Genomic DNA, 144179 nt, shown 5'->3' with positions numbered 1-144179 from the left:
TTATTGCACACATGCCAAAAGAATTGGGGAATAAAATAGAATGAGTACTTATCAAATCATACCCACATTTTTCAATTTTAGAAAAAAATCTCAATTTTAACAACTTCCGCCTCAATATTCGTCAAACACACCTTGATCTAATCAAACAAAAACAAGAACAGATCTGAAAACACACACACACACACACACACACACACACACACACACACTACAGAACAAAGAAACACATCATAACATAGTCACACTATCAAACGCAACCAAAAAATATAACTAGGAAATGAGAAAAACTGAAAGTCAACAAATTTCTGCATCACAATTTTATCATTAGACTTTCAGTCTTAAAAACACCTTAAAAAATAGCATTTTTTCTTATAAATATCATCCCCTATTCTCACCACTACAGATGATAGCCGTGTGCATAAATGCATATAATTTGCATGCAAACACACACACATATGCACACACACTCTGAGGGTAAGGCAGTGGAGTGGCTCCCATTTACACACGACTGTAAATTACCCAACACTTCTCAATCAATTATTCATAATCCGTAATTAATTATGAAACGATCAGTAATCCAACACCAGTCCACTCGGCTTGTGGTTGCCTAGTAACCATGACCCATATTAAATGCCACCATTGTTGCCCGTAACCAGAGCGCCAATTTTTTTTCCCACAGGGCTTCGGGCCTGGGGGTATAATAGTGGAGAGTAAATAAGTGTGTGTGTACACGCAGAATGGACGCCCGGGTGTACGCGTGCGGCCATATCATACTGGTTTGCTTTGAAGGTTGATCACACGGGGTAAACAAGCAAGGCTGATTAATAATGCAGTATTTTGGCTCGTGCCGGGAATGAGTTGTGGCCTGCGAGAGCCCACTAATGGGACACGCCACGGGGAGCATGAGCAAAGAGCACGGCGCTCACAGCCAGACAATGATGCTATAACACGTCTATGGGGACACATAACCGCGTAGTGCACTACTTTGTCGGCACTTGTTCTGGAACTGCATCAGCAAGTTCCCGTATGGTGCTCTGGAGGCCCGAATGAATGATTTATAGCAGAGTTTTGGGGCGTTGAGTGGCCATTTTTTGGAGGAGGGTGTACAGTAGATCACTTTCTCTGCACTTTACCGCAACAGCACATTGAAAATTGACTGCGTGTGTCCTTTTCTTCCTCTCTGTTCCCTCTCATTATCTCTCTCTCCACTGATGACTCTCTCCTATTTCCAAATTCTACACCGCTGTCTTTTTAAGTACAACTTCCACATCCTTTTTCCACACCAGGAGATAAACACAGCCTGTAAATATAGAAGCTGTGTTTTTTACTGTCAAACCATGTCAGTGACATGTAAAAATATCCGCTGTCGATCTGGGGAACATCCTGCCTCCAGTGAGAAAATGTAGTTTGTTTGTGTGTGCGCCTTCTCCTGCAAGAAGTAGTTTTTATTTCCACAGTTTGAATCTGTGTGGGCCTGTGTGGGAGGTGAAGGGAGACAAAGGTGAGAGAAGCAAGGAAAAAGTCAATGACATAAGAGAGAAGTATGAGAGAGAACAGACTGCAAGAGAGAGGTAGAGAAGTGTAAGAATGGAGAGAGAGAGGGTGGGTGGGGTGGAGGTAAGGGGGAAGCGGTGAGCACCGTGTGACCAGACTGCGGTTCCTTCCTCGCCAGCCTGAGAACCAGGAAGTAGAGCTGCTTGTTCTTGCATTATTGGGACGAACAGGAAATGCAAAGGCCTTCAGGAGGGGTAGAGTGTGTGTGAGTGTGTGTGTGTGTGTGTGTGTGTGTGTGTGTGTGTGTGTGTGTGTGTGTGTGTGTGTGTGTGTAGATGGCAGCTTGTTGTTGTTTCAGCTAATAATCATTGTTACTTTGTTACTTTGAAGAGGCCATTGCAGCTTATTTTAAAAGTGAATTAACCCTTTGAAACCTGAGCAAATTGGCTTTTTTACAAATAATTATCCAAATCGTCTTTGTGGAACAGATCTTGCCAAGTTGCTTTATTCCTTATTTCCCATGTTTTCAAAAGAAAGCAAACCAATTTGCTCAGATTTCAAGGCTTTAAATGCTTGTAAAGGCATCTGAACTCAGCACAAGAAAAGTGATGTTGACCTGAGTTTCAAGGGGTTAAAGGTGTTATGATTTTACTTTGTTAAAAGTGGTCTTTTGTAGTGACTAATTCTGTGATTCCTCTCAGCTCTATGGGGTGTTTTTAACAGCAACTTTACTGTTCTGATCCCTCTCATCTGCGTTGTTTCCGGCACCAGACAGCTGTTACTAGCAAGAAAACCTCAGATATAAACACTGTACAGTTTCAGTGCTGCATTTGACACAGTTGACCACAACCTATTAGTAGACTAACTTGAAACCTGGGTGGGACTTTACTTAAAGGACAGGTGGTACTTTGTGCTTGCAGGTAATGATACATTAGAGCAAACAAATATAGCATGCAGAGTTCCCCAGGGCTCCATGCTGGGGCCTCTTCCGTTTAACATCTACATGCTTCCACTAGCTCAGATTATGGAAAACAACAGAACATGTTAACCTAATTATGCAGACAGCACACAAATTTGCATAACCAAATCACCAGGGGGACTGTGGTCCAATACAAGGACTGAGGAAATGCATGTCATCAATTAAACAAAGACGAGATTGCGATTGTTTTTGGAGGCATCCTTTGGGCTGATGATGATCTGGTTTGGTCGTGGAAATAAACCACAAAAAAATCATCATTTTTTAATTTAATTTTTTGAGCTTATTTTCAGGTAAATTTCCAAAAACTTAGGTAAAAGCTGCAGCCTGTTGATGCACCTCTGTGACCTAAAGTCTTGGATGACAACATACATAAACACTGAGTGTTTTTGCCCCGTGTCAAAAGGCTGCAGGACATTTAATGAAACAACATGACATAAAACAATACAGCAAATTTGAACATCCCTTCCAGCCCTCAGTGACAAAGTCAGCTCATATAATACATCAATTTAGAAATGTTGATATGATTAAATGCTCAGTTTTGAAGAATCTGTGGTTTGCAGAAAAGTAAAATGCCAATATTTTTTCTTGGATCTTGGCTGCGTGTTTTGATTTGTTTCTACTGCCACCAAGTTGCTAAAAATCAGCTAATGCAAGAAGATCAAATGAAGCCCTGTGATTTCATCAAAATGGCTCATGGCGCTTTAGTAGTTAAGAAAGTACATAACTTCTTTTTTTTTTTCAGACTGACTCAGCTGTAACCTACTAACCATTCAAAAAGCCTGTCTGTACTCTGTGCAGCCATCTTTCCCTGCAGTTTCGCAGTTTAATAATATTTATTGGCTTCAAATGATTTTTAAAAAGTTTGATATGATACACCAGGGGCGCTTGTGCTGTTTTCGCCCTTTCACACTAACACAGAAAAGCAAAGCCAGTGATTCAGTCATGTTTAAGGGTTTGATTTTTGTCTCACTTTCATACTGTGACCCACCAAATGCTGTCAATGCTTTCATTTCCTTCAACATGTCACCGACTCAAATCCATCCAGCAGAGCTCCCACTGAGATCCCCCACTTTGATTGAGGGTGCAGAAATTAGGCTGCAACACATCACCAGGGATCCATCGCTTAAGGCTACGCCAAGCATGTCGCAACCGCCAGGCTCTGTGTGGATTCAGCTCTGATTGTTTCTCTACTCCTGGGCTGGGTCTTTTTTGTTTTTTGTTACTGCATATATGGCATTTCCTCAACATATTTCCAGCTGAATAAATGAATGACATCTAGAGGGAGATGTTAGATCAGTGGATATGGCTCGTGATGTGGGCTTCTAGCAAGCCAAGAGATCATCAAAATAATCACTGTTGCCTGTGCAAACAGTGTGCAGGTGCTCAGGCACAACACAAGATGAGACAGGGCCCCCCACGCCAGCTCGCAAGGGCCAGGGAGCAGCAGGTTGCCTTGGGAACCCTCGGCTCCCTCTTTCTTGTCATTACTCCTTTCGCACACTCCCCCTTTTTAATCTGCACCATGCTTTCAGTGACAACCCCCATCCCCCTTGATATATACACACAATACATGCACACTCACATAGAGAAACGCTCTGGCACACAGGCAGAAATACGGGCACACATACACACACATACACATACACACACACACACACACACACGCATGAACATCAGGCCTATAAAGATAAACATGCTATTATATCCATCACTGAGCCTGTAAACTCTGTATCAATCTGTCTGTGCCTACGCTGTATTTGGATTTCTGGCAGGAATTAAATAAAGCCATTGTAGAAGAGTATTCCTCTTCCGTGCTTTATTAACCCTTTGAAACTTGGATCGACATCAGGGTTTTTTTGTGTTGCATTCAGATGCCTTTCACAAGCATTCAAACATGTGAAACATGAGCAAATTGGTTTGATTTCTCAAAAAATAAAAAATAAAAACCTGGGGGAAAAGGCAATCAGCAGCTTGGCATGAAATATAAAATATCCCGTAAACTGAAAAAAAAAAAAATCAGTAAAAGCTGACAAAAAAGGTCTAAAATGAGCTTTAAAAAGGGATAGAGGATAATTTGAAAATTATTGTATAATTGCAATATTTAAACATAGACTATTTGTTTATTTATGTAAGAACTTTTTTCAGGTCATTTCCTTTTTTGTTATTTTGCTTTTCTTTTCCTTTTTTTCCAAAAATCAGGTAATTTCCTTGTAACTTTTTAGTAATCTCTTTCTCTTTTTGGGGGGTCTTTTTTTCTTAAATTGCTCATTGCTTTCTTTCCATGTTTTTGAAAGACATCAAGTTTATTTGCTCAGGCTTTAAAGGGTTGACTAAACAATACAGAATCCAGCTTTGGATCAGGCTTAGAACAAAAAATTCTTAATCTTAAGACAACATTTTTAATGATTGTATCCTTATTTGTCTTTATTTAGTTGTATTTATTTTCTATTTTGTATCCCAACCTTGTCTCTCTTGCCCTCAACCTTCATCGTGGCATAATCAAGGCCTCCTTGAACAACCCCCAACCCCTCAGGTCGCAGTAAAACCCCCCTCTCTTTTGTCAAGCCACACATTTACTTATATATACATAATATATACAACTCTGAGGTCGCCCGGCTGAGGATGTGACCTGTGCTCACTGCAGAGCTCACTCTGATTGCCCATTCAAGAGTAGAGGGAGCGGGGTGACATGATGTTGGCAACCTCCCGGCTCAGCGCCCTGGCTCATCACCAAATGAAATGACGCCACTCGAGCTCCTCCAGCTGAAATCGTTCACATAGTAAATCTTGATGAAATAATGAACCCGTTATTGTTCCAAGGCGTGGCCATAAATCAAACCCACAAGTGTTAAGATTTGGACAAAGTGAGTGTTTTTATTTTGATAGAAATGTTCCTTTTTGATGTAGAGTTGGAATATCGTGGCGGTATATCGGCGCTGCTCTGCAGCATTTGGTATGATGTGTTTTATTAAGGTGAATTTGGGGGGCTTGATTAAATGTGGTTTTGCCTGCAGTATATCAAGAAATATTGAAAGTGTTTAAGATATGCTTGGCTCCAGGCGTAGACAGCACTTGGGAGTGCATGGGCGGTGGGCTGAACACTGGAACTCTACTGCCTCTCAGTGGGCAGTGGCCGACTCAGAGGGAGACGACTTTGATCTCACATCTGGAGCTGAGAACAGATTTAACAAAAATACACACCTTTCTAAAAATGAGATAAAGAAGAGAAAGGCAAAATGCTTAAATGTTGACCTGTAAAAGCTTATTTAGAATACACACAGTTGTTGGATTATTGCATTAATCAATTAGACAACTGACAAATAAATAAATAAATATAATAAAAATTATAGCCTGGAGTTACAATTTAAGTACATTTTACATTTTAATAATAGTAATGATAATAATAATAATAATAAAAATGCCTCACAATTTCCTAAAAACATGCCTTTCATTGTATGGATTCTAAAATTTCTCTATGTGCCAGCAAAGCTAATCTATTTGTCAGTATGCTTTGAAGATTAATTCCCCAAAACTGGTAACATTTCATTGTGGCCCTGCTGTTGTGGAGATGTTATTACCTTCATTTAGTATCTCAAGGTCCAAATCTCCTGCATGTTTTTGTCTATGGGACGTGCCGGCTGTAGTCTAAACTCATGCAGGGAGTTGTCTGGGTCAACACACGACACTCCTGGTTATCTGGCTGACACTGAACACACACACACACACACCCACTCACATACACACTCATACACATGCAGTCGTTTTGGGTCATGGGAACGCGACGGTGAGCTCACACTGTGTTTATTCTGTATGGTTTCCTATTTGAATGCGTCCTTCTCACGGGACTGTTAATGGCTTCCCCTTTCCCAGGGCAGGGCAGTGCGATCAGACCTTATCCAGGTTGTGCCAGGGGGGCAGGAGGTACCAGGAAGAATGAAGTAAGTCCTGAAACCCTCCGTCTTCCTCAAGGACTCCTTCTTTCAAGGTTTATCCAGGAATTGAAGGAGCAGTCTTTCCATGAGAAATATGAACTGTGATTCCTGAGAGCCAGAGCACTTGCTGGAAAGTGTTTTAGTAGCTTGTTGTTGGCATTGCACTCTTAGATTATGTCTGTGTTGTTCCTGAGACGGTTTACATACCACTGAAAGTGAAATATCTCATGGAATGCCAACACAGTCTCACTCCCAATGCTTGGTCAAAGGCCCTCGGTGTCAGGCTGTGCAACTCTGGTTGGCCTCCAGCAGCAGTTTTGAATGCTCAGGGACGACACGTCAACTCATGCTTGCTAAATGCATTGTCTCTTTTCAAAATAACCTTCCGTTTTCACAGGAAAAGTATAGTTTTCAGTAGTTAAATGCACACAGTCTCTTAAAAAAACATCAAACTAGAATGTAGGTAAAAACTTTTAGGGTTTACCTCCTTAGGGTTAGATGAAGATATGTGTTTAGGTTTAGAGAAAAACATCATGGTTTTGCTTAAAATAAGTTTGATAATGTAATGTAAAGTCGTGCAACTTATGTCATAAACATCAGAAACACAGCATGCTATTGAGATTAGCACACTATGTTGTTTTTAAAATAACTGGTCTGACCGATTGTTGGAAACCAACTGCGGTGTCCTGGCTGAAAAATTAGGCATTGCTGTGGACCTTCTCACTCTTTATCAGTTGCCGGGAGCGTCAAATTGTCACCACCTGGTGCACTTCATCAGCTTGTTCTCATTTAGAGGTCATCAAATGGTGCCACTTTTGCAGAGATTTTGGCGTAACATCCTGACACCAAAAGGCGCCTTTCACAGCTGTATGATATGCTGCCTGGCGATGTAAATGAGAACATGGCTGGACATAACTGTTCGCTCTGTTATTATACATGACCAGATGGCATGATGGCAAAGGCCGCGGCAGCATGATACGGCTCTAAACGGCGTCAGGTTGAGATGCTGCCAGTAACAACGTAATAAAAGCACCAAGGTCCCTATAGGGATGGCGGATAGGTCCGACAAACCCTGGACTTTTTTGCTGAAGTCCGATGTCTGCTTTCCTTAAGTGTAAGTGTAATATTTTTTTTTCTACAACTACAGATGTGCCCTTTTTGCCTAAACCTAAGCAGGTGCTTTTGTTGACGTCCCAGTGTTGGTTGCCATGTACTTTTGTTGCCTAAACATAACCATGTGCTTTTGTTGACATCCTAGCATCAGTAGCAGCATCCCAGAACAACAACAGCAGACGCAGAAGGATATCTAGAGTGTGATATGTAGACAAAGCGGCAATATGTGATAACTTGAGATGAGAACGTGTTGAAATCATACTGCCACTAAAGAGGCCGTACACATGCCGCGTATTTTGAGTGCTTTATTTTATTGTTTTCATTGGAGATTGTTCCAATTCATTTTTCATAAGCCGTGCCAACGCCATCCCAATGCAGACACGTTCCCTGAACGCCTTTCTTTCAGAGCACAGCGGCTGCACCCTGAGATGACCAAAGTTTAACTTCTTGAACACAGCAGCGTGGCCAGCATGACATGTGATGATGAACAACCAATCAAAGATATCTTTTGTTTCTTCTGTAAATATCAGGGAAAGAAGTTGATCATTTTAATGAAGGGACTACCTGAGCTTTACATCTCTCCCATGAACTATATTTTAGGTCCAATACACACATAAGAAACACCTGGAGGCCTATCAGCTCTGCAATCAGGATTTCTGGTAAGAGGGCTATGATACAGCGCTGGTTATGGTCGCTTAGCAACCTTAGACGAAACCTGCCTCCACACTCATGAAAGTTGGCACAGGGTGGACGCAAGAGGCGTACCCAACGCCCGACCTTGCGTTTTCCAGGCCGTTGAAAATGCGGCCCCAAAGGGTGTTTCGGTGCATCTGTGACTGACACCGAAGACCAGTGACCAAGCGTTGGTATTTGATGAGTTTGGAGTGAGACTGGGAATGCATGGATTCAGTGAATCTAACGACAAGCTACCCTAATTTGAAATCATATCAGGTTTGGTTCACTTTTGATGCAGATAAACGCTCAATGATTTAAGTGTAGGATTCATTTCATAGCCTACTGACTACTTCATAGACCTTATCCGTTCAAAAGTCTAGCCTGAAGGTAAAAGGATGTATCTTAGCAGAAAGCTGCAGGGGAATTGGCCCTCCAAAAGAATGCAAATGTGACATTTTGGGGTTGAATAATCTTCAGTGGTCTGGACAAATGTTGACATTTTGTGGAAGTGATCCAACTTCAGAGACCAACATTAGTCTGTGCTCGTATCCTGCTTTAGTTTCAGCTGGAAACTTTCAACACAAACGTAAAAGGTAGAACTCCAGCATGTGGAATACAAATCAGGAGACATGGAGGGCGTTGTAGGGGAGCTCTTCCCCACATGAGGGAGCTATTGTTAGATGATTGCCACTTTGTCAAACAGTGGACGCTGAACAGCCTCCAGAGCAGCAGATGTCACAGAACTTTAAAACATGTTTATGTAACCAACTGCAGTACTCATTACTTTATGATTTATGGATAATAGTCTTGGAGGCAGGAAATACGAATAGTCCAACTTTCAGAGGAGGTCACTGGATTTATCTTGAATGTATCCATCCTGTATAAACTCTCATATCTGCTCACATAGCTCACAGCACAGGATTACTTACACACATTCACTTAGTCCCTTGAGGAAGTCTGGGATTCAGCATTGCTGCGTAAAGGAATGATAAAGGCCTTAGACACCATAAATTAGAATAGCTCACACCCTCAACTTGCCAGCAAATACACTGAAATGTTAACTTCAATATTTGCAGTGGCCCCTGGGGTTCAGAGGTGCCTGAGGTTGAAATGAGAGTGAAATGAAACATGATGGGCACTTTAACTGGAGAAGTGAGGTGAAAAACTGCCACTGGTATCTCATTAAAAAGCCAATGTTTAGTATGGACTACATTAAGGCTGGGTATCGATCTGACTGAGGCGTGCACCTGGATCGATCCGCTCAGTGAGGGGTCTGCTGGGTAATATCCCTGCCCCACAGGTGCTGGGAGTAAAGGTCATATCCCCTCCTGCCATCCATCTATGTTTTCAGCTTTACTGGTCTAAAACTAGATGTCTTCATAAAAAGATGATTGCATCTTATTATTCACAGCTCTCCGCAGACATCCTTCTGAATGTTATCACTCCAATAAAAAGTCCTTATCAAACCTTATTAAACCTCATTGGCAAACATTTTTTAGGTTTGTAGTTATGTGTGATTAGGTTTTGGCACAAAAAACAAAGATCAAGTTTTGGCTTAAAACATCCATGTTTGGTCAAACAAACATAGCTGGGAATGCAGTTTTGGGTCACTTTAAAACACCCACATTTTAGGGTTCGAATGTCGCTGGAAATCCAATGATGGCTTACTAAAAAAACCCGCATTTAGCAGCACAAACTCCGCTGTAAATCACCCAGTGATACGCTGTGATGTGTCACTAAAAAGCGCCCATGTTTTGGGGCACAAATGGTGCTAAAAATGCAGTGTCAGGTCACATTAAAACACCCTAATTTGGGGGCTTGAATGCCGCTGGAAATCCGGTGATGACTTACTGAAAAACATCAACATTTTAGGCAAATGGTGCTGGAAATGCTTTGATGTGCAAACAGTGTTATTGTTTCTTGGTCTTCAACAGTGGTCTGCAGCTTGGTCGCTTTCTCGCCTAGATGTCATGCAATCCACCATACCCTTGATCTCCTGCTGACAAAGTCAGCTCATATATATGTCATGGCATAAGAAGTAACAGTACAACAGCATTTAAAACAAGGCCAAGACTTGTCATGGGTGCACGCTTGTACTTACAGTGCCACAGCCCTGCCCCTCAGTAGTAAATGAGTGAATGAGGTGGTGAATTTGGACAGAGCCAACATTCAGAAAGCTAACTGTTAAAGAAAGTGGAGCATTTAGCAGCTAAAGAGTCAGGTATATTTCTCGGGAGTTGATGGAGACAAAAAACAGAGCTAAAAGGAATTTAAATATTGGACTTTTGCCAGGTGGCTAGATTCCAAATTATTGCCAATGTAACTGCTTAATGAGCAAATAGGCAACTGTTTGTTTCCAAGTTTGTCATATCAATTTGAAAGGTTATGGATAAGATATATCAGTTGTGTTTATAGCTCGTTTTTGCTGCTGGTTTAAACAATAAATTCAGATCTTGATTTTCCTTCTGGTTCGAGCATCTCCCAGGAGAAATACAAGCTGCAAGGCAGGAATGTAGGCTGATAGCTTTAGTCAGCTAGAAGGCAAAATAAATTAAAATAAGAGGGGGAAGACATCTTCATTATTTCACTAGCTCCTAGCTCTGATTTCTAGTTCGAGATGTGTGTGACTGGAAGGACCTGTCCAAGACATTAACATAACTGACATGGCACTATACTGACTCTGCTACAAATGAAATGTCGATACAGACCACCATCTACCCTAATCAAATGTTAATTGAGAAAGTGATGGATTGTGTCTGCGAGGTTGGGTCCCTCCATGTCTACTCCTGCCCTTCTCTGAGTTGGTGCGTGAGAATGAAAAAAAAAAATAAGTCAATGCATGTAACAGATACTCAGCTTGCTTTGCTTGGGTACCATATTTGCAAAATGACAGAAGGACAGAGGCCAGTCACAACAACCCCATACTTGTTTCTAGGATTTTAGGACATTAGTAGGATTTTCGGACATTTCTGAGATTTTGATACATTTCTAGTATTTTAGGACATTTCCAGGATTTCAGAATGTTTCTAGGATTTTAGGACATTTCTAAGATTTAAGACATTTCTCTGATTTAAGACATTTCTCTGATTTTAAGACATTTCTCAGATTATTTCGCATATTAAGACACTGCTGGGACTCTAGGATGTTTTGGGGATTTTAGGACAATAGGGGCTTGGGCAGAGCCTATGTTGGGGGTTTTGGGGCATCCTTCACTGCCACTTTTTTCAATAGAAAACCTTAGTGTTATGCACTTTGGCATCTTCTACATTCTCAAGGTGCAAAAACAATAACCAGTGTGGATCAGTTTATTTTTCATTGTGAATTACATAATGGTTGTGGGGCTACCTGGCACCCTATTGGGGGCCAGATTTGTCCTGCAGGCTGTAGAATATCACTGATGTAGACTGTGTTAAGCTTTTAACACTTCCTTAAATGCTCCCATGTTTCCCACAAGCTACGTCAAAGCTAGAGTGTTAAATATTGATGTCAGTCCTTGAAAACTTGCTTCTCAACAGGCCTGTTTCCGAGCCTCTGTAAAGACATCATACAAGCACTGAAAACAGACACAGTTCTCATGGTTGTGTTTTAAAGCTTTCCTCTGATTTGCACCACACTGCAGAGCGCGGCCGACTGTGCTGAACCTATTGTGAGACACTGTTGAGACATAAGATGCAGGGACAAGCGCATAAAGGTTGACACAATCTATGTAAAAAATGGGAGGCATAAAAAAATGATCAGACAAGGCTGGCAGTAAGTGCTCATGGGTGAGTAGTTCACCTCTAGATATAATCTTCATGAAAGCCTGTGGTAGGTGGCGGTGCCCTTTATGACGCTAAACAGAACCACAACTATATTCATCTTCCTACTCATGAGTGCTGCCGCATTAACTCCAGGCTCCAGGCAGAGAAATAAACTCACTTGTGTCTTTGGATAGCAAGGATAAAGATAAGTAGCAGAGCACACCGGGGTCATTAGTGGTATGGAGGAGAAACGGAAAAGGTTAGTAATTCTAGCTTGTGTTAATTGGCTATCAGCATTAATGAGATGCAGCGGCTGAATGGGAGGAGAGGGGAGTTTAAGCGTCGGGGTGCAAAATGTCACGAGCAAGTTCACCTCACCTCCAGAACTGAAATGTCGCCTCACTTTTTTGTGTACATATGAGTAATGGTGTGTCTGGGTGTCTGACTGAGAGTGTGTGTGTGCAGACACCCTTGTGTGTGTGTCCTCACAGCCTGCGGTCTGTGTGCAGATGCATATCTAGTGAGAAATTAGATACTCTGTCTTGTTAACATCGACCTTTAGTCTAATTACTATAACTGCTAATTACGACCTCCCTCCCCTCCTCTGTCCTCCACCCAACACTCACACTCATTCACACATGCACACACACTTGTCACCCTTGCCACAGGGTGTAAAATAATGCGTGTGTTAATGAGGAATTGTACATTTGCCATCAGTGCACATGTTGGTCACAACATAACCACTTATCAAATCCTTATTGATCACTGTTAAAAACAATGTGCGTCCAGGAAATTACCTAGACCAATGTCCCTTTACAAAAAAGCAATTTAGTGGAGAAAATGAATCTCTTCAGAGTGTGAGCGTTCATTATTTCCATTTTTCCAGTGCTATTTGTGTTCCAGACAGGAAACCTTTGTTATTGAGTATATAACAGTGTGTGTTTATAATCATATGTTTAACACATAGCTGTGCATGAACATAGCAGCTGCTCAAGGTCCTGCAGGGGCCTTTAAACAGGAATTATGAATTATTTATAAATGATATGCACAACTTTTGTATTTGCACACAGTATCTGCAGGTCCTTAGAAAATCTTAAATTTGAATGTATGAATGAGGTACAGTGACAGTTAACTGCAGAGGATGTTTTTGAATGGTTGCACACGTCAGTCTAAAGGTTAATTTTGCTGCTCTTTAATTTACTGCACTGTGTGGTAGCTAATGTTAGCTAGTAGCACCACCCATTTGGCAGTAACACCTTTCCTTGGAAACTTTTTGAATCCTCTATAAATTGCAATTTGATTGAACAGCTTGTTGTGTACCTGACCCGACAGCATAGCTATGGAAACATTACCCACCCTCCAGTCTCTCCTCAGGTCGCCCTGGTATTAGGTGGCTCAATTTTTTAAATCCCTTTACAAAAGAAATGTTTCTAGGCAAAAATCGATATAGGCCACTACGAAATTGTTTCATTAACCCTTTACAACTTGGGAAAAAACTTTTAGAAATTAGTGAATTTAGCAACATCACCCCCAACCAACAACTAAAATGAATAAATATATAAATAAAAATTAAAAAATGACCCCACAAAACCCCCCCCAAAATAAATAAGTAACTAACTAACCAACTAAATAAATACATGAATGAATAAATAAATAGAATAATCAGAGTAAAAACAAAGAACCCACAAAGAAAAAGGAAATGACCTAACAAATATTCTAAAAACTGCTTAAAATGACAATAATTCTGTAAAATATCTGTAAATACTGTACATAACAATGATAATTAAAAATATATGTCTGAACATATCTCCCTAGTTAAAAAACTAACTAACTAACTAACTAACTAAATGATCAAATAAAATAATGTGAAAATAAAAACAAAGACCTCACATAGGCCTAAATTAAGGAAATGACTTGACCTGAACAAAAAAGAACTGCTAAAAACTCAGTTCTATAAAATGACTCTAAATACTGCATATAACAATGATGATTAAAAATATGATTGTCTGAACATTTCCCCCATATGGAAAGAAAAAAATCTAAATATACTTGCAGTTTAAGGACATTTCTTCACATTGCTTTTTTCATGCTTTTTAAGAATTTAAGAAGGATTTAAAGTTTAAAATACTTTTGAAATGCAACATCGTGCAGCAGAGAAAAAGTGATGTTGATGTTTGAGTTTCACGACAGGAGAGCCAGAGGTAGAGCGAGAGGGAGAGAGAGAGCGCGAGCGTTACGACAATCGCTTTACGGCACGCGGACATGAACACAGCAACACCCGACCAGCAGCACCTATCCTAAATATCCAGAACTGTTTTCTTGCGAAAATCTGTTTTTAGACCTTGGTCGGTTGATTTTTATGTACTGAAGGGGAATATAATCGAGTAATGGACATATATTGGGACTTTATGACGCTTCGGAGGTATGAAAACACTTGTTTTCGTCTTTTGTTTACTGCCCGGTATATCGCGGTATCGACGCTGAAGTTAGCTTCCGGCTGAGTAGTTAACGTGTTAGCACGAGCCACCAGCTAAATGCTTGTAAAATTTGAAAGTAGCTGCTAGATTTGCTTCACCAGCCAGCCGAAAACACAGTCTGTTGAGCGGCTGGTAGATTTTGGAGTCCAGACACTGTGACAGGTGGACAAAAAAGTTAATTCGCAGCCCTGAAGTTAAGGGAAACCTAATTTACGTACTTGTTGACAGCTTCTTGGCTTTTTGCACCTCCTGTTGTGGTGTTAGCATCGCTGCTGAAATAACAACAAACAAACAAACAAACAAACAAACAAACAAACAGCGTATGCTTGTAGCTGGTTTTAGCAGGTATAGGTGGTCTTAGGTGGTCCTCGCACAGTTCTTAATGGTCTTTGATGGTTTTGCTGGGTGGGTCAAGCTGTGCACATTCATCTTTTTACAGATCCCATGACAGTATAGACTTAACTGATTTATGCCTTTTGCTTTTCATACTTCCCCCTCGTGGCACTCACTCTTTGCCTGGTTTGATGTGTTGTTTCAGGGTTTGTATGATCATGAAAAACCTTAAAAAGTCAATGAATTTGCAAAGAGCAACTTCCAGGCCTGGAAAAGTTTTGGAAAACTAAATATACCCCGAAAGTTTTGTAAAACTCCCGGAATAGTGTTTCACAGACCTGTATAAAAACACATACTGTGTTCAAGGACCCTATAGATTTTGAGTGATTTTTAAAGAAAACATGCCTGTTTGGAAGGCATGTTTAAAAAAAAAATCACCAAAAAATTTTAAAGAAAAAAATTGCATTTTTTTTAAGCAATCAAAAATATTTAAAGAACAAAAATCATCAAAAGTTTCTAAAGGAAAAAAAATATATTTGAAAATCCCCCTAAAATTGCCTGAACTGTTTTAAGATTTTTTTTTTATTTTATGAAAACAAAGTTGAAAGCCTGTTTCTTTTAAAATGTGGCAGTAAAATAAATACAAAATATTGCCAATTAAAGTTATATGCCCCTCCCGAGAGTCATAACAACAAACATACGTCCCGTCCCAGTGGCTTAAAAATTTGACATGTCTTCCCCATTTTTGCACCATGCCCTCTCCTCGCATAAATGACAAACACTCCCTAAGTTATATTTAAATATTCACTCATAATCCTATTCTGAATTCATTATTTTAAAAAAAGTCATTGTATTTTTTTTGGAAAAAATGTGAATGAACCCTAATTATTTTACTGTGCACAACATTACGAGTGTCACAAGTGTTTCTTTACATCATCACAATATCACATTAATTACCCGCAGCTTCTTTTTACATGTCTAAGGGTGTGGGTGCATCATGTTGCAGAGCTTTGATCAGCCTCAGCAGGCAGCTCGCTGTGATGTAGTTCTCAGTCGAGTCAGTGGGGGGCAGTGAATATCAGCACGTCAGAGGGGCTCCACTGTAGCTCTGACACTGTGAGAGCATTAAATGGAAATATCAGAGTGAATGGTGTCTCTTTTCCTCCTGCTCTGGGGTTGAATGGTGATGGCAGGTCGTTTACAGTAGATTTAAATTTGACGGTCAGTTTGATGGCGAGAAGTTTGGGCCCTTGGCGTCGCGAAAGAGGGCCGTGATGAAACAGCAGAGGAGCGAATTGTGAGAATGTGGCAGCTGAGACTCCTGTGGAGTGCTGTGGAGATTGTGAGTGGATGGAGGATGAACAACCTGGATGCATCCAGGTGTTGGAGTGTGTGTATCTGCAGCGCTCATGTGTGTGTTTTTCTCCTGTCTGTTTTGATTTGCACAGAACTCAGACCTCCATCAATCACTGTTGAGCCTGCCAGTTTGGGTTGAATGGCCAGAACGGAGCGGTGCTAGCCCAGCTGTCTGGTACGGTAGCTGACACAGACACACACACACTTACAGTATATCAACACACATACACACACGTGGCCTCATGGAGACCAACAGCAGACCCATAAATCAGCCCCTTTCAGGCTCCTGAAGGACAAAGAGGATAAATAAAACCTTTCACTCATGTTTTTGCCCCCACTTGTCACATTCCCTGTTCTGTAAGAAACATAAATTTGTTTACTTGTTCTGGCTGATTTACAGAGCACAACATAACAGCACGCGAATCATTTTCATCTTTTATTCCCCCCCCGCGGTGGCTGATGCCGACATCTGCGGGTACATTGTGGGGAGGTGTTAGCAGTGCAGGCTCTCTGCTGCCGAGACAGTGCTGAAGAAGGATTAAGTACCATGTGCCGTATTGTGGAGGCGCTCTAATGGGACCACACTGCCCTGCTGTTTGCAGCAGAAAACGTTAACCTTTAAATGCATTGCTCTGAACACAATGAAAGTGGAGAAAAAGTGGAGGTTGAACACAAACAGATTGGATCATCTAGCCTGAAATCAGACAGAGTTGTCAACTCATTACACTCTGTGTTAATATTCAGTATGACATTATTACAGTGTGACGTTAACTCATTTCCATCAGAATTTCCCAACGTATCTGACTGAATCTAACGTCATTTGAAGTCCACGCCAATACACAGCCATGCAAGTTAAACACACTATGTTGTCAGGTGATATTCAGAAGACATGTTATATCACAGTCTATCTTGTTTACAACCTCGCCTTTGTTGTTTTTACTCCTCATTGGTTTTGGCAAACCTCTTGACAACAGCTTGGCATAGGTGTCTCACCGGTGGCTCTGATTGGCTAATAGAGTTTCCCATGGAGGTATTTATGTTTTTATTTAATGTATTTATTCATTGCATTATCAATACATTATATACATCTAGCTGAAAGTACATTTCACACAGTTTTATGTCATTATAAAAACAAAAACATAGCAAACAGCCCTAACATATAAAAAAAAAACAACTAAGGCAAGAAACTCAATAAACAAAAACAAAGCAATATCACTTTCATTTAGTAATAGTTACATTTTCTCTGTGGAATTAACAAAGGATAGATTAGTTTTTTTTCTAATTATGACAGCAATCCCTGGCTCTATGCTTAATTTTCGATTACTATAAGAAGGACATTACATCTTTTTGGTCAAGAATGAAAAGGTGGAGGCTTTTGTTACTTTCAATGAGGTCATTTTAAAATACAGATACAACAAAACTATAGAGGTAGCATTATATTGGAAAATGAAAAGAGAAAATGTTTTTTTTAAAACAAAAGGCAACAAAAAACAAAATAAGAGAAACATTCCGGTAAACAAATGAGAAGCACAAAAGAGCAAGGACCAAGATATACATGTATACAGATATTTGGCTTTACTATTAAACTTTTCCATATGATTTAGCGCCTTGAAGTAGTTGGCAAAGTTATTTATCCAATATAATAATAAGAATAACAGTATTTGAATGTTTGCTTCCAGGTTGTCGATAAAAATAATGATATCTAAGTAACTATGTGACAGCATATTATCCATTTTTAGTGACAGCCAGTTATGAATATCAGACCAAAACAATTTTACAAATGGACATTTAAAAAAATAAATGGTCAATGATTTCATCTTCAGAGGAACTGAAGGTGCAAGGGTCCACTTCAGATTTTAATCTGACCCCGACATTTTTACACTAACTTTAACCAGTCTGAACTTCACCAGTCCAACCGACAAAAACAACCAGTAGCAGCCCATCAGAGGGTGAGTGGGGGGGGTCATTCCCTCATTATCCGAAGAAACACAAATTGTCAACAGGACGCCACCGTCAACGTCACTGATGACATCAGTGGACTCAATGACTCTGTGGTGGATTTAATTTGTAAAAAAACAGAAGCAGCTTTGCCCAAAACGCACATAAATCATTCCACAACCAGAAACCATTGATTACCAGAACCATCCGGAAACACGGCAACTATGAAGCAGCAGCCAATATTATTAGAAGAGCAAAAAAAAAAAAAGAGTAAATTACAGTGCACAGACCAATAAATAACTGATTTGAAACTCAAACCCTGCAGAGGTTCAAATCAGTTTCATATTTGTCGATACTGATAAATATCTACCAAAAAAATGTCAAATCAATATTTCTAAGTTTAAAGGCTGATTTTTGAATTGAAAGTTGAGTGAATTGTAGTTTAAAGCTGTTATTTATTGCCAAAGAGCAGAACATTTCACAAATATGAGGTCAGTTAAAAAAAATTAAAAATAATGTTAATAAATAAAATAATAAACAGATGAGAAAACGTAAAATCTGGTCAGCAGCATGTCAAACTCTGTGCAGACAAAACATTTTGTTGTATTGATAATGCAAATGGAAGGAATAGACAAAACAAAAATATCAGCTGCGGTCAGCACTTCCTGTAAACGTTTTACACCCACAGTTTATATGAAGTAGCAAAAAAATCTGATGGGACAGAGACGGATATCATGTTTACAGACGTGTGACTCTATGAAAGTTTTATTCACGTTACCTTTAGTCACCTTCTGTCATTTCGTTATATAAAATAGCCGCTTAGTCAGTCACATTAACTTACAGCTGCTGCAGCTAACGTTTGTAGCGAATTCAGTCACGGTGCGATGTTATCCATGGTTCAAACAATCATACTAAAAATGACGTTTTGTATGTTTAATGTTGTAACGTTAAAAAGTTGCAGTAGGGTTTGGTTGGTCAGTCCCCATGGCTTGCCGTCTTCTTCTTCTAATTAATAACAGGTGGTGACTGGCGTTCAATGTGAATTACTGCCCCCTCTGTGGGCGTGTTGGCGGTTTCATTATATGGAGGATTTATTATTTAATGTATTGAATAATTATCGTTATCGTTTTATGGCACAGCCCTAGTTTGACATTTGTTTGTCGTCCTGCATCAGCTCACTCAGAGCCCTAAGTGACCCCAAGCTTCAGCCAGATGCCTGAAATGTGACGGAAATGCAGTGCAGCTCTGTTGAGACGGTAGATGTGTCCTGGAAAGGGAAACAGTCAAATGGAGATGATTATTCAATAACACAGCTGAGCAGGAAGTGGCTGGGGAGCAACTGAGAGGACAGAATGGAGGAAAACTAAAAAAGAGGTTGGGGGAGGAAGAGGATTGTGCTTGCTGTATCCACCCAAGGCTCTTCAAAACACCTGTCTGAAGGGACACTTTAAGTATCTAAAAATAGAACACCAGCAAACCAACGCTCCCCCTACTCTTCCTCCCGCAGCCTCCAGAGACCGTATCTCACACTGAAATGGTAATTGGTTCTGAGAGTTTTTGCACCAACACTTTTAAATGAATTCTTAATTTGTGAGGCAAACATTTGTGGCATTTCCCCCGAGAAGAGTCACCCGTTGCGTCGAAGCACTCCCGCCTTAACCTCGGGCTCCGCTGGCTTTGGGCTGCCTCGCCGTCATCAAAGGTGAACCGTTGATACATCAGCCATCCAGCCCGCAGCACAGCGCAGCCAGACAGAGGGAGAAAGGCTTCTGTTTGGGGGAGATGTGGTGCGGAGTATTTACAGGCAGCTGATGCACAGCACCGGGTACACACACATTTGATAGCTTCCCTAAACTTTTGTGATTTCTGAGGTTAGGCTAGAGTGGTGATACTCAGATTACAGCCCGATGGCCAAGTCTGGTCCTCAATAGGGTCCCACATGGCCCCCCCAACCATTTTCTAATTCAGAATAAAAGTAACGTGATTCACACTAGGAACTGATTGTAATAATGCTGGTTTATGTAAGGTGCCAGAGTGTGTAAAACAGCTTGTTTATAAAAAAACTGCCAGAGGAGGATCCCCCCGACAGAGATCCTAGCTGAGCCGCGAAAGTCCTAAAATCCTAGAACCATCCTAAAATCCTTGAAGTGTCGTAAAACACAAGAAACATCTTAAAATCCTACAAATTGCCTTAAGTCGTAGCAATTTGCTGAAACCAAAGAAATATCCTAAAATCCTTCAAACATCCTAAAATGTGAGAAACATCCTGAAGTTTAGGAGACATCGTAAAATCCTACAAATGTCGTAAAATCCTCGAAATCTCCAAGAAATGACCTATATCCTAGAAATGTCTTAAAATCTGAGAAATATCCTAAATCCTAGAAATATCCCAAAGTCCTAAAAGACCTAAAATTGTAAAACTGGCCTAAAATCCCAGAAACATACCTAGTGATGCCCCAAAATTCTAGAAATGTCCCAAAATCCTTGAAACATTCTAAAATCCTTGAAATATCCCGAAATTAAAGAAACATCCTAAAATCCTACAAAAAAATCCTAGAAAAACATACGGGGCTGGTGCGACTGGCCCCTGGCCTCCTGTCATATCTGCAGCTGCAAAGAGTAGCGTGACAGCCAGGAGCGCTCACTCTGCAGCAAACTCTAGAGACAAAAATGTCCCCAGAAGTACTCTGCACAAAAAAAACCCAGACTGCTTGACTTGATGCATTCTCAGGTGACTGAGTGTCTCCGACTGATGATTTGAGCCTCCGGCTTTCAGGGGACAGCCCTAGACCAAAGTGCTGCTCAAAACGGCACGCTGCATTGAGCTGTGTGGCGCCACGTGGCTCACGGGCATTGAGGACAGTCCAACAGGAAAGAATGCGGTCAAAGAGATTTAGTCGCTGACGCTCGCTGGCATCCAGTCTGGGCACGACGTCATAGAGCCACATGAGGATGAACTTTGCAGCATCACTGTCTGGTGTGAGCAGGTCTTACGTTGTGTTATGAGCAAGTTGAGTCCTCCGAAAGGCGATGAGGGTTCAGGCCCGTAGAGGTTGTTTGAGGTTGAATCCTCATACATCATAACACGAGGCGTGATTACACTGTTAGCATGATCATCGATTTTCGTGTCAGTGTTGCAAATGATGTAGTGGCATTAAAACGCAATACTACAGCCGGATACTCCGCTCTGTTGCAAAATACTGTATCTGATTTGCTGCTGTTAGTAAATTTGAAAAAATAGGAAATAGGAAAAAGGGCACTTAATTCCTGTAGATTCTGGAGACGTATTCATTTCTAATGCGTTTTTCATTGATGAAAAGATAAATGTTAGCATGATGGGCATCCTGTGACACAGCGGTGGGATGTGATTGCTCCTCCCAGCGCTGCTTCCTTCCTTCGCTGAGACATCAATCGAAAACGGACGCAGTCGGTGTGAGGTCCGTCGATTGCAAACTGCCTCCTTCCTGACAATTAGAATTCAGAACAGCACAATCTGTCAGGAAAAGCCAGGTGTCAGAGAGGCTCCCAGCAGGACCGCGCTGCCGAGAGACGGAGGGAATATCTGCAGCACTTCTCCGGTATTTCTAATAATCAATTTGGGCAGGGATGCTGCTGAAGGAAACAACAGATTAAGGAGAATCAAAGTGCTCTTTAACCCTTCTGGCAGCTTGTCCGTCTCGATCTGCACTCATTAGTTGGCATCACACAACACACACATACGGAAGCACATTTCTTCTGCTCTTTTTTTGCAGAACCCTGTGCCGTATGATGGAACATCACATTTCGGAGATGTTTCTCCAATTCTCCTGCCCTCCTTTCCTATTCCTATAATTGGTGCTGGCTGAGGTAGAGGGGAAAGGTTAGAGAAAGAGAGACTGACTAGTTGAGAATGAGAGAAGCATTGGCATCTGTGCGTACTGTATTAAATATGAATATATAAAAAATAAAGCTTAATTTTAACCCAGTACTGCCACCTGAAAGCCTTTTGGAAAAGGATTTTCTCTACACTCCTCCAGCAGCTCACAATCCTCAAGTGTAAATGAAAATGGGGGCGGTATTCTGGATTTCATGCAGCCTCATTATACCACATACAATAGGGCCTTTTGTCGAAGTGCAAAGTTTTCTGTTTATAGATGTTTTTCTGCCAGCGAGAGATTTGATTCTGACAAAAATGTTGCAATTAAAGATTAAAGCCCACTTTGTGATATTTTTCTTCTACGGCATATAAAAGACAAAAGCTTTTATGGAGCAGCGTCTTTTCTGCACGCCGTGCTTTGCTTTCTATTAAGGATATGAGCGGTTAGAATTGCTGTTATTTCTCTTTCAGTGCAGCAGGGTGAGAATCGAAGCCATTTGCCACTTTGGTACCACTTAACTTCCCACTGTATTTCCCTTTGAAAGCCAGAGGACTGTTAGACCTGTCGGACTTACCTTTTTTGTTTTTTTGCACACATGCACACTACGAGTTGTCAGATTGTCATTTCATCAGACTGTTTATCTCCAGGGTGTACCACACTACAAATTCCACTGTTACACTTTAAAAACATAAAACAATAAAGACGATCTCCGGGCGAACTGTGCTCCCTCCAGTCTCATTAGCGTCTCTGTTTTGACACACACACACCACGAGCTTTGATGCCAGTTAGTAATTGTGTTTTCAAACTTTTTGGTTGAGCTAGAAATTATTCATGAGGTGGCTTATGACATAAAGATCTTTAGGATGCACCTAATGGGCGAGTATATTTAGAAAAGGAACAATTAGGATACATGTTAACAAAGTGCCAAGCTTATTATTGGAGAGATGTTTATCGCAGCAAAACAACAGCTTTTGATGAAACAAATAACTCTCTGCAATCCTTTGCACAATTATTTTGTCTTTTCATGTGTTTAAGCACTTCCTCTGCTGCTGAGAAAAAAAAAAGCAGAATTCCTCTTCATTTAAACTGCTCACTTGAAGGCTCGTCCGTAGTAACTGTTGTGTTGGCCTTTTTTCAGAAACGAAATATAAATTTGCTGTGTAACGTGCAGCATTTGTTTTTCAACTGAGAAACATTCACAGCTCTGTGGTTATAAATACAGTACCTTGTTGCTGTTATTTCCTAATTTTTAAATGAGTGTTATGCAGTTTATCTTCATTATCAGAAGTTAAAAAGGCAGGAGAACATTTGCATTAAATATGTAAATATCAGGGATGCACGATATTAGATTTTTTGGCCATTTCCGATATGCAGGTACGTAACTCATTTGACCAATAACCTATACCGATAACGATATATTCACTTTGTTTCCAACCTAATTTTATTGATCATCATGTCTCCTCTGTAGTGGAATTAACATCAGCCCACCAGCAGGTGGAGACATAAAACACAATGCTTTTTGTAAATGTTTGTAATATCCATTGTGCAAAATAGGAAAAGCTTAGGGTTGTTTTCTACATATTCACTTGTCGATAAAAAGAAAAATACATGCGTTTGTGATATCGGCAGAATTCAGCATGTTGGGTGATTCCAAAATTTCATTTTAAAGCCAATATCTGCTGAAACAGGTGACGTGCTGATATTATCATGCAACACTGATAAATATACTCAATTTCTTAATTGTATATAAAAGCAGTACATGTATGTACAGTGTATTAACCCTGCCTGCTCTCCCTGTGTTCACTTTCAGACACCGATGGACATCCGTCTTGACGACTTGTAACATCCTGCCTCAAGGTGAGTGCAGAAGGTTAAGGTTTGAAGGCTCCTGCTGCACTGACGAGTATGTTCAGAGTGAAAACTTTAAGTGTCTTAATGCTTCAACAATGCTGTGGTCACCATTTGGTTAAGTTAAGGCACAAAAACCTCTCAGTTATGGTTAGGGAAAGATCATGTTTTGGCTTAAAACATGTATATTAGGTGGCTCGAGAGCTGCAGTTATGGGTCATCAAAAGACAGATGTTTGGGGGCACAAATATGGCTGGAAACACCACAATTTGTTGCTAAAAAATACCCATCATTGGAGGCAGAAGTGCCAAAGGAAATGCCACAATGTGTTGTCAAAAAACATCCATGTTTGGGGATAAATATTGTGCTAGAAACACTGCAGTGTGTTGTTAAGAAAAAACATGTTTGGGGGCAGAAACTCTGTTTGAAATATGGCAACAGTACATTAAAAAACAGAAACGCCACAGTAAATGCCACGATGCATCGCTTAATTAACCCCATGTTTGGAGGATAAAATGGCTCTAGGAAATGTAATAGTGGGTCACTTAAAAACTCTCATGTTTGGGGTCAGGAATGCCACAGGAAACGCCACCTTAAAAAATATCCACATTTGGGAACAGGTGTATGGCTTGATATGTATTATCAACAGAAACACTACTGGAAATGCTACAGAAAAACACCATGTGTTGCTAAGTTTGGGGACAGAAATGTCGCTAAAATCGGCAGTGTCGCTCAGTAAGATCTACAGTTTGGTGCTCAAAAGCTGCTGAAAACACCTCCATGTCTTGCTCATGAACAATGGTGTTGTTGTTCGTTGGTCACAAATTGTGGTCTACAGCTCGGTAGATCTAAATGTCACGCCATCCACCAACCCCTCCACCTCCACATGACAAAGTCAGCTCATACACGTCACTACAGAACAAAAACATGGCCATTTACGTAGCCGATAACAGCAATGTAAACATACTAGTCGGTGTCACAGGAGCCTTCTGACCTATATGATGCCTAACGTTTGAACTGGGTGTGTTTTCTTACATGCTGTTTACCTTTTAATTTTGCCTCTTTTATTGAATATGCCTTTATTAATTACTTAAAATGTTTTACATGACAGGTCAAATATCAAGAGTAAACAAAACCAAATCCTCACAATATCAATATACAGGTCTAAAAAGCATCAAAATAAAAAAGACCGAGTATGAACATGATCCAGTGAGACATGAAACTGTTATAAAATGAAATGCTACATTAGTCAGATCAGGTCACCTTTTAGTGGCATTACCTATTTTTTAAATAATTAAACAGCTCTTTGGAAAAGCGTATTAAAACATCATGCCACCAAAGCTTCAATAACACAGTCAGATATTGTAAACAAGGCAGTGTGAAACACACTGTGAGCTTCTCTCTAAGTCCTCCTCTGTGAGTGTTTAATGCTGGCAGAGGGAAACTGTCTAAAAGCATACAAAGACACATGAGAAGAGGTCTACTGTTAAGACCGGCTGTGAAGTCTTTGCATGGGTAAATTTTTGTCCAAAAGGTAAAGTCTGCATAGAAGTGAAACTTTCAGATAAACAGACCTGTTTAGAGAGGTGAGCGACTCTGTCCCTCCCTCCTTGCTGGTACACAAACACAGTAAACATATTCAGTTTGCTCCTGGCGCTGCCACTCTGCTTTGCTGCTGCTGTGAGCGGGAAGTGTGTTTTTTTTAGTATTCTGCTATTTAAATCCTCTCTGGAATTCAGGCTGTGTAATATTTATATAACCATAAAAACAAGAGATGGAGTTGATTTTGTTCCCAGCTATAAAAAAAAAAAAAAAAATCCTGGCACTGACTGATGACGGGCAAAAATCACTGGACTCCGCAAAAAGGTCACAACCTCCAAACACATCAGAGGACTTCCTCCAGTAATCCTCTACTGCAGGGAGACTCGGCTGGCTTTGCTTGGGGGCCACTGTTGCACAAAACAAGAGGTCAGGGGCCAGTCGCAGCAGCCCCACGCATGTTTGTAGGATTTTAGGTCATTACTCTGATTTTAGGATGTTTCTAGGATTTTGGGACATTTCTAGGATTTTGGTGCTTTTGTATTGGTTTTGAGATATTTCTTTCTATCTCTGGGATTTTAGGTCATTTCTGGCATTTTAGCATAATTCTTGGATTTGGACAGTTTTTAAAAACTTTAAGATATTTGTAGGATTTAAGGATGTTTCTAGGACTTTTCAAGGATTTAATGGCATTTGTATGATTTTAGCACATTTCTAGGATTTCAGGAAATTTCTAGGATTTTAGTGTATTTGATTGATTTTAGCACTTTTCTATGATTTTTGGATGATTCTCAGATTTTAGGATATTTCTAGGACTTTAGGACGTTTCTCTTATTTTTGGACATTTCTCGGATTTTTGGACATTTGTTGGGATTTAGGGCATTTCTAGAACTTTAGGACATTTGTAGGATTTTAGGACATTTTGGGGATTTTGGGACATTTTGGGGATTTTGGGACATATTTCTAGGACATTTCAAGGATTTTAGGACATTTCTAGGACTTAAGAAGCTTTGTATGATTTTGGGATGGTTGTAGGATTTCAGCACATTTATAGGAATTTAGGGTGTTTCTAGGATTTTAGGACATTAGGGGCTTAGCTTTGACCTCTGCTGGGGGTTGCATGGGATAAACAAGCACTATTTTGACGCTGTTTTATGCACATGGACTTCATGTATACTAAAAGTACAAAAACACTTTCCAGTCTGAATTGCTCCCATCACCCTATCAAGGGCCAGATTTTGCCTGCAGGCTGTAAGTTGAGTGTCCCTGCTGTACTGTCTCCACAGAGACTCTCGATAGAGGACAGAGCACACAAACGTTACAGACTGAACAATAACATACAGTGATCTACATATCAGAGATACAAAGAAGATGCCATTTATAGTAAATGCTTATACAGTGAGATTTTTACAGCAATGAGGATTCTGCTGAGATCTAATCGCACTTCACAAGCACATACATGAACAATAATCTATAGTTAAATCATCAATAGGCCTAGCAGAAACATAGCACAATAGCAGGATGTCATAATAGCCATTCATGCTGTGCACCTGCATAAATATGATTGTTGGACGTTTTTAGTCAGCCGGTAGCCAAACAGCTAATGGATGGTGTGTGAATGAGGCAGCTGCACCAAGCAGTTAATGTAAGTGTGAGTGTAATGCTGCGCTAATGCTTCATGATTATCCTAAAATCTGTGAGTGGTAGAAGACAGTGTGGTGTATATTTGCGTATTTGTTTTCCCAGGTTGTTAAATAATAGATTTGGCAGCTTTGACTGTAGTCTGTAGAATTTTGTTTTCAGTTAGTGAGGTAATTTAAGTTATTAAGCTTAAGTTATTAAACTTATTTTACATATTACTTTATACTTTTGGTGAAATTAATATTACACAATGTTATTCTTTAGTCAGAACACATTCAAGAGTGACTCAGTTCATTGCTTCAGTTAAATGGATTGCTGTCTGAGGCCTGGCTGTGTCTTCTTAAGTAAATTCACGAGTATATGCAGCCTTTATGACTGTAACATGCAGTCACATGACTCGCTCCGTGGGATGATCTGTCCACAAAAATTTCCCCAACCCTTTTGTGGCACAGTTTTTGCCCTATTTGTTTGTCTTTGAAGGTGTATGTTTGCATTCATGCCAAATTTGCGCTTTTATTTTTGTGTGCGTCCTGGTGGGATCTTTCTTGCATCCCTTTTTTTTGTTGGAAAAGCGGCAGTCTGAGGCCCTTTACGGCCGTGATCAGACCTAATGAGAGCGTGAAGCTTGAAGGTTGTATCACCTTGGTGGTGATACATTTAGATAGATGTTCATGGGAGCAAAGACTGGTATGCAGACTCTATTTCCTGTCTTTTGCATGAGCTCTTGTCCAGCACCTTTAGTGTTCAGTCTCTGGATGTCTTTACTGTTGTATACCTTTTAGTGTAGTCTTTGTGATGTGTTCAAGAGCAACAGGTGACACAAGGGGACGCAAAAGTCGGCCTTTGTCACTGCAAATTCTTTGATTTTTGTTTGGTGTTTTGGGGAGAGCAGAAGGATAACATGAGAAAGATTCAGTGATGTGTCAAAGCTTCTCATCTACGTGTCTCACCACTATGGTGTCCCCTGTGCGATACAACCAGATGATGTCAGAAACAGTCCTTAGTGATCTCTACAATTTGTTTTTATGCCTCTGTGCTGGCGATCGGTGCGATATCTCAAGAAACGCCCTGAGGGAATTTCTTTAAACATCCACTTGGAATCAAGACTGAACTGATACGAATCTGGTGGTTGAAGGTCAACTGTGCCATTATAACGTTATGTAAAAACATTTTCTGGCCATAAAGCAGCGTCATATCTCAGGAACAGAAGGAGAGACATGTGGTCAGATACTGACTTGTTGACACTAATCTTGAGACTGCTGATTGTGTAGATCTTCTGCGGGGTGAAGATGTGTGTGACGCCTCCATGTTTTCACAGACATGGAGGTAAACTGTGTAACCTGACTGGTCCGCAGAGCCATAAAACCATGTGGCTTTCTCGTTGAGTGTTAAAACAATCTGTCTTGAGTGTAGAAACCTGTACAGTTACGTGTACTTGTAACTCCACGTCTACAGTGCCCAGAAAGGACCAGTTTGATGGATTATTCCTCCATGTCGTGGTCCTCAAAAGTTAAAGCAGCATGAATAATTGGTCAAACCATTTGAAAGCAAACAGCAGCGGAAGGTTGGTGTCCACTCGGCTCATTAGGAGGACAGACATAGTCGGACGAGGTGACCCTTGACTGCTTTACTTTAAAGAAGGGGACGGCAGTCAGACAAATCACAGGGTCCTCATTAGTGACTGTGTTGTTAAAAAGCAACGTTTCTCTCGACGGTTGTCCCCAAAAGCCGGAAAAGACCGGCGGAGTTTTGATGATCCAGTCAGCGGTAAAGAGAGCGAAGCAGGAAGAACAAAGCATCAACAGAGCCACATCTGAAGGCAAACGGGGCTCGAGATGAGGTGTTTGAGATGAGATCAGGCAGAAGATACACAGATGTGTGTTATTTTAGAGAGAGGGGGCAGTCTGAGCTAAAAGAGAGAGAGAGTCTATTGTTGACGCTGAGAAAAGAGAGAGAAAGACAAGGAAATGAAGTTTGTCAGATATATAACCACTTTTTAAGCCTCCTTTGTTCTGGTAGAATAACCTGTTGCTATGGCAACAGCATGGACCATATGTGTGAATAAAAATACATTTCAGCCAGTGTTGACTGTTGAAAGCTAAATGTCATCCGGTTCATTTATGCCCCTCGCAAACAAGATCTCCTCAAGAAAAAAACATTTATGCAACAAATCTTAATTTCTTTTAATTTGTAGGAGCGTTTTCACTCTGATACGCACTCAACACGCTGACACTTCTTTCGCTTTTCCTACATGCTGAGTTAAACCTCTCAACAAGCAGCGGCTGACGGTTGGCCAGTCATTAAGCTCATACTGTGCGGCCAAATATTGTTCAAACTCACAGAACTTTATTTAATATTCTACAAGGGAAGTCAAAGGTTTCCAAGGATACAAAATATGACAGACGTTCTAAGATATGGTGAATATTTTCTTTGTCGCCATTTTAATGGCACTAACAGAAGATGGACTCCAGAGTTAATCACTTCTGCAAAGCTCTGATTGGTTGGTTGTTTTTGTCCCAGTCAGTAAAGACCAGACTTATTTAAATTGCAGGAAAAAGAATTGGAAATTTGAACAGCAATTTAAACTTCTCGACCACAGTTTGTATAAAATGAAGGATGTAGCCACCATGACATCACCCAGTGGATTGTAGGCCCCTTTTTGAAGCTTCGAGTTTGGCATTTTCATCCTGGATTTTTGTAGCTAGAAGTGATCATATTTGGATAAGAGGTTGGAGCTAATGCTTCCTTCACATGCTCCTCAGAAATATCGTAATTTACAAGTTACTAGCACATGAATGGCCCTCCAAAGTCATGATTACCAGTGATGATACTGGAGTCGCAGCAGAAATGGCTGAAAGTGTGAAAACTGTAAGCAATAGACTGTAAAAAATGGTATTTTACGTTGTTTTGTGCCTAGTAGCTATCATTTACTTTTAGTAGTTGCACATTTTAGTATATGCATCTGTTAGCATGCCAGGCGAGAATACTAACATTGATAACAACATTATTTTATAACACGAGTTGCCAATTTGACGTCATTAATGCATAAACATGGCGGGCAAAAGTCAATCTTTGGTCAATGCTAAGAATCATTTTTATTAATTCACGTATTACATTTAAATTTTTGATCACATGTAAAGCTTAACATGGTATAAATGTTAACTGCTGTCCATGTAGTGACCTGGATTAAATAGTAAATGCAGTTTTTGGCATTTAGTTTCATTCTTCAGACCCTGAGCTAGCCCTTGGTCTGGAACCAGGCTCTGAACGAGCCCACACTGGATATACTTGTTGAGATTCTGCCACTCAGTTTGGAGTTAGATGGTTTTAACAGCCTAAAACTGTGAATAAAGTGGAAAACTGGTGCTAAAGATTAAGTTCTTGGTCAAGAGGATGTCAGTGGAAATGATGGAGTGATGATAACAACCTCAAGTCTCCACAAACCTTTGTCAGACCTCTTTATTGGTCAGGGATTTCGGGCGGCACCTTTTTGGTCACGAGCTTCGCCCTGAGCCTGAAGTCGAGGCACCGCTTGGCCCTCGTTGCACTTCCTCTGTTTGATCTCGCTGTGCTCTCGAGTTTTAACGGTTCAATAATGCCAGAAACTCACCTGGGAATGCAGCTATGTCTTCATACTTATCAGCAGTCCAGCTGTAGGAAGCGGTACTGCGGAGTCCGCTCTGACCTTTCTGAAGCAGCGTGTTAGAGGAGGCAGGCTGGGTTGCAGGCAGCACGGTGGGTCTCGGAGGGGAAAACAACAACTTGGCATTGAACAGTGTGTACCCACAGCAGCATATTGAATGTGTCAAGAAGAGGCGGGCTCCAGCCTCCTCTGCGCCTCTCTTACCTTTCTTTTCCACAAACCTACCTCATCGTCTAATCCTCTCTGACTCTTCCTCGCGCTCTGTCTCCCCAAATTTCTCCCGTTCTTTCTCTCGAATCCAATATTGCATAGCTTTATTTGGAGCTGAATGTAATAAAGTCCTCTGTGTACAAAGTCAGTGGGAGGAAGTGGGTTATGTAAGTAGGAAGAAGAACTCTTTATCATGTTAATTTCCTGGTGACACTGCAAAAAAGCTTCAGGGCCCCCAGGATTCAATTTAGCTGGTGTTTCGACTGCTTGTATACCTTTCTGCTTAATTCTTTCTTAGAAATATCATGAAATTGTTTTACAACACTTAGTTTTCATTATTCGTGTGTCTTTTCCGCTTCATTAGTAGCATTGGAAACGGCAGGGCATAACAAAGAGGAGATTAAACATGCAGGAGTAAATTATATGCTGTTAAATATGCTGATTGGGACCTCAAACGGTTGTTTTCTCTCACCAAAATACTGGGTGAATATACACCTACATGACATGACATCACGTCTGATTTCCACACAACTGTTGCACACAGATTCTGCATAATTACAGCAGAGATTAACTCAATCAGTACAATAACACAACTTCCAACTACGCACAACTGTATAGACAACGCTGCACTGTAAAAGCTTTATGATTATGAATGTATGAGCAACGTTTGACAAGTTGTGTGATGAAGCTTAAAGTGCAATTTAATAATCTGACAAGTCATCTTATTATAGAGACATACAACAAAGCATTTTTTTCCAAAAAATAAGCATAGGCCAAAGGGACTGTTCTTTATTTATCAGAAGACGGTTTTAAAAAAAAAAAAACCCCAAAACTACAACTATTTTTCCTTGTGCCAGAGTGACTCAGGGAAATGCACGAAGCCTTCCGACCACATGATATAATGTGTTCAACGACCGTAGTAAATTTGAAAATGCAGTGGTATTTTCTGTTTTTACAGTTTATGGCTTTAATAAATGTTGTCATTTTGGTGATTTTTATTTTTGTGGGTCCACAGGTCTGGAAGGCATGTTTTCTTCATTAATCAACAAGTTTTAAGTTTTAAATAAAGTTTTAAAAACAAAAAAATTGCCAAAAGTTTTCAGTAATCATCAAAAAATTTAAAAGAAAAAAAAAAATGCCGAAAACTTTTAAAGGAAAAAAACTGCAGTCTTTTACTACTGAGATCAGGGCTAAACCCCCAGTGTCTTCAAATCCTAGAAGCGCTGCTGGTTTTAACTGATTGCACTTCATTTTTACAATATGCTTTATTTCATTCTGTTTTAACCAGTGTATTATAGGCTCCATTTTTCAGGTTATGTATGGTAGTGTACTCAAGTTATATTCCAAAAGGTGACTTTAACTTCTACCAAAGTCATTTTCTGGTAAGATAAGTGCACTTTTACTCAAATATGGCCTTCAGGTACTTCATCCACCACTGCAAATTTCCATATTATTGGCCAAAGGAAGATTTATGTGCTCTTCCATCCATTACTGTTATGCAAATACTGGGAGTTTGGCGCATGAAGATAAACAGTTGGTGGCATTAACTCTCCAGTCCAGTGCTATTTAAACATTGCAGAGGAAGAGGGTACAGCAAGATGACGTCATTGAAATATTGCCATTCAGAAGTGGAAAACATGATGAAAAAAATGGAAATAATACAGTGAGCGCATTCATTTTACTCCTTGGACAATACAAGTTATTACAGCAATTTAAAACATGGATAAATAGTTGATTCTATTTATAAAGGCTGTTGTTTGAGTCGCTCAATACAAACCCACGGCACCAATAATTGCCATGTTCTGTGTTGTTTTTTTCCCATCAGTGACAGTCTAAAAAAACACCCTTCAAGCTGCTGATGCATCAAAGCCAAACAACAACAGAGCCATTTCCTCAGAGAATGTAACGTTGTGTACGGGAACCACAGATTAAGACCAAGGATGTCCATGTTCCCTGAGCACAGTCTTGGTACACCTGTATACCATTTCCATATAGATTGCCTGTCCATCATTTCCATTTTGATATAGCAGAAGAGGCGGGACTGATAGAGTCGACTGTGAAAGCAGCAGGGAGTGTGGAGACTTAGAGGTGACGATATGTGTTGGTATGTGATACGGGGAGGGGGAGGAAGAGAGTGAGCAAGCACAGGCTATAACATCTACTTAGAGTGGAAGCTGCAGTTGCATATTTCATGCTGTACCTCAGATATCTGCCTTAATATGAATTCTAACAGGCTGGTACAGAAGGAGGAGCAGGTCTAAATGCGATCAGGTGCCAAAGCCCTCAGTGACCCTGCACGTTTCACGTTCCTACAGAGCAGCAGCTTGATGGCTGCTGGGAAGTCACGGAGGTCACTGATTTCATGACTATTGATTTTAATCTGTGGGTGAAGATCAGGGAATAAAATACATTTTTACAGTCAAACTGAAATTTGAATTCTCCTCACTTGTGTAAGGGAATAAAATATAATGGCGGTGTTGCTATTATCAGGGTTGCTATATGGTCATGGAATACTTGGAAAAGTCATTGAATTTTACAATCACATTTTTCAGGCCTGCAGATGTCATGGAATTAGTGAAAATCATAGAAAGTTGTGGAAAGGTCATGGATTTTTGTTTTGCATGATAAAGTTTTTCTAGTAATTGTCCGTGGATAACCCCAAAGACACAAAAAACAACCCCATAGAGATGCAAAATGACTCAAAAGAGACACGAACTATCCTAAAAAGATGCAATGCGTCTCAGCAATCACAAAGAATTCAAAATGATGACAAGGAGATGCAAAACATTCTCAACGAGATGTAAAACAACCCCAAAGAGAAGTAAAATGACTCAAAAGAGATGCAAAACATTTTCAGAGATGAAAAACAATGACAAGGAGATGCAAAAAGAAAGTCTTTAAATTACTTTATTTAAAAATTTCTATTCTTAAAAGACTTTTAACGAGCAGAAACTGTATATTTTCTGTGAAAACAGAGCCGTATTTTTAAAAGACACGATGCACGTAATAGGTGTAAATTTACACACACCGTCCCTGAACGTTATCTCATTGTAGGGGTGATAACAATCAGCGATTGATTAATCAGTCTTAAAGAATTTAATCAAACTTGATATTTAATCGATCAATTGGTACAACGCTGTCAGTGTATGCAATATGCTGCTTTGATTGAGGAAAATGCATTTTTTTTTTTAAATAAGCAAAGTTTTTGTTTTTTTTACAACAGCTAAACGAATCAATTTTGAATTTTTAACCAATAATCTATTAAGGAAAATGCTTACAATGTGCTACCTTACTCCAATGATATTATATGAATGTTACTGTGTCACAAGTGGAACTCCATGTATCTTCATTTTGTACTTCGTGTAATACTGCGTTGTACCTTGGAAGCTTACATTTTTCTCACTGGAATATTAAACTCTTTCCGTTCAGTCAGAAGCCTTAAGCGTCGCTCTACGTGTTGTTTTTCACAGATCCTGCCTGAACTCTGCTTCACAGTGGAAAGAAAACATTTTGGTTCACGTGTGCTATTCACGAGAGGGCACCTTGTCCCCAGAACCAAGAGCCTCATTACCAATCCAGCTTTGACCCTCTGTCACCCCAATTATTGCATACATTAATCCCATCACTCTTCCCGCGTGACGCACACACACACACGCACACACACACCCATGCTTCCCTGCATCGATGGCTTGCTGATTGTTTCTTTTGTGCGAAAATCAATCGGGGCGCTGGGTTTATTTGCAGCTTCCACTAAATACGTACTCAGTTTAAGTAATTAGAGTTTGCAAGTGAATGGTGGTGTGACGCTCACGTGTGCATGCGAGGAAATACACATGACCATCAATTCATACCTTTGCAGTTTAGTATTGCACTTAATATCAACAGAAAAACAGAGCAACTGTGTCCTTGGTTGAGTTTATTTGTGCCGTGCATCACTTCCTGCTGAGTCGCACAGCTTTTTATCTCTATTTCATGCCACTCAAACCCCTGTTGATAGGATAGTTGTGCGCTGCTTCACACCCACTAAAGCAGTGACAAGTGAGTGAACATGATGTGCCCAAGGTTAAAAAAGTCATCCAGGCGTCTTTCCTCCTGCACTTCCAGCTTATAAAAGCCCATCTCTCTCTCTCGCCTCCTCTTTGATTCACATCTCTCTCTTGACAGTCAACAGGAAGACAGATTTTCAGGCCAAAAAAAAAAAGAGGAGCAGAGAGACTCTCTTTGGAGGGTTTCAGAGTGCACAGTGGATGTGCTGGCTGCCAAATACTTCAGAGTAAATGGATCAAATTCTTATCTTGGAGGTTGGATAATTGTTAGCACTCCCCACTCACTCTCTTGGGGTCACTCCTCAGCGAGCCTGTTGGAGATAATTGGCCTTTCTGTGTCTAATGAAGAACCAAAAGGAGAGGAGATTGAGTTGTAGGTGCACATACAAATAAACACAAGGTAATTCATCCAGCGGCAGCTTTTATGCCTTCACGCCGTAGACAGCCGTGGCTGGAGGCATTATGTTTTTGGGTTGTTTGTCCATCCGTCCGTCCATTTGTCTGTTTATTCGTTTGTCCATCCATCTGTTCATCCATTTGTCTGTTTGTACGTCCATCCATCTGCCATCCGTCTGCCTGTACTAAGGTCTATCTATCTATCTATCTATCTATCTATCTATCTATCTATCTATATATGTCTATATATATATACGAATCTATATACTAGATATATCTTGGTGGCCAAAGGTCAAGGTCACAGTGACTTTACATTCATCTCATTCTTGTGAGAGCGATATTATTCAAATGACGGTAAAGACTGCTGACTAACACTGCTGTGCTATAGTCTGTGTTGATTTTACTGTCACTGTTATTGTACTGTAGTATTGTATTTGTTAATAATTGCACATCCTTAATAGTTTTATTCATTATTTTCTTTTTCTTTCATGTTCGGAGGTAGTTGTATGGATACTTTTTAGCATTTTACTATTGTTGTTGTGGTGGACTACTGCGCTCCCTCAGTGACTATGCCTGGTGCTGTTTTTATTGTTGTATGTTGTACTGTGCTTGGCTTATGCCTTGTTGTTGTATGTTGACCATGGTGGCAAATGAGTTTCCGCTTTGGAGATTAATAAATCCTATCCTATCCTAAACAGTCAGCTGGACTCTAATGATGAGCTGATTAAAATGTGGTATTCAAAGGTCAAGATCACTGTGACCTTGCATTTGTCTCATTCTTGTGAAGAGAATATCTGAAGGTGACCTTGAAGAATTTTCCTCAAATTTGACCTCATACAGGATGGTTTTGGCCATAACTCAAGAACCCTCAAGAGCACATTGAAACTGTGCTGATTGTAAAGCTCTCCAGTGTGTGAAACATCCATGTTTTCATAGACTTGGATGTAAACTCAAAGTGAAACTTGCCTGGTGTGCAGAGGCCTACAACGCCATGGCGGTATATCTACTTAAAGATGAAAAAAGAAAAATAATGGAGGGGTAATTTATCAAATTTTTACATTGCTGGAAAAACTTTTTTAATTTGTAAAAACTTAAAAGCATTCTCATTTGTATTTGAAGTTAGCTTTGATGATGGATTATAAAAGCTTTTTTTCTGCCTTTTCTCCAACACAAAGAGGAAATAATGTATTCATGTAATTACGGTTTAAAAGCAGATAGCGGTAGCTGCAGAATTTTATTATAATGGTCACACAATGCAGTATAATTTTACAGTATTTACCTATGAGAACATAAATGCTACTTATTATTCCTGCTGTGTTTGAGCAAAGAGATAAAATAGAATAAAATGGGCTGGTTATGCTGCCGTAGAGAACTCTATGTCCACGGGGACAGGCAAGACTGTGTGTTGGTTTGCAGATAGAAAAGTCACTTAAAGGTCACCTGCTTTGCAGCACCTGCAGCAGAAACACATCTAGGAAACTCTGCTAACAAACTGAAATGAGATATCAGGAATACCTTGAATGGCAGCTGGCTGTTGACAGTTTTATTATGAAGGAACTCTCTTGCACTGTGTCACTTTTACTTGGTTTTAGTGCTGCTATTCTGACTGCACGCCATTAACATTAATCGCTTAATTTGTCTTCTTTCTTGTTGGAGACTAAGGAGCTGAAAAGGTCACCTGTCAGGGCATGAATGAACAATTTAATTTATGGAAAATATCATCCACAGTTCAAAAATAGTGCTGTTCATCTTCAGTCTTTTCTTAGAGAACCACTTGTAATTACTAAGGCATCCTTCACAAAGAGTAGATGGATTTTTTTAATATGCTTTATAGATCAGTTATCATCAATAAAAATAGCTTTTGGGTTACCAGGCTGTAAAAACAAAATCATTTATAGATGTCAGGGCTGGATAGGCATCAAGCACATTTTATATTCATGCAGGACACTTGGGATTATGACCCATTACAAGCTTCAAATTACAGCCCTGTTGCCATAATAAAAATGTGTTACATTTGCATGTATCAACATTTCAACAGTGATGTGATGCATAAACTGACGGAGATGGAGCGGGACAGTGGAAAGCATTTTCACAGAGGCTAGATGGCCATCAAGCCAACTACAGAGACCAACAAACAACAAAACTGGTTGTGTTGTAGCTAGTCATGGCTGTGTTTCCAGTGGCTTTTTGGGCTCCAGTTATGGGCATCTTGTAGCAACCCATCGGTGTGTTTTGAGCAGCTTTCAAACTCCAATTAGGGGTGTTTTGTAGCAACCCATCTGTTTTTTCCATACGCTATTAGGCTCCAATCATTGTTTTTTTTGTAGCGATCCATTGGTGTGTGTTGATTGGCTTTTAGACTCCGAATCTTGGTGTTTTGAAACCTATCTATTTTTTCCATCAACTTTTTAGGCTAATGGCCCCTTTTTTGGTGTGTTTTCATTGGCTTCTAGGCTCCAAATCTGGGTGTTTTGTAGCAGTCTGTGTTTTTCCTTCGACTCTTAGGCTCCAGTTGTGGGTGTTTTGTAGCCACCCATCAGTTTTTTTTCAGCGGCTTTTTAGGCTGAAATTGTTGGTGTTTTGTAGTGACCAGTCTGTGTGTTTCCTTCAGCTTTTTAGGCTCCAAACATGGTTGTTTTGTAGCAACCCATCAGCAGGGATAGTGCCATTAAAGCTGAGAAACTTTTACCAAGATATTGCTGCTTTTCCTGCCAGGATTGTGCCATCAGCAACTGTGATCTGCATTTGTTAAGGTTACTGAATCACAATGAATAAGCTGTTCTTACAAAAGCCCGACGAAAGGTCAATGCATGGATCATGGTCCAAATACTCTGCAGCCCTTTTCCAGAAGGTGATATGGAGGTCAGACAATGTTTTTGCCTTTCCGGATGGGCACTGATCCACATTAAGCGACCACAGTCATAGTTTTTTGGCAGGCAGACATGGCAGACCACAGGTTGGACCCTGACCAATCACAGCTATCAGGGACCATCTTCTCTGCTCCACTTGACAGCACCAACAAGGTCATTGCTGTCTTTGCTTTGTCATGTTTATGGTTATTTGAAATTGATCCTGGCATAAGTTTGTAAATTGGCCATTGGTGGGATCTTCCTGATGGATTAAAGGCCAATCTACCAAAAGTATTTCTCATTCATGTTTTTTCACATATCTACAAAGGATTAGTAAATGTTTTATTAACTTTTTATAAATACATCGGTTACAAGGCAGCCCTTATTATAAAGCAGTACTTTTTTTTACTATAAAATAGAATGAAGAGAGACTAGATTTTCTGAAAAACATTGGCTTTAGGGAAGCCAATGTCAGTCAGTCAGTCTGTCCTCCACCTTGTTCAAAACTAAAAACAGTTATTAGATGGATTGCCATTACAAGTAATATAATTACCCATGGAGCCAATTGAATGAATTTTAAGGACTCTTACAATCCCATGACTTTTCTTTAGCACCACTATGAGGTTGACCATCTGGTACCATAGTGAAATATCTTGAAACCTTTTGGATGGACTGCCATGGCATTAGAAACAGATACTCATGGCCTCCGAGTGATATATCCCAATTACTTTGGTAATGGCTCTGATTTGTCCACCACTTTGCAAAACTAATGACATTCCCATTTGCTTCAGCAGCTGTACTTTGTATCTAGTCCTAGTTTGCACATATGACATGCAAAACTAAGATGATGAACATGGAAATATTATATCTGCTCAACATCAGAATGTTGGCCGTCTGTAGGTTGTTAGCATGCTGATATTTGTGTTTAGCTCAAAGCACTGGTGTGCCCTGTTATCAGAAGAATATGTTGACGTTGTACATTTTGGCAAACCAGGGATACATTACATTTGTACATTTGATACACATCATATGAACATTTCCAAAGTAGCTCTGATTACATGTATGCCTTTTTCAGTGGGAGGAGGAGGGGATGGTGGATGACGTGACACCCGAAAGATGGCGGGCAGGGTGCAGACCACTGTTTAAGACCAATAAACAACATAATTAGTTCTTTTTAAGCAAGACATCGCTGCATTTTCAGCTGTGATTGGTCACCAAAAGTAATTGTTTTTTAGGGAGACATTGGCTGCATTTCGAGCTGTGATTGTACCAAAAGCAGATGTTTTTTAGCAAGATGGCGGATCATTCCAGTGACAATTGTGCCAACAAAAGTGGCTTTTTTTTAACAAAATATCATGGGCAATTCCTGCCGTGATTGTGCTTTCAAAGTCGATGATTTTCTAGCAAGACATCAGTTTCATTTCCAGCAACAATTGTGCCAACACAAGCAGTTGTTTTTTAGTGAGCAACAAGTATTTTAAGCCCAAATATGATATTTTCCTTTCCATAAACAAGAAGTCTTTGTGCCTAAATATAAATACACATTAATCATAGTAGTAAAATGTTAAATGTCAGCACATCTGCTACATAATAACGTGCAAATGAGCTGTGGTTTGCAGAAACGTGCAATGCTAATTTTTATTCTGGATATTCAGTTGTCTAAGTATGGACAGAGTTTACCTCAAAATCACTGATACGTTGAAATTCCTGAAATTCACCTGTAGAGTTGATCAAAGGTAATTTTTCCATTTTCAAAATGTGAAAATGTGGTATTGTTAGCTGAAAGTAGTCTATAATATTAGCTTTTTGTTGCATTTTTGGAATTTTTGTGCACATTATATAGTGCTCGGACACTCAAATAAAATGTTGGTCAGTAATTACTGTGCACTAAATAGTTAAAAGGAAGTGATTTTGGCCTTTGTTTTGTTTAGTTGTTCCATATCTCCCCTGAATAGACACGTCTGCTGCTGTATTTACTCATTTTGCCAAATGTAATGTTTATTCATGGCTGAAACATTAAATAGTGAACAGATTTCCACAAACAAGGGTATTAGGAGCCATTCCCCTCTGTCAGTTTCTCTCACTAATTACAGACACAAGTAGCAGGTAATACACCACACATAACTTGCAGACAAACCCACAATATTGCGTGTTTTCGTCTCGGCACATCGCACATCCCCTCACGTATATCGCTAAATATTCACTCAACTGCAGCGATTAAAAGAAGGCCTACAAATACTTGTGCAGAGTGATAGGAGGAGACGGAAAACATGGAGAAAAACAAAACATTAGGCATTCATCTTCCGATCCCAATTTGTCATGGTAAGAGGGAGCGGAGGAAGAAAGGGAGCGCCGGCAGCAGACTGTAAAGTGAACGGGTGAAAGGAAGTGTGGGGGATCTGCTCGGCTGTGACATGCTGACTAGTTGTGTCAGAAATCGCAGCTGTTGGTCCTAATTACTAAACTGTTGCGGCGAAGCAAGCGAGGAACTTTGGGGAGCTGGAAAGAGATTATGTGTGTGTGTGGGAAAGAAAAAGTGTCTGGTGAATAGATGGAGCATAGAGATCCATTATTCACATTAAGCTCCCTTCATAAAAACAAGTCTGAGTCTCTTGAAGGAAAATGCAATTATTCATTATCGCAGATTCATCCAAAATTCAACAAAGCCGCTGACCCGTGCAGTGCAGCTCTGTTTTTGGGGGGGGCGTCATGAGAGAAAATCAAACAGCCTTTTTAAATCTTTTTCATGTATTTTCATTCTTAAAGGATAACTTCAGGATTTTTCAACCTTGACTCTGTTTTCCAATGTTTTTGTGTCTAAGTGACTGATGGGATCAACAATTTTTGGTCCAGTATTGAGCGAGACTGTAGCAGCCAGCAGCTCGAAACAGGCTGCAGTGTAACAATGATGGGCAATTTGCACCACCAATTTACATCCCTTAAAAGTACTTGTTTTTACACTGAAAGACTCAGATTGTTATTTTAAGTGTCTGATAAAATTATGGAGAGAATCCCTACAGAGATAGACCTTTTTGTTAAAGAGTAAGACCTTTTTTGTTAAACCCGAAACGGTACCTTTATCACCAAAGCCGCCAGACAACATTTAGATAAACATTATTTTTGTCATTGAAAAACACAGTTCATTTAAAGTCGAAAGAAACAACAAACAAGCTAAAAACTCACAAAACAACCATCCCCAACTCATGTTTGGTTGAATGAAATTCACCCAGTTATATGTGATAATATACTGGCTCTATACACACTAAAATTTCATAATGTTACACTCTAGACTTAATATTTCATACCTTTCTGAAATGTCATTGGGATATAGTGCGCTACTTACCTTCAGCTTTTCAGACTAAAATATTGTCAATAGTGACCAACAAAATGTTTAAGAAAAAGGTAATATACTCACACCTGTTTTCTTATTAACCAAAGAAATACAGCTGTGCCCCTTTTTAATTCAACTTTCTCTCAGTCACAGAAAACTGATGAGGTTTTATTGCGTCGTTCACTCATCATAAAACACACTTTATTCAAAACAAAATAAAACTCGCCCTAAACTTCTTGGTTACTCTTGCTAGTAATTTACTAAGTAAGTCTACTGATCCAATAATCACCAGCTCTGGTTTGGTCAAAATATATCCTTAATTCATCAAGTTAGATGTAAAAAACATACCGTCTCTCTGCTGCTGCTGGCCACCGGCTGTTTGTAGTCCTGTTACTTATCATGTCTACAATTTACTAGTTAGGTATCCCCACCCAGTATGCTCATGTGCATATCAAGTGGACGTGACATATAATAACACAAGGACTGGTTCTATCTGGCTGTGTTCTCCCTTCTGTGTGGTGTTGTCCACACACATGCAAAAGGTGCGTTTTTTGCGTTGCACACTTACACCAAAAGCACTGAGCGGTGCTGTTTGACGAGGTCGGAGTGAGAATGGCTGGTAATACCATAAACCGCCCATATTGGCAATGTTGATTCCAGAGTCATTTCTTGTTAATCAAAAGGATCTAACACATCAGCAAAAAGGTCTATTGCTGTCGGAATCATTTCCATAATGTTGTTTAACACTGAAAATAACAACATTAGCCTCTCAGTGGCAAAAGCAAACACTTTTAGTGGGCATAAATTGAGGGTGCACAAATACCCTAGTGTTTAACCCTTAGGGACTGTTTGGCACATGTTACATGCTTTTTAATCCTCATTTGAGTGCAAAAAATGCACCATTGAGACCATTCAAACTACAGTTTTTGATGCAACAGCCATCAAAGGATAAAAACATATCCTAGGTTGTGATTATTAAAAAAAGCTTTGCATTTCTTATATTGAAAATGGTTCATTTTCTTTTTTTTTTTTTTTAATCTAATAACATAGTGGCATCATGACAAAAACCTAGCAGTTAAAGGGTTAAAATCCAGAAAATTAATGAATGTTGGATATTTATGATTAAGGCTCATATTAATAAAAAAAACAACTTAATGGAAACAGAAAATCATTTTATTTTTTATAGCCCTATTCTGAAGAGCGCATTTTGTGCACAGATCAATACGAGTGTGTATAATATTAAAGTGGGCCCTAAGGGTTAAATTGCAGCCTGTTTTGCGGCTGCCACCTGCAGTGCGCTTGCTCAATATTGGAACAATTTCCAAAATTGTCGTCTCCATTAGTCACTTAGACAGAAAAACATTGGAAAACAGTTCCAGGTTGAAAAATACTGTAGTTATCCTTTAAAGGAAGAAGACGGTGCCAGGAAACATTTCATCCTGCCTGAATGCAACGTGCGTCAGTTTCATATCAGCGAGTTCACAGGTTGATGGCGGTATGATTCCGCACATGATTACCTTTGGCTGTTTGAGAGCAAGTCCTGTGTGGCCTATCGCTGCAGATCAAGAAGAAGCAGTGAGGGGTGGTCTTCAGTGAAGCCTGAGTGTTGGTGGCTGATAAGGTGACACGTTGTGGTGCCCTCAGGAGCTTCCTCTCTGCTGCCTCTTCTCCTCAGACACACACACACAAACACACCCACACACTCAATGTTCCTGCTTATCTCCGAGGAACGAGAGCCCCCCTCTCCAAGTGCACAATCGTTCTGCCTTTCCCTTCTCTTTATCTCCTCACAGTCATTTATTTGGGAGATGGAATCAGAGCAGCTCCCACAGCTAACATGCTGTAGCTCTGGAGACGTTGAAAAAGTGTGTGTGTGTGTGTGTGTGTGTGTGTGTTGGGGCGGAGGGAGAACAGAGCATATGGGAGTTTTGTGGGCGAGAAAGGAGGTCAAAGCTAGGGATGGCTGTGAGTGAGAGGTGAAAGGAGTAAAATGAAGAGTACAGAGAGAAGGAAGTGCATGAGAGAGGCATATGGAGACTTGCACACTGTTATCGCCAACTGTTTTTCTCCACAATTTAATTTAGCGCGAGGAAAATGCGAGACAACATGCAATGTAAAAAGGGCTTATTTAGGTAGAGGTGAAAGTGGTGAGGCAGAGGGAGAAATGTGGATAAGAGGAAGAACAGAGCTGAGGGATTAAACTTCAGGAAAGGCGACCTGACAGTAAAACTATGGAGAGAAAATGCAGCGTAATAATAGAGTCACACCAGAGAACAATGGCACATAGGAGGAGACACCATACTGAATCTATCTGTGGGTGCACACGGGGGGCAAAGAGGTGGAATTGGTTCGGGGAAAAAATGTAATATATGAGAGGCTGAATCCGAGGAGAGTTGGATTTTCTCCAGGAAATACAACCCAGACTGATATCAGAGTTGGCTGTCATTTTTTCCCTATTTGGCCTATAATTTTGGGCAGACTCGCCCCCCTTAGGCAGCCTCAGAGGCCAGATGAAATCTCACACTTCTGTCATTGGCTGACAGTAGCTTATAAGAAGGGCCTGAAGAAGCTCACATGCATGCTAAAATAAGGGGAGCTTTCACTTAGCATCCACCTCGTTTAAGTAGACTTGATATAAATGATGAGTCTGAACCTGCACACAAGTATTATCATGACTACTTTTTCAAACATTAATGATAATATTGATGTAATACTAATATGGTGTAAGGTAGAGTTAATATAGCAATGTAAAGCCTCTGTTTGTTCGCACATATTAAATAATGAACTCAAGATTCAAACACTTTTGTTTGTGATCTGTTGATAGATTTGTTAAAGAAATAGTTCGGCATTTTGGGAAATACACTTATCTCTTTTCAATCCAAGAGTTAGATTATATTTTTATAGTAATCCAGGTCAAGAAATACTAAGGTACATACCACCATCTGTTGCTTTTACAGTTCAGTGTTTGTATGAATCAAACAGAGACTTTCCTCCTCCAGAATACAACCACATAGCTCGCTTTTACAAAAGCAGTTAATAAAGAGCTACTCCAAAAACATAACGGTGTGTAATGACATTTGCCATGTGATATACGACGCGTGAGTGATTTCACCTGATGTATGTAATGTTTGTCACGTGAGATACATAATTTTACAGAACTGAACTATACAATTGTACTTATTTTCAGCCAAACCATGATGTTTTTCTAATAATAACGAAGGAACTTTGGTGATCATAACATGTCTAAAACTTCCACCTTTGATGGTCATATATGAGCTTTTATGTCCTTCACTGGGTCGTATTCAGCAGTAGGAACATACGACCTTGTTAGTTGTATGTGTTGAAGGACTTCTGGTAGACAAAAAAGATATAAAATATTGATCAGTGAGCTGTAGAGGTTTTGTCTGGTGGATTCTCTTACCTTTAGGCAAAACCTGGCCAGCAGTTTTCCGTTGTTTCTAGTCTTTATGCTAAGCTAAGATAACCGGCAGCTTTCAGTAGCTCCATAGCTTCATGTTTGGGGATGAGGAATGAGATCGGTTAGGGTAAGAATATCAGGATAAGCCCATCAGAGGCAGAGTAAAGCAGAGCGAGGTGGGTCAGGGCATTGCTGTCGCAAATTTGCTCACTGTACAAACCTAACTCATCTAATCCTCATCGAAAAAGGAGCATATTTTTCAAAATGTTGAACTACTCCCAAATATGACTGGCTCATTATGCCTTTGCCAGAGGTGAGGGACTCGACACATGACTTGATCTGATGACTTGATTAGGACTTAGACTTAAGACAGAAGATTCTAAAGGATTGACTTTTTAAAAATGCAATATTAGCATTTTTCTACATATTGAGAAGTTAATGCAATGGGCACAGACCTGGCAAACTACAAGGATGCACAAGACACAAGGCAGCTATCATGGAGGAGAATACTCCAAAAATAATAACATCTGGATTCAAAGATAATGTTGTGGATAACGGACGTAAGAAGAGAACAGCGATATTCGAGGTTTGCATCGCAGACATTAGTGACAAGACCGCCTCAATATCCATCTTCCTCCATCACTACAAAAATCCCCAGAGAAAAGTACATGAATGTGTCTTTTTAGCTAATTATTAATTAGCTGGTCAAATGTTGGACAGATCATCCAAATTTCATACGACTTGATTGACTGGATTCTTAGCTCAGCCATTTGGGATTTGCTTGAGACTTAAAGGTTAAGACTTGACTTACTCCCACCTCTACCATGTGCAGCTGATTTTGGCATCTCATGTTTGGCCCAAACTGATGAAAGTAATTTTGGGATAAGCAGAGAAAATTAAACCTAGGATGTAAGATAATTAATGCAAATCAGGATGCTAGATGCCAACATAGTAACTGCACTTGAGTTTTTATCTTTTAGACATTTTCAGTCTTAATATACGCTGAAATGATCCTCCCACTTGCTCAGAGGGGGATTTTACTCAAATGTTAGAGTAGTCTCTGTAGTTCCCAAAGCATAGCTATGACTAAATAACTTGATGGGTTTTCTGAAATTAAAGAAGATCAAATGCTCAGTGGGGGGCACTAATTCTATATGCCGTGGGACCATATGTCTTTTCACAAATTTCTCTCTTCCACCCAATTATGCACTTTTTTTAATGTACAGCTTTCAGGGGTGTTTAATTTGGGGTAAATGTACATAAGTTTATTATGTTAAAAATGATCTTGTGGTTTTGTACTTCATCTTCCAGTGGTTATTGTGTTGCCTATCTTATTTGCTTGCAAAGCCTTTGTTTTATGGCTCCGCTTCAGTGATAGCCATGCCTGCAGGCATTATTTTTCCAGGTTGTCCATGCGTCTGTCCATCCTAATGTACATCTTTTCATTTCATTTGTCCATAGCATTTTTGTGAGGGCAATACTGCGTGAACACCTTGAGGGAATTTCTTCAAATCTAGTGCACATCCACATGTATTTAAGGATGAACTGATTAGATGTTGGTGGTCATAAGTCAAAAGTCAAGGTCACTGTGATCTCTTCTGTCTCATTCTTGACAATGCAATATCTAGAGAATACCTTGAGGGATTTTTCCCCCCAAATTCGGCACAAATGTTTAATTGGACTCAAGGATGAACTCATTAGATTTTGGTGGCCAAAGCTCAAGGTTACCATGATCTTGTCTGTCTCATTCTTGTGAATGCAACAACTCAAAAACGCCTTGAGGGAATTTCTTTAGATTTGGCATAAACGTCCACTTTGACTTAATGATGATTTGCTTAGAGCTTGATGGTCAAAGGTCAAAGGTCAAAGCCACTGCAGCCTCCTCTGTCTCATTCTACTGAATGCGATAGCTCAAGACACCATTTAGGAATTTTTTTTTTTTTACGAATTTTTCGAAAAACATCCACTTGGACTCAAGGATCAACCGGTTGGATTTTGATGCTCAAAGGTCAAAGATCTCTTTGACTTTTCATTGCACAAGTTTGGCACAAACGTATACTTGGACTTAACAATGAACAGATTAGAATTTTCTGGTCTAAGGTTTTGGCCATAACTCACAAGTTCCCATGATATGAAAATTTCAAACAAATATCTAATAGGATAAAATTGTGATATCATAATGTTCTGCAAAAAACACTTTTTTTGGCCATGACACTTATTGTAGATGGCCATGTTGAAACTGAGCTGATTATATACAGGGGTGTGAGGCATTTCTGTTTTCACAGAGATGGATGTAAGCTGTTAGTGCAACTTGACTGGTTTGTGGAGGCATACAACCACAACACGTTAATTATAGTTTTTTTGTCTGATTTTGTAATGATAATGGATCTTTATGCCTAATGTGTCAGCGTTGACAAGAAAAAGATATTTTTTTGGAGTTGGTTGGAAGATGAGGGAGAAATAAATGAGAAAACTATGTTTTTCATGCAAATATCCTTTTTTCTTTGCAAATGATTTTGTGAAATGATGCTCTGTGTCACTTTCATGCATATTAAACTTTCTCGCCATGTGACATCTTGGTTTACTAACTCAAGAGCAGAGATTCCACTTCTTAATGAGGCTTCGTTTCTTTTGGAACTTTTTTTCTTTTTTTTTGGCTCCCCTGCTCCCTTTGGTGCTTTTCTTTTAAAACACCATATCGCCTCTAAAGTGTCTTTCTGGTGCCGTGGTTTCTCCTCAGTGAAACACTAGAGAGCCTTTTTCCCTCATTCTGCTCAGCTCTTATCAAAACAGCTGCTGTGAACCTCATTTCAAGGGCACCGAATGTGGGCATTAATTATCTTTGTATTTATTTTTTCATGAACAGCAGTGGTGGGATCATTAGTGAGAAATTATGCTGTCTGCAAGTGATTATATATGAAAGGACGATGTCACTGAGATGGATGTAACACCAAGGTTAGTCTTTTAGGTTATACTTTAATTCTTAAAAGTGGCATTTGAGGGCAAACCTAAATAAAAAAAAATGCCCAAAGGTGATTTGGTATCCCTAATTGATAATTACAAGCCTGTGATTTGGAATAGCCGGTTACAATTAAATACTAATGAGATGTTGATTATGATGTATCTGATTACTTTAAATTGATGTAATTAAAGGTGTAATAATTGCTGCAATGGAGTAAAACAGGAGAGTGCTCGGAGTGATGCAACAAACTCTAACACAACATAACAAATCACATTGAGAAAACAACAACAGCAGCATCTTTGTCGAGCAATATATTGTCCTCAGATCAGGTCTACAGATCTACATTGTTCTACACAAAATATGCAAAGTGTGCAAATGTGCTGTGTTGGCTCCCCACATATTAGATTTAGACGGGATGGGGAGATGGTTCACATTAATAGCTCTCCACGGTGGCAAGTATCCAGATACAGATAATGTTTGCAGTTTTGCTGTTACAACAGACTTGCTTTTGATATTTGCTTTTCTTAAAGGGGTGTTTTTCACCAAACAAACGCATAAAAAGCCACTCAGTGCAGTCTCATATATTTTAAATGTTTTGCTTGAACAACCATGCAGCAAATATTTAAAGCATGAATGACCTCCCCTGACAACATGTCTAGTTACAACCTTCAAACACAAGGCTGTGGACTTACACAACTTCTGTGCACAGACCTGGATATTTTCTGTAATGCATGCATATGACATTTTGTATCCTCTGATTTATTAGTCTTTCTGACAGTCTCGCACCAGCACTGCACAAAGAACCACTTCTAGTTCCTGAGTAAAGACATTAGATAATTCAATCGCCCCTTTATGAATTAAACATCTATTGAGGAATAACGAGCTGCATGTTTTCAGAATGTGCCAACGATGCACAAAGGCCATATTAAAATGATATGCATTATGCTTAATGCACACGCTATACTACGTGCGAAAGACTCCCTCCAGTGAAAATCTAGTTTCTAACCTTATTTACATGTTCATATGCTGTTTTTTTATATGCTGCAAAACATATCATAAGGGAAATAAGCAGTCGCTACAAGGACTTAGCATAGGGTTTCTACAGTCATGGAAAACCTGAAATAGTCATGGGTCTCATTTTCCAGGACTGAAGAAGTCATTTATTTAGTAAAAATCATTAAGAGTTTCAGAAAAGTCATGGAATTTTTGTTTTGTGTAATGGAAGTAATTGATACCGTAATCTTTTACGGGAGAACCTTCCATGTAATGTCAGCTCATATCTCTTATATCCATCAACTGAACCATGTACCATTTTAACATTGAAATGTCATTAATGGTTTTATTGAGGGACGTACTGTGTCAATTTAGACAAATTATCTCAAATGATTCACTGCTTGATCCCCAAAAAAACGTGGACAGTTCTCATTTTTCATGACTGATACAAGCCAAACCTTCCCCTTTAAGACAGTTTACATGTATCTGTGAAGTAGTGTAGCACCTTTTGTTGTTGGAAGCACTCTCCTAAGTGTTTATAGAAAAGTACTTAAACTGGGCCATCAAGTGCTGTAAACACAGTGCATGCTTTACCAGAATGGAAATTTGGGCCCTTGAAAAGTTATGGAAAAGTATAGAAACTTTGTCCATGAAAATGTGTGGAAACCCTCTAAGGATTTTTGTCTTTGGGCTTCAGTGTACCAAAGACAGTCGACTTACAGGGTTTGTCAAATGGCAAAGAAACCAGTCCCTTAATGCTACAGAGAGATGAGGGGTATCAGACATGAGCTGTAGTTTGCAGGCTACGTTCACTTTCACTTTAACTTGTGGAAGCTGACAATTAGGAACAATGTTTATCTAATAATGGCGAGCACATTATTAACTGTTTGATACAACAAGTCCTCCTGCTAATAAGACCCAACAGTCATATGTTTGTGAATATAACATACATGAACATAACATAACAACATAACATAGGAACATTTCCTAAATATACAATTTGGTTCCTTTTGCTGTTCTGGTCTGGTGTACAAGCTTAAACTGATGTGATTTTATGCAAACCAGCTGAACAGACATTAGTCATTTTGATTCTGGGAGATTAAAAAATATGGTTGTTTGCTTTCAGTGTCTATAAGTTGGCCACTTATGTCTCTAAAGCCTGGAAGAATTGCCAGGATGGTTTATTTTGTTAATGGTTTCTGGTCTTTTTGTTTTCTTAATGGTGTCTTGTAAGCCCATTTGGGCTGGGCATATTGTTTATGCATGACACAATAATAAAATTAAATAAATCAATCAGTATCCTACATCATCTGTGTAGAAGGCATCACGACCTTAAAACCAGCTTGTATATGCCATAGTAATAGGTAGTATAAAAACGTAATTAACATGATATTATTTTCATAAATGGAGCAAATTACTGCCGACACCACCAACATTAAAGATGTCAAATTTCAGCAGAGGTGGGAGGGGCATACATTATGTTTGTTTATTCAAAGGTTGATATGTTTTTTTGGGTGACAAGACAAGACATAGTAGAGTTAGTCTTATAAGAAAACCAAAACTGTGCCAATATGGCAACATTTTATGATCTGAAGCCGACAGCTGGCTGCAAGTGATGCAGCTTTGAGCTGAACTTTTGTTGAACATCCTGTTGCTTTTTGTTGCTTGAAAGCGCCACAGTGGACAAACTAATGGCACTAACAACAGATTGCAAATGTGCAAGATTTTTTATGCCAGAGATTGTTGCGTTTCAACTTGCTATGAGCTGTAATTCACATCTGAGCAGAAAAGCAGTCTCTCTCTCCCTCTGTGCTGCTACAGGCGCAGCTGCGTGAATCAAAGAGTAGCATGCCAGTCAAGAGGGCTCACTCCTCGCCAAAAACTGGAGACAAAAACGTCCCCAGAAGTACACTGTGCAACACAGACTAGCAAAACAAACAAACAAAGAAAAAAAAGACTTGAAGCAATCTCAGTCAACTGAGGGGTCTCTGACTGATGATTCGACTATCTGACTTTTAAGGGGCAGCCAGAGTCCTTTCTTCTTTACTTGCTCATGGCTTTATCCCCATGTTTTTTTTAAAATAGAAATTTAGCCATTTTTTCATGTTTCAAAGGATTAATCAATGCCTGCAGAGCAATTTCATGAAAATCATGCACTATGTGTGATTTGTACTTTCATTTTCCACTTTTGAAACCTTGAAAGAAGTTGCAACTCACTTTTATGGTAATATCTCCCACTTGCACACATTTTAGTGGGGAAGTCACTCACACACACACGCACGCACGCTAACAAACAAACACACACCATAAGTTCTGACTGACAGCAGAGAGGTTATGAATCCAGGCACTGAAGGAAGTGTGCCCGTTCTTTTATGTCACTCCTGCAGGCTAAAAAGAGGGAATGATGAAAGGAGAGATGTGTACCTGTGGGAGGTCAATATCGACACAACCCCAGCTCGGAAAATGACTGGCCTGAGGAGCAGAGTAGTTGTTCAGGGAGAAGCCAGATTGAGTACATGGCAGCTCTGTAACAGTAATACTGTTCCAAGCCTGTAGGCTGTTGGTCACTGCCATCACTCCTCTAAGGATCCCTGCTGAAGGTGCTTTGCTGTTTCATGGGGCAGCAGAAATGTAACTATGATAGCTGTTTACAGATTTGAGTTGGAGACAGATGTGTACAGAAAAGTTTTTGAGCTAGAAGCTTAAAAAACAGCCTCCTGCATCCTTGTTGGAGGCATTTTTCTGTCACCGTGCTGCTGGCTGGAGCTGGTGTCAGTTGGCTGAGCCAGGGCAACCGGATTGCATTATGGTCTGTATGAAGGTAGCAGGAGGTTTACAGATGTGACTGTAAACTGTGACACCAGGAGCACGGGACAAGCCAAGTGCAAGACTGTTCTGACCAAAAATAAAAGTCAAATAAACACAGCCAACTGTGCTGCCATACACAAATTCATGCAAACTTGCTGCAGTTTTTATGTTCACACCAATGGGGCCCACCGCATATTGAATTTATCAAAGAAAAGCAGACACAAAAGAGAAAAAGTGCTTTGAAAACAGTGGATCTGGTAAAAGAGCAGTAAAGGCAGCTGAGGTCAGCTCACTTTGTTTTTACAGCTAACCGGTTTGATGCGGTTTAAAAAAAACTCATTGTGCTTTCCTGGATGGTTTTCTAATAGCAATAACCTTCAAAATGTATGCATGATTTCCAAATGTAACATTTGACATCATGCTAATATTGTATACATTATTTATGATCACAAAACCATCCACCACTAATCCATCTTTCCATTGCCGGTTCTAGAAGCATCAGCACATGACTGCAGAGATGTGCAGTCAAAGACTAAAGACTTTTGCACACAAATCTTAGATTTTTCTTCCCAAATTGTTGCATGTTTAACTTTGGACTTTCCTTTGACGTCACGATAATATAAGTTTTCTGCATTTTTGTTGATCTTACTTGAAAAAAACTTGTAAACAAATTGCATTAAAAAAGGAAAGTAAATATAACCATACACCTGTTTACTTTATATTTAAGTGTTAACTTGAGTTGTATTTACTTAATTTTTTGAAGTTGTTGCAACTTAAAAATGAGTAAAATTTCTTTGTTCTTTCCAAGTGTAATCAACTTCAGTAAACCAAGTTAGTCTGATTTAACTTGGTCATCACAAAGAGGATTTTGCCAATGATGAAATTAGGAGATTTGTGAGTTCTGCTTTATCGACATGTTTTAAGAAAATACAAATATTATTGACTAGTTTGAAACCAGCAGAATGCAGATATGTAGCTCAGTATACTTGGTTAACAGAAGTCACAAAAACTTGGAAAGATTGATTTTATTAAATGTATCATTTTTAAGTTGCAACAACTTCACACAATCAAGTAAAGATAACTTAATTTTAAGTAAACTTAACAATTAGATATGAAGTTAACAGAAATTAAGATTAATAGTTACATTTTTCAAGACAGTCAGTTTCCTGTTAGAGTTAACAATGTATCTTTTTATTTCAAGATTAACCAAACTAAAGGCATGAAAACAACCTCGGAAAAAAAATGGAGCAGATGCTCAGTTTCAGCAAGTTATATTCTTTTTCAGAAAGAAAAGAGAAAAAAATGACCTTTTTCCTCAACACAATACCACCAGTCACATACAGGTAGCATACCTTTACCAAACATTCAACACCTGCACAAAGGGAGAAAATGTGTGAAAGATCTCCCAGCAAACCTCTGCACACTGTAAAGTCTAAAGCCAATATGATGCTTTTTCTTGCAGAAAAAAGTCGACAAAAAATTGTTTCTGCAGCAAGTAATCAATCCAACAACAAAAAACCTGGAATCAGACCTTCCAGCAGTCAAAAGATTTATTGCAAGAAAATTACAGCCAGATCAGCGCAGAAAGTTATGCTTTACAACAAGGACAACGTCATTTTTCTCTTTTTTGGCACTGCTGACCACGGTCGTATAGTGTAATTTTAAATCATTTGCCAAAAGTGAAATATCTCTTTAATCCAGTCCATCCAGTGGGGAGGAACTTGTGAAACTACATGACATTCTGTAAAAAACCTCAGGGCACCATATTTATTATCTTACTGCTGCAGATAAAAATATGCTACAACTCAGTGTGTTTCAGTTACTCGGTAGGGCGTATTTTTTTGGCCTGAGCTATCCATTAAAAAGCACCTCGTGTTCTCTGCTCCTCACACACACTGAGATGATGCAGGTGTAACAGGTCAGCCTCAAAGTGGATGCTGCTGGTTTTTCACTTGTAGCACAACACAGTCTGAGCATGCATCGTGTCCACTGAGAGAAGCCAATCTCTTCACAGAGTACTGCAGCTCAGCCTGTATATTACCTCCATATGTAGCTAATCTGAAACAGCAAATCTGCTCGAGGGAAATGTCATGCATGAATAAATTACGTTTTTTATTGACATAATGGGAAAACATTGCTAATAAACAAACCTGGCAAGTTGAAAAATATTGTTACTGAATCTGTCAGTTAAATGTTCACTGACAATGTGTTTCATTTGTTTTTCACCAAAAAAGGCAATATAATAACCACTTAGAGTGACTGCAGAACTCTTATTTTTTTATTACATTTATCTCTTTTAATTAACATTTGACCAAAGACTAAAGACCCCCCCCCCCCATTTTTTAACATCCACCGACCCCCCACTCCCAAGATCTTTTGAGCTTGAAGTTGACAGGGTTCCTGCAGGTCCTTGAAAAGTCTTAAAAGACAATTAATTCATTAATATCAAAATACAGCCATAATTGGTATTACTGTGTTTTAAATTAATCTTTTACTACACAGGGGAACTTGGATTTTATTAAAAAAAACAAAACAAATCAAAACACATAATTGTAAGAATTATAAATATCGAGCAAGCCATTACTCTCCATTGAGTTTGTATCCAGTGAAGGTGCTTCCTTGACATTTACATCTGCAGCAGATCACAGAAAAATACCTGAAAGCAGCTGTGCGATGAGATGCAATACCAACAATGTAAAGAACTACGTTTTTTTAAGCTACCGTACCGAAAAACTGAGCTTTTAAAAGCCAAGAAGTGGATACAAAAACCAGGGATCAGCCAATAGAATGGGGGGAAACTGTAGGATCCCGGTAATTTGATGCAAGTATTTTGCTAATTTGACCAGACAAACTGTAGAGGTTGAAACTAACTAATACTCTCACTCTGGGAGTCATTAGGTGCTAAAATACACATTTAACTTGCTGATATAGCTACAGTGGGTGAGGTTTCTAGTGAATGATGAGTTGTGGGTGATGCCACAGTGCCTATGACCATTATTTTATACTATCTGTGGACCAGATGCGTCTGCCAGAGCAAATAAAACACGAGCCTGTAGAATTCTGTGCTTCCCAGGCTACGTTGTCACCCAACATAATTACAACAACAAACTTAGTAAACCTAATTTCTAGGAGACAGGGTTGGGCTGCCGCTGCTGCTGCTGCTGCTTCTACGTCGGGCATCAAGCAGACACAAATTCAAAAACACTCATGCTAAATTAAACTAAAAAGGAATACATGCACAAGACTGCTTTTTTTTAAAAAAAAGAAAAAGGAATATAAATGAGGACAAGAGATGAAAACATTGCAGGACGAAGACATAGTGTGGGCTGTGATGAAAGTGTCACCCAACATGACTCCCATGGGTTGTCCTGAGTCTGTCTATTGTCTTAAATGACCATGAAGAGATGACGTGTCCTGCATATATATCACTACCTCCTTATCTTATACTGACTTTTATGGTTCTTACTGTATGTTGACTATTCATGATATTGACCGGGCTGACAGAGCGAGAGAGAGCTACAGGCGAGTACTGCCCCTGCTATTGATCAGCAACAGCAGCAACATAGAAACACATTGCTGTAAATGTCAAAAAGGAATCATTCAGAGTCTCTGGAGACTCCATGTGGGAGTTTGTATTTGTGTGCATGTTGAAGAAGCCCAAACATCACTTCCCAAAAAACTTCTCTGCTTGCAATTGTGTATGTGTTGTGTTATTAGATGCTTAGTGTGCACGTCATGCGTAGGTTTGTTCTCTTTGGTCTTTTCTTTTTTTCGATACAGTATACAATATATGGAATGTAAACAGTTTTTTTTAAATGTTTGGCTCTGTGCGTATGCGCCTGTGTGTGCTGTTTTCCCTGAATTCATGAATTCACAATGAACGCTGGAGGCCACCCACCCGGTGCCTTCAAGTAAGTGTGCAACTCCACAGCAGAGCATGTTTACCCACACAAATATACAGAACCGTCTGCACCACTGGAATACATAATGTGAGAGCGCATTACTTGAGTTGACATTAACAAGCTTTCTTTGGCCGAAACATATCAGCAACAAGAAATATAAACTTTCACTCATGTATGATTACAAAAGCAGGACTTTTACAACTAACAAACACTTGCAGACATGTTGCGGTTGGTCTAGGTTTGACATCATGAATAAAACACTTCCCCCCAAATAAGTAGAAAAACAAAAGTCTTGCTTCTCCCATATAGCAAGTTCACATGCCCAAAGACATCTGAAAATGTAGTCCCTGTTGAATTATCAATGACTTTGCCACTGTTGGAGGCACAGATCACCATTCAGCATCTAATGTTGTCATGGGAAAATATCGAGTTGCTGCTGGGGGCTGCTGTGATGCTAGCCAGAGGTCTGGAAGGGATGCTCTTCTGAGGAGCCAGTATCAGATCACTGAGTGATGTCATTGTGTCAAAGTGAGGATGTCCAGAAGTACATCAGCTGTAAGTCGTTCTTGATTTGAGTGCCACTTTTGATACAATCGACCAATATACCAATATGGCAACATTTTGGATGAAGCCAATGCTGAACTTTTGTTGAACATTCTGTTCCTTTTTTTCTGTGTTGCTCGCTTTGAAAGTGCCTCAATGAATGAGGAGTGCCTGATGAATGATGTTGAATTGATTAATTATTTCTAAGATATCTCCTTATTTCACAACAAATTCAAAATAAAGTGTCCACTGGCTGGAGTGAGATCACCAGAGAGCTGGAAGTTTCTGTTAAGTTAAATGACTGTAGCTAATAGCCGGCTAGGCTACTCAGTGTTTCCTCTAGGATTTTTTTCAGCAGCGGGGGCAGGCTCTCCGGGGAGCCGTGGCGGCGTAAACAAATGACACTTGACTGCACATTTTAGTTTTATGCCCAGCATAATGCCCCTTTTTATTGAATGGTTGGCATGAAAATCGCTTTTTAAAGGCCGAATGTAAAAATACATCATGGCGTGTATATCGCTTAATGCTATCAATTAGTTTACTCACGTTAGCGACACTGAGTTGAGTTGGCACCGGGCCCAATTAACTTAAGCTACGTAACCTTAGCTGGCCATCAATATTTTGCGAATGTTTATTTAACTAATAAAATCTGTTATAAGTTTTCTTAAGCTAATAAGTCTACCTTTTCTCCGGTAAGTTGCATGTTATTTTCAAGCCGACACTCCTCTGACTCTCTGACCTGATGCCTGGATGCGAGTAGCTAATTAACGTCGGCACCAGTTAGTTGTGTTGGGGGGTGGGAGGGGGCGGTGGTATCTACCCCAAAGAGTAGATACGGAGCAAGATAGTTATCTGCCTCAGCACTCGCGACACCCAACGCAGTGCAGGACTGTGCTGTGATGCGGCGGTGGTGTATTTGCAATTTAAAAAAAAAAAACAACCAAAACAAAACGACATTTGAAGGAGCGGCGGGTAGGATTTAGGAGTGGCGGCCGCCACTCCTAAATGAGTGTAGAGGAAACACTGCTACTTACTGTTGGCTGTATTGTATGTCATTTCCAGTAAATATCAGTCTGATCTCGAGTGCTAATATTTATGTGGTTTGTTTACATCACATAAAAGAAGTGCATGTTTAATGGATTTACTGTGGACGCAGAGCAACGATGTTACATAATGCAGTGTGATAGTCTGACAGTGTTATTATGTTCCACTCGGGAATGGCTTCTTAGTCAAGTGCGACAAGATCTGGTAGTAAAATTCCTTGCTTCCCTCCACTGGCTTGCTGTCCGTTTTATAATTGATTTTAAGATTTTACTGATTACTTTTCAAGCAAGGATGGGTCTTGCCCCAAATTACATTTCTGAAATGTTGACGAAATGCATGCCTTTGCCATCAGGGCCCCTCGACTTTGGAACATGTGAATGTATTTGTCTGACTTGGCTCATCCTGCTATGTGAGTGCTGCGCATGCAGTCGTCACAGTGTCGATGCTGATGCAGTCGTAGTTTATAATATACATCAGTTTGCAGTGATATGCCCGTTTTGAGGTATACCGTGATATAAAAGTTGACGATTATCATACTGTGAACATTTGAATATCTACGATATTTAAAAAAAAAAGCATCTGGACAGAGAATTTCACCTTTATTTTAGTTGTCTTCCAAAGGGAGACTTTTACACATACCTCCATCTTTAAAAAAAATGGTTTCAAGTCGTAATTATAGCGCTAAAACATTTTTTCGACAAAAAACTAAGGCTTCCGTAAGTTCCGTAAATTCCGTAAATTAATAATTATAGTTCTGTATATATTATATATCATATCATACCCCGAAAACACTATACATACAATAAGCATCTGTGTAAAAAGGTAAAAAGCTCAGTGAAGGAGAAAGAATGGTGTGAAATTGTTCTCATTTGAGGACGGTAGTGAGGTACAGAATGTCAGTACTTTGAAACTGCACATAAATAAAGTGACGCCCCATTAATATCGTATGTGGAAAACTCAGTTCTTGACTGGAAATTAAAAAAATATAGTCTTTTATTTCCATATTCACGACTGTCTTCGCATGACATGATGGTTCCACTGACGGAGAGAGGGAGGAGACCTGATTCAGAGCTTGTTTCTGTTCCATGAAAATATCACCCAGTTTATTATGCTTTCCATGTATAAAGCGAGTGGTGCAACATTATCCTACAGATTTCATCAAACGACATGTCAAGGTAAATGACAAGTGCAGAGTATGAAGTTGGGCATGCATTCCAATACTGTGTCTCAAGGTGGAATGATTTCCTTGAACATACAGTAAGTGATTGTTGCGAGATAGACTCTTCGTATACCTTATTGTTTAAACCACGGTGATATACATGAATTTGTTTTAAGAAAAGTCCTCCAATGTGTCTTGAGATGATTATACTCTGAAGCATATTCAGTTTAAGTGATTATTTTATAGCCTTTATGCTTTTGCGTTTTTCTCTCTCGTGTGTCTTTCACCCAAACACACCGAGCAAGCTCAATTTTCGTCCCCCATTATCTATAATTGAAAAACAAATAAAAGCAATATTGCTTCTTCATGGACGACACAAAAATATATATTCCTTGGTCCAAATTGCTGCGAGGTTCAACACACCGTGCATCTATTACCACCGCCTCAGGAGTTTGGGCGCACACAATGTAAACAGACAATCACGGGCAGAGTGTTCTCAGGTAATTTGCAGAAGCTATTTGTCTCGGTGCAAAGGCTGCAGAGAGTTTCGTTTGTGAGTGAAAGGGCAGGGGAAAGGCAATAAGGCAGGAAAAGGCTGGTTTCCGACTCAAAGTGAGAGGTCGGATTTACTTACAGAATGTGATAAACTGATTTACTTATCACCTGTATGTAAATACCAATTACCCACTACTCAAAGTTTGATTTAGTATTTAGACACATCCCCCCGGGGTGTGTTTAATACACACCTGTGGTGTCTAAACTTTGTATAAACACAGTTTATGCAGAGTTTACTCAGGTCAGCATGCCGCTCATACTTTTTCCTTCGGTAAATCCTGGAATTGCTCTTTTAGCCACTAATGAATAATCCTCATGTGAGCACAGAGCAGCCATCAACCTAACACCTTCTCATGCTAAGAAGAACAAAAATAAATTAACTCTCTGCACAAAAAAAGCAGAGTCTGTGAGGCAGGCGGAAATGAAATTGGACAGGAGAAATTTCACCGGGGTATACAGTATATGGGTTTGTGAATGAATAAGTGTGCAGTGCTGACACCTGACACGATGGTGAGTAAGTTACTTATCAAACAGATACACAGTAGAAACCCACAAAATGTTAACAGAAGATCAACAAAAGTAATATTATCACACCTATTTTCTTATTAATTTTTTTTAGGTCACAGAAGGCTGATGAGGCTTTATTGCCTCATTAACTCATCATACAACACATTTCATTCAAACTTGACAGAAACAAAATTTATAAAAAAAAACAAACCGTCTTGGTTACTCTTGTTAGTAATCTCGTTACTAAGTCCACTGCTCAAACAATCACCAGCTCCGGTTTGGTTGAAATTAATACTTAATTTACCAAGTTAGATGTAAAAAACATGCTGTTATTCCTGATGGTCTCTCTCTGCTGGCCTTCAGCTGTTTACAGTCCTGTAACTTATCCCTCCACCACTAGGTGTCGCAGCATCTTGTAGCTCAGCTGCCTGTTCCACCAGTAGAGACCAGAGACTGGGCTGGGGTGGTGCGTGCTGTGCACCACATACATTGACTTTAATAGAAAGAGGAGCGTCTGTATTTGTGACAGTATTGAAAAACATCACCTCTGGATTTCTACATACCCTGGTATACCGTAATACTGTGATACTCCCCAAACCTATGAGTAGTGCTTAATTATGAGTTACTTGAAAAAAGATGCTAGATACTGAACTGTATCAGGGTGTTAGTGACGTGGCTCTAAAATCAAAATAACACACCTGATTTAGGCCTAATGTTTAAAGCGAGACTATGGTTGGATTTATGAATATGATTGATTAATTCTACAAAATTCAGACTTCAAATGTGTGCCTCTGTGTGAATGTCAGCTTAAGCTTTACATTATGAGACAATGGGCCCCTGAGCAAAAATATGCCAAGGGCCCCACCACTTCTCCTACTTAAGAGCAAGACACTCAGATGTGGTGGTTTTGCCTCTCTTTGTAGTCCTTATACATCTTTTTGTCATTTTGTGTCTCTTTTTGTGTCTTGTTGCAGTTCCTCTGCATCTCTTTGTGAATCCAGAACAGCACAGAAATGGACCATGCCTTTCATTCAGAGACAAAATCATATGATCACAACCACTGTTACTTAAGAGTCCTCCTTCCTCCTTCCATGTTGCAAAAAAAAACTCAATTCTGATCAGAAGAGCAGGCTTTTTTTGGAAGGCCTTCCTGCTCAAAAGAAAAGAAACATAATAAATTGTGTTCTCTTAGCTCTATATAACCTTGCTTTCTTTTACTTGGACCTACAACACAGTGTGGGTGAATGCTTTTTTATAAAGAAATTCAAGTTTGTGTAGTGCGTAGAGAAAGGTCAGATCCACTACACAGCTGCCAGCAGTCTAAATCTTATTCTCAGAGCAGGGTATAAATCAAAGATGTCACCATAGTGGCTCAGCACTGATCTGTATGTGTACCTGTATATGTGCGCCTGTGCAAACCCTTTGAGGAATTCCCTTCTTTTAGTGACTCATGTTGCTTGTCCTGCTCCTTACGTTGCAAATTCTTGATGCATAATCCCATAAGGTCTCCTTTTGATGCACACAATGATCAGGACGATGATAAGCTGCGTGACATTCACCGCTTGAGCAAAGAGCTGCATCTCAAGTGGCAAAAGAGTCTGTGTTGTGAATTTAATGTGATATATGCTTATGAAAAATGTTGGTAGGATTTATTTTTTGCTGAAAATAGAGAACTTAAACATCTGTGATACATCCTGAAGTTGTTCCGATACCAATATCAGAATTGTCTTTGATACTGGCTCGTATGCGAGTCTATGCACCAGTTTAACACCCAGACAAAACTAGAGTTTTCTGGAAATTGATTTTTTTTTTTTTTTTGCTGCTCTAAACCAAGTGGCAACCTCCAGGGCTGAAAAATAGGCCAACACGAGATGCCAAACACTGCAGTTCATCAAATGGCCACTTGGGGCTGGCCCCAAAACAGACTAAATCGCCATAAGGTCCCATTTTAAAATATCCAACTTAACAGCACAAACAAACGTTTTGCCTGATACAAAAGACGGTTTTGGTCTCCATAGCTAGCTTTCCTCTAAAATGACAATCATACAGTGTTTATTTTTACAAAGCCTAACCATTTATATATTTTTAAGGCTTAAAGTTATGCACGTTGGTTGCACTGCAGCAACTAACAACTACTGTTTATTATGGTGAAAAACTAATATCCAGTAAAAAATGTAATGCTAGCCTTAAGCAAAATGTCAAATTAGAAAATAACATTCTACGGCATGCATTTTCTCTATGTATTTGTTATAAACTATGTAAATAAGTACTACGTAATTACTATGTTATCACTTCTTGATTTCAGAACTCCTATTGTGATGCCTTGAGCTCAGCATTTTCGCCATTGCCATTTTTGTTTTTTGACCATATTTGGATGAGAGGTTGGAGCTGTGGATGAGCGAGGGGAGGATTTGACTCATAGACTGTAGAGACGCCTTGCAGACAGCCATCAAAAAATGTAAACCAGTAAGTTATATTTAAACCTATACCTATACAGCTGTAATGTTGAAATGGGAGACCAAACCTTTTTTTTGTTTGTACCAGGCTGTAATCGTAGGTACTTATGCTGTTTGACATTAGGGGTCTATGGCAGCGAAACTCAAATTGTGGCTCGAGGACCAAATCTGGCCCCTGATAGAGTGTCGGGTGGCTGGCAAACCATTATCCTGGAGTCTAGATGAGCCAATTGGCAATTTTTGTTGTGAAATGTAATCAAACTATGATGCTGAAGTTGACATATGCTGACTTTTTTTTATTAATACCTGCCACAATCGTCTCTGCAGGATGTGGCAGACAGCAGTGGGAGAAAGGACTAATCTCAAGACTATTAATAGGTCTCAATTTATAAAAAACTGGAAATAAAATGACATGCATTCATAGCCTCTAATCATGGCTTCCCCCAAAAGGTCTTCAGGGGAATTTAAGAATATCACATTAAATGGAAATTGGATTACCTTTTAGCTTTCACGTCCCTTCATGCACGGTTGAATTAATTTGTCTGTCTGATGAAATCGAAGCGAAAATAGTTCTTGCAGTCGTCAGAGAGAACAAAACGCATCAAAACAGAAAAAGTCAAAAGAAGAAAAAAGTCAAAAGTTTGTACTTCTAAACAGATGTCTCAGAGGTAACAGCACAATCACTTTAAATATGGATTCACTTTTTGATACAAAGGTACAAAGAGCAATTTCATGTGAAAATGTTGGGTATAATGAGTTGCTGATAGACAGTAATTTAAATGGAAAAACTCATTTAATGAAATTGCTCAAGGCTACAGCAATCCTAGATTATGAAAATGTGCAGTCTTCCCGGAAAAGCCGCTTCTTCCTGTTTAAACAGATCTGTTTTCTGTCTGCTGTAATTCTGTCAGACGTGCTTCATATTGAGAAACCACACAATGCTGGTGGACTCTTTTCACAACAAAGGAAGTTGCTGTTTCTCTAACGACCGCAGTGGTGAGCCAATTAAAAGATTACTGTATGTACAGTAGATCAGCAGAGCGGAGGCTTTGTTGTTCACCACAAATGGACTTAAGAGAAAAAAATCATAGAACAAGTTGCTTTATTATCTCAAACAACACGCAGTCTCGTCGTATCAGATCCTAGACCTCCCTGCCCTCCTCTGGGTCTGTTTACTCACCTCAGTGTCGACCGAAAACAACTTCCAAATCAATTAACTTTGAGGAACACAATGAGGCCTGAGGTGCAGCACCAGTGGTGCTGATGATGAGAGGCGGACAGGCAATTTGCCACTTGTGTGGACTTTAATAGTGCAGTGTTATGTTTATAAGTAGGAAATAAGGCTATTTAGATTCCTTGTTAAACGAGGGAGGGAGGGCAACAGCAGTGACTCTCTGTGTGCATACGATAATTATTTGCCGCTCAATCAAGGCGTTTAATATAGTCTGTCTAAAGAAGATCTTCATATATTGCTCACAAATGTAAATTTTATATACACAGTTACAGTGGAGAAGGCTATGATCAACTTGGCAAAAAATGTCCCACTATTTTTTTTTAGAAATTTGTAAAAGGTGACAGGTGAAAGAAAATGACCTGAAATTTTGTCTTTACAAAGAAGGGAGGATTGTTAAAAAACTATCAGTAAAATAAAAAATGAAAAAAAAGGGTTTTTTTCAACCCTAACCCTAACCCTATTTATGATTATAATAATTATATATTTAAAATTATGTTACAGAACAAAAATGTATATATTTCTTAAAATATTTTTTCATCTTTCTTTGTTGGTCATTTTCTTGTTTGTTTTTGTTTTCTACTTTTTTTTTTTGCTTATTTTCAGCTAATTTTCTAGAAACTTTCTGCTTATTTATAGCCAATTTTTGAGCCATGTCATGGTTAGTTGCTCATGGCCTTCTCCCCATAATTTTAAGAGAAATCAAACCAATTTGCTCAGGCTTCCAGGGGTCAACTGTAACTCAAGAGTTCTTTCCACCTCTTTACAACTTGCTTCATTTGAAGTTTTATAAAAGCACATATGAATGAGGAAATATTCACATCAGCTGTTTGGAAAAAAAAAATTTTTTTGATGTGTTTTTAACAGAGTAAGGCACAACTAACCGCTAACTGCTAGGCATCTACCCGAATCCTAATACATTGTTCCGAAAAAAAGCACAACCAATGCAGTGAAAACGGAAATCTATATGTTTGTTGTTATTATTCAGGGGGAAAAAAAGCCATGATTGACATGTCTGTTTCTTCAGATAGATTCGTATCATTGTGGATGGCCACAAGATAAAAACGCCATTACTCCCTTGCAACTTCCATTTACTATACAGTACAGAAAAGTGATTGCTATATTCTGCAGTCTGCCCCACCGAATCAGGCACAGCAGGTACCAGGCTGACCGCTCTGGCTCACTCTCGCATTGAGAAGGAGTAGGCGTCATGTGCAGAAGTGAGATAGAAAGCTGGTGTGGCGGCTGGATTTATTTCAGTCCCTCACAAATGATACATCAAAATGACGCTTGGAACTTGCAGTTTAAAGCTGTGTGTGTTGATCTCGTCTAGCTGAAACATGAAAAAAACATTTTTACCTTGCATTTCACTCAGTATTCATCTTTTTAAGATTTACATATTGTAAGTATGGCTTGATTTCTTTCAAAAACCTGCAAAAAAGACAATGAGGAACGAAAGCAGAAATGACCCAAAAAGTACAAAAAAATTACTTGAAAATTGGTTGAAAAAAGAAGTGAAGAAAAGGGAAATGATTTGGGGAAAGGGCTAAAAATATTATAATAATCCTGTAACATAACTGTAAATATATAACTTTGCTTATTATATATATTTTTCGCTACTTTTTTCCTTTTTTTCCATGTCAATTTTCCCTAGCTTTTTAAAAATGATTTACCAAACTATTATTTTTTTTGCACTTTGTGGAACATTTCTTACCAAGTTGCTCATTGCCTTCTTCTCATGTTTTTAACAAAAACGCACCAATTTGCTCAGGATTCAAAGGTTTAGATATTTGTGATAAGTTTCTGAAAGTTGTGCAAGAAAAGTGATATCGCTCCAATTTTCAAAGGGTTAAACAGATGGAAATAAAAAGAGCTGGGAAATAAATTTGGCATTAGGAAAATCCTGTTTTAGGGGGAAAAAGCCATTTTTCTTAGCTGTATTGACTCATTTATATCGACATCTATTTACATAATAATTTCCTCATATTTCCTTCCTCTTATTTATTTCAGAAATCATTTCATAGGCATATTTATTTATTCATTTAATATTGACAAATGACATTCCATAATAGTCGGATTCATACAGAGGCTTAAATAAGTTAAAAATAAAAAATAACAGAAGAGAGATGATCAGTTTGATGCATTGAAGAAACAATTCCATTGTTAATGAATATTAGGTTAGAAAATACATCATTTGCCTGATTTATTGTGACATCCAATATGAACCAGCCCCACATACAGTTTTCTATTTGAATACAGATACAAAGACAGATTATCTTTATTTAACAGATGCACATACAGATAATGGCGTCTCTGTGCACCTCTCTTTCTGTTGATTAATGGAAATCAGACTTGTAGTGGCTTTCTTCTGAGAGGGATCACATACTCTTTTGTTCTGAATTTTGAGATAATTTAATTAATATGCCAATTCCAAGATTATAATACTAGTTATTATTATTTGAATGATGTTAGTTTACCTGGAGTGTATTTGTCTGTTATGGTGACTTTGATTATCACATTTTATGGATGAATTAGGCGTAAATGTAATGAATCCCCAAGGGTTGACTTTGTTATCTTGGCACTGAATGTTAACCATCTGGTTTAGTCTTTTATCCTCTTTACTGTTTTTTTTACTCACACATTCAGAGCACCGACAGAAGCACATGATGCAACAACCTCCATATTCACGAAAGATGTGATCTGTACACAGAAACAAATTTTAATAGGGTACGATTGTAGTGAAAAACCTCTGACATTGCTAAATCTGGGGAAAACCTTTAGTACCTTTCAGGTCATTATTTTTTTTCCAGGCCCGTAACTTAACTGTCTTGGTTTAATTTCACCAACGCTGTTTCTAACCAGGGAGACTGTTAATTCCAACAAAAAAGAAAAAAAAATGTTAACTGAGAAAACCCGCTGTGCCTGCACCAGATGAAAGATATACTAAGTTAGCGACTAGCTGAAGAAGATGATGGAGCATTAAGATGCTAAAGAGTCAAATGGTGTTCTCTGGAGTTGGTGGAGACCAAAATGAGGCTAAAAAAAGAGTGAACATTGTACTTAAAACCATAGGGTAGACAGAAAAATAACTCCAAATAAATGCAAATTAGCAACTGTTCTTCGCAACAAAGGATTGGCAACCTTTACTATCAAAAGAGCCATTTTTGGCCAACTGTCCCTTTTTTACGTGCAAGAGCAGTGGCTCCTCCTTCCAGAGGGGCCAACCCATCATTTTCTTGCAGAGGACCATGGCCTCAAACTTGGAGGTACTGACTCTCATGCTTTCACATTCAGCTGCAAACCGCCCCAGTGCATGCTGGAGGTCACAGAGAGATGAAGCCAATAAAACTTCATCATTTGCAAAGAGCAGAGATGCAACCGGACACTCTCCTCCCCCCAGCAGTGCCTTGAGATCCTGTTTCTGAATATCAAAAGGGGCAACAAGGGACAACCCTGGTGGAGGCCAAACCTACTAAAACCTGGTCATAGGTTCACAAAACATGTAGCTTGGATGGGCAAACTCCCATGAACCCTCCAGCAACCCTGCAAAGGTAAAGAACTGCTCCACTGTTTGTATCCATGGCCAGGACAGAATCCGCATTATGCCTCCTGACCCTGAGGTTGAAAATTTAAATTAGAAAAAAATAATAAGTATTTCCATATAATTTTTTTTGTCAAAGCCGCAGGGAGCCAATTGAAAGAAACCAAAGAGCTGCATGTGTCTCCAGAGCCACAGGTTGCCTACTCCTGCCCAACACGTTGTCACTTTAAACTCTATAATGTAATAACATGTCAATGTTGTGATTACAGCTTGTTGTGCTGCCCCCGAGCAGCCAAAAAATTAATTGAAGCAGATTTAAATTGGTGCCGTCAGTCATCAAACTATGACATGAGCACAAGATAAATGTTAATGAAAAAGGACATTCGGGGAATTGCTTGAAAACCAACAACATGAATACCTGTTCTAAATGATGAATTCCCATGCAGTAGTCATTCAGTTAATTGTATTAAGAAGCTTAAACTGTGTTGATACAACTAAGGTTTTATGAGAACATATTTTAATGTTCAGCTCATTCATATTGCCAGAAAATCAAATTCAGAAGACTGGTCGACATAAGGCACTCTTTAATGTATAATGAGACGCATTGGGATTAACTAACTCAAATGTAAATCCATCTGGGGAAATAACATAGTTTAAAGAGTAAGACAGTCTGTGTAGGGTGGGAGAGAGGGATGATGGGTCAAACAAACACAGAGCTTTCACCCAGGAGACTGGTGTATGTGTCACCACTAGATGCCACTAAATCCTACACACTGGACCTTTAAAAACTTAACATAGTTAAAATCATATGACATATGTTTAATTACTAATGAGGTAAAATTAGGTAACATACACACTCATTTTAGCCTATACCATAATCTTTTTCCAAAGCTAACTGAGTGGTTTCACCTAAACCTAAAGTATTTTTTGTGTGTGACAAAACTGAGGCGTCCTGTTAACACAGGAAAAGACACGATGCATTGAACAAGCAGAAGCTAACCAGCCTATTCTCATTCCATAGCCGGGAAATACCGCTGCTTTTGCAGTGCTTTCAGTGTGAGATCCAGACCTCAAAAGCCACCTTTTGCTTCTGCATGATATGGCGCTGGACGTTGTCAGCTGAGAACACAGCTGGACATAGCCGTTAGTGGTGCTGCTGGACGGCACTTGCTGCGGCAGCACGATACACCACCAGATAGTCAAGTCAAGTAAATTTCATTTAAAAAGCCCATTATCACAAAACACAGTTTGCCTAAGAGGGCTTTACAGCATACAACATCCCTCTGCCCTTAGACCCTCACATCATCTAAGGAAAAACTCCCCAAAAAAACCCTGTAATGGGAAAAAAATGGTAGAAACCTCAGGAAGAGTGACTGAGGAGGGATCCTTCTTCCAGGATGGATCGACGTGCAAGCCTTAGGTTGAAACGCTGCCAGTAACTGCATAATATAAGGAGTAGAAAGGTCCCTAAAGAATGGGCAGGTGGGTGGTGGATGGAACGTCAACAGTAGATGCAAGTCTACTGCAAAGTTGCAACATGTGACATCTAAGGATGAGAACTTGTTGAATTAACAAGCTGTGCCTTAGCATACAAAACTGAAGCTAGAGGGGCACGTAGAGCATCATAATTTCACAAGTTGGGAGTGAGAACATGTTACAGCATTTGGCACTGTGCCTCACAACATAATGTGTCAGAGAAAGCATACATCACCAGACTGCAGAGTCTGACACAGTCACAACAGGAGCTTATGTATTGCACTGCTATTGCAGTCGGGTACATATTATTTTACAGGTATTCAAGCTGTTGCATCCTCCCACTCACGCACATACAGCATATGACTACACATTCGATTGAGGAGGTTATAAAATCGCATGATAAAAAAAGGTTAGCATTTGAATGAGCAAAGAACAAAGAGCAGGGTTATAAAAAACAGCACGATCCGCATGGTGACATATGGTATCTGCATGCATTCACACAAGCCCCATAAACTCGAACAATAAAACAATGCGCTTTGGGAATAGTCTCCAGTTTGCCTGTGGCGACAGTTACATTTGATAACAGAAAAGTGTCTTTTGCACATTGCGATTATTTCCCATCCTGTCTGAACAGAAAAAAAAAACTGTCTGCCTTTCTCGTCTCGCCACCGTTGTCTTTGTGTTCACCACTAATTACAGCTACAGGTGAAAGGACCTGTGTAATAGCAGAGGCTGTTGTGTTGAGGCGGTCCGTACAAACCAATTGCTTTGCCTGCTTTTGTCTGACATTCACACATCTGTTTTACTGTCACTGTATTTCACACAAATGTCATGCATAGACTGATGCATAGACAAACTCTCTGTCTCACAGTCTAAAGCTACACACACACACACACACACACACACACACCTCAGACGTTGCAAAGCGAAATGGGGAAATCAGCATCAGGTAGAGTAGAATGGCAGGTCATTAACTGAACCAGTGAAACGTGCGCTCGGTCTCCGCTGCTCTGACCTGTCTTGGCAAAGAAGCAGACAGCAGTGTTATCACATACTCCATCGCCCAACCCTGCTAGGACCATCTGGGGACCACATGCATGTGTATGTGTGTGTATGTTCGTGTTTATGCCCTGAGGTTGGCCTTAAGGCATACACACACTTACCTTGGTTGGTGACTGTTGAGAGGAGAGGGCAGGCTGGAGAGTTAGTCTTGACCTTGGAGGCTCTCAGTAGAGTTTCATTACGAACAAGGCTTCGGTTTTCACACCGTGTGATGCCTCTCGACCTCTGCATTGTGACCTTCGTGCTTGTGAATGCTGCAGATGAAAAGCATGAGAGCGAGGAATTGTGTGTGATTACGGATGAAAAGGGTTTTTGCTTTGTTTTAAAGCCTTTGCCAATTGCTTTTATGGATGTGTGTGTGAAGGCTGATATTGCTAGCACTTGGATGTTATTTGGTCAGAAAACACAATATTTTTAAAGGGGCAATTCACCCTAAATTAAAAAAAAACATTTCCTCTTCCTCCATTTTCCTCTTACTTGTAGTGCTATGTATCAATTTAGATGTTTTTTTTTGGGAGAGATGTTGACCGTAGAGATGTCTGCCTTCTCTCCAGTGTAATAGAACAAGATGGCACTCCGCTTGTGGTGCTCAAAGTGCCAGAAAAGACATTTGGAAAAACTCAGCAGCAATGTCTCCTTAGAGAAATCATGACCTGGTTACCACAGACCTTGTTGTTAGCAGTTTTATGTTGGGCCTATTTTCTTTGTACTGAACTACATCTGTCAGCCACATCACTGTGCAGATGAAAGTGTGCATGTGTGGATGAGTGAATGGTGCTTGTTAAACTGCGAGATGTAAACATTAATGGCGTCTTTCTCAGCTGAGCTCTAACATTAGCTAATAGTTTGCTCATAAAACTGCTGCAACAAACCTGCAACTCAGCTCAATCAGTAAATAATAGCAGACTACTGATGCCTCATATTTACTTCGGCTGAACGTGACAAACCCCTAGATTTATGGATTTTGCTCCTCAATTCTGAACTTATAAGAAGACTGATTGTAGCAGTCATAAACTCTTTAAATTCACCAAAAGTGAATGTTTTATTAAGATAGACTTAAAAAATAATACAAACAGATGCTTAATTGAAGACACATTTTAGACCCTCATAGGGCACAGTTTCATTTTTAGTTTCATTTCTAGAGTAGCAAAGGTAAGAATAAGATATTACACTAAAACTGAAGAACAATGAACAAGCGTGAAATGATTTTCATTTACTTTTTTAGTATAATAGATTAATCAACCCCTTGAAACCTGAGCAAATTGGTTTGATTTCTTTTGAAAACATTGGGAGAAGGCAACAAGCAATTTAACAACACACGGTCCAAAAATAGGAAGAAAATAGTAAAACAAGACAATTACCTGAAATTAAGCAAAAATAAATAATTAAAATGAATAGATAAAATTAAAACAAACAACCAAAAGGAACTGGAAAAGGTGCAGAAGACATATTTAGAATTTCTTTTTCTGTAACATAATTTTGATTATATAACTGTAATGATTATAAATGTAGTTTTCTGGATATTTTCTCCAGTTTTTGATAATTTTCTAATAACCCTTTCCTGAAACTAACTTTAAGGTCATTTTCTTAATCAACTTTGACTAATGTCTTGCACTATGCGGGACATTTCTTACCAAGTTGTACATTGCTTTTTTCTCCATGATTTTGAGAGAAATCAAACCATTTGCTCAGGTTTCAAAGGTTCAAATAGTTTGTGAGTGGGCTCTAAATGCTGCTCAAGGTCACTGATGTCCAACCAGATTTAAAGGGTTCAACAGTAAAAACTCACATGAGTAAAAGCACTGTTTTAAAGACAACAGAAAAGTAGCAGCACACTGGGCTTGAGCTTCTTTCAGCAAACCCAACACTCATCTTCCTCTGGCAGAGTCAGGGTCGAAACGATGCTAATAAAAGCATAAGAGGGCTCTGATTCCAGTGTGTGGGTGATTTTCTATTGTATTCATGTTGACCTTTGAGTATCCGGCACCAACAACAACTCACTTTGATCTTGTCGATGTGCACGCGGCTTTTAACTTCAGCCTTTAACCGTTGCTGTCCATGGTGCTGAAATAGGAACTTACTGTAACACCACTGTGACTGATGGAGTTTCTCATTTTTAATTGTTCTATATTATATTCAATGCATTGTTAATTTAACTGATCTGTTGTCAAATTGTTGTTTTTGAACTCTGCCTTGTAAGGTGATCTTAAATGTTTAAAAAGGCGCCTACAAATAAAATGTATCATCATTGTTAACAGAGTTGGGTAATTTTACGGTTTTGCTGGTCCAGTCTGCTTATTATGCTAAATTTATGTCAACCTGCTAAGCAGAAGTTTATTATTATGTCATGCTTTGTTCTTGCAATTTTACAAGTGCCCTAAGTCATAGTGCTACATCCAACTCAAATTGCATCAGTAATAAACAATATGACAGTGTGGTTAATATAATATCATGTTTGTAAACTTACTAATGGAGCAACAGGAGGGGGTGGGGCGGTTTACTTTTGAGATGATGAGATGGGCAGTTATTTTCATTAAAAACAAAAAAACCCAAAAGCGAACTAACTAAAACTGCCCTCATATGGCAACATTTTTGATTTGAAGCAGAGGAGAGAGCTGTCCTAACTGGCAGCAGGTGTGTGAGCTGAACTTTTGTAGGATGCTGTGTTTCTTTGAAATGAGTAATTATTTATACAAGTCTCCTTTTTTTCACAGCAAAAACCTGAACACAGTGTCAGCTGGCTGGAGAGGGATCGCTGGGATGCTTAAAGTTTATGCTAAGGTAAATAACCATCACCAAAAACAAGCGGGCTAATGTTGGCTGTACTGTTTGTCATTTCAAGGAACTATCACAATTTAATTATTTTTTTTTTATTTTAAAAAGTAATGTTACAAATGTAGGAAAATAACAAGAAAGCCATGTTTTAAATTTTCATGTCTCCAGTGTGATCTAGAGCGCACAGCCGATAGCTTTGTGGTTTGTTTACATTAAGTGACAAAAGTGCATATTTAAGGGTGTGTGGACAGAGAGCTCTGGTGTTATGCGATGCTATATGATAGTTAGACACTCGACTCAACCCTAATGCACAAAAATATGATAATCGTATTTACTTTATAATCAGGATGGGGCGTCTTGTCCTCTCAGACCCCTTTGAAAAGGACAAAGGATCACTATTTTATGTATGCAGGTCAGCGTGTCGACATTAACCATATTACAGTACAGCTATTTTGCTCTCAATGTTATGTGCTTCATTAATATTTATTTGTAGATGAATGTGTGATAAAGGACAAACAAACAGAGAGGTGGAGAGTGCGTAAAGCAGAAACAAACAGAGAAAAATGATAAACAAAGGGAGTTGTGAAGAAGCTGCACAGATGAAGGGAGAAAAGCTGTTAAACTCTCATTTCTCTCTGCTCTCTCCATGACTAAGCACAACTCTGAAGATGATGGTGCTGATTTCACATTCAGAATAAAATGGTCTCTCTATTGCTCGAGAAGACTTTGAAAAGAATAAGATATTGGCTGTAGTTATGGAGATGAGACAGTGGAAGCTGGTATTCTCAATTTACAAGAAGGGTTTTAAAGCTGTGCAGTGAGAGATACATTGTTTTTCTAACATTCTTTAGCTCATATTTGAAAGATTGGGGTGTTTAATTTATCAAGCAATGACCTTTTCTAAACAGAGAATGTCTGGATGCTGTTTTGGATGGTTAGGTTTTCGCTATGCCTTATCATACTCCAAAAACACTGGCAAAAACAAATTGGTGGGATAAAACAGATTGCTTTTTCAGTTTCTCTTAATGTGGGGTTCAAGATTACCTCTTAAAAAGTAAAGATAAATCTTAATTTCAGCCACTTTTGTCAGAGCAATAATGTGTTTAATCAATCTTGGACTGTGCGCCCTAATCCAACCCGATCTCAATCCCAACCCATAAAATACAGAGACTTGGTCAGTGTTCCTCAGTGATACCAACGCACAGAGGCACCCTTTAGTGACGGGATGAGCCACCAGGCTGTCAGCATGCTGAACTCTCCCCTCCACCTCCAAATAACTTTTTTTTTTTAACATAGTGAACTAAATATTGCATGTTAAACAGAAATGTGGCATGATGTATACAGTGGCTGGTGGCATTTGTTTGGCTGTACCTCCTGTCACTGTTTTGTTTGAGGGCTTTGACTGGTGGAAGGGCTCTTGATTGTTTTGTTATTTTTTCAACGTAATAGTGTCCAATATCCTAAAAATGTCCCAAAAACATGTCCTTTGTGCGCCCCATATGCTGAGGCTTTTGCAGCGGCCCAGGTTCGATTCTTCCCTGTGGCTCTTTGCTGCATGTCATTCCCCCTTCTCGCTCCCACATTTCCTGTCAATCTACAGCTGTCCAATCAATGAAGGGAAAAATTCCCAAAAAATAATCTTAAAAAAAGTGAAGAAATATCATTAAATCCTAGAAGTGCCTCAAAATCTTAGAAATGTCTTAAAATCCTTAAAATGTCCTAAAATGATAGAAGAGTTGAAAAATCCTAAACAATGTCCAAAAATCCTAGAAATGTCCCAAAAGCCTAGAAATGTGCCAAAATCCTTAAAATGTCCTAAAATCCTAGAAATGTGCCAAAATCCTTAAAATGTCCTAAAATCTTAGAAATGTGCCAAAATCCTAGAAGTGTTCCAACATCTTTAAAATGTCATAAAATCCTAGAAATGTCCAAAAATACTAGAAATATCCTAAAATTCTAGAAACATCCTTAAATTTTAGACACATCCTCAAATTTTAAAAATGCACTAAAAATAGAAATGTTCGAAAATCCTAAAAACACTGTAAAATCAGATAAATGACCCAAAATCCTAGAAATATGTTTGGGGCTGCTGTGACTTTCCTCTGGCCCCCTGTGAATTTGCAAAAGTGGCCCCCAGGCAAAGTAAGTTAAGTATCTCGGGTTGTAGCATGATTGTCTGAACACTATCAGCTGTTTGATGAGCGTGTGGCCTATACATCAGATCAGTGTGGTTGTATCTGAGTATGATTATTGATCTGACGAAGGCCTGAGGATAAAACGGCTTCTATATAAAAGAGAAACACATATGGAGCCAGAGTTTGAAACACGTTTCGTACTCTGAGTCTACTATCAGGGATCAGCACCTTAATACGACTCTGGTGTGCAGTACTTTTTTATTTTATATAATTTGCAAATGCACTCAGACAAATATTAAAGGTAAACAACAGAAAAGAAAACTGTGTAAAAAAAAAAAAAGTGTATTTTTACAGAATACTGTGACACTGAATACAACAGTTGACTTTGTTGTTTTGCACCTGCATCTGATTGAAAGAAAAGAGATAAACAGAGTTCGCTGCTTTAAATTGTTTCTGATTGGAAACGCAATCATCAGTAACTTCATAATTACATTTTGATGCCGTTCCGTTCAAAATAGAATAATGTGTATCACTGTGTGCATACATCAAGGCTAAATTACCATTAGGGCTGCGGCAGCTCATCACCAGGTAAAGTGTTAATTACAGGAGAATGAAAGAAACACTCCCAGGGGCCCCTGCTGAATGGAGTTTCATGGAGCGAATTAGCAGGACAGATAGGGGATTAATTTTCTCTCTCTCTCTCACACACACACACACACACACATACACACACACACATAGTTTGTGTCCACGTGTGTGTCCTTGCAGCCACAGCTGTCACGAAGCTTTGGTTTCACCCCTGTCGACCCTTTGCTTTCATGCCATTGTGTGCTCCCTTTCAATTTCAGTCCGCCCCGCGGTGGATACAAGCCATTTTGGAAACTGCTGAGTATATCGAACTTTTCTGCATGGCTACCGCGGAAGAAAAATCAGCTCATCAGAAAAAGCTCTCTGGGGCTTCCAGACAGGCTGAGACAAGGATTGGTCAATTTACACCTCGAGAAGGTGTTTCACACTTGTGCTGGACGGTTGTCTCTGCAGGGCGTCTCTGCAGTTTACTGTCACAAATTGCACCATTAACAACAAAGTGGCTGAATCATCGCGGTTTTATATCAATTACGGCACGTAGAAATGGTGCAAGAGAAGGAAATAGATTAGATGTCCCCGCTATACAGGATGCTTGATGATCTCCTTAGCAGCTTTCTGATCATTCAGACCAGTTCGTCCTTTATGTTTGTATTCAAGCTTTTGGCCACACTAACGGCACGACTCCAGGGACAGCAGTGTTGGTCAGTGTGTCCTCCTCTTTGGACCAGACTTAAATATTTAATCAAATATTGAATCTCCCAGATACTTAGTTTGTGAGGTTGTTAATGAGGTTATTATATGACTGCTGCCACTGTGCTGATGCATGTGTCCGTAGCGGTGGCGCTGGTCTTTATCGGGATCAATGTCGAGATCACGGACAGATTTCACGATCGATCGATGCATTTAGAATTGGTGTAGCTGTTGAAATCTGAAAGATTCTAATTCTAAAATTTGTGGATGGTTCATTTTCTTTCACATCCCCAAACGAAATGGACCGAGACCCACCTTCTCAGGTGGTCGTGGCCCGGCTGTTTGGTCTGCAGGTTTCACACCAACCCAAATGAACCATACTAACAACGCAAACGAGTTTGTTTTAACCGAACCAAACAAGGTTGGTGTGAAAGCACCTTAAAATGGCTTTTCATTCAGAACGTGTACGTGCACAGTTTAGTCAAACTACGGTTTTAGCTCTATGAGGCCGTTTAATTGGACTACTGTCCTTGTCCAGGTATCCAAGCTTCAGGGGAGAATCAATTTGTTGAAAAAAGTATGTTTGACACGGCAGGTGGTGATATGCTCCCGTTCAGCTAGTTCTTATGAACCAATATATTTACACAGTCTGCGCTATAGACCGAATCCCAATTTTTATTTCCAATAACTTTGGGGTAGAAAACTGCTGCATCACGTAGGCAACATTTAATCAAACAGCGCTGAGTAAACTCTGTCCTAATTTATTAGCTTTAAGCCACCTAAAAAAGTAAATATCTGTTCAGTATATTATGCTACATTTAGAATATTTCCTCCTTGCTGTAAGACAGCCCTTATCAAAGGGGATTTGAAGCCGTTATATCAAAAACATCAGACTCTATTGAGAAAAACAGTAATTTTACTTAACCAAACAGCAGCGTTGTTGGTCTTCTGCAGCCTCTATCAGCTGTTGTTGAAGGTAAACAGGAGCAAATATTCAAAAATATAGTCTGCACTTAAACTGTCAGCCCTATTGATTTTTTAAAGTGGCTTAAGTATGTTTTGCTGCAGCCTCATCCACAACAGTTCATCGCTTAGCTTCCATGCCGCTGCTGCAGGACTGTACTCTATTTATCAGAGGAAGGGGGGGGGGGACTGGACTGTGACTAAAAGCACAAGTCTCTCCTCAGTGCTTGTTTTTAAAAATGCCGTTTGAAAAAATGAACCGTTTTGGAGCACCCCTTCCCCCCTCATAAATAACAGCTTTCCCTAACCACTGAGGGAGGCCGTTGTGGCGACGAGGAGCATGCGGAGACCGTCCAGTTAAAGTCCGACCGAGGTGTCCACATGACGGAAAAGCTAAACTTCCAATTGAATTATCTGAGTGTGTTTGTCTGACACACTCACCCAGTTTTAGTCAGACTAACACAATATTTCGACTTTTCCTAACACTGTGTAAACGTACTACGAGTGTCACAAACCATTTGACGGATGAACTAAATGTATTTTTTGCAAGTCAAACAGTGTGCAGGAGTTTGTTTGCAACTTTTAATATCTTTACTTTGCCTTCCACCATGTAAAGGTTAGGGCTATTTTTCCTTTGTTTCTTTGTCACTCAAACACAGTCTATTATAAAGTTCACCCGGCAGCAGCTGTTTGCAAAGCAAAGAACGGTCTGAATCACTTTTCCATTTTAATCAGTTCAGCTGCTGAAACTATTACCACAGATTTGCTCTTTCACCGCTGTTTGCTTTTCTCTCCCGCTCATACCACCATTCCCCGACTGCTCCTATCTGACACTGTAGATCACCTATTTCTACCCCCAGCTGCTTCGTGATTATATTTTCACTCATAACCCTCCCACATGCCCACACTGCAAACACACGCACACATCCCTCCTTTCCCGTGCCTATCTTAGATTTTGATTTGGGTTTGGCTGGGGCATGTTTGCTCTCTTCCTTTTGCTTAGCAGCCAGCACAGAAAAAGAGGAGGATGGCTGATTATTGTTTGCGAGATGTGTTCGTGTGGGAAGGCAGAGTAAAGGAAAAAGAAAGAGAAAGAGGCGGGATGCAGAGATTGCCAGGATTTATTTCATAGACGGAGTCTCCTGATGGGAGCTGTGGTGTTCAGCTTTTCTGTGTCTGGCAGGAGGGTTCATAGTCCCACTGTGCTGCTCAAGACTGAAGGAGGTGAAAGACTCATCCATCCACTCACAACCTTCCACTTGCTCCCCATGCTGCAGGTACGCACACTGCGGCATCAGACAGTGTGCTCAGACTAGGATTTTAGGGGGGTTTAGATATCACTCACATTGCAGGGTCTTGAGACATTTCTGAGTGACGTGAAAAATCCATTTATGTGTGTTGGTTGTGAAAAAGAGCTCAGACTGTTCTGAAAAACTAGTGAAGCGTGTCAGAGTTTGAAAAGGGCTACCAAAGACAGCAGAAGGTACCAGAGGTTAGAGAGTCAATCTAACAATTTAAAAATGCTGAAAGAGAAGTGAGAAAAACAAGAATCATGGCTTTGGGAACCGTGTGGTATGGGTTGCAAAACAAGCCTGAGGCAAAAGGGTTTTGTCACTTTTACTATCAGTTTTATTTTGTGCAGTAACATAATATTTTTACTAAAAAAATGGCGAGAAGGCAAAAAACAAAACAAATTATTGTGGTCAGTCAGCTAAAAGCATCATGTTATTATTAAAAAAATAGTTCCACATGTGTAAATGTGACAAGATTTAGTCGTGTCTTAAAAAAATCAATGTCATGAGATAAATTAGGGCTGGGCAATATGGTTTATAATTAATATCATGAAATTATTAGGCTGTAGTGTGATATATATCTCCATATTCTACAATCATCTCTAAACTAGTATAGATTACTAAAAAACTAAACTACCAAATGAACTGCACTTGTAATAAAGTAAAATAAATTACTGTAATAATGAAGTTAAGGCACCTTTTTGGTAAAGTTAAAATGAAATACTCTTTTCTTTGTAATGCTTTCTGTGTGTCTGAAATAAAGTTTTGTACTAATTATAATAAGGTAAAATTACGCACTATTATAATAAAGTTAAATGAAGCCCTGCTATAATATAGCTAAGTAAAGTTCTGTAATAATAAAGTTAGATAAAATATTGTCATAATGAAATAAAGTACTGTTCTTATAAAGTTAAATGAAGTAGTATTATAATAAAAATAGTAAATGAAGTATTTTTTAAATCAAGTAAAATGAGGTATTGTATAATAAAATGAGTACAAAAGTACTCTTGTTATAATATTAAATAAAATAATGTCATAAAAAAGCTAATGATATAATGTTATAATAAAGTTAATAAAGTTAAAGTTAAACGAAGTTCAGTGATAATAAAGTTAAATAAAAGAGCCGTTAATGTGAAATAGAATAAAGTACTGTTATAAATGTTTTTGAAATAAGCACTGTTAATATAAATTAAATAAAGGGCTGTCATATAAAGTTAAATTCAGTATTGTTGTAACAAAATAAATTAAAGCATCACTGGTGCTTATTTTCGAAAGCCGCGTCTTGTCTCAGGAGGTTTTGGTCTCTTTGCTGTGACCTTGATGCTCGCAGTCAACAGTTAGATTTTAGCATTTAGTGGAAAGTTCAATCGTAACAGCTGGCAATGTTAATGTAAACAAACACTTCTGCAGTTCATATGTTAATTACAATTGTTAGTTCCTCTGGTGCTTCATAGTCACAAAAATGACTAAGGGTGTTTTCAGACCTGGGTCGTTTGGAGCAGTTGTTCTGAAACAGGAAGTGTTTCCTCCCTTCGTCCGGTCCGTTTAGGCATATGTGAACACAGCAATGGCTCTCTGACGCCGAACAAACATGCGAGCTGACATCACATAGAAGGGGCGATCTCGTCTCAATTCCAATCGAGTCCTGAAACGGTTCATTACCAATAACCAATAAAACCATTAAAAAAAACATCTACTGATGTCAAATCTTTAAGCGGCCTCATAATTGATCCTGATAAAGGCCAGCGCCGCCGCCGTAGGCAAGTGTAACAGTGCAGCAGCACAGGCGTGCTTTTATGTTATTATTAGTCAGGCCTATTAATACTCTCAGATGCCTCTACTGAGCTAACTTTTAACTCTTGTGTTGTTCTTGGGGTCAATCTGACCCCAAATTAAATCTTTTGCAGTCAAAATATGTTTTTTATACTCATGTAAACAAGGTCTATTGGACCTGAATTCCAAAACAAAAAGAAAAATGTGTTGTAATGGGCTGGACTGAAGTAAGACTAAAGGTGTAACACAAAATTCATTGACAATTTATACAATATGCTTTAAATAACAGTGAAAACAGGGCGGGGTCAGAATGACCCCAGAGGACAAAAGGTGTATGGCAGTCGGGAGGACATTACGAAACATACCTGTGTTCAACAACAGGACAGGAACGTCTAACTGGTCTTTCCGTCATCAGTATCAAAGCAGAACTCGCTTCGAAGCGGTCCTGTGATGACCTCATGAGCGACCTGGCAGCAGGTGATGCAGACGTGTGTCTCTGTTGAGCCTCCAGCAGCTGCTGGAAAATGCCTGTTCTGTAGTTCTTCTGTAATGAAACATACTGTATATGCAGAGTTCATTAAGTTTTTTGATTTTTCTTCTGTAATATCATGCACTTATATATCAGTTACAGCGTGCCCACAACAGCCCTGATAACGTGATCGATTTGCAGTCTAATAATAGCCGCCTAATAATGCTTACAATCAGTTTCATCATTTCTCCGTGAGCTCTTTGCAATACCAAAGAACATAAGTACAAACTCTCTATAAGCATTAAAATGCTGCATGAACTTCTGTCAGTCACTGAGTTTGATGACAAACGGTGATCAACAAGTTTCCTCTCAGTCGTTAGAGCGTCATGTTTACTTCTCTTGGTTCGTTTGTAAAAAGTCTTTATGAGCACAAACTGAACCAGAACTAAAATACAACAATGAATCATTTTTTCCCCCTTTGTCCGGACCGAATGAACCGAACTGCAGGTGTGAAAGCAGCCTAAATGGTCACGGTCTTGAGCTCAGCTGATACAAAAACACACACCTCTTGTGCTCACACACTGTCAATGGGAGAGGGTGGTCTGATGTTTTATTCTTGTGCCAAGTATAATAAATATATCACCCACCGGTAACCCAAATTGGAATTTGAGTTTTTCAGACTCCAAACAAAAAAAATCATACTGTTATCACTGCAGTTGTTTTAAATTTCCACTATCATTCAAAATATCTCTTTGAAAAGATGAACTGCCTCAGAACATTGAGCAAAACCAACCACAGAAAAACCCATTTTCTTCCTCTTTTCTTCCCAAACAATGACCTTTTGTGTGGACCCCGCCAACTCCAGAACCGATCAGGCAGAGAGTGGTCCAGTGGGGCCGCTGTCTGATTCTGTGTGTCTGCCAGAGAGCTGTTGCCCTTTTCGCCTACTATTGCACTTCCATTTGAGGCAGCTTATTGTTGCGGCTGTGCCCTGGGGTCCCGTGGAAGAGACATTGAAAGCCGTGCCCTTCTGCTCATTTTACGGCCCACAGACCGTGGCACCATCGGTCGGACACTTGTGCCAACTAGAATTGGACACCTCTGCCCTTTGACTCAAACCTATTTTGACTCCACTAGGCGAATAGAACCAAAGCAGGAGCCCCCAAACTACACGTGTTTTGTGATTTCAATTTCAGAAAAGTAACGCACACCTGGCTGAGCTAAGCCTGTTTAGACAATCATAAATATAAAGTAACTTCTGTTTTCTCTATTTGTCATGGGCTGTGTGCTTATCTCACCAAGATGGGAGAAGAGAGAGGAGATAAAGATGCAGGGACAGTGCTTCAAGCAGAGGAAAACAAAGAGCAAAATCTTACTTTGGAAAAAAAAAAAACACAATTACTGTGACTTCTGTGAAAAAAAGCATAATTGGTTTCCATCCTTGTGGTTATCTCACATGAAGATTGATGCCAAGATTCACTGAAAGGATCGCCAAAGTCTCTGCACTGGTGGATATGAAGAAAGAAAAATAAAGGCGAAAAAGAAAGAAAACAAAGATTTAACTTCTGTTTCGCTGTGGGAACTCTGTGTTTTGTCTTTTAGGAGCTCTGTGCGAGACTTCAGAAGTCTTTTGGACATAGATTTAAATACGATTCGCTCGTTACCCCCTCGTGGTTAAGGACCCGATGTCCTAAGACACGCCACAGCAAGACAGAGACAGAGGGAGATAAAAAGAGGAAGAGCAAGTGGAAGATTAGAAGAAGAGAGAAAATCTGAGAGTGCTGGATGAAGAGGAAAAACGAAAGTTGAAAGAGGAAGATAACACTCAATAGAATATTCATGAACGTCGCCTCATATTCATTCATGCTCAGCTGCTGGTGATGATGGGACCTTGACACCAGAGCCCCCTTGCTTTCTGATAAGTATGCCTTCACATGCTCCCACCCACCCCACAGCTCTCCCATGTCCCCAGCATCCTGGCCCCTTAATCCTCAACCTCCGTTTGGATCTGCAGCTGCAGGGACCAAACAGTCTTCTTCCCCAGAAGCCTCTGAGGCTCCTGAGATGTAGTACTTACTGTGTGTAATATGATCAGGCTGGAGCAGAGCCCTCACCACTGAGGACAGCTTGCTGTGGAGATAATTTTGGACTCTTATGTGACAGGCTGGATCAGGGTGTGCACGCAATGCAAAGTGGGTAAAACGCGCCAGTTAACCAGCAGAAACCACGACCAAACCATGAGTATAAAACACGAGAGTACTTAACTGCCGTGACATCATGAATATGTAACTTCCTCATTTTCAGCCACATTGAACCTGAAACACATTTTGAGTTTTTTATACTTTTTGGAAAGTGGAGTTCTCAGCTTTCTCATGTCATGAGTACTGTTTTTAGTTTTACTCTTTTACTTTGCCGATTTTCAACCAGCTTTGTACCAGACAATGTGGGTGGTATGTGTCGATGAGCTGTCGTAAACTTCCCTTTGTCTAAACAGTGTCTAGATATCCCGGTTGATGTAATTTGGCGATGTTTTGCTGGCTCTTGGGGCTGTTGCCCAAACTACCAGCTGTTCTTTGGTATTTTCTTACTGCCAACCACCACCAGCACCACGTACTCAGAGTATACAGCTGGTCAAGAGACACACCCGCCCCTCTCTGTATCTCTCAAACTTGGACCGAAATTCAATCAAACAGTAAAACTAGGCAGTGCCCATTTCTTGCCTAAAATGTTTTCAGAAACAAGTTTCAGTGGTCTGTTTTGCTGTAATGGCTGGAGTATGAACAGGAGCGGGCGCCACACAGTTTCACAGTGAGAACGACGGCTGAAAAAACAGAGATCAAATGGTAAAACTAAGCAGCGCTAATCAAATATAAACCAAGATTCTGATACTGAGTTGCCTATTTCCTTATATGATATCAAACGAATTAGCGCCCAATGAATGACAATACGTTCTTTACGTACGTTAGGTTTCAGGATGAGAAACATGGTGAGGATGTAACTCAGAATGACTCAAAGTTCACACGGCTCCGAACACGAGACTCCTTAACACCCTAACCTGCCTCCTTCCAAGACCACTCGGGACTGCTTCCTTGATTACTCCCATGAGTGCATTGGTCACGTGATCACAGCCTTTCAAAAATACGTGGGATATGTTGTAAGAACTTGGGTGCATTACTTTTCGTAGAAAAAAGTAAGAACAGTTGTAAGAACAGGCTGAGCATGTCCAAACTGACAAAAGTTTAATTAGTTATACTGTAAAGCTCAACACGAAGCCACTCAAGAACCTCAAGCAAGTTGACAGTGACCTTGTAGGCTTTAATATTTCTGTTGGCTGTTCATTTCAAATCAGACAAAAAAGCCAGTGTCTCAGACGCTACGTTGTTTCTTTGAGTCTTACATTCATAATTTTAGGGAGACGTAGAGGGAGGGAGAGTAGTGCTGAGTTGGACCATAGATCGGTTGACAGTGTTCAAAATTGTATTTATCATCTGAATTTGGTGAAACGAGTTTCATATTCTGAATGCCAAGACTTTGTTGTGTTAAAAATCAAACAACATCCCTAAATGAGCAAAAATCAAATGGTGATCTGTTGCAGTGCCTGAGCCACGTATTTGTTGTGTGACAGGAATTCAGTTGTTTGTGTCCATCTTTGGCTGTGAGGACGCCTCTGTGTTTTTATTTTGCCAGTGAATGTGCTTTGACCTTGACTTTAGACTGTCGCCGCTCTCTTTAACCACTTGCAATGCAGTTTCCATATCGGCTTCATCTAGAAACAGAAACTAGAGTCAATATTACACAATATCTCGAGGGATCCACTGTGGACAAAAGCAGCCACATCGCCATATGCAGTCTGTAAAAGGTTACACCGGTCACAGCTTCCAAGGCGACCCCATCTCTGGCACTGCACCTCAGTCAGGGCTGTTTGCTAATGAGAATCATAGCAAAAAAAGATATAGAAGATTCGTCTTTTATGTCGATGTCACTGATGTCATCTGGCACAGTCTATTGAAAATGCTTTAGTGGATTTATAGACTGTGTAATAGAGGTGCTGCCGTATGTACAGTGCAACATAAAGCAGCATTTTTGCGCATAGGTTCAACGATAATACACAGCATACAAATTTTCAGCACCAGGCTGATTTTACAGGAACATATAGTCAGCAAACAGTTTTTGCAAGCAGTAGCCTATAAAACATACTGACATAAGCAAAGTAAAACACATCTTTGCAACTTTTTGCCACTATTAGATTGAGTACAAAATTAAGGAGGCAGCAGATTTCCAAAATATAATGCTCTGTTATATTTCATAAATAATGAGAGATGTTGGTTTGGGTGCTGTAACACCTCTTATTCTCCAGGGAGAGTGTAAGTTGACCAGTAGAAACAACTATTTAACTGCATGACTTGTTTTATAACCCTTCAACACCTCACATTTTATGTCTGATGCCAACAATTTAAAGTTTCGTGCCCTTTGTGCAGCAAGGGGAAGTCTGGTTGTTGAATGAGTCTGTAGCTTATCAGACAGTGATTCAGAAGACTGACAGTCTTGGAATTTTTTACTTTATTTATTTGCCATAATTATCATCTTTCCAGATTAAATACACTTTTGTACGATGGACCGACGTTTCAGAAAGCAAGAACAGTAAAACTGGTAAACTGTTTGCATTGAACTTAATCCAAGGTTTGCAGAAACAATCAATATCAACGCCTTTGTCTGGCGATAGGGTCACCTCATTGTCATGCAAAACAGTTGACAGCCCAGTCGCCAAAATACAATGTTGGCATTGTTTGTTTCTGCAAACCATTGATTTTACATTTATACATCTCAGAAGTGACGTAGTTCTGAGTATATGTACATGACCTGTATGTATGTGAAACCAACAAAAGCGAGTTTTTTTTAATGAGAGTTTAGGGCATTTTCAGTTGTGTTTTTAGATACAAAACCAGGGATTTTATAATGGCGGAGCTGTCCATTTCAGCCACGTTTTGTTGTGACAAAAGCGGGTATTTTTTTTAAATGTGGAGCATTTCAAGCCATGTTTGTAGAGACAAAAGGGGGCATTTTTTTAACAGTTAGGGACATTCCCAGCTGTGTTTACTGTGACAAAAGCAGCTATTTTTTAACAAGAATTTGGGATATTTCTGGACATGTTTATCGCAGATCTATTTTGACAAGAGTTTGGGCCATTTCTAGCTGTTTTTTAAAGAAAAAAGTAAGAGGTTTTTTTTTAACAAGAATATAAAACATTTTCAGCTGTATTTGTAGCGGAAAAATCAGTCATTGTTAAACAACATGTGAGGATGTTTCAAGTCTTTTTGCTAGTGATGAAAGCGGCCATTCTTTTCAGCTGTGTTTGTAGCCACAAAACCAAGCATTTTTTAACATGTCAAGTATTATAGCTGTTTTCTAGCAACGACAGCAGGTTTGTTTTTTTGTTTTGTTAACAAGAGTTAGGGACATTTCAGCAGTGTTATAGCAGTCAAATTGGGTAGCCTATTTTAAGCTAAAATGTGATGTTTTCATAAATCTATCCGAGTGGTTTTTGTGCCTAAACTAACCACCCTTTTACCCTTCTGTAACTGCATTTGTTGCATTTGCTGTCAGGGAAAATCAAGAAAATCACTGTGTTTTTTACTGTTTCTTTCATCGATGCTGTCTGTCTCGAAATGTCATGATGTCTGAAAACAGACTAGTTAACACATTTTTCATACAGTGGACCTGTCTGTGTCGACACCGAAAACCACTGCCTTACCTGCACTGTTGAACCCTTTCATAATGTTGCAGGTGCCCTGTGTGAAAGCATAAGTAGACACTGATCCCATCAAAAACATCTGCCTCTAGTTGGCTCCTCTTTACAACACACCGTCCTATTCAACATCACTCTCTCTTTCATTCCCATTTTATGCACTGTCTGACTCCGGCGTTCACTCTTATTCAGCCGTTCTCCTCTTTCGATGCTGCCAGTGCCATTCAGGCTGCTTCATGTACACATGTAACCATGGCAACTGGCAAATAGAGCTGTATAGCATCGTTCAACTTTTGTGGTAGACATGTTATTTGCAAAACACTCTGGAGAGATGCCATGCAGTGTCACATAGACCGTTCTATCTGGGAAAAAAAGGGCATCTTTACACAACCGTTTATTATCTCCCTGATCTGTTCTGGCTTTATGTTTTGATGGATAATTTTGAAATTCAGACATCAGACTCCTTTTATACGCCCTCAGCAAATGTGTACACCAAGTTCTAGAGGCAAGACGAATACATGTAGCATATTAAAATGATAAAATTCACTTTTCTGGAACTGTTTTAAAATGTATGATAAGCTAATAAGTAATTCAGTTTTGTTTTGATCCTTGAATTTTCTTTGCCCACATGCCCAAAAGCATCCCATCGACCCAAACTCTAATTCCTACATGTGTTTGAATCATAAGGCTAGGGAATAGTCTGATTGTGAGAATGATTAAAGCATCCAGATATTTGATTTAAGTGTCTTGAGTCTGCTGATGAGCTACCTGCAGTACGATGTCTGCTCTTTGATGCATCAGTTCTGTGCAGGCACAATCTATTCCTCTCCATTACCGTCGGAGTTTCATCTATAATAGTGATGGCCTGCGCTGAAAGATGAGCGTCTGCATGGTTAGAAAGCTGATGAGCTGAACTAAAGCGTTTATCAGAGATTTTTTATTTTTTAGGCGAGGTACCTGCATAAAATCACAATGCTGGGGTAGATGGTATTACTAAACACGCCTCTACAACCAGACTACTGGATTTATATTTATTATTTTACTTTGTGCTGTTATTCTGTCTCTCATACAATTTGAGTATTTTACTTATGTGTCTTTTATTATTCCTATTATCATTTCATCAATTTATTTATTTCCTTATTCATTTTTATCTTAATATCTATAGGTTTTATTCCGTGTTTCCTCACTTATGGCATTTCCTCAGTTCCTGATATTAATGAGTACTATTTTTAGAGTAGTACTCGAGTAGTATTTTTTTTGAGTAGTATTTTTTGTGTTTTACTTAGTCACAAAATCTTAACAAACGCCAATTTTTGTGTTCTGCCATCTAGCGTCGCCGCCATTACTGCAGCGGCAATTGACTGCTGACAGTGACAGTTGTAGAAACAGTATTTAACAATAACATTATAACGTTATAGTTACAGCATCATGGGTAGTTGGATTGATGAAGTTTGGCAGTGGCCCGCAGTTACTGATGAAGGTACTTTACATGGATGGCTGTTGTTGTCAGCCTGGTTTTACTGTATAAAGCACTTTGTGTTACAGTCTGTTTGTATGAAAAGTGCTAAATATATATATATATATATATATTATATATATATATATATATATATATATATATATATATATATATATATATATATAAATGAATGATTATTGATTGATACTGTCTAATTCTGGCAGTTGCAATACCAATGTGCTCATATTTATAAGTTAATTTGTGTTGGACAAATTATAAAGTTAACATGATGATGGCGCTGGACAAAAAAGTTATAGGATCCCTAAAGTTATGAAAATTAACCCTGCGAGGGGCATGAATATCTGAACTTAATTTTGTGGCAATTTGTCTGATAGTTGTTTAGACATTTTAGTGAAACAAGCTGTATTCACTGCAGTTTTTTGCTCACATTATGTCAGAAACACATCTAGTAGGCCTTTATCTCTTCCACAAACGCACACACACGCACACACACACACACACACACACACACACACACACACACACACACACAAACACACACTCAACACATTTTGCGAGTTAATGCATCGCACAATTTAATCCTCAACTCTGGCTTGCGGTATCAATACCAGTCTGATCTGAAAAATAATAATAACTGTAGGCTTTATGTCAAGTTGACATATTACTGATTGCAAAGAGCTGGATTGAGATTACAGCCCGTGGCTCAGATGTAATTGATTTTCCGCAAACCCGCGAACAACATCCACCACAAAGTTCAAGCCAGTGAGTCGGTATATTAATTTATCAAACTCAAGACATGTGTTCAGGCTTCCCGGGGCGGAAACCTCCCTGTGCTGCGTTACCTATTACAGCCACCTCGTGTGACTCCTCTGCATTGACGTGCATCCGAGACGTCAGGGTTTCTCACTCGTTTAAGCTCCACGTCTGACAGGAGCACTCCCCTTCACTCATCATCTGTCTGCCTCGATGTAGTTCATGTGATGGCGGGCAAAGCGGCCCATTGCTGTGCAGGCTGATTAAAGCGGCATCAAAGTCTCAGCCTCTGGCTTTGAATACATCACATGTCAGCTCATGTGAGAGTTATATTGAATAATCGCCAGAGCTTAAACATCCCTCAATCTAAGATGGAAAAATGCATCCTCACCAACAGCATCCTCAACATATAATCTCTTCCGAGTCCAGCCCAATTAATTCCTCTGCACAAACTTTACAGAAAGTTTCAGGCTCGTTTGTATTCCAAGTCTATTCATTAGCTGGATGGAGTGGTTTGAAAACACTCTGCTCTTAATTGTTTCTGTTTGATTCAGACTAAAGCAGAGCCTGTAATTAAAAGAGAAACAGACAGAGGGGAGATAAATTGAGTGTTAAACTGCCAAAGTGATCTTCAAAGTGTCCAAACGAGCAGAGGAGGTGAAGGCTAGGAAATGACTTCCAGGCCTCTTAGCTGACTTAACTTTGTCTGCTCAAAACTACACTGCAGTGACTTACATGCCCACATGAAATATATGCACATAATTCCATATTCATGTTTGCGGAAACATTACAGGGAAGGTAATTCACCCAGACTGAATGCTTGTCGACAGGGCCACAAAACAACAACATCAATTGTTCTTTCTTTCACTTGCTGCCTTGAAATATTCATCAAATATTCTCCACGGGGACGGCAAAGTTTGATGCTGCCTGTGATCATCAAGCTCTGAAAACACACTGGAGCGACAGGAAGTGTTGCAGCTATGGCAAAAAATTCAAACATCCTCCAAAAACTGCATTTTCATCCTCTCGTATCTTTATGAGCCGCTGCAGGAACTTCACGTTTAATCATTTGAGCCACAGAACGAGGGGTGTTCTTACTGAACCTGAGTCTTTTAAACCAAAACAGGATTTTTTTTTCCATAACCAAGTAATCGAAACCACACCTCCAAACTGTTGAGAAAAGTAAAGTTCCAACGTATCTGCTACAAAATAAGGTACAAATCTGACATATGTAGAAAAAATAGTAGTGCACACAACTCCAAATTATGTTTGACAGCTTCAGAGAACCAAATCATTATCTCTATTTTCCCTACACTTTTATTGTAAGACGTTTTTGTATTAATTATTCAATCACATTTTCTTTGACAGTGATAAATAGTTTCTGATATTAGTTATTCATTATTAATATTAATTAGTCCTTTGAAAAACAATCCTTTTGAATAGATTTTTTTAGTGTTTTCTGAGCCCTCTCATTCTTGAGCATTTTAAATCTGCTGTCCTTACTATCGACCTTTCCTATATTATGGGCCTTTAATGCTTTTTACTAGGAGATTGTTTGGATATATTTATGTGTATTCAAGATATTTCTCAAGGCTCTCTTAAACATGATTTATTCCTTTTTAGCGTATACATTTAATGTTGTTTATATACATTCATGTATTTATGTTTCTGGATTATATAGCCGTTTAGTTTTTGTCTTTTGCTATATATTTCTGGTCTTGGGCATTTGTTTTTCAAACGCTACGCCTTTGGCCGCCGGTCTTTCCCTTGATTGTAATGGACAGTTCTGTTGTGTGACAGGGTGTTATTTCGCGGTGCATCCATGCACAGATGGTCCTTATCAATTAATAATGTATTTCTCATTCTGACTGTGGTTGAATCTCACCTGTTTATATATTATCTGTCATGCTTTTGGTTTGTCACGCTGGTGAAGGCTTATCTGAAATACGTTTGTGTCCATGTTTAAAGAAATAAGTGAGGTCTTATAGGTGTCCGTGGTGTTTCTCTTTACAAAAACTGCAGCTCCACTAATGGAAACTTTAGGCTGGCTCCAAGAGTCAGTCCATCCCCACAGACCCTTACGTTAAAAATACCCAACTTTACAGCAGAAATAAACATGATTACAGCTTGGTACAAAAAAACAAACAACAAAACAAAACAGTTCTGGCCTTTTTAGCTAATATCCCCCGTTAATGTCAGCTGTACAGGGGTGATTTTTTTTTTTTTTTTAAGAATTCAACATTATTTGATGTTATTAAGACTTAAACTCACACTGTCACTATTATGTTTTTGTAAAATTATGGTAAACTACTGGCGCCTGCAGTTGCCGGCATCCTACTGTTAAGTTACAGTGTCAAAATTGTAAATGACTTCAACAGTATTTCACAGTTTTATTTATTACAGTATTCTTTAATAGAATTTTAGGTGTTACAGTGTAATTACACCAAGGTGTACAGTGTTTATTGTTATTTTATTTGAGGAAAATGTATATTAATGTTACAATTTTGGCTGCATTTTTTTACAGCAATTTGTACAATGTAGATTTCTGCTAAATGGCATGTAGTTACCAACATCCCGCCCTTTTTTTACAGTGTCAGTATTGTAAATGTTATCAAAAAAATGATTACAGTATTCCACACTAGAGTGTGAGGTTTATAGTGCATTATTTATTCCAAAAAGCATGAAGATTTACAATGTTTTAATTTATTTGGAAAAAAACAAACCAAAACAACAACTGTAATTTACTGTGAGATTTTGGCGGCATTTTTACAGAAATTTGTTACAGTGTACGCAAAACTAAAGGTGCACTGGCTTTTAGTGACAGGTAGGTATTGTCTGTTGACAAGCTGTTACCATGGCGATGGTGTTTGAGTCAGATATTTATTTTGAACAAGCTAAAAAAAATAGGAGAATAAAATAAAATATAGGCAACAAACACAACACAAACACATAGTTGTCAACACCTGTAAGTGTTTCATGCCCGAAAAGCACATGAAAATAAAACCTACCCTCATTTTCAATTAAAAAAAAAAAAAGAAGAAATTAAATTAAAAATATGCAACCAAAAAAGCGTTGATTAGGTAACGTAGCTGAGGCATAACCCAGATTAAACAAGTATAGGTGTAACAATAGCTTTCGCTCTTTTAGTGCGTTTTCAGTTCATCAAAGTTTTACGCAACATTTTGGTTGACGAAAAAAAAAAGTTTCATCCTTTTTTATCTGATGTAGTTTCGTATAAAACGGCATTAAATCTGACATCCCTATCATCAGGCACCGCTCCAGAAGCCCAGGTCCATTTTCCACGTTACACAGATAACCATGTTCACACAGCGACAATATCCTGTTACACATATTTCTGCCTACCACCATCAAAGCAGCATTATCTCCCCGCTGACCCACAGGCTGACCTGCTCTGTTAACCGGTTATGCTGAAAAGTGCTGAGTGGCCGTTTCCTACAAATGGGATTTCCTTATCTGTAGTCCGAGAGTATTCTGTCACCAGCAATAGATGACTCTCTCCATTTTGCTCTGTAATTCATTTCCTGGCTTTCTCTTTGCCTCACATTCTTCCTCCCTGACAGGTGAAGAAGATAAAATAGCGTGAGTCGGTCGTGCGCTGATGGCTGTTGAGGATCTCGGCTTCACAGGAATAGATAGTGCCACAGCAACAAGCTCCTGTTGGTATCTTAAAGTTGGGAAACAGAAGTGAGGAGAATCCAAAGTTGATTTTATAATTAAAAATTGATACACACATTCAATTATTTAACATGCAAATGAGGGAGATAATTTTTAATTTTAAAATTCTAAAAGAGCCTCTGCAGTGCTATCAGCGCCACTGATTTATGCGTGCATGTTAATCTGCTGTGTTTAAAATCTAACATTTGCATTCTGCAAGAATTACACTTATCAAGCACCACACATGAACATGAATACACACACACACACACACACACACACACACACACACACACACACACACTGGTACTGGCTTCAGTGTGGTGGCCTGTTGGCAAAGCCTCTGGGCCCTGTGCCAGCAGAGTGCCATCTCATTATCTCCAGTCACACAAATGCACTGGAACTGGTGGGAAACGTGCAATTCATTGCAACAGTTGTAAGTGACGGATGAAGTCAGGACATACTGCATAAACACCAGCAGCCGGCACAGTATCGCATAATGGATGACGACGCAAGCTGTGGTAAATGTCCATTTTTCTTCCCCAGAACTCTGCATTTTCTGACAAGTTGGACACGTGTGTTTACAATCCATCTGTTTGGGGAAATATTCATCTGAGAAGGAGTGAAGGGAAGGCTGCTGGTTTAAGATTTTCAAACCAGACGTGAATGAAATGTAGTATTACACGGTGAACAAAGCATATGTCCTTGTTTTGAGTTCCAGGCTGAATGGAAAAAAAAGAAAAAAGAAGAGAAGTAGTCAAGGATAAACCAAACGTAACCTCCTGGGGCTGAAAAATGAAGCCAACATGGCAGTCCAGTCAAGAAAATGTTTGCAATATGTTTCTGTAAACCACAAATACGCTGCATTTGCACGTTTTATATACATCATATCAACAAGTCTAAAGCTTACCATCCACCTCTGGGGATGGAGGCTTAGGTGGATACAGGCCTCTGCAATCCACTGTTCAAAAGCAACAAAACTGGTTGCTTTTAGTGACCCTTTGTGGCATTTCCCAGCTGTGTTTGAGCTACCAAACCTGGGTGATTTTGAGCAGTACGTGGGTGTTTTTATCAGCACATATGGTGCTTTCCAGCAAAGTTTGAGCAAGCAAACCTAGGTGACTTTCACCGACATATGGCATTGCCGACGTTTTCTGGTTTCCTTAACAGGCGTGTTTGTTCCTCACATATCATTTCCCAGCAGTGTTTGAGCCACCAAACATGGGTGTTTTAAGCCAAAACAGGATCTTTTCCTAACTATAATTTTTGTGGCAAAAGCTAACCATGCCTACAGCACAGAATTGTTGATTAACGTAAAGTTTCAATGTATCCGCTACAAAATAATGAAACAGTGTACAAAAACTGCAGTTCCACTAATGGCCACTTGAGGCTGGCTCCCATAGTGAGTCAATCCTAATAGACCCAAATATTAAACTTCTCAACTTGTTTACAGCCTGGTACAAAAAAGCCTGGTCTGAGTTTTGGTATAGCTATTAACCCATTCATGACATTTGCACAGGGGTAAATTTCGTATAACTAACCTATTTGAATGTTATCAAGTCTTAAAGTTCCTGCATAAGTTGGGGTTGTCTGTTGATGAGTTGTTACCACAGTAAAGACATTGGATTGGTATGAAACCATGGCGTAGATTCACAGAGTATTGGCGTAGCCGTAGCTGTTGCTATTTCAGTGTATTTTCACTTCATTGAAGTTAATCATTTGGTCGTGTCAAAAAGTCTTATTCAGAGTTTCGCTGTCCTAAATCATCCACTAATGGGTCAGATGTTTAGTTTTTCCAGTAAGTCCAGCAAGAAAGTAAGATTTTCGCCAATGAAAATAAGCAGTAGCATTACCACAGTTAACTATAGTCTTGGACTGTGCTTACCCAGCTAGCGGCAAGTGTGAAAGTTAGCTCCACTGTGGAAAACATTTGGTCATTTCTGGCTCCTAAAATCCTAGATGGGGACTGTAGGATAACATAAAGCTAACCTCAGCGTAGCTGTAGTTGTTGGTGTTTCGGTGTGTTTTCAGGTTATTCAAGTTAATTGTAACATTTTGGTGCCTAAAAAAGTCATTTGGTTGTAGGCCTACTTAAAGATACCCAAGTCTCACTTAAGTCTAAGAACTTAGATGTTCAGTGTTTCCAATAAGTGCATTTTATTTCAATTATGTTAAGCCGTTTTTTTAAAATTAGCAAATACTATTAGCGTTGTCACAGTTAACCATAGACTCTAATGCAGTGTTGTAACCAAGCTAGCAGTTAGCGTAAGGGTTAACTCCACTCTCTTCCAAGTGTGGTTACTTTTGGTGCCAAAATCAAAGGTTGGTATGGTTAGGTAAGGTGTAACCCCAATTTATATAGGCATATAGCATAGGTGTAGCTGTAACTGTGGTTGTTGCTGTTTTAGTGTCTTTTCAGTTTATTTATATTATTTGTAAAATTTTGTGGCCTAAAAAAGTGTCTGCGTTTAGTTGGAACAGACCCTCTTAGTTTATGAACTTGAATGTTCAGTTCATACATTCTGCTTTAATGATTTCAGGGCTGTTTTTCCATGAGAGAAAATTAGCATTATCACAATTAACTGTTCACTATAATGCAATGTGATAACCAAGCTAGCAGCTAGCATTAAGGCTAGCGTCACTACGTCGTCCAAATTTTGTCACCTCTGGCTCCAAAAATCCAAGATGGCAACAGTCTAAAAGCCAAACTTGAAGCTTCGAAACGGGAGTCCACAGACTAAAGGGTGATGTCACAGTGGTTACGTCCATTATTTAATACAGTTTATGGGATGAACACAGAGTGCTTTAATAGTCTGAATAATTCTCTTTTTTCCTCACACGTGTCCTTGGCGGTATTGCAGTTAATCATGTCGACACTCCTCTTGCTGCTCGCGTAGCAGCAGACAAGAGCCCCCTTTGCTAAAGTTGGCGGTCAAGGTCATTAGTGAGTCATTACAAGCTGATCCTCGCACATTTTTCAACCCTTTAATGATGCGTGCATGCACCTGTCAACAGACAGAGACGAGTGAAAAATCATGCGTCTCTCTTTCTGACCTCTTCCCAGGCTCTCGCTCTTTTAACTCCTCGTCTCCACCCATCCATTAACAGCACCTCTCCTCTCCTCTCTGCTCTGTAATGTTGACTAGGTGCAATATCTTTTTGACATTGATTCCAGTGATTTAAATCCTCCAACTCACGACACAAATTACCTGCAATTTACAGCCACCCCCATCCATTTCACTCATAATATGCTCCGGTGAGAATTCAATGTTCCTTCTCTCTCGCTCTCTGTTCCTTTTCTCTTTGTTCTCCTCAAACCTCCTTTCTCTCTCTCTCTCTCTCTCTCTCTCTCGCTCGCTTTCAGTCTCCTTGCACTCACACCTTTACTGCATCACGATTTACAGCCTCGGCTGTTCCTTGTAGCGAAAAAGAAAGCCTATGCAAGCACAGAGTGAACTCGGACAAAGTCTAACACCTTCCTTTTGAATGGGCGCTGGGATGTAAAGCTGAAAATGAAGTGTCAGCCCTGCCACTTAAACAGACAAAGGCCTGATCCATCAATACTCAGCAAAAGATAATGTTGGCATACATCACAAGAAAGGCCTATTTTACTGTAATACCCAGGGTATTTGTTCGTTCTCTGGTTTGAAAAACTCCCTAAATTGATCCGTCTCTCCTCAAAGGCGCTTCAACGAGAGAGAAAGGGAAAAAATGTTTTAACTTGGCACTTGCTGAGGGATATTGTTGAGTTTTGAGGCGTGTTTTTTTCATCTTTTTTCTGTCATTTGCTCAAAAGTTAAAAGCACCTCGCTGGTTGATTCAACTCGTGACAGCATAAATCACGACTATTGTTTCCTCCAAGGAGAAAAACTCAGGAGTACATCAAAAAGCATCACATCAGATGCATTTTTCCCACCCTAAAAAACTTGAGGCTCTTTTTGGAAAAAGGGGGAAAAAAGGGGGGGTTGGACTGTGTCACAAACCAGTGAGTGGAAAATGTCGTTTGTCATTTCGGTGTCTGCAGGTAGACGCCTTGCAGATATGGCGCTTCAAGAATGGAGGTTCCAATCACCTCTGAAATGGAATTATGGAGCACTTCACAGCTCAGTGGCATTTGAACGCTTTCAGCAATATGCGACGAAAGGGAGGAGGCTTAGACAGCCAGAAAATGATACACACACACCACTACAGATAGAGAAACTCAAGGATGCATATTAACTTTTCTTGCTACCTTTTTTTTAATCTAAAGCCTCTTTTCTCTGTCTGTTCTCCTGCTGTCTGCTTTTCTTTCACCCTTTCACCAAATTGTAGTATCTCTAACCTGGATTGTGATTGAGACCTTGTGATCTTTAAAGGTATGGTGTCGACAGAGCGCCAAGGGAGGTGAATACAGATGTCGGGGGAGAGTTGCTTCTGTGATGGAGTGTATAGATTTGTTTGACGACCATGCCTAGTCTGTAAAATAAACTTTTCTTGTCGGAAAATCCAAAACGGTTTCTTTGACTTTGATAAAAAAAAAGCTTAAATCCTCTCATGGTGATGGCATTTCTTTGACCTTGTATTGCTGATTAAAGGGAAAAATGTATCCTAAGAAAAGAAAGAAATTACAGCAAAGATGGCGAGCTAAGTTCAAAGCTGAGCCAAAGATAAGAAAAAATCGCTTTATTTTTGCCACCAATTGTGTTTTTTTTGTTTTGGGTTTTTTTTAAGCCAAAATATAATCTTTTCCTAACCATGTAAAAGTGTTAAAAAATAATGTACAAATGTAACATATCTATGGTTTGCAGAAATGCACAATATATTTATTTCTGGCGATTTCTTTGAACATGGATGTGCCAGAAAACTGCTATTCCACTAATGGAAATTTGAGGCTAGCTTCAAGAGTGAGTCTGTCCCAAGTGGCAACATCTGGGGCTGAAAAGTAAAGCCAGTGCAGAAGCGCTAAAAACTGCAATTCATTAAAAGGCCACTTGAGGCTGGCTCCAGGGATGCACCTTTTCTTTGAATCTAAACCATTTTTTTCCCTCTCTGTCCTCCCGCTCAGTCTGCTTTTCTTTCTCTCTTTCACCAAATTTAAGTATCTCTAACCTAAAATGTGACTGAGACCTTGTGATCTTCAAAGTTATGGTATCAGTAGAGCACCAAGTGAGATGAATAGAGATATATAATACAGAGTCTGTAAAATATACTTGTCTCGCCAAGAAAATGTCCTCAATGGATCATTTGACTGATGAAAATACTCTGAATGCTCTCAAGGCAATGGCACTTCTTTGACCTTTGTGTACTGATTAAAAGGAAAAATGTCTCCTCAGAGAGTAAAGTTGTTACAGCGCCGCGATAAAGATGCAGCAAAGATGGCGAGGTACGATCAAAGGCGAGCACAAGATAAGACAAGCCGTTTGGTTAAAGGAACCATCCGTCTGCGTTACAGACCGGGAACAATATGTTCAATCCAACTGCCCCATTTAAATGATAATGAAATTAGGAAATTGGCTCCATCTTGGCATGCATAGTCCACAAAAACAATATTAGGAGAATTTAACGCAATCATATTAAAGTCGTGCATAAACAGAGATTTGCCAGTAAACAAAGTGCTTGACATTTTTATTTTCATTTTGTGTTGACCTGTAATTTCCTGCCAAATGACATAATGATGAAAAAAGAGGCTACATTATGTGTGTATCCAGTCAATGCAGACATCACTGAAGAACGTAGAGATACTGTAAACACTAAAATATTTCTCTCATTAAAGTTTCATCAGGTTGATACCTTTTGATATGCCTTTATTACTTTTTTATGATTTTCAGCACTTGGTTTACCTATGGAAGTTTGGCTTATTGAGATCGATGTGGTGTATAGTTCGAAGCATTAAAGTGATGAAACGTCTCAGGTCAATAGCAGAGCTGCACTTTCATTGCACTTAAAATATGGCAGCAATACGCAGACCAGGATCGCGCTTGAATAGTTGTTGATTGAAGTTTTGATGTGTTTTGTCTGTGTGCTCCAAGTGAAATGGAGAATGATAGAGTTGGCATGTTTATCGCAGAGTTGGGTATCTTCTCACACACACACACACACACACACACACAGTCGCATACACAAACACAACTTTAATCTCCATCTAACAGTTTGGCCCTGCCTGATATTGTTATGCTTTACAACCAGCAATCAATCTGCGGAGAGGCAGAGCTGGCTTCGGCACCAAAGGGATTAAAGTGACCGGCCAAATTAGGTTTTAGTATTCTACCGACGTGGCCAAAAGTAACAGCTCAATACCAATGCCATTTTTATTTGACCTCCGGACTTTATCTCTTTCCAAATGAGCCATAACACTTTCTCCTTAACCCATCACTTAAATCATTCTTTTGTAAATCAAAACATCTCAATGCTGCTGGTCAGGAAGCCAATGCTAAAGTGATGATTTTTACTTTACTGTGTTGAATTGACGCTTTACCTAAGGCGTAATCACTTGAACAAACATCAGGGTGATGAGAACTACCGTCAGTGAAAGAGACAATCTTTGGGAAAAATGTATTTGGCGAGTACTTTCGAGTTTTTTGTTTGGCTTATCTAACATTCAAACATGGAGGGGCGGGCTTTATGACCTATACTGCAGACAGACACCAGGGGGCGATCGAGATGGAAAAGCTACACTTTGGGGGAACCGTCATGTTGCCCATCTTTCTATTCAGTTTATGGTTTAATGTGTGTTTTAATCAACAGAAACCCCATTGCCGAATAGTGTTTTGAAGGTGTAACTGCAGAGCAACACAGACACAACACACAAGTATTTATGCTCATAACGGTATACGTCACTTGCGTAGAGCTTACACACAACTATAAATCAGCCTTAAACCACCACTGTGCTTTCATTTACTTTTTTGTCTGTTCTTCCTTTTCATTTGTTGATGTCTCATCCAATATAGGTGTCCTGCTTGAATTCATTCCTCCTCTGTTTCAGTGTAGGAGTGATGGAGGAGGCAGCAAGTCTCCTTAGAGTTGACTCATCCGAACCTCGCCCCAACTGCCTCGACTGCTCTTCACTTTCGCCCCTGACTGACTCCAGGAGGAGATTTTAATTACTCGGAGTCGCGGATTCTCTCAGGTAAGGCATGTGGTAACCCATCAGGAGGACTTAATGAGTGGCAAGGGTGAGTGAGGTACAATGAGGTTTGGGGTTATGGGGGGTGTCTTTCAGTGAGAGGGAGAAGTTGGAGAGTAAAACATGCTGAGCTCAAACTTCTTCACAGAGAGGAGTGGAGAGTTTTTCGATATTTATGCAACAAAGCTGGAGGGGCCTGTCTATTTAGTGATGGAATATGAGTTCAGTCAGGGACACTTGCGTCAAGGAATTGATTGTTTGTCCATTTATAACAAATAGCAATATAGTTAGACTTGGTGGAAAATACTCTAAGGGAACTGTCAAAAAATCTAAGCAGCATCAGGAGCTAATACCTCAACAAGCACATAAATGAACACGAATCATTGTTCAATAAACAAAAAGCTTAGCAGGAATATGGCGTATAAGGAGGTGTGGGTGCTGGAGGGAGCTGGGCCAGCGAACGGTGTTGGCATGAGCGCAGCAGCAGAGTTACAGCTACAAATCTCAGCACATAATAGCTGCACTGTGTTCCTGCTTGAATACTGGATGTGACTAATCTGCTGGAAGCTATACGGCAGATGAAAACGACTATAATTGTGAGACATAAATGAAACAGCTAATCATTGCTGTTCTGTATAAATGCTTGTATCTCTATATTTCAACTTTTTTAGTAGATAACAAAAACAGCTCGGATTTTAACTTTGTGACCATGTATTTGAAAGGTAATCCAATAATTTATTCATCGTAATATTTATGATGATTCTCATAGCGAGAGAGAGAAACACTTGACTGACGACCGACCGACCGACCGACTGACCGACCTGCTTACTCACTTTCTTACTTACTTACTTTATTGTCCACCTTAGTTTGAATTTCTCTTTGGCTTCACTCATACACAGCAAAGGTCCATACAAACACATAACACAATACACCAATAAAAACACACAAATGTACAATATATACAAGATACAATAGTGTAAACAGGCAGTTAGGAGCAATAAATTCTATAAATTACCTGATAACATTAATGTGTGCCTCAAAGGACAATGTACTGTTGATGATGACACCTAAAGAAAGCCAAGATTTGATATCTGCTATGCAGTCAGAAAGGGAAGTGGATGGAAGAGTGGAAGTAGGCTTATTGGATAAATAGAGCTGGTTGTCATCTGTGTAGGAATGAATAATAATATCAATGATAATCACATTGTAATAGCAATGAAAACACAAGTATCCTGAGCGTTTGTTTGCCTTAGAGTTTATTTTCTGAAATATTCCATAATCCAATGGAAAAATCCCATAGGTGTTTGTCCCTGGAGCACTCTTGCAGTACACGCAGGGGGACAGTGGGGTGGCAGATGTGACTCAGACATTGATTTTGTGCACTGATGTTTCTTTGGCCAAATACAAACTTTAGACAATGTTCAGTTGAGTTGCTTTGTGGTACGTAGCAGAAACACACAAGTCTGTCATAAAGTTTCATCAAACTCTAACCCTAACCCCGCCCACTTACTTTGTACTTTAAAGATGACTCTGCGATAATGTTTTAGGGGCCTGTCTATTTACTGATGGAATATAAGTTCAGTCAGGGGCACACGTCAAGAAATTGATTATTTGTCCTTTGATTAAAAAATACCACTATAGTTAGATTTGGGGGGGGGGAATACTTTAATCTTTTATCCCTTATTTCATACCATAGATATGGTGTAACAGTTTATTGTTTATATACAAGGTTCCCATAGTCATGGAAAACCTTTGCAGAAAGGTTCTTTGGGCCAGCAAGTGCAGCAGATACAGTGCATGCTTTTCCGAAATGGAAATTTGTGTCCTTGAAAAGTCATAGAATAATTCTGAAACTTTGACCATGAAAATGTGTGGAAACCTTGAATACCTAGTTGGGTGAAAAAAACACACACAAAAAAGCAATGTATATAGCAAAGACTCTTAATTATTCTTTAACAGCATACAGGAAAACCGTTCATTTAACAACTAGTAACTTTATGTGTTATTTGCAGGGATTTTGGAGGGACTATTAGTTAATGAATTGTTGAGTTTAGTTTCTTAAAGTGGATGATGCTTAACCCCGGCCAGAAATTAAGATGAGTACACCTACTCTTTTCGGAAGTCCAGTAAGAAGCGTGATGATACAATCAGACCAGCTAAGCGCTCATGCTTTACCTTTATGCAAATCAACCAGACATCCTATCTGTTCTGAGGAAGCCCAAAATGTCGAGTAGAGCTTTAACTTGTCAGAATGGTAAATGCCTCCGTTAGACTATAGAGTTCCATTACAGTCGTAGTATCCGTTCATGATTCTAAACCTAGAAAGGTAAGCGGTCTGTGGCATTACCCAAGGTGCGCCTGACTTCATTTTCATCTCAGAAACACAAATGGGACATTTTTCCCTCCAGAGAAACAAAAAAGGAAGCCACAGCAGGGCCCAGTGTGGAGAATATAAAGTACCTGAACAGGAGATGGCATTTAACTCGAGACCAGGCTGTCAACAGTAGACGCCCAATCATCCATATAATGTCTCTTCAGATTTTTCAGTGCATTCATTTCCATTTTCATGAGAACAGTGATAAAATATTAACTGTCAAAACAACCTTATTTGGACATCTGAACCTTTTTCCAAATATCAGTTTAGCTCAACAGAACATTTTCTCTCCAAGTTCACTTTACTCAAGTTTTTCCCAATTTGCTGCTCACATTAACAGAAACCTTAACTTTGCTAAAATCCTTGTAGAATATCAAAGATGCTCCTTTTTATAAATCCATTACCACTATCCCTTTTTTTCGCTAAAACTGAAAACAGGAGTGTTCTGTCAGATGCAGATTTTTAAGAATGAATAAATATGCTAAATATGTGCAATAATACATACATGAAGTACACAAAAAAGCTAAGATGAGGAAGAGTGGCAGGTTTGAGATGTGTTGCAATCCTGTATAACTGCCAATTGCAGCCTTTTATGTAATCTTTATGCAACTGAGTTTTATAACACCCATTATGATACCATTTTTTGTCACATTTCTGTATTTAATGACTCCACTTCTTTTTTTATCTGTGTATCATTTCTGATCCATAAAGGAAACCTTCTTCCACTGTTTTCTTTGGATTCTTGAACGACATAACAACATAGATCTGCATGCTAATGTGCTTAACTGGTCAAAAAAAAAGTAAACATGCTGGCATTTTTACCATGCCGATGTTAACAATTTAGCTTTCTACAGAAGGAAGGAAGGAAGGAAGAAACACCCCCCCCCCCCCAAAAAAAAGACCATTTGTATATCAGTAACTTACCCTGTGTTATCCTGAATTTGTGAAGAAAACGTCTTGCATGCCTCCAGTGAACGGAGATTGCAAAAACGGAGAAAATTCTTGATGAACTGAAGTCCGTAGCATTTAACAACAGCAAAACTAAATAAAAACACCCGTCTGCCAACTCTCACACAACTTGTGCAGTTTAATCCAAATCTAATTTATCCAGTCATATATTCGGTAAACAGAAAGGCCCTTAATCATGGCGGACTGATAGGATAGTAAAACTTATCTCCAGATTGGTAAAAGCAGTAACTGTACCTCACTGAACACAGGAGATGCTGGTTTAGTTTCACTTTTAGTTTAGTCCCTTGTCAGAAAGGGCTGTTTTTAGGGAATTACTGATCAATACTACTGGATAGATCAATTTTACTGTTGTTAAATTCAGTTGACCATTACTTTGATTAGTCAAGAATTGTCTTAGTTTTCTGGATTCTTCGTTCACTAGAGTCATGCAACAACAAGGTGAGTAATTGATACACAAACTGTAATTTCGGAGTGAAGAATTCTTTTAGTGCAGCCTCATAGAGCAGCTAGCACAGCTGTGAGCGATTGGCCTTGTTTGCATGGCAGCAGTTTGGTAGTACTCTACACATGCTGCCTTCTGAACTAAGATGTGTGGTTTCCTAGTAACATACAAGGGCATACAATTATCCTATTTCCTGATAAAGCCTTGAAATTCCTGGTTGTGATTCCAGGGCGCGAGGGGCTTGTAGTCTGTTATGTCTAGCTTGTAGAACAAGGTATTTCCATGGTATCAAAAAGAGCATTTATTTGCTTTTGTTGGAATGCTCTGTACACGACACAATTATCTATGCATAATTAACTCGTGCAATATGATGGATTTCACAGCTTGCATTTTGCAGCGTGTGGGCTAATGCAAGTCGACAGGAACAATTCTTCTTCATTAGAACGTTCCAACATCCTGGGTGACACGAGATGCCCGTGAACACGGGAATGGGGGGAAATACACGAACCAGCAGCACCACCATATGCACTCATCTTCTGTCTGCGGTCTTCATTAAAACTGAGCAAGATATTCCAGTGAGAAACACCTTTTTCTAATCTGCCAGCAGTGTCCCTCTAAAATATAGGACTTCAAACTTTAAGCAGAGGGACAGATGTTGGCAGGCAGCTTTCTTTAATGTAATCACAGTGGAGCATATTTGCCAAAATGTTTCATCAGTGTTACACATTGGCAACTGTGACAGCAAACCTCGCCGTCGTAAACGATGCATCTGTGAGGCTGCAGTGGTGGATCCGCTGCTCTGTGAAGATAAGTGATAGTCACATTCCCTTTATAGAACACAAACACCGTCTCTTAGACGTGTTGTGTATGTGTGTGTATTCAGAGTTTCTATTGCTTTTTTAACAAACTGGGCAGTTTGTTTTGCAGAAAAAGAGATCTCTGTGGTTAATTTGGCTCCTGCTAAAAACCTCCTGATCAGTGAATACTGAAGGAATTCTCACCAGGAGAAGTTTCGGCTGGTTGCAACTTGCAATTCTCGCCACTAAAAGCCACTAAATCTCACACACTGCTCCTCTAATGACATTCAAGGAAATACAAGTTTGATTGAAAAAATGTACTCAGTAGTGAAATTCCTGCCGTGTATAAAACAAAGCATGGGAGCAGTTCATTTACATGCAAAACCAACATTATGTTAACGCTACATTAACTTTATACCTAATTAAAAGACATCACACAAACATTACACCTACGCTACTGGTGTTCAACATCTCAATTTTCTAAGTCGGTGAGAGTGTCTTATAATCTTCTTGGTTTATACAGAACTGTACGTGGGAAAGTTTACATGCATGTGCGTGCTTAGGATTGGATACCAACAGCTACAGTATGTTCCCATAGGACCATTGCTTTCCACAGTGTGTACATTTCTGCCGGTTTGTGTCTGCAGTGGTGAGTTCAACATAACATGGTTAGTTATATTAGCGCTCCTGAGGATGGCAGAGCATATATATCTATATTGTGTTGCTGAATCCTTTTTCTCAGTGCATCCTTGCGGCGTGGAGACCATCTGGGGGGCCTTTTGGTGGGTTGGTAATTGAGGATGTGGGGGTTAGAGACAAGGCCTCTTCGGAAATCCCCAGCAGATCGGCCATTATCCCGCGCTGAGGACTGGGTAGCTGCTCCACTGCTGACATTTCCATTTATATCTGTCACGTTTGGATTCCGAGAAGCAGAAAGAAGATGAGATGGAGAGAGGGGAATGAGGAGACAAGTTGATGTAATGCTTGTTTATGGCTGTTAACAAAAGTTTGAAGCTTCTCTGTGTGTGCCACAATAGATCGGGGTCTTGGTGTGAGAGACTGCTGGTGGAGTTTGTTGGCGGCTCACAGTCCTTCTGTAGAGAGGCTGACTGACTGACTGGTGTGAGAGGATCAGCTGTGAACTCACTGGGGTGTTGTTTATTAGTGGCATGTATATTTATGGTATGGCTGTTGAGTTGGGATATGTGGTCGAGCATTTTCGGCTTTGGTTGTTGTATGGCTGTCTCAATATTGTTGTGTATTGTTGTTGGTCTGATGGAACATAAGGGACCAAAATGGAAATAAGTCCTGGACTTTATTGTGTCATCCTATCATTTTTGACTGCTCTATTTGAATTCTTGTCAAAAAAGTAAAGTAAACTACAAGAGGTGGCCCAGAGAGACTATGGCATTAGATAAGAAGGTATACGACATGTACTCTATTGTTTCTGTCCTTTTGTTAGTAGTGTTGTAGTGTTTGTGAAGTTAAGGATTTTATAGGATTTTAGGACATTTCTTGGTCTTTCTGATGTTTCTGAGATTTAAGGATGCTTCTCAGACTTTAGCATGTTTCTAGGTTTTTACAACATTTCTAGGATTCTTGGACATTTCTAGGTCTTTTGAGTGTTTCTAAGATTTAAGGACATCTCACATTTTTGAACATTTCTTGGATTTTAGGACATTTCTAGGACTTTGGGATGTTTCTAGGATTCTAGTACATTTAGCTTAGCTAGGACCTCTGTCAGGGGGTGCAGGGGATCCTCCACTGGCACTTTTTTGATAATCAAGCTCTATTTTGATTTTGTCTTAAGCACCTTATGTACACTAAAAGTACAAAAGCAATTCCTTTTGTGAATCACTTTATTTTTATTGTGAATTAGAACATGGTCGGGGGCCCAGATTTGGGCCACAGGCCTTAAGTTTAGTTTTACTGCTAACTAGTCAAAAGTAGTCTCAGCATCCTTTTTTAAGTACCTAATACAAACCTACTTGAAAATATTTAAACTATCCCTTTAAAGTATCTGCAGTCATCTGGGCATACATTAACCAAGGAGAAATAATGAGGCTCTTTCTTTAATGCATTCAAGTAAAATGTTTGTCTTCATGAGTTGAATGAAACATTAGTCGTGCAGCATGTTTTAAGCATGGACTGTATCAGTCTAAAATGTGTTCACCCACTGAAATGAAGGCCTGCCTATCTGATATTTAAAACTTTGTGAAATATTTGAAAAGCGCCATCCTTAATATGTACTGCGACTGCTGCCAAACCCTCTAATATTGGACTGAGTTGTGACAAACCACTTTAGGAAATAATTGTAATGAACAGATGCTGCCATTGCCACCATTATAAAAGATTACCTAACGCTTATGTGAGACTTTAAAGATTTTCTTTAACTATTCTGTTGAACGCACTTTGTGGGAGCGACGCTTAAATAACTTGCCAAGATAGAGACGGCTTTAGCGGCTAATGGAGTTGCGTAATATTCTTTTATGTCTCGGTGTGCTGTGCTTATGAATGCATCGCCAGCTGTTTCTTTCTAAGGCCTTCTATACCTACCTGTCAATTTTCCTTCGCTATAATTTCTTCGCATAAAGTGCTCCCACTGAGACTTCTAACAGCAAGATTTCTTTAATGTCATGTAAAATCCTTTTCATCTGGCGAGTTAATTGCGTACTTCAAGGTGACGAGCAATCATCATTATAGAAGAAACAATTAAAGGGAGGAAGAGGAAGAGGAGAGAAGGAGAAATGTATGCAGATAAATTATTGTGAGGCGGGCGTACCAATATCTTTTGCTAACACGATGCACTTACATCGGAGCACACCTTAGTGTTTTTGTTGTTTGTTTGGTTTTTTTTTTCAATTTAACTAGCCATAAAAATAAAATTGTTTTTTATTCAACCACAGAATAACAAGTCCTCTTTTAAGACTACCCAAAGGTCCACAAACACACATGAAGTGCTAAATTAAATGTAATTTTAACTCGTGTAAATTCGTCTTTGTTTGCATCCTCCCTTCAATAATCCGAAGGCAAAGGGGAGGGGGGGAGATCACTCTGCCTCACACAGGTAGACACAGGTCTTGCAAAGGTAAAAAAAAAATTACATCCAAACCAAACAGCGACAATTTATATGTGCCAGACACCCACAGGTCCTGAACGGGAGGATCTATCCACTTGTCTCAGAGTAAAAGGCCCATGGGATCAGCATAGTAGTAGAATGAATGAGGTGTTGTGCCTGACACCAAGAGATTCCAGTTAATAAATGGTGTGCTTGATCTGGGGCCGGCTGTGCAATTGTATTTGGACAGTCTGATGAATTGGGTACCGGGAGCTGTCTTCACTTTTTCCCTAAACAGAGGTGATAATTCATGTCGGAAAGCTTGGTGTCGTCCTTAAACTGTAGGTTTTTCTGTTACCACAGTAAAAGAGGGCCCCAACACCACCGAGTGGAATACAGAGTGGAGTTAATTTGTCAATGAAGACTATGATTTAAAGTATACATTACGGACTTGTTTTCCACCATAGAAATGAGACAATAATCAATTAAAAAGTAACTTTGTGAACAAATGACAAATGTAGCACACAGTAAGTGCTAGTGTAACTGCACGGCTTCGTTCTGTGACATTTATGCGACGTTACGATTTAAAAATTTGAATAAAGTGTATTTATGACGTTTTCTCTCAGCTGAGAATCTGTGACATTTATTATAGAGTGACGTTTCTCAGTGAAGCAGTAAAAGGTGCTTCTCAGTTGATTAAAAGATGAAACTTGGGACATAACCCACTCCCGACCAGGTTAAGTTTGCAGCATAGGTTACCATGGCGATCTAGCCAGGTTTAAAGAGAGACAACTTCGTAATACAGGAAACCCTGGCTTTATACTCAATTTACCTCCTTAAACCACTAATCTGGCTTCATTGTACAGCCCTCTGATCCACACGGACCCTTTAACTGATTAGCTGAATGTGCTTGTTCAATACTATCTGGAATACAAATGAAAAAAAACAAAACGCTTTTGATGCCAAAATATTGTCTAATTGCCTGATTCTTAATACATAACAGAAGTCTGTTTGTAGAGATTATCGCTTGAGGAAATCGTTTACAGGAAATTGCATAATTACATTAGAAACAAGCATTAGAAACAAGGTCTTAAGATTAGGTAGAAAAATAAAACATGGCAGGATGTGGCAGGAACAAAGTCACATGCAATTATAAAAACGTCATTTTTTGTAATTGTTAACTGATTTCTGATTAACATTTTTCTCATGGAGACAAAAAAAACTATCAAATTAATTGAATGAAATATTAAATATGAGCCTCTCTTTGGTGGACACAGAAATGCCTCTTTCACTCAGCACACACTCAGCACGGGCTCTGACACACAGGTGAGTGATGTGAGTCCCGTACCTTGTTAATAAATGATATTGTCTTGCATCTAACAGTCCTGCTCCAAATAGAAATCATGCACTGTATTTTTCATATAATGGCTGCAGTCGTCTTTGAGAGCTGAGTCACTTTTGTAAACAAAGACATTTATGAACAACCTGAAATCCTGATGCCAGACAAGTAAGACTCCCGTCTGTGTTGGAGTCGAGAGATTTGGACACTAGATTTATGGGATTGTTGCTCTTTTATACCTCAAGAGCAAGCAGATGCAATAAGAGAAAGCTGATCTTTGATTCATGGTAGCAATACTAAAATGACTCTTTAAATCACCACATTCTTCTTCTGTATACCTTCTGAAAGTGTTTCTGATTTCTTGTTACAGATATTTAAGGTCACATCTGTGGTCGTCATTATACTTCATTCGTCATTCGCTTGCTTGTCGAGTTACTCAGAGCTCTTTAGTTCTTCTGTTTTTGTTGTGTCATTTTCAATAGGCTTATAAAGGGTGGGTATTATTTTCTGTCAAGGACAAGAAGCAATCATTACCAGATGAGACATGATGTCACTGAAACGCAAGATGCTGCTTGTTAGTGCAACAGGTGATGGACACGGATAAATACAGCTCTAAAGAGATCTTTGCAACCCAATTGGCAGAAAAAAAGTTGGCCTTGTACATTTCTGAAAAGAGAAACGTAACATTGTATGTTATTTTAACATATCAACTTAACTGTGGTGAATACATAGTTATTTTTACGCACAAAATCCAAATAATCCTAAATCCAAATGATCCAAAGATCATGTTTTGGCTTAAATACCCAGTTTTGGTGGCACTATCCTCACAGGAAATGCTGCAGATCACTCTCCAGCTGCTCAGTTGTAATGACAATAGAGAATCCCAGGAGTGAGTCCCAAAACCCAGAAATTTAAATTCAATTTTAATTGTATTTATAAAGCCCATTATCACAAATCACAGTTTGCCTCAGAGGGCTTTACAGCATATGACATCTCTCACAGACCCTCACATCAGCTAAGGAAAAATGAGTTAGCTTCTCAGCACTCCTGGTTACATAAAGTCAATAGTTTTTTTTGGATGGACTTTTGGTCAGATGCCTGAAATGAGGTCTGTGGTTACCACAAGGTTAAAGGGATAGTTCACCCAAAAATGAAAATTCAGTCATTATCTACTCACCCTCATGCCGATGGAAAGTCGGATAAAGTTTTATAGTCTACAAAACACTGCCAGAGTTTCACAGAAAAACGGCACTCATCTCCTGAACAATTGAAGCAAAGGATGACAAGGATTCAGACATTAACAAAATACATAATAAAACCACAAAATGTCTCCATACTGCTCAACCAATATAATCCAAGTGTCCTGAAGCCCCAACGTGACAAGCTGTTTTGAAAAACATCACTAGCATCATTTTTTTAGCCGCGTTGTAGCCTGTAGCTAGTGGTGTGAGAGCCACGTTTACATATGCACACTTGCACAACACAGTTTACATACGCCAGTGTTGACCACGAATTGGTTGTTTGCCCGGCAACTGCAGACCAGATTTCACTGTGCATCTGCTGTACCCCAATTTTATGTCATTTGAGACCATGACTTCTCTTCCAATCTCCTTGCATGCACCTGGTTGTTTGGGAGATGAGTACAACACCGTTTCCCCATTAACCTCTGGCAGTGTTTTGTAGACCATAAAACTTCACCCAAATTTCCATCGGCATACTGACTGAATTTTCATTTTTGGGCTAAACTATCCCCTTTAAGAGACGTTTTGTTCTATGAAATAAAATATGCCAATAAATACCCAACTCTTGACCTCTTTTATGTGTCTTAAGCCAAAACATGTTCTTTCCTGACATAACCAAGTGGGTTTTTTGTGCCTAAACCCAAATATACCTAAATATTGGCTGTTGAGGCTTATCCTCAGACTGATAGTTCATGGGTTCACAGATTGCTCAAGCAAAGCATGCAGGATTGTAGAGTTTTTTAGAGTTAGAGTTACAGTGTGCATAAAGGGGTCAAAATATCTGCGAGGCAGCTCTCTTGCACTTTGCACAGCTGGGACAGCCCCGGGCCATCGCACAGTCACTCTATCGGGAACCTCTAAGTGAGTGCAGGCAGCGAGATTGGGTAAATGACTTAGTCACTCTCTGCTATGCTGCTGAACTGTATACCTTAGGATGCATGAAACTGTGCGAGGTTTTTGCTGAAAGGTACATGCTAGAAGAGAGCAGATTGTCCTCAGTTGATATATTGCCTGAAACAATAAACCACATATCTCTATTTCATTTCTCTCCAGCAGGGACAAGGTGTATGTGAAGGACGAGGTGCACTGTACTGGTGCTGCGATGTTTCCCACATAAATAGGTTAATAAATCACTGTGTGAATATGATTGTTTCGTATGTATACAGTATGCGTTCACTTTGCACCGTTGCCAGAGAAAAACAACTTTCGACCTTTTTCTCTCAATTTTCCAACTGTTCACTCACTCAACAGTCAACAACAGCAATTAGTTTACATGTGACAATACCAGCTACAAACTGCATCCAAAGTTTTTAAATGACCTTCAGTGTTTCATGAAAAGCATATCTATAATTTTGCCAAACCAAACACAGGCAAAATCACAGCTTCATCTTTGTATTCAGATGGAAGCCTGAGTCAAGCTCTGTGCCCAGAATAGCTTGTGAATGGGTGCTAGACAGAACTCAGTATGACTATGGCTGTGCCAAATTACTACCTGCTTACATGGAGACAAAACATGAAACAGTGCTGCTTGATTTGCGTGTGTCTCATACCGGATGCATAATGCATCAAGAGCATGAATAATTTACATAAACAAGTGGAGGGAATCTGTTTGGTGCTCTGCCAACCCTTTCCTCTTTTTCTTCCACCTAAAAATGCCTTTTTTTTCTTTTGTGAAAATCCAAAACAAACCTCCATATTGGAGAGACAGATGGCAGACAGGGTGAAACTGAGTCTCCGATCCAAAATCACACTGTGATGGAAATGGAGGTTGCCATGGAAATCAGGAAGTGGAGCAATTTGTTGGACTCCCCTGAGAGGACACGGTGGTCACTTGACGGACTCACACAAAGTCATTCACATCTGTAAATGTTTCTGCACTTTGGTGAAGTTTTTAGACAAAAAAAGTAATGAGTGAGGTGGTTTTAATTAGTTTTAGGGACAAAGTAGCTTACTGGTAATAGGGGGTCAAACTCATGGATACTATGGATACATGACATTTGTATGTTTCATACGTATAATTACTTACTGTCAGAAGTCTACTATAAACATAGATGGCATTGTTTCAGTATAACGACCAGTGGTGGTGCTTGCCATAGGCGATATAGGCAGCCGCCTAGGGCGCCATCCCGAGGGGGACAGTTTAGAGAAAGAGGAGAGTATGTGTAGAGAAAAAACCCTAAAAAAAAATCAGTGTTGAAATCAGCAGGAGGAGAGCTCCTTTATATTACCTCTGTGCAGCCGGAGGCCCTGACGAACAGCTCACTAAGATTGCAGAGACTTACATTGTGATGCGTTCAACCTCTATTCAGTAAAAATCAGTATTGGGCGGAGATCATCTATAATATTGTCATGATGTGTTCAATGAAAATGTAGTTTTTGGCAGGAAACTTGATAAAATGCAACTGTTTAAAGGGATAAAAAATGTTTAAAAAATATGAAATGGATGTTATTATATATTACATATCGTAAAAAGGCTTTTTGCTTATATTTTAACAACATTTTTCATTTTAAAGAATATATTTAAGGGTTTTTCATGAATTTGCATGATTGGATTTGTACTCATATAGATGTAGTGCACGAAGGGATTGATTATTTTAAAATAGTTCAGTAATTTTTATGATGTATATATTTCTGTGTTTTGCTGGAAAAAAGAGGAATAAATAACAACAAAAAAACATGAACAACAATAGAACAACATCAGCCACTGGCCAAATTGTTCCTTCAAACATTTGATTATTTATTGATTATTGATTTATTTAATTATTATTAAACATGCACGTTACTATTACTGATAGCAAATTAGCACATATTTTTTATCTTACTGTTTATTGGTAGCTAGGTTTTTTATTTGCATTTTTTGTGGGTGTCCGGGCTCGCCACTAATAGAAGGTAAAAGGTAGAAGGTAGATTTACATTTACATTTGTCCTTGATCCTGCTACATCTGTGGAGTTGAGGGATGAGTTGATTAAAATCAGCAGCCACTATGAAGAATCCATCTGGTTATTTGGCGTGTTGCTTCTGGTGGCATCATTCAATTCCTGCAGTGCATTTTTTTAATTTGCATCAGAGTCTTGTGTCCTTATGGCTCCCAACAAGGTCCATCTATTCAGTGCAACAGCTTGATCAAGAATGTTAGGGGTTAACCACGTCTCTTTGAAGATGTGTGCAGAGCAGTCTCTGATCTCCCGTTGCTGAGTGAGCTTCAATCACATCTCATCCACTGTATTCTGCTCTCTCCCGACCAGACATCAGCCAGGAGAGGGCTTGGTAGAGGAACAGCTCTCGGTCAAAGTCGGGTCAGCATCGCCCTGATGCCGGCTCTCCTCCCACTCTTTGTCTGGCGCTTTCAGTTTTGTTTCTCCTCTCTGGTCTGACTGGCTGCTCGGCGTATGCCGTTGGTGGGGAATATGACTGGGGGATACAAAAACACTTTCATGGAAATTATACCTTCATTATACCCCTTAGTACATCTGAGTACAAAGGGGGTGAGTCATTCCTTGAAACAGATGATAGGTTCTGTGTAATATCCATGATATCACTATTTGTATGGTAAATATGTAGCTGTACCTGTACTATATCCAAAGGTAACAATATCTGCATTCCAGCACTTTTAAAGCTTTATAAATTAACATAACGCATAATATCTTGTCTGTTTTATCTTTTACGAAAACAAAGCACAAAAACACACTTTATTGGAGAGAATATTGGCACCACAATATATAACCGGGGGCTGAAGCACTGGTGAAATGTTTGATTTCAGCATGTTAAGTGATTATTTTAGCACACAGTGTTTGCCAGAGGGGAAAAGTTACATTGAAAAAGAATTTATCTTTTTATCTGAGAGAAATGATCATCAGTTTTTTGTGCTGCATTCAGAAACAAGAGTTTCACAAGTGTTTAAACCTTTGAAACTCAAGAGAAAAGATTTAACTCTCTTCAAAAACTTGGGAAAAGGCAAAAAGCAAATTGAAAAAGAAATTATTAAAAGGTTACTCGAAAACAACCTGAATATTGATGTTTTAAAAAGGAGACACAACAGAGACAGAGATTAGGAAAAAAATAGGGAAAATGCCTAAAAACTATATTTATATTTATTAGAATTGCTTATGAAAATATGTTACAGAATATATATATATGTCAGCATTTGTTTGTTTTTTGTTTGCTTGGGTTTTTTTTTTTCTAATTTCCAGCTCATTTTCTTTCTAATTTGTTGTTAATTTTTTGGTCATGTCTTGTTAAGTTGCTCATTGCCTTGTTTCATTGTTTCCCATGTTTTTGAAAGAAATTAAGCCAAATTTCTCAGGTTTCAGAGGGTTAAGCTCCACTCACGAATCCATTTTATTTCCTGTGATACTGATTTTGGGTTTGTGCAGCGAGTCATGCTCAAATTTGGTAATAGTCTGTCAGGGGAGTGACGGTGGTGGAGCCAGATTTCACATTTGGTGTATTTTTAGCAGGGAACACGTTATGCACATGTTGTTTTCCGCTCCCTCGTCTGAAGTGCCATGTAGTGCCTGATTTTAATCAGAGGCTGGTTTGCTGCTGGTCCTGCCATCATCAGCTCCCATTAAGAAAAGACAAGAAGTGTGTTGAATATGTTCTGTTGCTAGGAAACTGAAACAACATCATGATAAACTGTTTATTAAAAAGTCTGAAGATCTGTGTTATACCGCGCCTGCTTATTTGATTACATTTAGCTAAATGGAAATGGTCACTGTATATTGTTCCAAATAGGATACATTTTCATTCCACTTATGTGAGGATTAAATTGATTACTGCAGTTGTGCATGATTATGTCGCCCTTAATTGCTTTACATGTGCAATGTTGGGCAAATTAGGAGCAGTAAAAGCTAATTCAACTTGCAAATATCCTCAATCATTAATCACCGGCAAATATTTTGAAATCAATGCTTTAGCTGCAGCGTGACTTGTTGGCAGAGTTTGAATTTTAATGCTCCTGTCAACCCACACTCCATCCCACTTATGCCAATATTTGCTTTAATGTTATAGTCTGTACGCCCTCTGAATATTTGCACCACATGCAACCTCTTTATTTAGTAACGATCAACATTAGATTTCCACCGCCCACGTCGACAAGAGTCGAAACATATGTTGTTCAAACTGAAAAGGGCTCAGGGTGAGTGCTCTTCTGCAGCAAATACTTTGCCTTTAGTCTCAGCCGTCTTAAAGATTATATATTTATAAATATAAATATATCTATAGTGTCTACTTTCATTGTTAGTGGTTTAAGATCATAAGCACCTGGGTAGGCACATTAAGAATAAGTTGCAATAGAAAAAAAAGAATGCAGAATGAAAGGAAGGTCCAGTGTAAGAAGACAACAAGGATCTTTACATACTTACAGTGCTGTGGTTGTTTTTTGCAGGCCGTCTTTCCCAGAAAATTAGCTGCACAGGTTGTGCAAGCAGCATATTTCTACACATAGTTGTGTTTATTGTAAGTTGGTAAACGTTGGTGAAAATAACAATTATGACAGGAGCAAAGAAGGATGTCAGGTGAAGTATAAAGAGAAAAAAAGTCAGCTGAAGGGGGAGATTGGCTCAAACATATGTAGGACTTTCATCCAGGAGACAGCTGTTTGTGTCCTGCGTGAGACAATTTACATATGTTAGTTGTAATTTATGTAACTTAATATACATAACAAAAAGGCTTATTTTAACCCAACTTTTTGTTATATTTGCTGAAACTGTCTTCATTCACATAGCACTAAAAAAGACCAAGAATCTGTAAAATAAATCATATTCCTCTGCCAACTTTTTTCCTTGTGGAACTTCTAACGACATTACTAAATGTGCAAGAAAACATCTGAAGTGTGTCTGTCTTTAAGAATATAGAGAAATGTGATTTCCATAAAATTTACCAACTGTAGCTTTAAAACTGTGACCATTAATGCTATAACGTAATGTGTTACTGTTTTTAAATTCAGCACACTAATCACACAATTATGTCATTATTTCCATTATATTATATCCATTATAAGTTTTTTAATTATATGCATAATGGGCTGATCATCAAAAGTGCTGACAACAACAATGGCGTCTAGTGCGCCTGTGGAGAGGCTTTTCAGTCTGGGTAGTCTGGGCTGACTCCATGGGGGGACAGGTTGTCTGACAAACGATTTTAGAGACTCCTCCTCATGGGGTACAACCAGCGCTTAGTAATAAACACGTCAGATAAGCTGGACTAGTCTGCTGTAGAGCCACGGTTTAGTGAGTGAGTGACTCGAATGTGTGTTTGGCCTGTTAAATGTATGTACATATGCAGTTTGAACATATTTATTTCTTTTTCTTTATGTCTGTCATCATCTAGTCGTGTAAGGAAGCCTTGTCTCATATTATTTTTTAATAATATATGATATGATACATTAAATAAGGTAATTAATATTTCTACTAGGTATTTTTAGGAAGGTATTTTGTTTTGATGTAGTTTCATTTTGAGGTAGTTATCCTGCAGTGCCATCTTGATTTTTTTTCCCGATTGAACCTTGTATTGTGCTGATATGTGGGCATACTTAGCATTATATTGTTGACTTACAGTTACATTTAGTTAGACAATGCAACTCTGTTAATGTTGTAAAGTAACACTAAAGTAGCTTATGTAGTGAACATATTACTTTTTACAGTAATGTGTTTCTTTTGTAAATGTAACAAGTAATGTGTAATGCATTAAATTTTTCGCAATGACCACAGTAATAGTAGTGTCTGTAGCTGGTACTCTCCAACGGTCAGGTTAACAATCACATATGTTTTTTGGGTGTCATTGGCAAACTTGTTTTTTTCATGTAGTTATGGGGACTTGTTGTGTTTTGTGTGTCTGTGTTTATTATTTATGACTCACACTGTAGTATCCTGGACAAACTAATGAGAAGGTCTGTCTGTGATTTAACTGTGGAAATGCTTTATGCAGATGATAATATTTTAGGGACGTTTTCATGTTAATAATAATAATAATAATGCATTTTATTTATAGGCGCCTTTCTTGACACTCAAGGTCACCTTACATCATCAACATAAAAGCAGACACAATATTAAAAAGACAAAATAAAATATAGAAATACAATATAAAATTAGACAATGCAATTGTGATCAGAGGGAGTAAGCCAGTTTACTGTTGGGTGCAATTTATTTGTACCATACCTGAGTATGATCGCACCCCTCTCCATACCCCCGCTGGTTTAATAACGTCTTGTAGTTGCGTCAAATATCTGTCCACTGACGTGTTTTTTTTCCAGTAAATACCAAAGTACACGTGAAATGTACTTGAAAGCACCTTTTTAAGTGGACTCTGGCAGAGATCGGCATAACGTGCCCCGTGCGGCACACACTGTTGACACCAATCAAACAAACTGGACATTGGGGTCAAGTTTACTTTGATCCAGGCCTCGGTCTCTGATGTAAAGCCTCCTAAGATTAAACACACTACACAAACATTGTGTGGATAGAAAAGCAGAATTGACTTCATCCTTAAAAGAGGACATTTTAATGTCTTTTGTTTTCAGAAGTAGAAGAAATCCATGGGGTTCAAATCCATGTGCGCTTTCACGGCGTCAGAGATTACTGTGCTCGCTCTTTCATCCCGCTGCGTTCATACTTTTCCTCAGAAGCTTTGATGCTGTTAAGTATGAGGTTCACCACATCCGTCAGAAAACAGCATGTCTGACTGTCTCTCTCAATCATTTTCCTTTAACGATTCAATTTGCTGTGGATTGACAGCATCCAGAGACAGTCGGGATGATGAATGGCCTGCTATGTTTCAAGATTACCTCATTTCTGTACAGAAACACAGAGTGGCTCTTATGGCTGTTATCATGAGGTTATAGTGAAGAACACAGTATAAAAGCATGAAATCTGCATGATGGCTAATGCATTTCCTGGACATCAGCTTCATAAACCTTGCCTGGAGCTATGAGTTTCAGAGAGCTTCGGTTTCACTGCTGGGGGATGTTCCAAAGTCCTCATGCAGCTTGGGGATAATTAACTTTATGCATTTATCTGATTAGATATGCAAAGTGTGTGATCATACTGCACATTTGGCTCCAGTGAGTTATCTCCAGGCTCTGCTGCTGCTGGACTTGTCAACGAAAAACCCTTTTGTCACGTGCGTAGAGGTTTTGCGGATGGCTGGAGCTCCAGGTCACACTTGTACTTTTATTCCCCATCACGGACGTCCATCTGGTGCGCACTGATGTGAGAGCCGCGGGTGGGGAGGCACTCTGCAGGTGCATGTCTGAGTGCCAGCTTAGACAAATCACGGCTGGTAGCCATTTAAGCCACTTGTCTGCTTGTTAGACGGTGGCGTGATTGCAAAGCCCACATGTCCAGTTTACCGTTGCTTCCAAATGTCACTTATTTCAGACTGTCATGTTGGAAGGAATAAAATGGGTACAAGTGGCTGTCTGACACATTACTGACACATGGCTCTAAGTTTAATTCATATAGGGACGCACGCATGGATATGTAGTCTCATACACACACTCACTTAACGCTGTATAGGTGTGAGTTTCTCCCCACACCTATCCAATGCTTTTTTTATGCTTCTGCACCGGCAATATACGATGCCAGAGGCATCATGCTTTCAGATTGTCTGTCCGTGTGTCCGCCCATTCGTCCGTCAATCCAGCACAGTCTTGTGAACGTGATATTAAACGCCTCGAAGGACTTTGTTCAAATTTGACACAAATATTCACTTGAGCTGATTAGATTTTGTTCGTCATTGGTGACTTTGTCCATCTCAAGAGAACCTTGAGAGATTTTATTTCAAATTAGCACAAGTTGACTCAAGGATGAACTGGTTAGATTTTGGTGATCAACGGTCAAAGGTCATGGTGACCTTGCAATCATCTTGTTTTTGTGAGAGTAATATCTCAAGAACACCTTGAGAGAATTTCTTGAAATCTGACACAATCATTCACTTGGGTTCAACAATGGGCTGATTAGATTTTGGTGGTCAAGGTCAGTGTGACCTTGCATCCGGCATTAAGGTGGCCTTGAGGGAGTTTCCTCAAATTTGGCACAAGCGTCAAGAATAAACTGATAAGAATGTGGTGGTCAAAAGTTCAAAAGTCAAGATAACTGTGACCTCATAAAACATGTTTAAGGCCAAAACTCAAGAACCTTTGGTGCCCACCTTGAAACTATACTGATTCTTTAGATCTTTACAAGAATGAAACAGACAAGGTAACAGTGACCTTGACCTTTGGCCACCAAAAATGTATGAGTTCATCCTTGAGTCCGAGTGAATGTTTTTGCTTAATTTGAAGTAATTCCCTCAGGAATTTTTGAGACATCATCTTCACAAGAATGGGACGGACTAAAAGATGTATGGACAACCCACTAACGTAATGCCTCTGTCCGCGGCTATCACCGGCATGGAGGCATGACATTAACATATATCATAATCTCAGAGCATCAAAACAAATGTCATTTTCAAATATGTCGCATTCAAACTATGACATTCAATTATATTTTCAAGTAGCTGGCATATGTGAGGACAGAGACAGAACGGAATAATTTAGAAATGTATCTGCAAATTGCAAAACATCGTGAATAAACACACATTAGAGCAACCTTACACTGACAGCTACAAAAAAATAAATTAGCTGTTGTGTTACATTACGTGGAAGTTCATCCACAAAAGATTACCGTAACACTTTCGTTATACAAACAAACTTTCAAACAAACTTTTTACTAATTACTCAACTTTTCCATGGCTGGAAAATGTGATTTTGAAATTCCATGGCTTTTCCAGGGAACCCTGAAAAATGAACCTATAATTACTGTTGCAAATGAATTGTCCTCATATTGTGACACAGTTCATCATGTAGCTTTGTTAAAAACAACATGGCTCCATAATGGACAACTTCATGATACTGTCCGCGAATGTACAGCTGCATTTATCCTCCTGAGTGGCTGAAAGTTCAGAGATACAATCAAGCTCTGAATGTGATGAAAATAACTTAAAATCAATCCAATGCTGCACTGGAAGCTTATTTGCTGTTGCTTAGCAGCATTACTGACTAAGTTGCAGGCGGATATGTGATGTAGAGTACGACAGGTGTTCAGAGTGTTACTGCAGTCAAAGCAAGAAAACACAAAGGAATCAATCACACTTTCCAGGTGATTAAAGAAGATTAGATATTCTTAAAAAGTCATAAATCACAGCTGCACTACTGTTTTTAGCTACTGAGACGAGTCAATAACAAAGTAAGTGGGTATGAGATAACACACTCTATTTCTAGTGATCTTAAATTCCTCTTGTACGGAGCCATTTATATAAAGGTAGTCCAATAAATCAGGAAAAATGTTAAAAATCACTTTTTTTCATGCAGAAAGACACATTATTTGAGAATAAACTGACATAAGGCTACAGAGTGGACTCTATGGAAAAAATACAAGAATAGAGCTCATGAATGAGAGTTGAGATGAGTGAAGAGCCACAAAAAGAGAAACAAACAGACAGAGATGGTTTATGGAAAGATGTAATACACACTGAACAGAGAAACGAAAACAAAGACTAAGTATGTAAGTAAGAGTATGGGAGGCAGCATTTGGGGGTTAATTAATGCTTCTTATCGCATTAAGAAGTAGCGGTTGAGAGGGGGCTGACGGCAGGACTGAACCTGTCACTTCACACTCGTGGGGCACGCTAGTGGCTCATTTACATCTCTCCCCGAGTCAATCAAGCTGTCATTGTTCTCTGTCAGCGGGGTGGACTGGCCTGTCACTTCCTTTACCTCCACATCAGGTGCCTCAGCCCGAGTCTCACAATGTGTGTTGGTGGATGTCGACATTAGCAAGTGAAGCACTGAGCATCGTTTTCTACAGCTGGTACGCCATCAAAGTTTAACCCTTCCCCTTCCCAAAGAGCGATCGCTTAGCAACCGTAACTAGACACGGCAAGTCTGTCAAACTTTGGATTTCTCCTCAAGAGTGATGGCTCTGTCTTGCCCTGTTTGATTTAAGGTAACTCCAGTCTGTTCTCACTTCGAACTCATCAAATACTGCAACTTTTTCAGTGATTTTGGCACAAGATACCAACGCCAAAAGCCACCTTTTACGATGTTATGATATGCCGCCAGTCGACCGGATGGCACCCAAACCTTAACCCTTACATGACGTCATTTACGTCATTTGACGGTGTTTTGCTCTCTCCTGGAGCTGTTGCTTGAACTCCTGGCTGTACTTCAGCATTTTTGTATTGCCAGCCGGCCATGCTGCACCTTCCACGGGCACAAAGAGTGCACAGCTGATTAAGAGGCAGACCTACCCCACTCTCTCTCAAACTCGGACCAAAATCTGATCAAATGGTAAAACCAGTGAGTTCTAATCGACTATAAATCAAGATTATGTTAATACACTACCTACTTCTTGCCTAAAATATTTTCAGAAACACCCCGTTTTGCTGTAATGGCAAGAATGTGTGAACAGGAATACAAACCAGTATTCGTTTACAGCGTTGTACATTTGTAGCTTCAAATGTTTTCAGAAACATATTTTAGCTTACTGCTTAACTGCATTACGAGATCCTGCCGGCCGCCATTGTGTCAAATGGACAAGATTGCATTACATCAGTAACCAGCGGGAGTGTTTATTGGTGCAATGCTTTCTGGTAGTTGTAGGTTTTATGCCTTTAAGTAAAAGCCAATTCCAAGGTCCTTTAACGCTTTTTTTTCTCTGGTCATGTCGCACCATTTTCAAAAGTATTTACGTCTCTCTACTGCATAGATGGCTTAGTTTTATTAGGACTCTCTTAATATTGGTGAAATACTTCTTAAACATAGTTACTGTTAATGTAGTTTTAAAAAATCATTGTTTCACATAGGGTACAAACACCAGTCATTTGGGTGAAAGTCCTGTGTTTGTTTGACCCATCCACCTACGCAGACTTTCTCATTCTCTATACTACGTCATTGTTGTAAAGGGTTTACATTGGAGTTAGCTGAATGTCAAATATGTCTCATACTGTTTGTTGGACTCAGACCGTGATGACCACTGACCAAGCTCCTGTATTTGACGTCCTGGGAATGAGAACAGGTCGTTTATGTCAGGAGAGGAGACACAAGGAAGGTGGAGAAGGTGTTTGAAACAACTCACACAGCTAATGTTTGCTGAATCAGTTATGTAGATATAGCTGATAAATATTGGTTGACATGGCACCTGTAACTACAGGGACCTTAGCAAAAGCTTAATTCTAACTAAAATCAGACTCTTTCAACAGTTGTCAAAAACCCGACTTGACATTTGACTGTCTTCACTATATATTAACTACAGTTTGTCAGAGAAGAAAAATTGGCCTTTATACCATAATACAAGCAAACACACGCATATTCGAAATATGACACTGTGTCTTTGATGAATGCAGTTTTTGGATTGACACTCTTATCCCAAAATGCAAAGCACAACAGAAACAGCTGCCTCCCTGCTGGGAAAAATGTGGACAGTGAGATGACAGCTCGAGTGATAGTTCAGAAAGCATACAAAGAGAAAGACATTTTTGGGAGAACAAAATGTCAGCTTTAAGGTTTTGAAATGTGAAATTGGCAGCAGTGGTCTCAAGTTGCAGCTTGATCAATGTTTCTGGATAAATACCAAAAGTATATTGATTTTATTTGTGTAAAAAGTGAAAATAGTGCTCTGAGCACATGCTGCATGTCAATAATACACACTGGTATTAGAGAATTGGAACATACTGTAGGGTCTTTGGGACAAATAGTGCGAGGGATTAACAAGTTGTAAGAAAATATGTAGAAAAGTTATAAGCCATTACAAAATGAATTGCGGGCTGAATGGAGCGATGTGTGACACAAGCATAAAATATGAGCAAAAAGGTTTTCAGGATGGCGGGCAAGAAAAGGCTTTAAAGGAAATAAAGGAAATGTGAAAAAAGAAAACATGTCACTTGTCATATCTTTTCACAAAGAGAGAAACCTGCTCAGAATCATTAAGTCAAAAAAGTTTTTTTTTGTTTAGGGAATTGAATTTCCTCCAAATGCATCAAACAGGAAACAGTTGTAAAGCTGAACAATAAGTCTGTCCACCCAGAGGATTTCATTTGCTTAAATTCAATTCAGGAAATCAGCTTTGTATTTTGAAGTATGCAGAGAAAAAGCCCTATGAGGTGGTGTCGTAGGATTAGTCTTTTGAAAGCAGCAGACATTTCTTTTCACATGTTTCTAAATAGGTCTAAGCTGGCAGCTCATTGAACTGCTTTATATTCCTGTTAGGGATGGACCACATTTTCACCTTTAAAATAGACCTGTGCTGTGTCTCGACTCACACTTTATCACTGACAGACCAGACAGCATTAACTTAATAAAGCCTTCATGACAAAACCAAGAGAATACAAAATGTGCTGCAGTTTTGATAATGAAAATAAGGAAATTGCCAAGGTGGTATTTCAATTTCAAATATCGTTTCTCAAGGCATATGAAAAAGACTAAAAGGATTAATGACTCATCATAACACCAGGGCAGCCATCCTTCAAACAAATGAACAAAATGGAATACAATAATAATGTTTTTCTTTTTCCCTCACAAATTTCAGTCTCCTCGTTCATGTCCTCAAAAAACCTCGGTGGCATTTGGAATTAACTGAAGAGCACAAATGGCAAATGTGGAGATGTCGGTGTTAACATAAAACAAAATTAAACTAGAGGGAGTACGATTGACATTTGAAGTTGCCAGAAGAAAATAGAAGCATTGTTTTTCTTTCCTGCAAACCACAAATACGTTAAATTTGCACCTTTCATAGGTATCTTGCCAGTGTTTCTAGCAAGCAAAGCTTCATTTATATAGCACATTTCATTCCAGGTGGAAGCACAACATGCTGTATAAAATGAGATGTACAATTTGCAGGCACAAACAAAGCCGTTAACTCACCATATATCAAATCCATCAAAAATTGAAATAAAAAAAAAATCACAAAAAAAACGGAAAGAAATAACAGTAAGAACCAATAAAAAAATATTAAATTTGATTTAAAAAAAAAAAAACAAACTAAAAACAGACCATTTAAAGAGGATAATACAAATGAATAAAATGAATATAAGAACTAAAAATAGAATTAAATAGATAAAAAGACCAATAAAAGATCATAACACACTAACACTTGATCGGCAGTCTGTTTGTCAGTCATTGGCTCTCACACATATCCAAACTTACTGTTTGATAAACATATTGTCTGCTAAATAAAAGTTCTGGTGGCTAAGTCTAGTCTGAAAGTATCTCTGGCCTGATCCTCAGAGAATTTAAATGTCAGCTGGTTTGCGTGAACTCCATTTTCTCCTCTAAAAGGACCAGTTCACACCTTCAGTCGTTCCCTTGAGGCATCAGTTTAAATGTGAGACGGGACAGAAAAGCAACAAGTGAGACTGATGATGTGAGTGAGGCTGGCTTTCAAAACAGACAGAAAAATAAAGACTGGCATTAGAGCGAATTAAATAAATACATATTTAGAAAAAGTCTGAAGTGGTTTACAACTTAAGTGCTAAAATTTGCATTTTATTCCCTCTTATTTCTTTAATATTCTTGATACTGTCATGGAGCGGTATACAATGTACAGCTTAATGAATACCAAAGATAACAGCTTTGAAATACAAACCCGGGTCTGTATCGCTAATGAAGCTCAGCAATCTCAAAATGTAGGATTTGGAGACTGTGGAAGGAAGACAAAAGACAGACAGAGACCAGCTTTCTGTCTTCTGCATCAGCTCTGCCTCTTCTCCCATGGGAGCAGGTGATTTTGTGGGCAGGCGGCCCTTAGGGACCATCTCTGGGGGCTCCACTACATGACAGCTTCAAAGAGTGAAAAAAGACTAAAGAGACGACGAGGTAGAAACAACAGTCTCATGTTACATTTCACTGCTGGTCTCCGAAAGGTGCCACATTTGAAAGAGTAGAATAATGACTGAAGGTCATTCTTTAATTGAGACATGTTGCACTAACAGTCGTCTCTTAGCGACTGTCAAACAGTCGCATGTTTTTTTTGTGGATTGTTTGGAAGTCACATTGGAATATTTCAGTGCCAGCTCTTTCCCCCGCTGTCATTTTTAGCTTTTTTGGTTTTGGCCTGACTTTAGCTTATTCCCCAACTGATTTGATTAGATTGTTGAATTCTAGCTTTCTGTGTAGTTATTTATTAAGTTATTTATTTGTTAACTTTTTGCTTGATTTTAAGTTGGATTTTCTTTAGCTTGATTTTATATGGTGGCCCTGAAGGTCAAAACACAACATTTCAGAAAAAGCTACATTTTCCAAAACACCGAAACATTTCAGACATTTGTCATGTTTTCTGAAATGCTGAAAAAAAGTGGAAAGTAGATTTACTTAGATTTTACCCTGACATTAACTTGATGTTTTGGCTCTGTTTCAGCCTCACTTCAGCTTGATTTTTCACACAGCTTTTACATTACTGTACCTTACTCTTGGTTGATTTTTAACCTGATTTTTAGCTTGACTTTGGCTTGACTTCAGGTTGGATTGGACTTGATATTTAGCTCAGATTTTAGCCTGACTTAAGCTTTATTTTAGTTTGATTTTAGCTTTATTTTTTTTGTTTTACTTTTGCTTGATTTTAGCTTTATTTTTAGCTTGCATTTCGCTTGATTATAGATTGTATTTAGCTTGATTGTTTTGTATGATTTGTTGTCTGATTTTTTAGCTTGATTTTAACTCGACATTTTGCTTGGGTTTACCTTGAGCCAGACATAAAATGCATCTGTTTAACTGACCCTTTATTTCTGTTATATGCAGGTTATTTTATCGGCAGACTTTGGCTGCTCGTCCTGATGGTTGAAACACATTATTGTAGCTTGATTTTACCCTGGCTGAAGGTATGTTCTGAGCTTGGGATTTTAGGGACATGGATGGGGCTTGATATTTAGCTTAAGTTTTAGCCTGACTTTTGCTTGATTTTAGTTTGGATTTGGCTCAGTTCTTTGCTTGATTTCTTTTTTTTTTAGCTTGGTTTTAGCGTGACGTTTTGGCTTGAATTTGAATTTCGCTTGACTCCTCAATTTTAGCTTGAGTGAGACATAAAAACCATCTATTGAATCAAACCTTTACACATTATGCAGGATCCTTTTTACTTAAACTACTTGTCATGATGGTTGAAAACATGCACCGGCATCACGTCATATACCTCAAAGCACAGTAGCAAACAGTTCAGTGTAATTTATACAAGTGTAATTCATTCATATTTAGAGCAGACAGACATTTTCTGCAGGGCATTCAGCACAGTAAATTAATTCATTCATGGCTGCTTTGTATCATTTTACTGCAAGCACATTTTAGCAGCTTTTCCACTTTACTTAAGTAATCTTGTCATACCGTGTAATTATGTCTCTTGCACAATGTAATGTTAACTTACATTTTAGCATAAATATTTTACTATATTAAGTTTACTGTTTTTATTGTGGGCATATTTGTTTAGTATGGAAGTGTAATGTGTCAATGAAACAAGTTTAGAAGCAAATACATTTTGCTGCTGATTGCTATGTATGACTTCTTCCAGACAAAAGAGAAGAGCTCCGGTAGCTCAATTTGCAGCTGTCTTTGAAAATGAAAAAGTTGAAGTCCAAAGGGAATAATGGCTCCTGATTTGCTCACTGTTAATGTGCAGCAGTGGGTTGTATTGGGGAGCCCACAGTCATCAAAAGACCCCATGAGGAGCCAATAAGATCACACCCGACTACTCTTTTGCCATTTTCTTTAAAGCTGAAATTTAATTTCTCTTCTTTTTTTACTGATTTAAAACAGTTTGGTTTCAGTGGTGGATGTAACTTAGAAATTAATATAATTCTGAATTAATATGTGACATGAAATGTCCTTGTTTGCTGCTGTTATTAATATTTATTATACAATTAAGTGCAGTGGCTGGATATAATTGTTTTAAAATGGTGCTTTACTTGCACTTGGCCCGAGTAGCTGTTTTGTAGGGATAGACCCATCCTTGCAAGGTGAAGTACCTTGAGTGTGGGAAACAACAATATGCAAGCCCACAGTTTTTGTCAATGAAAGTGGATGGCACAAATTTGATACCAGGTTGGGCTGATTGCCTGTTGCCCTGCTGCAGTTTGACTTTTTGCCAAATAGAGTTGTTGCTGTTTTTATGCTTCCGTGCCAACAATAGCCTCAAAATTAGCACAAACATTTACTTGGACTCAAGATTGAGACTCAGTAATCTTTGTTTTCCGTTGCGACAGAAAATCGTTTTAGACATTGCTCAACAAACAGTGCAAAACAAACTCAAAAAATAAACATACAACATGTGTTCTTTAAAAATGTTTAAATTAAATACCTTATACAATAATTAAGATAGAACAAAAATCACAATTTATTTGATTTTGTTGGGAATAGGTCAAAGATCAAGGACACTGACTTGCGTCAATCTCATTCTTGTAAGTGCATTATCTGATGAACACTTTAAAGAAATATCTTCACATTTGGCACAATTGTTAACTTGGACTCAGTAATGAACTTATTAGATTTTGGTGGTCATAGGTCAAAGGCCAAGGTCACTATGACCTTGCATCTGTTTCCTTCTTGGAAAGGATTTTCCTCAAATTTGGCACAAAGGTCCACTTGGACTTAAGGATGAACTGATTGAATATAATGATTGATGTTTTATGTTCAAGAGGTCAACGGTCAACCATGACATCATAGTGTCCTGGCCATTACTCAACGTCATAACTCAGGAACAGAAGGGAAGACATTTGGTCAGACACTGAATTGGTGACACTAACCTTTGGTGTCCCCCTGAAAACTGACGCATCCATGTTTTCACAGACATGGATGCAAACTGTAATTTCACCTTGACTGGTGCATGGAGGCAGTATTCTAGTTATGGTCATGTCACTTGTCATATAGTTAGTATAGTTTCTATACTACGTTTATGAACAGTTTGATTGATCATATTTTTCAGTAACTGAGGTCCAGGGCCAACAAACATTCCTTTGCCTCCCCTCCATCAATAGGCCTGTCCAGCCCCTGTCACTGTGTATATCTTTCCTCAAAATTTCACGCTGCCCTTTGCTGCCATCCCATTTGGTTCTCTGCACAGCATGTGGTCACCAGAGTGGCTTAAGGGACAAGCTAAAAAAGTGTAGACACTTTTCAGAGAAGTCAAAGAACGATAAAATTGTGATATGTGCTTTTAAGCCCTCTGATAGGATGTTCCAAGGTCACGCATGAGTCAGGCAGAAATCAAGCGCTGAAGTGTGATGATGGTTTCCTCGAGCTCTTTAAAGGTGATGGACATTAGAGAGAGCTGTAATGGTAAAAGAACACCGACATTTCATCTCAGCAAGCATTTTTACAACAATAAAACGTTAACAGGGTCCAGGCCACTGTGATCATCCATCATTACTTTCTGTACTGATATAGAGATTTTTTCTTCCCTATTCTAGTGATGAAAAAGACCACAGAGACACATAGTTCTGTACAAGAGGTCCCAGCTGTTTGCTATTATTATCTCTGGCAAAGGGGTTTTCACCTCTGTTTCTTTGTCTGTTTGTTGTTAAGCAGTATCTGCGATCTGTGGTTTGCAAAGGCATTTGTGGAAAGTTAGGGCTTTTCTACCTTTTGAGAGTGAAGCTGTTTCAGTAGATTTTGTCACAGTAGCGTCATGTCAGGAATGTGTCTCCCCCAATTCATGTGGTAGAAAATATAACTTTGAAGTGAATTTGATGAGTAACTATTTGCTTTTTTCTTATATCTCTTTCTGTACACCTGTTTTATCAGATTTTCTTCAAATTGTCACTTACTACGTTTCCCAGAAGGCATTTTTTAGTGAAATTTAACCAATGACATGCCATGCCGTGCTGCACCGCACCATACCATACGACTTTCATTTTACCTCAACACGATATAATGTATTTTTTTCCTGAGACATACTACTATGTTATGACTTTTTTCCATTATACTATACATTTGTGACATTTTTCAATATACTACACAATGATTTTTTACATACTGACTAAACTATTGCTTCATTTTTAACATCCTGTACTATGCCTCATTTTTATGCAGGATTTTTCATGCTGATTTGGATGACAAGCTAAAGTATTTTTATATTATATTTTTATAATGCTGTTTTGGATAACAAATATTATGTGGTTTTTTTCATGGTATTTTTTAAACATACTGTAATATGTGCTATTTTCGATGACAAGCTATATTATACTTTTATTCCATTTTTTTTCTAAAAAAAAATAAATTATATAATTCTAAATTTTATAATTTTAATATATATTCTATATTTTAATTTTTTTTTTTTTCAAATTTGAAATACTGATTTTTTTTAACCATTTCTTCCTCATTTAGAATTGTAATTGTCATCAAACTGTTTTCAACATTTATATTGATGACTTTTCCACTCCTTTTGGCATGCTATAGTATGGTTTTTTTTACATACTAAACAATGACATTTTTCAACATTTTAATGTCAATTTTTGGACCCTTTCTTCAACATTCTGTATTGTAATCATCATCAAATTACTATACTATTACTTCTTTTCAACAACTGGAATCATTACCTTTTCAACATACATTTGTGACATAGATAGATGGATAGAGAGATAGATTGATTGGTTTTTATTTTAAACACGGCAAATAAAATAAGATGACAAAAAATACAATTATGAGCAATACAAATATCAGATTCCCACTATACATATTCAGTAAAGAAACATAGTATATAATGTCACAAAAGCTGGAGGGTGACCAAAAATACTCATCAAATCTTACCCCCTTTTTGATTTTTTTTATATACATATGTAATCATACAGATATGTTCATATACATTCCTATTCACATAAACATATATATATACACCTACAACAGTACATACAGACATATACACACACACACACACATACATTCAAACTGAAGTGGGACTTTTTTTAACATGTTGATTTTTAGACCCTTTCTTTGACATTATATACTACTCTATAATCTCCATCAAAATGCTAAACTTTTTTTCTACATTTCAAATGATGACCTTTTTTAGCTATTTTTGAAATGCTGAAGTATGGCATTGTTTGACATAATATACTATGGCTTTTTTCAACATTTTAATGTTGATTTTTGGACCCCTTCTTTGCAATCTGTATTGTTATTGTCCTCAAAATGCTGGACAACAAACTGCATACCTTGCTTTTTGGGTCATTGTTTCGACATGTCATATTATGGTAGTTTTGGACATTTTTGCAACTTTCTATGCTATGGCATGTCTCGGCACGCTATTTAAAGAGGTTTTAAGTTGTTTTCAGCTGTTTTTGGAACATGTAATTTTTTGACATTTTTGCCATACTATAGCCTTGCTTCTTTGGTCATTTTTTATGTGCTATTTTTTATGGTTTCTGGCCGTTTTCTAATGTTTTTTGACCACTGATGCTATAACATGCTTCTACATGCTATACTAAGTGGTTTTCAGCTGTTTTTAGGATTTGTCAGTTTTCGAGAATTTTGCTGACTATAGCCTTGCTTCTTTGGTCATTTTTTTGACGTGCTATTTTTATAGGTTTTTTTAGACTTTTTTTGGATGTTTTTTTCACCACTGTGTGCTATAAATGTCTCTGCCTGTTAAACTAAGTGGTTTTCAGCTGTTTTTGGGATACGATCATTTTCGACAATTTTGCCATACTATAGCCTTGCTTCTTTGGTCATTTTTTTGACATGCTATTTTATGGGGTTTCCGGACGTTTTTGGATGTTTTTTTCACCACTGTGTGCTATAAAATGTCTCTGCCTGTTAAACTAAGTGGTTTTCAGCTGTTTTTGGGATATGTCCATTTTCAACAATTTTGCCATACTATAGCCTTGCTTCTTTGGTCATTTTTTTTTTTTGACACATTCTATTTTATGGGGTTTCTGGACGTTTTTAGATGTTTTTTTTCACCACTGTGTGCTATAACATGCCTCTACACGCTATACTAAGTGGTTTTCAGCTGTTTTTGGGATATGTCCATTTTCGACAATTTTGCCATACTATAGCCTTGCTTCTTTGGTCATTTTTTTGACGTGCTATTTTATGGGGTTCCTGGCTGTTTTTGGATGTTTTTTTTCACTACTGTGTGCTATAACGCGCCTCTACTTGCTATACTTGATGGTTTTCAGCTGTTTTTGGGATATGTCAATTTTCGACAATTTTGCCATACTATAGCCTTGCTTCTTTGGTCATTTTTTTTTTTTCCACATTCTATTTTATGGGGTTTCCTGGCTGTTTTTGGATGTTTTTTTCACCACTGTGTGCTGCTAACGTGCCTCTAGATGCTATACTAATGGTTTTCAGCTGTTTTTGGGATATGTCATTTTCGACAATTTTGCCATACTATAGCCTTGCTTCTTTGGTCATTTTTTTTTGACATTCTATTTTATGGGGTTTCTGGAACGTTTTTGGATGTTTTTTCACTACTGTTTGCTATAACATGCCTCTCCTTGCTATACTAAGTGGTTTTTAGCTGTTTTTGGGATATGTCCATTTTCGACAATTTTTGCCATACTATAGCCTTGCTTCTTTGGTCATTTTTTTGACGTGCTATTTTATGGGGTTTCTGGACGTTTTTTTGGATGTTTTTTCACCACTGTGTGCTATAACATGCCTCTACATGCTATACTAAGTGGTTTTCAGCTGTTTTTGGGGGATATGTCAATTTTCGACAATTTTGCCATACTATAGCCTTGCTTCTTTGGGCATTTTTTTGACGTGCTATTTTATGGGGTTTATGGACATTTTTGGATGTTTTTTCACCACTGTGTGCTATAACATGCACATCTTCTTGCTGTAATAAATGGTTTTTTCAGCTGTTTTTGGGATATGTCATTTTCGACAATTTTGCCATACTATAGCCTTGCTTCTTTGGTCATTTTTTTCCACATTCTATTTTATGGGGTTCCTGGCTGTTTTTGGATGTTTTTTCACCACTGTGTGCTATAAAATGCCTCTAGATGCTATACTACTAATGGTTTTCAGCTGTTTTTGGGATATGTCCATTTTCGACAATTTTGCCATACTATAGCCTTGCTTCTTTGGTCATTTTTTCCACATGTCTATTTTATGGGGTTCTGGACGTTTTTGGATGTTTTTTCACTACTGTGTGCTATAACATGCCTCTACTTGCTATACTAAGTGGTTTTTAGCTGTTTTTGGGATATGTCATTTTCGACAATTTTGCCATACTATAGCCTTGCTTCTTTGGTCATTTTTTTTTTGACGTGCTATTTTTATGGGGTTTCCTGGCGTTTTTGGATGTTTTTTTTCACCACTGTGTGCTATAACATGCCTCTACATGCTATACTAAGTGGTTTTCAGCTGTTTTTGGGATATGTCAATTTTCGACAATTTTGCCATACTATAGCCTTGCTTCTTTGGTCATTTTTTTTGACGTGCTATTTTATGGGGTTCCAGGCTGTTTTTGGATGTTTTTTCACTACTGTGTGCTATAACGCGCCTCTACTTGCTATACTAAGTGGTTTTCAGCTGTTTTTGGGATATGTCCATTTTCGACAATTTTGCCATACTATAGCCTTGCTTCTTTGGTCATTTTTTTGACGTGCTATTTTATGGGGTTTCTGGACGTTTTTGGATGTTTTTTTTCACCACTGTGCTATAACATGCGCATCTTCTTGCTGTAATAAATGGTTTTCAGCTGTTTTTGGGATATGTCATTTTTGACAATTTTGCCATACTATATAGCCTTGCTTCTTTGGTCATTTTTTTCCACATTCTATTTTTATGGGGTTCCTGGCTGTTTTTGGATGTTTTTTTCACCACTGTGTGCTATAACGTGCCTCTAGATGCTATACTAATGGTTTTCAGCTGTTTTTGGGATATGTCATTTTCGACAATTTTGCCATACTATAGCCTTGCTTCTTTGGTCATTTTTTCCACATTCTATTTTATGGGGTTTCTGGACGTTTTTGGATGTTTTTTCACTACTGTGTGCTATAAACATGCCTCTCCTTGCTATACTAAGTGGTTTTTAGCTGTTTTTGGGATATGTCCATTTTCGACAATTTTGCCATACTATAGCCTTGCTTCTTTGGTCATTTTTTTTTTTGACGTGCTATTTTATGGGGTTTCTGGACGTTTTTTGGATGTTTTTTTTCACCACTGTGTGCTATAACATGCCTCTACATGCTATACTAAGTGGTTTTCAGCTGTTTTTGGGATATGTCAATTTTCGACAATTTTGCCATACTATAGCCTTGCTTCTTTGGGCATTTTTTTTGACGTGCTATTTTATGGGGTTTCCTGGACATTTTTGGATGTTTTTTCACCACTGTGTGCTATAATGCGCTCTTCTTGCTATACTAAATGGTTTTCAGCTGTTTTTGGGATATGTCAATTTTCGACAATTTTGCCATACTATAGCCTTGCTTCTTTGGTCATTTTTTCCACATTCTATTTTATGGGGTTCCTGGACTGTTTTTTGGATGTTTTTTTTTCACCACTGTGTGCTATAACATGCCTCTAGATGCTATACTAAGTGGTTTTCAGCTGTTTTTGGGATATGTCAATTTTCGACAATTTTGCCATACTATAGCCTTGCTTCTTTGGTCATTTTTTTTGACGTGCTATTTTATGGGGGTTTCTAGACGTTTTTGGATGTTTTTTCACCACTGTGTGCTATAACATGCCTCTACTTGCTATACTAAGTGGTTTTTTTTTGTTTTTGGGATATGTCATTTTCGACAATTTTGCCATACTATAGCCTTGCTTCTTTTTGTCATTTTTTTTTGATGTGCTATTTTATGGGGTTCCTGGCTGTTTTTGGATGTTTTTTCACTACTGTGTGCTATAACATGCCTCAATATGCTATACTAAGTGGTTTTCAGCTGTTTTTGGGATATGTCAATTTTCGACAATTTTGCCATACTATAGCCTTGCTTCTTTGGTCATTTTTTTTGACGTGCTATTTTATGGGGTTTCCTGGCAGTTTTTGGATGTTTTTTCACCACTGTGTGCTATAACGCGCCTCTATATGCTATACTAAGTGGTTTTTTCTGTTTTTTGGGGATATGTCAATTTTCGACAATTTTGCCATACTATAGCCTTGCTTCTTTGGTCATTTTTTTTGACGTGCTATTTTATGGGGTTCCTGGCTATTTTTGGATGTTTTTTTTTTTCACCACTGTGTGCTATAACATGCCTCTAGATGCTATACTAATGGTTTTCAGCTGTTTTTTTGGGATATGTCAATTTTCGACATTTTTGCCATACTATAGCCTTGCTTCTTTGGTCATTTTTTCCACATGCTATTTTATGGGGTTTCTGGACGTTTTTTTTGAGGTTTTTTTTCACACTGTGTGCTATAACATGCCTGTATTGCTATACTAAGTGGTTTTTCAGCTGTTTTTGGGATATGTCAATTTTCGACAATTTTGCCATACTATAGCCTTGCTTCTTTGGTCATTTTTTTGATGTGCTATTTTATGGGGTTCCTGGCTGTTTTTGGATGTTTTTTTTTCACTACTGTGTGCTATAACATGCCTCTCCTTGCTATACTAAGTGGTTTTTAGCTGTTTTTGGGATATGTCATTTTCGACAATTTTGCCATACTATAGCCTTGCTTCTTTGGTCATTTTTTTTTTGACGTGCTATTTTATGGGGTTTCTGGACGTTTTTGGATGTTTTTTCACCACTGTGTGCTATAACATGCCTCTACATGCTATACTAAGTGGTTTTTAGCTGTTTTTGGGATATGTCAATTTTCGACAATTTTGCCATACTATAGCCTTGCTTCTTTGGTCATTTTTTTTTGACGTGCTATTTTATGGGGTTTCTGGACGTTTTTGGATGTTTTTTCACCACTGTGTGCTATAACATGCGCATCTTCTTGCTGTAATAAATGGTTTTCAGCTGTTTTTGGGATACGTCATTTTCGACAATTTGGGATATGTCAATTTTCGACAGTTTTGCCATACTATAGCCTTGCTTCTTTGGTCATTTTTTCCACATGCTATTTTATGGGGTTTCTGGATGTTTTGGGATGTTTTTTCATCACTGTGTGCTATAATGCGCCTCTACTTGCTATACTAAGTGGTTTTCAGCTGTTTTTGGGATATGTCCATTTTCGACAATTTTGCCATACTATAGCCTTGCTTCTTTGGTCATTTTTTTGACATGCTCTTTTATGGGATTTCTGGACGTTTTTGGATGTTTTTTCACCACTGTGTGCTATAACATGCCTTTATATGCTATACTAAGTGGTTTTCAGCTGTTTTTGGATATGTCAATTTTCAACAATTTTGCAATACTATAGCCTTGCTTCTTTGATCATTTTTTGATGTGCTATTTTATGGGGTTCCTGGCTATTTTTGGATGTTTTTTCATCACTGTGTGCCATAACATGCCTATTTATGCAATAGTAAGTGGTTTTCAGCTGTTTTTGGGATATGTCAATTTTCGACAATTTTGCCATACTATAGCCTTGCTTCTTTGGTCATTTTTTCTACATGCTATTTTATGGGGTTTCTGGACGTTTTTGGATGTTTTTTTCATCACTGTGTGCTATAACATGCCTTTATATGCTATACTAAGTGGTTTTTAGCTGTTTTTGGGATATGTCAATTTTCGACAATTTTACCATGCTATAGTCTTGCTTCCTTGGTCATTTTTTTTTTTTTTTTTGGCGTGCTATTTTATGGGGTTTCTGGGTGTTTTTGGATGTTTTTTTCACCACTGTGTGCTATAACATGGCTCTACTTGTTATACCAAGTGGTTTTTAGCTGTTTTTGGGATATGTCAATTTTTGACAATTTTGCCATACTATAGCCTTGCTTCTTTGGTCATTTTTTTGACGTGCTATTTTGTGGGGTTCCTGGCTGTTTTTGGATGTTTTTTCACCACTGTGTGCTATAACGCGCCTCTACTTGCTATACTAAGTGGTTTTTAGCTGTTTTTGGGATATGTCCATTTTCAACAATTTTGCCATACTATAGCCTTGCTTCTTTGGTCATTTTTTCCACATGCTATGTTATGCGGTTTCTGGAAATTTTGGGATGTTTTTTCACTACTGTGTACTATAACACACCTCTAGATGCTATACTAAATGGTTTTCAGCTGTTTTTGGGATTTGTCAATTTTCGACATTTTTGCCATAATATAGCCTTGCTTCTTTGGCCTTTTTTTCTACATTCTATTTTATGGTGTTTCTGGATGTTTTTTTCACCACTGTGTGCTATAACATGCCTTTATATGCTATACTAAGTGGTTTTCAGCTGTTTTTTAGGATATGTGAATGTTCGACATTTTTGCCATACTATAGCCTTGCTTCTTTGGTCATTTTTTTGATGTGCTATTTTATGGGGTTCCTGGCTATTTTTGGATGTTATTTCATCACTGTGTGCCATAACATGCCTATTTATGTTATAGTAAGTGGTTTTCAGCTGTTTTTGGGATATGTCAATTTTCGACAATTTTGCCATACTATAGCCTTGCTTCTTTGGTCATTTTTTCTACATGCTATTTTATGGGGTTCCTGGCTGTTTTTGGATGTTTTTTCACCACTGTGTGCTATAACGCGCCTCTACTTGCTATACTAAGTGGTTTTTAGCTGTTTTTGGGATATGTCAATTTTCGACAATTTTACCATGCTATAGTCTTGCTTCCTTGGTCATTTTTTTTTTTTTTTTTGACGTGCTATTTTATGGGGTTTCTGGATGTTTTTGGATGTTTTTTTCACCACTGTGTGCTATAACATGGCTCTACTTGTTATACCAAGTGGTTTTTAGCTGTTTTTGGGATATGTCAATTTTCAACAATTTTGCCATACTATAGCATTACTTCTTTGGTCAGTTTTTTGATGTGCTATTTTATGGGGTTCCTGGCTGTTTTTGGATGTTTTTTCAGCACTGTGTGCTATTACATGCCTGTACTTGCTATACTAAGTGGTTTTCAGCTGTTTTTGGGATTTGTCAATGTTTGACAATTTTGCCATATATAGCCTTGCTTCTTTGGGCATTTTTTCCACAATCTATTTTATGGGGTTTCTGGACATTTTTGGATGTTTTTTCACCACTGTGTGCTATACCATGCCTTTATATGCTATACTAAGTGGTTTTCAGCTGTTTTTGGGATATGTCAATTTTCGACAATTTTGCCATACTATAGCCTTGCTTCCTTGGTCTTTTTTTTTTTTGACGTGCTATTTTATGGGGTTTCTGGCTGTTTTGGGATGTTTTTCACCACTGTGTGCTATAACATGCCTTTTAATGCTATACTAAGTGGTTTTTAGCTGTTTTTGGGATATGTCAATTTTTGACAATTTTGCCATACTATAGCCTTGCTTCTTTGGTCAGTTTTTTGTTGTGCTATTTTATGGGGTTCCTGGCTATTTTTGGATGTTTTTTCAGCACTGTGTGCTATAAAATGCGTCTACTTGCTATACTAAGTGGTTTTTAGCTGTTTTTGGGATATGTCAATTTTTGACAATTTTGCCATCTTGCCAGAAGCAAGGCAAAATTCTTGAAAATTGACATATCCCAAAAACAGCTGAAAACCACTTAGTATAGTATATAAAGGCGCCTTATAGCACACAGTCGTGAAAAAAACATCTAAAAACGTCCAGAAACCCTATAAAATAGATTAGTGGAAAAAATGACCAAAGAAGCAAGGCTATAGTATGGCAAAATTGTCAAAAATTGACATATCCCAAAAACAGCTGAAAACAACTTAGCATACCGTCTAGAGGCGCGTCATAGGACACAGTGGTAAAAAAAACATCCGAAAACGTCCAGAAACCCCATAAAATAGAATGTGGAAAAAATTACCGAAGAAGCAAGGCTATGGTATGGCAAAAATGGTGAAAATTGACATATCCCAAAATCAGCTGTAAACCACTTACTATAGACAATGGTCCTCCTCAAAATGCTTTTTCATGTGGTTTTCAGAAGTTTTTTGGACATATTTTTACACTATTTACATACTATACCATGATGTTTTCAGTCATTTTTCAATATGCTATATTATGATATTTTTAGCCATTTTTTCAACATTTCATAATATGACATGTCTCGACATGCTATATTTTGTGGTTTTCAGCTTGTTTTTGGACATGTCACATTTTGATGTTTTTTGCTATCTTATGCTATGATGTTTTCAGTAATTTTTTTGAAATGCGTTTGTTTTTGGATGGCTTTCTTTGATGACATGAGTATTTTGGAATCATTTTTCAGTATGGAAAAATTTCGACATCATGCTCTAATATGACATTTTGAAGCAATTTTGGACAACAGTCTCAAGTATGACTTTTTGATGCAATTTTGAAAGACATGCTATAGTGTCACGTTTTAACTTGTTTTTGGATAACATGCTGCAGTGTAAAATTTTGACACAGTATGGGACAACATGCTATACTACTACTTTTTGAAGCAGTTTTAGAGCATCAGCTATTGTATTACTTTTTGGTGCAATTTTTTACGAAGTGCTGTAGAAGTACTTTTTGACACAATTTTACATGAGACGAATGGATTCAGTTTGCATTTTTCTATCAGTATTAAACATGGCCACAACAGAGACAGTAGACACCTGTCATTTTATGTCACATCTGAATAGCTTAAGTCCAATTCACATTTCTTACAGGGTTGGTATTCAAAAGAAAGGCAGTACTGGACATTAAATCACTTGGAGGAGTTTTACTGTAAAGCAGCCGTAAGTTAACGTCAAGCTAAATGTTGGAGCAAATTTTTAAAAAATATACTTAAAGGCATTCCTGAGATATCGCAGTCCAGGGAATGTTACGGATGGACAGCCTGAAAACGTAATACCTCTGGGCAAGGCTGTCAAAGTTGTGGGTGCATACAAATGTTACTACAGTGGATGGATGTTGTAGAAGTTGTTGTAGTTGTATTCTTACATTGTCCTTCTCTTCTTTTCTCTCCAGATGATTGCAGAGTTTCCAGATGAAACATGGATGACACCTCAGTTTTCGTCTCCTGCGCTTAGTCTTCTCTGTGGTATTATATGCCATAAAAATGTCCTAAAAAAGATACAGAAAAGCACATCATAAGAATAGCCATAGCAATGATGTCATAAAAATGTAATAGTACCCAGCCTCTGATGATATAGTATGTAAGAATGTTCCAAAAAAACATTGTATGATATGTTATTAAAAAAAAGTCATGGCAAACTAACAAACAGAAATGGCCTGTCATGTTTTGAGAACTTTGGTATTGATTTCTTGTCAAAATATCTGTTCATGTGACATCCCCAGTGGCCACTAGGGGCACAGAGATTCTGTTTCTGAGGGAAACTGTGTCAGGGTAGGTGACAACGTACGGGTAAGGGCTGAAACAGTTACTGGTTATCACGATAATCAGGATAAAATTCCCCTTTGGTTACCGTTCACATTTTAATTATCATGATAACTGCGTTTTATTATCTTTCTTTGAGATAACGGTAAATGCTGTCAGCAGGGTCCGAAATTAACCGGTGCCTACTTTTGCAAACTTGTCCTACAGGATTAATCTGATTTACTTTACTTTGGTGGGTCCAATCTTAACCAGTTCGTGATGAAAAGTTATCAAAGGTCTGTGCAAAACTTTTACAGTATTATGTGTTGCTTGGACATTTGGGGTTTTGTGCTGGGGTGGTACCACGCTTGCCTATTAGAATTTTTTTCTCTCTCTGCCACATACCCCACAAACAACCAGAGTCGATATGGAATTTTACAACCTTTAAAAGTCACCTGTACCAAACAGGCTCGAACAAACAACCTCAGACACACCAACAGGCTGTCTTACCCACTGAGCCAAACCTCCTGACACTTTAACTGCTTTGACGTTCTGTTTCTCACTCTCGTTTGGACAGCAGTCTTTAGAATTCCTGGATAAAGTTCAATCTCACAACCTGAAAAACTGTTAGAGCTCATCCAACTGGCACTTAGACTATTTTTAGTGTTGGTTTTCCTTTGTGAATTTTGGAAAAGCTGTCTGAACCACCAAAGTTCATCTGTCCTGAGTGGGATTTGAAGCAACATCCTCCTAGTCAGTAAGAAAGCACTCTAATCATCTGAGCTAAACCTTCAGACATTTTAGCTGTGTTTTAAGTTGGACTTCACACTCCTCTCTTGCAAGCTGTAAAACTTATCTGCCTTGGATAAGGGTCAAACTCAACATTGCAAATAAGTTTTTGGTTTTAATGTTCATTAATTAATTAATTTACATGAAATTTTCATGGTTTGGTCTACAAATGATGCACACCAACATGACCTGGAATTTATGTGCCCTAGAAGTACTACACCATGTGAAATATCTCACTCCAGGGTTTGTTAAAACACTTACTCGTAAACCATGAGATTGCAGGTTCACGTTCAAGTTCAGAGGAACGTCGAAAACATACAGCTCACATGTCAGGAGGTTTGGCTCAGTGGGTAAATCAGGCAGTTAGTTTGCCTGAGGTTGATGGTTCAAGTCCTATCTGGGTCATGTGACTTTTGAAGTTGGGCTGAGAGACAGGAAGGACAATCAAGAGAAAGGAAGTTAGGGGAAAGACAAGAAGTTAGGTTAAAAGACAGGGAAGTCAGTCAAGTTATAGGCAGATGGGTTGTGAGACACAAACAGTCAAGAGACAGGATGTTGAGGTGAGAAACAGGAAGTTGAGTGAAGGTAGAAGCTGGATGTAGAGGATGAGAGTATAACAGGTGAAGGAATAAGAACAGGTTAAGTAGAAGGGTCAGAAAGTAGTAAGGGACTGGAAAGGGAACATCAGGAACGTGATGGAGTATTAAGTTAGGAAAGTCAGGAACACGCAGCCTGGTGTGAGTGTGGAAAGATGAAAGAAGGGGCTGATAAGTCCCTGAGATCTTGAATGACTCACAGCCAATATTTTATTTTATTTATGCCATAAAATATCACTTGGCGGTAGATTCATACAGTCTAGATACTGATTGTGATATTGCAGAACAAATTAGGCACGTAAAGTTGAATGATATGTCGTTTTGGCTGATAAATGAGGTGAAGTGGTCCCGAAACAGGTAAAACCAGTATCGGCAGATGCGTCTGTCGAAATCAAGAAATATCGGCCGAACTCATATATCAGTCAAGTTTTCGACAGACGTAACTGCTGATACTGAATTCTCTGTTTCAACACCATATGACCCTTATATCAGCAGAGCAGACAGATATATCAGCCGTTACATTATTTTATTTATGCCATGAATATCATTTGGCTGTAGATTCATAAAGTCTAGATACTGATTGTGATTTGCAGAACAATTTAAGGCACATAAAGTTGAGTGTTATGTTATGGTATTTTGTTTGTTTGTTTGTTTGTTTGTAACACAGTTGTCTCCTTGCCTCCTGAACATTCATAAAATGAACACTGAATTTTCTCTGCTCAGAACTGAGTTGATTATAGGTCTGACTCACATATCAGTCTGGTTTTCAACAGACACCATTACTGATACAGAATTTTACAATCTTTAAAAGTCACCTGTTTTAAGCAGGGCTTGAACCCTCAACCTTAGGGACACCAACCACCCATCTAACCCACTGAGCCAATCCTCCTGACATACTTCCTGTTTTCGACGTTCTATTTCACACTCTCATGTGGACAGCAGTCCTCAAACTTCAATCTCACAACCTGAAACATTTTAAGAGCTAATCCAACGGACACTTAGACTATCTGTAGTGTACTTTTCCCCCTCTGTGGTTTGGACAGTTTTTCCAAAAGTCACCTGTTCTGGGTGGGATTCGAACCATCAGTCTCTCAGTTTATAGACAAGCTTTCTAACCATCTGAGCCAAACCTTCAGACAGCTCCACAGTGTTTTGAGTTACACCTGACACTCTTCTGTAGGAAGCGGCCTGTAAAACTTATCAGCCCTGGATAGGGTTCAAATTAAACATTCCAAATGATTTTTTTGTTTTAATGTTAATTAATTACATTAATTTACATGAAATTTTCATGGTTTGGTTTACAAATGATGCACACCAAGATGAGGACAGTTTGAGAGCAACAAAGGGCCACAAGCTGGACTTGAACCCAGATCACTGCAAAAGCTTTATGTTAATGGGTCACTCACTCTGCCCAGTGAGCTAAAGTTAGCAGCAATGCTTTATGACATACGCAGTTATATTGAATGTGCAGCCCACCCCCCTCCCTTCTGAAAATTTTCTAAAATTGACCCAAAAGCATGGCAGAATGCAGTACTAATAAGAGTAATGTTCGAGTAAAGTTTGAGAGACAGAAAAGGTGGAACAACAGCAAAGGGCCACAAGCCAGACTTGAACCCGGGCTGCCATAAAAGCCTACAGTATATGAGGTGCATGCTCTACCCAGTGAGCTAGAGATCACTCCAGTCTTTGCACAAACTTTGATTCAATTATTTCAGTCTTATGTCCTTTTTTTAAAAAAATATTTTCCATCATATTTCAACAATATCATGATAATATCAATTATAGTAATAATTTTATTCATGATAATCTTGATACAAAAATGTAATATCAATGACTTGATGATCACTGTCACTATCAGCATATCCAAAAATCTAATATTACGCATCCCTAATCAAAACGTGGTGGGAAAAACGTGTTTTAATCATGGCGGGCCGCCACAAATGAATGAATGTTTGGGAGAACCTGGAGCAGAAGCGTTCTGGGGTGAATGAGTGACCGACGAGTCATAGTAATGCTGGATCCATGAAGTGCTTTGCATCCAAAAAAACCAATCCTACTTACAGTAAGTAACTCTTTCAGCACAAGCCTGTTATCTTTTCCTCTCTGAAATATCACTCGAGAGCGAAAATACACCATAGACCCATGTGGCTGCTGATAATGTACTTGTACTTAACAGTTTTATGTCAGAGTGCATGTCTATCCAAACCTATTACTGGTACAGTACATAGACATGCAGCAAAGAGAGTTCACGTCCCTCACCTGGGAAGCTCTAATGACCTTGGAAGTGGATGGCCACTCTGTTTGCAACTATAAAAAGATTTCCAGTGAAGCTACACTTGTTTGGCCGAGATAGTGGCAAAAGGGGGGCGCCACATCTGTGAGCCCTCACTCTGCACGCTGTACCGTGGGGGTCAGGCAGCAGCCGCAGAGTCCATTAGCACATTACATGGCCCTCTCAGCCAGGAAACGAGAAAAAGCCATTGAACATCCCATTCCACCCCACCACACAGATTAGAGTGGCCCTAATGCAGCTGCAGTAAGGTATGCTACTCATGAGAGGGGGGAGCGGCAACAAGAGGGTGAGAGCAACAGAGAGGGAGCAAGTGAGGGAGGCAAAGAGAATATAAGGAAGAGAAATGAGGAGGTAAATGAAGTGTGCGCCACTGATGATCATTCTCTTTGATGCTGCATCGGTATAGCATCCAATAGACCGCACACTCATTAGGGGGCGAGAACACAGTGCCATTTCCCATCATGTGAAAGCAGGCCAAAAGTTAAGAAGACAACACACGAGCGTATCAATATTAATCTGTCTTTATCAGCACGATGGTGCAATTCTCAGAGTGTCGATCTTTTTATTTATAGTCCCTCTGATGACAAGTGCGTGGAGAAAATAGCAACATGTAACAGCACCCCTTGGGGAAAATGTGTCAAACATGTCCCCCGCATGCTTGAGTAGAATTGTAGGCCATACATGGCATCCTTTATTTTATGTTACAGTTTGTGGGTTTCTGGGCTACTGTGAGTGCATCAAGCATGTGTTAATGCATTTGTTGTGTGTGATGAATCACCCAACTCCCCTGGTTCTAGGAGTTTAGAGTGACAATTTAAAAAAATAAATTAATGCATTTAAAAAAATATTACTACCATGGGGTTGTATGCCTCTGCAAACAAGTCAAGTTGCACTTAAAGTTCACCACCATATCTTTAAAAACATGGATGCTTCACACAAAGAAGATCTATGCAATCAGCAGTTTCAAGTTTGACACCCAAGATTAGTGTCACCAAATCAGAATCACAATGTGTAGTGTCAAAGAATCTGAATCTGACCAAATGTTTTCCTTTCTGTCTCTGAGATATGACATTAAGTAATGGCCAGAACATCACATTAACGTCACAGATAACCTTTGAACTTTTGGATATAAAATGTCACACTTCATCATTAAATCATATTACACATTTGGGTAAAACTTTTATATTTAACGTTTGAATTCTTGATTTATGGCTAAACATGTTTTATGAGGTCACAGTGACCTTGACTTTGACCTTCGATCATTATTCTAACCCAACCAAATCATACTGCAGTATATTATATAATATATATGTTTGACACCCAAGCTAGTATATAATTATATTACTAATTAGTTCATTCCAGAGTCCAAGTAGACGTTTGTGCCAAATTAGAAGAAACTTCCTCATGACCATCTTAAATATCGCATTCACAAGAATGAAATGGATGCATGTTTAAATTGACCTTTAGCCCTGACCACCAAAATCTAATCAGTACATCCTTGTGTACATCTGTGCCAAATTAAAAGAAATTCCCATAAGGGGTTCTTGAGATACCACGTTCAGGAGAATGAGACAGCAAAGGTCACAGTGACCTTGACCTTTGACAACCAAATTCTAAGCAGTTTATTGGTGAGTTCAAGTGGACGTTTGTGCCAAGTTCGAGGAAGCTCCCTCAAAGCCTTCTTGAGATATCGTTTTTACAAATAAAAAAGATGCTAGTTCACAGTGACCTTTACTTTTGACTCATGACCACCAAAATCTAATCGGTTCATCCTTAAGTCAACTCAGAGCGTTTGTGCCAACTTTGAGGAAACTCACTTAAGACGTTCTTGAGAAATCAGGTTCACAAGAAAAAGGGACGAGGTCACATCGACCTTCACCTTTGACCCCCAAAATCTAGTAATTAAATTCTTGAGTCCTAGTAGACGTTTTTGATAACTCTAAAGAAATACCCTCAAGATGTTGGTGAGATATCATGTTTATGAGAATCGGATGCATGGACGCAAGGCCCAAAAACATTATGCCTCTGGCTTCGGTTTATGCTGGAGCGTAAGTATAAAAACCTGCTCCATGATAAAGGATGAGCTTCTCAATGACTCTCAAGTGCTCTAATCACTTGTTGTTTACTACATATCGCCGCTACCATCACTGAGTTACTCTCCTCTTCCTCCTTCGTGCTCTCGGTTAAGCTTGTCCTTTGATTTGTTTTTCCTTTCACGCACTGTAATGAACATTTGTGCAAATACATAAAAGGGTAGTTGTGCGCTTTTATCTCCAAGGCAGTCTAATATCAGCCAGAGGCTTTGTATTATCATACCAACGATAATGCAAACTGCCTCAGAGGCAAATGAAACCATTCCATTTAATAAACTTTTTTTTTATTTTTTGCAATCTTTGTGTTTGCCTAGCAATGGCTCATCAAAGAATGACTCACAAAAGCTTTCAGAGTGTGTGCTGCCTGTATAATTTGCCTGAAATCATTAAAGGAACATCACACTTGTTCGTCTTTCTTCTGGTTTGCCTCTGATATTGGAGG

General features: G+C 38.9%; 2 long non-coding RNA genes across 2 annotated transcripts; both read left to right on the top strand.

Annotated features, from left to right (window-relative positions):
* Nucleotides 1–14224: 14224 nt before the first annotated feature.
* LOC121955287 lies at nt 14225–23745 on the top strand. The gene is made up of 3 exons (XR_006106622.1): nt 14225–14355; nt 16192–16274; nt 23705–23745. It is a non-coding gene; the product is annotated as an uncharacterized LOC121955287 (long non-coding RNA).
* A 48023-nt stretch (nt 23746–71768) lies between these two features.
* Nucleotides 71769–137784, top strand: LOC121955208. Its single transcript, XR_006106616.1, has 3 exons — nt 71769–71835; nt 98355–98498; nt 137618–137784. It is a non-coding gene; the product is annotated as an uncharacterized LOC121955208 (long non-coding RNA).
* The last annotated feature ends 6395 nt before the right edge of the window (nt 137785–144179 follow it).

The sequence above is a fragment of the Plectropomus leopardus genome, chromosome 16 (assembly GCF_008729295.1).
Source record: "Plectropomus leopardus isolate mb chromosome 16, YSFRI_Pleo_2.0, whole genome shotgun sequence".
Classification (NCBI taxonomy): Eukaryota; Metazoa; Chordata; class Actinopteri; order Perciformes; family Serranidae; genus Plectropomus; species Plectropomus leopardus.
This window is presented reverse-complemented; position numbering and strand designations above follow the sequence as displayed.